The sequence below is a fragment of the Gasterosteus aculeatus genome, chromosome X, assembly GCF_964276395.1.
Source record: "Gasterosteus aculeatus chromosome X, fGasAcu3.hap1.1, whole genome shotgun sequence".
NCBI classification, from domain to species: domain Eukaryota; kingdom Metazoa; phylum Chordata; class Actinopteri; order Perciformes; family Gasterosteidae; genus Gasterosteus; species Gasterosteus aculeatus.
Genome location: NC_135698.1, coordinates 5,729,496 through 5,839,917, shown reverse-complemented (window position 1 = coordinate 5,839,917; position 110,422 = coordinate 5,729,496). Strand labels below are relative to the sequence as shown.

At 41.9% G+C, this 110,422-nt stretch overlaps 1 protein-coding gene across 2 annotated transcripts; it reads right to left on the bottom strand.

The window, feature by feature from the left end:
* Positions 1-20,781: 20,781 nt before the first annotated feature.
* On the bottom strand, positions 20,782-94,765 carry LOC120809818 (guanine nucleotide-binding protein G(o) subunit alpha). Of its 2 annotated transcripts, none has more exons than XM_040163916.2 (8): positions 93,685-94,765; positions 93,035-93,077; positions 79,416-79,557; positions 43,306-43,466; positions 36,180-36,308; positions 35,052-35,181; positions 22,107-22,260; positions 20,782-21,124 (listed from the first exon to the last, which is right to left on the bottom strand). In XM_040163916.2, exons 1-8 carry the CDS (start codon positions 93,800-93,802, stop codon positions 20,937-20,939), a joined length of 1,065 nt encoding a protein of 354 aa, XP_040019850.1. In that variant the 5' UTR covers positions 93,803-94,765; the 3' UTR covers positions 20,782-20,936. The 2 variants fall into 2 exon arrangements, with proteins under 2 accessions (XP_040019850.1, XP_040019851.1); XM_040163917.2 differs by lacking the exons at positions 20,782-21,124; positions 22,107-22,260 and adding exons at positions 26,018-27,719; positions 28,746-28,899.
* Between the last annotated feature and the right edge of the window lie 15,657 nt (positions 94,766-110,422).

The following is a 110,422-nucleotide window of genomic DNA, read 5'->3' as shown; positions in this document are numbered from 1 at the left end:
AATAGAATGTATGAAGGGTTTCTTCCACCATCATTATGAGACCTTACACCTTTTTTGTCTCGGTAGCCGTTTTAACCTTTGAGAAGAATAAGAAGTTGGTTTCATTTGTGCTTCTTGCTTTGTCATGTCAAACTGTCTGCAGTGAAAACTACCTGTGAGACAACAGATCAGCATGGACCAGAACTCTTCAGGGTAACGAGACATGTTTGCAGGGAAAGAACACTTAACTGAGTTAAGTGACACAAACACACACACAAAACCACAAGAACACAATTTAAATTGACATGAATACAGTCAAAACATATTACCGTTTACAACTTAATGATAAAATAAGTTCTGATTTTGCATGGCGGATTTAAAAAAATCCTCTTTATTCACAGTCAACACAAGAGAAACACAAAGATGTTCTCATACACAAACGTCTGTGCATGCACACAGAGAGCAAATAAGGCTCCAACAGGGGTTTTACAATGAACAAGAACCTGCAGGTCGAAAGAGTCTGTGTACATTCTCATGCACTTCTCCTGTGTTGGGACATGCTTTTTTTTTGTATGTGTTAATGAAGCTGTCCGTGTGTGCGTCTGTGTGTGTTTGTAGTGGTAGACGTGTGTCTGGGGACAAAAGGAGAGAGTAAATGAGCATATGTATGGTGACGCTTTTAAAACAGAAAAGAGGTAACTAATATCTCCTATTTCGTTGTAAGGATTTGGAGAATAAGAAGTGCTGTTCTTCTGTCCCAAACTAAAGTTGTTTTTAACCAACTCGGCGCATCTTTCAGGCTGAAAGACCAAATATTTTAATCACTGCTTCTCCCCCTAAAAAGGATTTTCAAAGGGGAAACAAAGCCTCCGGCTACAGCGTTTGGTCTGATGTCTTTTTTAAAGAAGCATTCCTTTTATGACGCCCATGTGATTGATTTCTACTAGTCTTCTCTCCCTCAGACAGCCTGAGGATCTCTCACACGCACACACAGCTCACTGCTGTCCTAAACTATCCGTTTGTCTGTGTTAGCTGCAGGCCAAACAGCACGTGAATCATTAACAACGGTAGCTTGTGATGCTGTAAGAGGTTCATTAATAAATCAGATCAGATCTGTGGTTGCCATGGTGAATAGTTCTGACATGCAGTCTGATCTCATCTCCACACAGCACAGTGAGCACAGCTCACTTTAGTTCATGTGTTACTTTTCTCACTTAGTTCAGTGCCGAGCAGCCTGGTTACCAATCAAAGGAACTACATTGTTAAATATCGTATTTTTTTTTCCTGATTACTTTGAGGTGAAAAACTATTTTTAGAGAAGCTTGAGGGAAAGTTGATTTCAGCTTTACCGATGCTCTTAGATCTCCAGTGTGGCTCTCTGCATAGCAGTCGGCCATTTTGGACTGAACTATTTGGCAATTAATCCCATGTAACTGTAGAAATCATTCTCAACAATTTTGATAAGAGTTAAAATGTTTAAGTCACTTATCAAGAAGAGAAAGCCACATATTCACACCAAAGGACGTTGGTGCTTCTGCACGGCTTTAAGTTTTGGTGTGCTGGTGAGACAAAAGTGACTAATTCCTCATCTTGGGTTGAAATTAAAATCCCCCCTAAAAATATGATATCTTAGGTTTAAAAGTGCTTCAGGGAGCAAAGAGTAAATAGGAGCCTTATTTTCTGTATATAATTAGTTTTAATTAATCTCAATTTACCAATTGTAAATACAAATTCAAATTTTGTCTGAGGATAAAGATTCCACGGTTTGTTTTTCTTTTTCCTAACTAAAAATAAAAAATCTGTCCTATATCATGTTGTTTGTCCTCATTGTATTTCAAGGATACCTGCAGATATATTTTGGCTTTGTTTTCTGGTTTAGAAAATGTTGCTGCTGCTGTGGAAGTGGCCTAATAAATATTTAAAATGCATCAATAACAAAAAGCTAATGATGCTTCAGCGACTCACAGCTGACTCGAGACAATCAGTGTGTGTGTGTGTGTGTGTGTGTGTGTAGTTAAGATGTCGTTCTCAACTCATCTCGTCGCTGCGTCTACAAAAAAGGAGATGACAACAAAGAGACCCGTTGTCATCTGTCGCTCTTTCTGTGTGCGGCCACCTCCGCTCTATCTACTCCTTGTCAATAATGTTCAAACACATTATTGTGCAGAAATGACATGTTAGCAAGTTTCTCTCACAGAGAAACTAAGACTGGAAACTTCTTTGTGACTGCACAACAATTCCAAAACTATTTTCTCCAAAACTAAAGCACTAAAGGAGCTGACACATCACGCATGAGGGATTTCTTCTCATCAATACGACATCTCAACCTGTCTCATCCTCGCTTTCACATATTCTACTTTGTTTTTCCTCTGTGCTGTTTGGCAGCACTTGGAAGATAAAAATGTCTGCCTTGCTGCGCTGTTCAATGTGACCGTTCACCTCTCCGCTGTGAGGTTTGTTGAGGGTCAGTAAAGGTTCAGCGGGGTCGGTGGCGCTGTCGCAGATAGCCAAGAGTCACTAACTCTGCTTTGGATTAAATGACCATTAGCAACAGACAGGATTACCAAGCGGCTCCACAAAGAGAACTGCATGCGGGCTCATCGTGACCCGACTCTGCCAGTCAGGTTACATCAGCGACTGAGAATCGACCGCCTTCCTCATCCAGACATCCCTGCATCTCTAGCATGATACACACAAACGCAAACACACACACACACACACAAACACACACACACACACACACACACACACAGCAGCAGGCCTGCACTGAGCACGGTAGACGCTGGGTTGTGTGTGTTTATTCTTGGTCAGACTGTGGGATCCCGTGGCTGAAAGACAAATTTGGAATAGCACATGCTCCAGCATTTTAGTATATCGGTTACAGTGTTACGGTCCGGCCCGTCTCTCTGTCTCTCTGTCTGTCTGTCTGTCTGACTGTCTGTCTGACTGACTGTCTGCTCACTGGAGAAGAGACAAGTGGAGGGGGGAAGGGGGGTTACACAGCTCTCCCACAGTTCACGAGAGCAAATAAATGAACACACACACACATAATCAAGCTATAAGTCAGTATAATCAGTACGTTTGTTTCATTTACACTGAGGGGTCTTTTACCAACAACCTTCACTATGTGTAGAACTCTTAAAAACTGTCCTTTGCGCCATCCTGTGGAAGTATCAGAACACAACACTTTAGCATGGAGCAAAGCATGCGGTTATACATCCCCCTCTCTATTTTAACAAATATAAAATACAAATAAAAATCACAGCAGGATGAATGATGACACGTAGGTTGGACGAATAGAAAGGCGCTTTACAGGTAGAATTTATCATCCATTGAACTGTTTTGTTATTGTCATACTCATTGATATATAATTTCCTGCTTAGCAGAAGAATGTTGTTTTCATTCTGATCTGGCAAAAAACTTTGCAATCTGAGTTTGTCAAAGATTTAAGGGCATTCGGTATATTTATAGGAAATACAAAAAAGGCCATACACATTTAAGCTACACTCGAATCTGAATTTGACATTTGCTCTATATTATAGAACATCATTTATAATTTGTGAGAAAACACAATTCAAAATTTAGAAAATTTAGCATAAATTCTGGTGAGATCACTGCATATAGCCTATGGCACACCGCCCCCACCCGCCAACTTGTCCTTCACAACCTACTGGGTGAGAACAGAGCTGAGGAAGATCAAGGTGAGAAAGGCCACGGGTCCAGACGGCATCAGCTCCTCAGGTTCTGCGCAGACCAGCGTTGTGGGATAGTGGAGCACGTCTTCAATCTGAGCTTGAAGCTGGAAAGGGTACCACGGCTGTGGAAAACGTCCTGAGTGGTACCAGTCCCAAAGCCAGTGCAATTTTTTATGGAGTGGTCTGCTGGAGCAGCAGCATATCGGTGGCTCAACAAGCTCATCAAGAAGGCCAGCAGGGTGCTCTGGGGTCCACTGGACACGGTGGAAGTGGTGGGAGACAGGAGGATGAGGACTAAGCTGATGAGCAACACCTCCCACGCCATGGCGGACGCCCTGGAAGCTCAGTACAGCTCCTTCAGCCAGCGGTGTGAAGGAGAGGAACTGCAGGTCCTTCCTTCCTGCTGCTGTCCGGCTGCACCACCAACTGTGCACCCAGTGAACCACAGAACATTACACTAAAACACAAAAATATATGTGCAATAAAAACGACAATGTGCAATATCCACTGAGGTATATTATGTCTACATATACTACATATACTATATTTGTTTAGGTCCTAGTATATTCAGTTACCGTGGTCTTTACACTCCTTTCATTTTTATTTTTGTCTATCATTATACATTTCTTTACCTACTTATTACTGCTGCTCTTGTTGTTTTTACCATGCATCTTGTGTGCACTGTCCACTTGCCGCGATCCTGTGAATTTCCCCATTGTGGGACTAATATAGGAATATCTAATCTTATTTTAGCTAAACTTGACTGTTTCCTGTCCAAGCGGGTCCTTTCGATAATATGACAATACAAACTAAGCAGAACAAAAACATTTGGATTAAATTAAGAATATTAAATAGAGCCCACATTATGGGAAAGGCAATGGTGAAAACACTGTAAGCCAACAGGCAAAATTAACGTTTTATTGTAATGTATTCTCTCCGTCCTCTTGGATCAGTAGAGGGCGGCACGGCGGCTTTGTTCCCGTCAAGAGGTACCCTTCCTCTGTCACTGAGGGGATGCTGCCAGTTCCCATAACAACCACAGGCCAAAGACCCTGATAATACTGTCAGCATTGTTTCACACTTTACCGTCACCATCAATGATAGTGTGAGATACAAAGTGTGTGTGTGAGACATACTAAACCCGCTCGGTTTTGTAAACAACTGAGAGTTTTGAACTGGGCTGGTGTCCTAGCAACAGACAGGTGTTGCTGAACTATAAATATCCTTTTGGTTTGCATCTGTGTGTGTGTGTGTGTCTGATTTAGCTGTTTTGGTCACGCTGGCTGGTGGCTGGGCGTGGTGGTGCATTGACCCCCTCTCACCACTAGGTGGGTCACCCGTTCCACTTCAATGGGGGGGGGGGGGGGGCAAGTAGACCGCAAAGAGGGTAACAACAACAACAACAACAACAACAACAACAACAACAAATAATTACTTTTTGAGCCATCATTCTGCATTCCCTGTGATTCATACAAGCACGGCATACATGCAGACACACGTGTTAATTCCCCTAAATGGTACCAACAGTAACCTCGTCAGTTGGAGCCAGATCGCTGTCGAACTTCCTCTTTGAACCTCCTTTCAGTTCTTTTTGTGGGTGCTGGCTGCGTCCCAACCGGATGGGTGGGCCCAATAGCAACAATGACTCAATCAGAACTTAAAGGGCCGACGGCAGATGTTCACGTTGACTAAATGTGAGTTTCCACGATATGAAATGTGTCTCACATGTTATCCTTGATCAGAGGTAGTTTTGTCACAATACCGACATTTGGACTTGAGCGTGTATTCAAAATAATAACAAGTGGACAATAACTATTTTTTATTAGTTTTGACTGAGTTCTTTATATTTTTTCATTCTTCAGTTATATATTGTTTTTGGTTCACGCAATATTATATTATTCGGTTGCAGGTTTTATATTCATATGACTTCTGGACCCTGATTATAAGCAGTCGGATGAAGATGAGACCTTCAGTGTTCTCGTGTTGTCTCTGAACCACCAGCAAACACATTACCTACAAAAAATGGAAGGTTACTACAGCCCGTCTCCAAATTTGCACAACATGGTACTTAATGCTTCTAATCATTTGGGCTGCTGACACAGGATGGGAAATATTTCCAGACACCATGTTTTTACGACCCCCGGTCTTGTCTGTGTTCTGTGTGTGTGTGTACATGTCTCTGCTCTGTGTGTGTGTGTGTACATGTCTCTGCTCTGTGTGTTAACCCTCCTCAGGTGGAGCTAATTGTCTTCATTACTCATCCGCCCTCCCGTGATCTCCTACAGCTGGTTCCTGTTTTTCCATCCTCCAATCGCATCGTCCCATCAGCTGTATTTATGTGTTCCTGGTTGTTCAGTCCAGATCTCTCAGGCAGGGTGTAAGGTTGTGTTGGGGGTGCGCTTGAGAAATTGGTTGTACATGGTGGATTGTTTTGGATTATTGAAAGTGTTAATCATTTGTATTTCTTTTGTCCTTTCCAGGGAAAACGGAAAGCACTTGGGAGTGTTAGTGTAGCAGGATGACTGCTTTTCCAGTGGCTCCGCCCACTCGCAGTATTGTCCCCCTTTAATTTATTATATAAGGAGGGACCTGTAGATCTGCTCGCTCTCTGACAGCTGATACGCACCTCCCCCTTCCGGGTTTACCTGGCTGCAGGTTCGGCAGACGCTCGGCACTCTCTGCAGGGTTGTGCAAATTGTTCCACCGTGCAGGTACGTTGCAGTCTATTGCGCGTCGGCGATCTAGTCGGCACCGTAATAAACTTGCGTTTATGTGCAGGCGCTGGCAGGTCGGACTGCGTGTTTGCTCGTTCTGTCCCGGAGCTATGCCACGCTGAGGTCCCGACTGTCCTGACCCGTTTTGGACTGCTGCTGCTTTGTGTGGGGATAAAACCCACACTTTTTACGGACATTGCCTGCTGCTGCGTTCGGGTGTGGAAATCCCGTTGTCCGCATTTTTATGCCTATTGTATTATGTTTTCATGTTTAGCTGCCTGAAATAGGAGGTGGATGGCAAGGGAGATTTTTCTTTATTATTTTTGTAGCTATTTTTGATTATTTGATGGTTTAGTTCTTTGAGTTCAAACTGTAACCTGTTTTGATATTTTCCTTTCTTTTTGATTTGTATTGGATCTCTATTGTTGTTGAATTTATTTTCAGTCTCCCATTAACTGTCCATCTTTGTGATTCCAGGTGCTGAGGGCCTCACTGGTGATCCTGTTTGGTGATGGTGTCCCTTCGTGTGTAGTGTCTTATTCACTCCCCTCCTTTGTTTTGCTTTGCCCTTGTGTGTTTGGAGTGTTAATTTTGGATTGTGGTGCTCCCATTTTAAGTTTATACTCCCACCCCTCACTCACCTTGAGCACAAATGCCCCAGCCCTGGAATACATGATAATTTATACAAATAGGATAACTTTTTTTAGATTTGAATTGTGCCCAATAAACTGTTGTATATGCTTTTGGAAACACGTCTCTCGCCTGCTCAGTGTAACGAACTTGTGTCGTCCTTTTGTTTAGATTTAGTAATTTACCTTATTCATAGATTTCTTTCTTTTCCCTGGGTGATTTCTCCCAGGGTGGCGTTGCTGGTTTCCTTTAGTTTCTTTCTTTTTTCCTTAGTTAAAAACATAGATTATTGGGGTAGTTCCTACCCCACCTCACGCTTGCCACAAACTTGGCGTTGCTGGCAGGACTTATACTGAAAAAAAAAAAAAGGCAGAGACGTGTGTTCCTTTGTTTTTTGTTGTTTGTTTTTTTGTTTTTTTGTTTTTCTGAATAAGACAAAGCAGCAGCAGTCCCCTGGCAACCATGGAGGAAGAAATGCAAGAGTTGCGAGCTCTGGTTGCGCAGTTAAAGGCTGACAATGAGAGGTTGCGTCAAGCTTCGTTGGTGCCGCCCTCTAGTGCTACACCTTCAACCTCCTCAGTACTGCCGACTGCCCTTACTTCTGCCAGTGCCCCTGCAGCCGAGAGGTTAGTGTTCGTGCCCCGAGACAGAAAGTGCCCTATGTTTAGAGGAAGGTCAGGGATAGCTCTGAGCGAGTGGCTTGAAGAGCTACAGTCGTGTATGCGGGCTCGTCATTTAGCCCCAGCTGATCAGGCCTACTTTCTGTATGACCATTTAGAGGGAGAAGCACGGGAGGAAATTAAATACCGCCCCAGCACAGAGCGCGGGGATCCAGCTAGACTAATCACTATATTACAAGAACTCTATGGCTGTTCTGAGTCGTATGTGGCCTTGCAGGAAGCATTCTTCTCTCGTAAGCAACATGAAGGGGAAACGCTACTCGAATTTTCGCTCGCTCTCATGAGCCTTATGGAAAGGGTGAAGCAGCGTGCACCGCCTGGAATGCTTAATACAGATAGTCTGTTGCGGGATCAGTTTGTTGAGCAGGTCTTAGACAGCACCCTGAGGCGAGAGCTTAAACAGTTTGTTCGTCATCAACCTGCAGCTACCTTGCTCGACGTCAGAGGGGAAGCCATTAGGTGGGAGCGTGAAGGTCTGCCCAGCACCTTCAGAGGCCGCAGTAACTCCGTCCCTTCCATCAGTGGCATTCAGTATGGAGTTCAGGGTGCTCATTCTGTTGTATGTGTCCCTCCGTCCTCAGAAATGGTAGAGTTGAAGGAAATGTTGGGGCTGCAACAAGAGCAGCTCAACCATTTAACCCAGACCCTCGCTCATATGCAGCGCCCTCATGCTGGTAGTCATACAGCGCATCGTGGGCCCAGAGTGTGTCATCGCTGTCAGAGACCAGGCCATTTTGCGAGAGACTGTGACGGTGTGCGCAATTCCCGCCCCCAGTTTTCTTCACCAGATTCCAGGCCGTCTGCTAGGCAGGCAGAACCCAGCACGGCTCCGGAAAACTAGCACCCACCAAACTGCAGAGCCACAGTTTAGGTGGGGCCCCTCATGGCTCACGCCCTGTGTCTGGTGGGCTAGCTCAAGGCCCCAGACTGGTGTCGTCCTGTCCCTATTTAGAGGTTCTCATGGGAGGAGTCAACGTGCCATGTTTGATTGACACCGGCTCTATGGTTTCTACTGTTACAGAAAGCTTCTTTCAAAAACATTTTGAACCTTGGGGTCAGGAGCGGCTCAAAGCCTGTAGCTGGTTACAGCTAAGGGCAGCTAATGGTTTGAGCATCCCATACCTGGGTTATTTGGAACTCGATGTTGAGTTGTGCGGTAAACTAGTTTCACTGTGTGGTATCTTGGTGGTAAAAGACCCCCCTGGTAATGCTTCTCTTCAGGCCCCTGGTGTGTTGGGAATGAACGTGATCCAGAAATGTTATCAAGAGCTCTTTGTGCAGCACGGTTTGTCCCTGTTTAATCTGCCCTCTGTCACGCAGGCCCCACAACCTGTCACGCAGGCATTACAGGAGTACCATCAGGTGACCACGCAGACCTCCCAGGAGCTGTCTGGGAAGGCAAAGGTCAGAGGTAGGCGTGCCTGTCGTATTGCAGGTGGTGTGATGCAGATAGTCGCAGCTACTTGCTCAGGGCAGGGTACCGATAGCACAGTGTTGTTTGAGCCCCTTGACTCCGGTTTACCTGCAGGTTTGTTGGCTTCTCCATCTGTGGTGAGGGTAGTTAGAGGTACAGCATACATACCCATTGTAAACGTTGGCTCTATAGAAGTACTGCTGTACCCACGCACTGTTCTTGGCACTTTACAAAAAGTGAGTGTTGTCAGCCTCCCTGCAGGAATCGCAGAGGTCCCATCCACTGTAGCCATTGTAGCTTCTCACACCGCCTTACCTACCGTGCCAGACCAGATTGAGGGTTTAGATCTGTCTTCTCTTTCCCCTGAAGAGCAAGGTCAGGTGAGGTCTCTCCTTAGAAAGTACAGTCCTATTTTCTCTACTCATGACGGTGATTTAGGCTGCACTAACCTCATCTCTCATGACATTCCTCTGTTAGACGAGACCCCAGTCACGCAACGCTACAGGCGTGTATCCCCTTCTGATTATGAGGCTGTCAAAGACCACATTAATCAGCTTCTTTCTGCTCAGGTAATTAGAGAGAGTTGTAGCCCCTATGCCTCCCCCATTGTGCTTGTAAAGAAGAAGGATGGGAGCCTGCGTATGTGTGTCGATTACCGGCAACTAAATGCCAAGACCAGGAAAGATGCGTTCCCGCTGCCACGCATTGAAGAATCATTGGATGCCTTGACGGGTGCACGCTGGTTCTCTACCATGGACCTGGCCAGTGGGTACAACCAGGTTGAGGTCACGGAGAAGGACCGACCGAAGACGGCGTTTTGTACACCATTCGGCCTGTTTGAGTGGAACCGTATGCCATTCGGACTCTGTAATGCACCTGGCACTTTTCAAAGATTAATGCAGAGGATCTTTGGCGATGAACAAGGTCTGTCTCTGCTTTTATACCTAGATGACATTGTTGTTTTCTCTTCTACTGTAGAGCAGCATCTTCAGCGACTTGACGTGGTACTAGCCCGTCTGAAACAGGAGAGACTCAAGGCCAAGCTCTCCAAATGCACCTTTTTTCAGCCAGAGGTGCGGTATCTCGGCCACATTATATCGGCCAACGGTGTCGCCACGGACCCATCCAAAATAGAGGCCGTGGCAAAGTGGCAGCCTCCCCAGACGGTCTCTGAGCTTCGGTCTTTCCTGGGTTTCGCAAGCTACTATCGCCGCTTCGTGGAGGGCTTTGCAACGCTGGCAGCCCCCCTCCACCGACTGATTGCTGAGCTTGGAGGCACAAAGTCTAGACGGGTCCAGCGGTCCCCACAGCTGAGCCCTGAGCACTGGAAAGAGGAGCTTAAAGACTGTTTTGAGACACTTAAGACCAAGCTCACTAATGCCCCTGTGCTTGCTTACGCAGACTTTTCACTGCCCTTCATCCTCGAGGTTGACGCCAGTTATGGTGGGTTGGGTGCAGTGTTATCACAAGAGCAAAACGGCAAGGTGAGGCCCATAGCTTATGCCAGCCGCGGACTGAAGCCCACCGAGCGTAATATGGCAAACTATAGTTCCATGAAGCTGGAGTTTTTAGCCCTAAAGTGGGCTATGACCGAAAAGTTCCGAGAGTATCTGTTGGGCCACCGCTGCATAGTCTACACGGACAATAATCCACTCAGTCATTTGGCGACTGCTAAGCTTGGCGCCACGGAACAGCGCTGGGCAGCTCAGTTGGCCTCTTTCGACTTCGAGATCAAGTACCGTTCCGGCAGAAGCAACCGAAATGCGGATGCTTTGTCCCGTCAGCATCCGCCTGGCCCATTAGATATGACGGCCATGCTCCCTGGCACACCACTCCCGGAACCACTCCAGCAGGTCCTAAAAGTGAATAAAACGGTCGTGACACAAGCAACTGTGACTGTTTTACCTGAGAGAACCCCTGACGACATCCACAACCTGCAGCAGGCTGATTCGGTCATTCGGGAAGTCCAGAGGTACTGGGAGGAAGGACGGCGTCCCAGTTACGCAGAGCGACAAGAGCTCTCACCTCCCGCATTGATCCTGCTGCGTCAATGGGGCCGGCTGGTTAAGCGGGGCGACATCCTGTATCGGCAGACCTTGCGCCCTGATGGAGCTGAGCCCATCCTCCAGCTGCTCCTGCCTGCAGTTTTAGTTCCTGAAGTGTTGACACAGGTTCACCAAGAACATGGCCATCAGGGTGTGGAACGGACCCTCGCTCTTCTACGATCCAGGTGTTATTGGCCGGGTATGTCAACAAAGGTCGCACAGTGGTGCCAAGCTTGTGAGCGGTGTCAAGTTGCCAAGGACCGTCAGCCTGCTGCCAGGAATCCCATGGGACACCTTTTTGCAGCAAGACCAAATGAGATCCTCGCCATTGATTACACCCTGCTGGAGCCCGCTCAAAATGGCATGGAAAATGTCTTGGTGATGACAGACATCTTCAGTAAATATACGCTCGCCATCCCCACCCGTGATCAACATGCTTCTACTGTAGCCCATGTTTTGGTGGTGGAGTGGTTTTCGAAGTTTGGGGTTCCTGCAAGGATACATTCGGATCAGGGACGCAACTTCGAGAGTGCACTTATCCAGCAACTTTGCAGTCTTTATGGCATCCAAAAATCTCGCACCACTCCATATCACCCAGCTGGCAATGGTCAGTGTGAAAGATTTAATCGAACTCTCCATAACCTCCTCCGCACACTGCCTCCATCCCGAAAAAGAGACTGGACCTCTTGCCTCCCACAAGTCCTTTATTCTTACAACACCACTCCCCATCAAACCACTGGCGAATCACCATTCTTTTTAATGTTTGGTCAGGAGCCCAGACTCCCCATCGATTTCCTGTTGGCCAGCGTCCAGGACCCTGTCAGTGGAGGTGTTCATGAATGGATCCAAGACGGCGATACAAAGAGTGGGGGTAGATTGTAGCAGGATGACTGCTTTTCCAGTGGCTCCGCCCACTCGCAGTATTGTCCCCCTTTAATTTATTATATAAGGAGGGACCTGTAGATCTGCTCGCTCTCTGACAGCTGATACGCACCTCCCCCTTCCGGGTTTACCTGGCTGCAGGTTCGGCAGACGCTCGGCACTCTCTGCAGGGTTGTGCAAATTGTTCCACCGTGCAGGTACGTTGCAGTCTATTGCGCGTCGGCGATCTAGTCGGCACCGTAATAAACTTGCGTTTATGTGCAGGCGCTGGCAGGTCGGACTGCGTGTTTGCTCGTTCTGTCCCGGAGCTATGCCACGCTGAGGTCCCGACTGTCCTGACCCGTTTTGGACTGCTGCTGCTTTGTGTGGGGATAAAACCCACACTTTTTACGGACATTGCCTGCTGCTGCGTTCGGGTGTGGAAATCCCGTTGTCCGCATTTTTATGCCTATTGTATTATGTTTTCATGTTTAGCTGCCTGAAATAGGAGGTGGATGGCAAGGGAGATTTTTCTTTATTATTTTTGTAGCTATTTTTGATTATTTGATGGTTTAGTTCTTTGAGTTCAAACTGTAACCTGTTTTGATATTTTCCTTTCTTTTTGATTTGTATTGGATCTCTATTGTTGTTGAATTTATTTTCAGTCTCCCATTAACTGTCCATCTTTGTGATTCCAGGTGCTGAGGGCCTCACTGGTGATCCTGTTTGGTGATGGTGTCCCTTCGTGTGTAGTGTCTTATTCACTCCCCTCCTTTGTTTTGCTTTGCCCTTGTGTGTTTGGAGTGTTAATTTTGGATTGTGGTGCTCCCATTTTAAGTTTATACTCCCACCCCTCACTCACCTTGAGCACAAATGCCCCAGCCCTGGAATACATGATAATTTATACAAATAGGATAACTTTTTTTAGATTTGAATTGTGCCCAATAAACTGTTGTATATGCTTTTGGAAACACGTCTCTCGCCTGCTCAGTGTAACGAACTTGTGTCGTCCTTTTGTTTAGATTTAGTAATTTACCTTATTCATAGATTTCTTTCTTTTCCCTGGGTGATTTCTCCCAGGGTGGCGTTGCTGGTTTCCTTTAGTTTCTTTCTTTTTTCCTTAGTTAAAAACATAGATTATTGGGGTAGTTCCTACCCCACCTCACGCTTGCCACATTAGGAAAGACGCCCTGGGCATACATCACCCGTAGGGATATCTCCTGTTATACACACCAGGTTCAATCTGAGCGATCCACCCCCTGTATTTTTGGTTAGGGCGCCTTGCTCGAGCGCCAGTTTAAGTGTTTTGTGTAGCACGTTAGGACAGGTAAGGGGTGTTTTATTTGCTAATTTCTTTGTTTTAATAATGAAATAAAAAATAAAATAAAAATAATATTCTTGTTATTGTTATTAAAAATAAAAATAATAATTTATTAAATAAATCCTCATTATTATTATAATAAACTTGCACGTGCTAGCCTGTTTAAATCAGTGTTTGTGTGATTACTTGCGCCCACACCCGGTCTCTGGGGTTCTTGGCAGCGTGATGTACGTTCCCCTCCCGTCACGGGGTGCTGTACGTGCGCGTGACTGGATGAATGTCTGGTTGTATTTCGGGGACACAGTCCCTTTAGACAATACACACGTAATACAAATACACTAATCAGGACATAAGGGTGGTACTTGACATTGCTGAAGGACTGAATGGTCAGAACACGTGATCATTTTTTCACATCGTACACAATGGTTGACGAACTGCTCAAACGCTCAAAGCTGCTTCAACTGTTGAAGGATGTCCAAACCGAGACACACACCAACTCCTCCAGAGGTTCAAACTGCAGGCGAGCAACGTGCGTCCCAACAGTGACTAAAGACCAGCGACACCCGTGTGAAATGCGTAAAGAAATATGTCTGCAAGGAACATGCACAAAAGGCTGGAATGTCTCTTCTGGTGGCTGGAAGGAAAAATAATATGCTGTTCAAAAAAATGTGAAAATGAATAATCGGTTCATGCCTCCACTTAGCAGAATGTATTGCTCATTAATTGCATATACTATTAAGAATTATGTTATGAATATTACTCAAATAACCACACCTTTCAAAAGATCATAAAATAAGGGAAATTGTCATGGCGTGTAGTTTCCTGCGTCTTGTGTCCCTGGGTTAGCTTCACTTCCTGCCCTGTCAACCCCTGTGATTGTCTGTCGTGTCCTGATTGTTTCCACTGTGTCCAATCACGTGCACCTTCCCAGTGTATTTAAATAACCTGTGTCTTTTTCCATCATCTGAAGCAGTGTTTGTGAGTTTAATGTCGTCACCCTGTTTGTTAGTTCCGGATCCCTGTCGGCTTTTGATTGAAGTACTTTTGTTTGGAAATCTGCGATATTCCACACAGAATATCTTTAATGGAACATTATTCATTTTAGATAATATACAATTTAAATAGTTTTCACCTGAAACACATTAAAAAATCACAATCAATTAACTAAATTAGTCTGTGTTCAGCCGGCCTCCTCTTCTGTTATGATGGTGCTCCACCTGCCCGGCTCTCTCTCGTGTAGCTGCATTATTCTTGAACCCGGTGAACCGGCCTCCTCCGTCCAGCTCCTGTCACAGCAGCGATGATCAAAGTCTCTCCTCTCTCATGTTAGAATGAATGCCATCAGACTGCCCTCTCTGCCCACCATCCCTGCAGCTCACATTTACTATTCTATCTGCCACAACAGGGATTCTTTATGATGTACGATCTACATATGAGTGAGCGTGTGTGATGTTTTATGTCAATAGGACCAGCAGTGCGGTTGAAATATGCTTGAACAAAAAGCCAGTGTGGGTTATCCTTTACGGAATGTGTCTGCAGTATCACCCTGCTTAGTGTGCTGATGTAACGCAGCCCTGTGTGAAACGTGTTAAAATCTGTGTCCGCACAACACGCATTATCGACGCTGATGAGATCAGCATGCCATGCAGAGCTGGACAGAGGGCTGTACTATGCGTATAATACCGATAGAGGATGAGTGATGGGAAGTCAGGACCTATAAAGCCAGCAGACAGACTGCAATGCCACCTTTTGTTCCAGTGTTGCTGGGTTGAAGTTGGTATTTTAGAGTGTGTGTTATTGTGTGTTAATCACGTGTGTGTGTTTTTGAGTCAAATATTTAAATTGAGAAGACTCTTCTTAGCTTCCAGTTTAAACAAAATGAGAAGGATCTTTCAATTAGAAAGATCATTCTCATGATCCTTCTCATCTATCTGGAAGTCAAAGGCAAAACTGAGCACATATAGATGTAGTTAAACTGCTGATTTGTTATCAAAACTACATTCATAATAGCAGCGCTGTGGCGTTGTTCAGCAGTGCTTTTAGCTGAATAATAAATCATGCTAACATGCTAAATTAGCGTTACAAATGGGGTAGAGCTGAAGGGATTGCCGCTCTTTGTCAGTTATTTTGCATGGATACATAATGAGAACTGCAAACTGGAAAGAGTAAATGATGAGCTCACTTACTTAAATGTAAATTGTTTTTTGAGTGCACATTTTTTCCAGGACCTGGTTTTGCTTCTTTGCTCACTGCACAGTGTCTCCCTCTCAGCATTACTGGTTGGTCCCTTGGAATGACTCACTAAAGAATAGCTTTGTTCCCGGACCTGAGAAAGTTTTCAAATAAGTCCTTTGAAGAGTTTTTCAATCTTACTCCATTGGTAAAAAAATTTTTGGCTGCAGCTGACTTTTTGCTGGTGAGGCACCGTCTGATCTTAAGGAGCTTATACTGTGTTGCCCTACTAGAGAGCTGCGTTCCATAGATGCTGGGTTACTTATTGTTCCTAGAGTCTTAAAAAGTAGTATGGGAGCCACAGCCTTCAGTTATCAAACTCCTTTGCAAGTACTCTCTTGGACCAATTTACAACAAGGTTGCATAGTTGAACCAGCTCTCTAAATACATTATTAGGTGCCATGGGAATCAGGACTGGGCTTTTTCATCTACTTAATATATCGAACATCAGGAACTTCCTGTTTCAAAGTGATGCAGAAAAATGATTTCATGCGTTTACTTCTAGACTGGATTAGCTGTAATTCTTTATTATCAGGCTGCTCTTATAAATCTCTTAAGCCTCTCCAGTTGATTCAGAATGTTGCAGCACGTCTATTAACAAGAACTAAGAAAAGGGATCATATTACTCCTGTATTAACTTCTCTGCGCTGGCTCCCTGTTAAATCAAGAATAGAATTTAAGGTACTTCTCACCTACAAGGCACTTGCTGGTGAGGCACGTCTCATCTTAAGGAGCTTGTAATACTGTACTGCCCTACTAGAGAGCTGCGCTCCATAGATGCTGGGTTACTTGTTGTTCCTAGAGTCTTAAAAAGTATGATGGAAGCCACAGCCTTCAGTTATCAAACTCCTTTTTTTGTGGCACCAGCTTCCACTCTCAGTCTGTGGGGCAGACAGTTAATTTAAGATAAAGCTCAAGACCTTCCTCTTTGGTAACGCTTATTGATAGGGCTGGCTCAGTCTGGACCAGCCCTATCTATAAGCTGCTATAGGTCTAGACTGCCGGTGGACTTCTTAGGACATACCGAGCGTCCCTCTCACATCTCTTTCTATAATAGTTCACATCACATTAATGCACATCACTAATTCTGCTTCTTCCCCAGAGTTTTTGTACTTTTTGCCTCGCATGTTTCCGTATATTGGGGTAATATCTGGACCCTGGTCCTGCCTCCTGCCCGGCCCTGCAGACACCCACCAACCTAAACAAACCTTACCTGCATTGCTTCTTTCCTGAAGCCTTTGTGCTTTCCCTCCCAACTGGTTTCTGTTGATGGTGGTTACATCTGATGGTGGTTGTCCCAGCAGTGGTCTCTCTGTACACCTGGCTTACTACTCGCACTCAGGGCCTGACATTAGTACCCACCCACATGCGGGTAGAATATGGCTGTGAAGAGTAAAGCAGTCACTCTCATTGGCCGCTTTGGCAGGTGGAATTCTATATATCTCTATTTTTTTTATTCTAGTGCAACGGACTGTGTCATGTTCATTGTTTTGCCTTTGGGATAGTATGTCCCTTCACTGTTGCCGTAGAGGCAAAATGGGTTTCCTACCCTGGGTTGAGGGGTGAAATGTTTACAGCTGGCTACAGGACGCCCAGCTGTAAACAGAGAGATCTCAAAATACGCTTAAAAGAACAAACTAATTGTGTGTTACAGTGTGCACCAAGTAAAACCATTAAGCTGGTTTGTTTTGAGCTATGGTACTGTACTTGTTTTATTTTCCCAGTTATCAAAAGTGTTTTCCATCTCGGTTGGAAGGCTATTTATAGATGTTTCAATGTTTTGGGAGCCAGAGACCTGTAGGTGTTAATAACCCTGCAATTTGTGACACGGACATTTGCCTTTTTAGAGAACTTGTGTTTGAATTGCAGGTTTTAACTTCAACATTCCATTTCCACAAATGTCTGAATGAATGAGTTTCCTCAAAGCCGGAAGGTAAAAAAAGAGGCAAGAAGTTGTTTTTTTGTAGTCATGAAAACAGTGGCTTTTTAATGTAAACACTACATTCGATTGGTTTTTCCAGTACGGACATCCCACATGAAATAACAACCATTCACTAAAGAGGAGTAGAGAGAAAGAGTGTGAGAGAGAGAGAGAGAGAGAGAGAGAGAGAGAGAGAGAGAGAGAGAGAGAGAGAGAGAGAGAAAACGGCACAGAAAAAAGCATTCACTGGGTAAAGAACAGAACAAAGAGTTTAAACTATTCAAACAAAAAGAATGAAGGTAACAGGATCAGAATGCCAAAGAAACAGGTATATGTCATTATACACAGTAGTTTTCTCTTTTAAAAACTATAAATCAAGAAGGCAAGAAAGAGTTCAGTATAGATAGATGATAGATTTATGAGAGGTAACATAGATCAGGTATGAACACATAACAAATTTCCAAATCTACTCATTGGGTGTGTTTGTGTAAGTGCGAGCAAATGTGTGTGTGTGTGTGTGTGTGTGTGATGTGAGAACTGTGCTTTTCATTGTAGACCTGGAAGGTGTCTGTCAAACTGAAAAGAGACAGAAGTAGAAGGAGCATGATTTTATACAGCGTCGATGTGCGGCGTCCCTAACTAGCGGGCGCAGCGAGAAACGTGCTCTCCCCCAAAAAAGTGGTTCATTGTTTCTGAAATAATAAAAATAGTTATAATATAATATTTAATTGTTCTGAGTCAGGCTAAAGTGAGGACACGGTTCCGATGCAGGGAAACAGGCAAAAAGGGTAAAAGGAGGGAGGCGGGGGCACAGTTCAGAGCATTGCACCAACGCAGGGGCAGGATGGATCCAAATCAGCTCGCTGTCAGAATTACAACCCTCTGCAAAACATCTTCACTTTAAAAAAGGGGAATATTTAGAAAAAAATGTATTGTAGCTACAAAGCACAAGACAGATTCTCTTTAGAATATTACAGGACCATAATGATTGTAGTTGTTGTGATGTTGTCAAACCCATGTTTATTGGTTTCATTAACTATTTAGGTGTGGATTCATATTTTTGTCGTTTACGTCTACTTGTTACCGCAAGAATCCCCAAATCTACACTTTTTTTCTCCAAACCACCCACATGACCTTTTGATCCTTTAAAAATGCCACTGATTTTTTATTTTGTTTGACCCTGCCCCACCCGGTCCAGTAACCGATCACTCCTCTCCTTCTTTTGCAGCTTTCAATCTCCTACGGTCTTTTTTGTGTTTTTTTTTCTCTATCTTTTTCTATTTTTTAAAATGATTTCTTTGAAGTTATTATCTCAACAGCATCTACGTGAAGCTTCTTTTAAAACATTGTATGAATTAACTAGTCTCTTTGTACAAAGGCTTGAGTATCTCATGCTATCTGTGACAGGGTTTTAGTGAGAAGAGGAGATGGAAGGGAGGTGGAGATGTTGGGAGATGAGATGCCTTTTGACCCCGAAATCATAACAGCAGGGCGCCATGCAGAGAAAAGGCAAAAATCAAAGAGGTGGTGGGAGCTGACAGAAGTAGAGGCTTGGTGGCACAGTGTAAATGAAGAGAGAATCAGCCAGCGTGTCATGTGTAGGACAGGTGATTAATCAATAAATAAATTAACAAAACGAATCAACCGTTATCAAACCACGACTGAGTTTCCTAGCATAAAGAATGTTAGTAGGTTTAGAGGTTTTAACAGTGTGGAAGGTTTGAGCGCTGTGCACCTGGTTCTGAAAGCGAGCGATCTACAGTAGAGTACCACGGTCGCATGGCACTGATGGGATGTTTAGCACATTTCTTATTGGCTCTTAGGTTGGGCGACGCCCGGATGTCGGCGAGGGGCTAAGGCCAAGTTGGGGGAAACAGGAAGGCTCACTTCCTGTTCATGAAAAACAGATTGTGGGGAGTAACATAATACTACTTGAAAACAAAAAGGGAAACTGACAACAAACATATTAAAATGTCTTGGCCAATGTAAACAAAAGACTTAAGTTAAAATAAGTGTTGTCAGTTTCAGCAGGTCTCAAGAGTTTAAGGTTTTTTGCCGACCTGTCCGGTGTATTTTAGTGCTATCAAAATTTTCATATATTTCCGCAAATAATGTTATTACATAATTACTACTACAGCAAAAAACAAGTAAAGTAAAACACAATGTGTCGAGGTGAGGCAAAATGTGAATAAAAATCAGTGTAGAGACTGATACCCATGTAATAAATATACGCACGATCAACAAAATGGAAACATAATTCATATTTATACCAATAATAAAAAAAGTCTGGCAAAAAAAAGTAGAGGCTTTGTTTTTGTTACCAACAAAAGACACAACTGAGAAAGAAAAAGAGCAAGACGGGGAAAGCAGGCATTCATTGACTTTGTTCAAGAAGTTTTCAAGGCTTCAGGTTTGTGTTTTCTACTGAAACAAATTTGTTTGCTTGGCAGCAGGCCGAAGACCGTTAGGACGAGAAGTCAGAGCGTGAGAAGAGACAAAAACTAAAAACATTATATATATATATATATATGTATATATGTATATATATATATATATACATATATATACATATACATATATATACATATATATATATATAAATATATATAAATATATATACATATACATATATATATATACATATATATATATACATATACATATATATATACATATATATATACATATATATATACATATATATATACACACATATATATATACATATATATATACATACATATATATACACATATATATATATACACATATATATATATATATATACATATACATATATATATACATATATATATACACATATACATATATATACATATATATACATATATATACATATATATACATATATATACATATACATATATATACATATATATACATATACATATATATACATATACATATATATACATATACATATACATATATATATACATATACATACATATACATACATATACATATACATATATATACATATACATATATATACATATACATATATATACATATACATATATATACATATACATATATATACATATACATATATATACATATACATATATATATACATATACATACATATACATATATACATACATATACATATACATATATATATATATACATATATATATATACATATATATACATATATATATATATACATATATATATATATACATATATATATACATATATATATATATACATATATATATTTTTTATTATCCTCATTATTAATAATATGTACCTAGTTGCATTTTTCCTTTTTTCTTTAAATAATCAGAATCATTATCGTCATCACCATTTCCACAGCAGTGTCAAAGGAACAGGAGCGAGGTGGGAGGAGGACAGGTGGGGCGAGGGAGGACAGGGGACAAAAGGGGGAAGACATTGCGGGGTGTGTGGGCGGGCTCAATACAAGCCACACCCTCGCAGGTTGTTGGCGATGATGATGTCGGTGACGGCATCGAACACCACCTGGATGTTTCCTGTATCCGTGGCGCAGGTCAAGTGACAGTAGATTTCCTTGTTTGGGGAGCGATTCTTGCTCTCGAACTGTGCTTGGATGTAAGCTGCTGCGTCGTCGTAAGTATTGGGTCCTGGAGAGAGGAGAGCGAGATGGAGAAAATCGTATGGTTAAGAGTTATCATACAACAGAATGATGCTCCCTTGATTTTACAATGCAGATGAATGAGATCCCAATGAAATCAAAACTTATTACTGTAGCTACAAATATATTTGGTATTTATTTTAGCTGCTATTTGGACTGATCAGGTCTGAAACTTTTTACTTCTAAATAAAAAAAGATGAGGCTTAGGATGGAGCTCCTGCCGGCGAGGTAAGGCGGGAGGGGACTATCGTGAGGGTAAACAGGTCAGACAGACTTACTCTGATCATCACGGCAGTGAGCAAATGAAATATACAGGTGGGCCAGAAATGAATGAGTGTGACGGAGCTGCATGTTGTGTGTGTGAAGAGGGCAGGAGACAGCTCTCACTTGCCATCTTCTCTCTCCTCCCTCCTTGGCTGACAGAGCGTGACGGTCTCCTGCCCTCAGACTTCCAATTATTTCCTTTTCACTGCCACATCTGACGCTCACCTTTACTCCTCTGACAGCGTCTATTTCAGCGGTCTCTCATTCCTTCTCTTTTATGCTTTTAGAAACAATCAAGTAAATCTTCCTCTATATTGTTTTGTTCCCTTCAAATAAAGGCTACTGGCTCGATGAAACCTTTTGCAGAATGCTTCAACACTTAATAGCAGTTCATGTCCAGATTGTTTCACAGCTGTTACAACGGCAAACATTCTCATTTGCTGTATGAAGCAGCGGTTAATCGATGGGGTTTTAGAAAGCTTCTGTATTTAGCTTTTGGGAATCAGATTAATCGAAGATCAGAGGTGTGGTGCTACTTTGATACACATTGCTTATATGTTTTGTCCTAAGTAATTGGATTCAATGTACCTCCTTTACAGAGTTTTATTCACCTGTCAAGTTTGGTTGCTGCTGTTTTGAAAGCTGCCATTTCTCACTTATGCACTCAGGGAAACTGTCACTGTCATTTATTTTATGTTTTGTTCTACCTGTGTATTCTGGGAAGCAGATGCTGAGCGCGGACTTCTTGATCTTCTCTGCAAACAGATCCTTCTTGTTTAGGAAGAGGATGATGGAGGTGTCAATGAAGAACTTGTTGTTGCAGATCGAGTCGAAGAGCATCAGAGACTCGTGCATGCGATTCTGCGGACGAGGAAAGAAGATGAGAGGGAGAAAAGATGGAGAAAATAAAAGGATGAGATAAAAGATTAAGGGAACAGGTAAAATGAAGAGAACGAGAGAGGAATGACAAGAAAGTGGTGACAGGGAGGAGAAGAAGAATAATGAATGATGATTAAAAAAAAAGAGGAAAAAAAGGAAAAAAATCAGTCACTGGTCACAATTCAACATTAACAAAAATGGGCCAAAAACCTCGCAGACTATTACACAAAGAAAGAACATTAATTATACACCTCTCTCTCTCCAACTAGAGATTTATCAATATAAAAAGAGAAGAGAGGAAGACACACAATTCTGCATAATTATTTATTGTGCATCTTTAATAAAATTAAGAGCATGAGTATTATGCAGTCAGACAAAGATGATCGCAAATGAGGAGAAATGTATTCACCTCACACTTATGACAAGAAACAGTGGCTTGTCATACTGACAAGAAACAGTGGCCGCTAATGTTTGGTGGATTTGCTAAGAAAATTACTTTTCAAAATAAATAATCATAATTTAGGAATACAGATTAAAAAAAAACAACACACACAACGCAAAAACCTCTTCAACGCAAATTGGGTCAGAAACATCACACAAGTTACTCATGAGCTGCTTTATTGTCGTTTCTCTTATGTATGAATACAACTTTGAATAAATTATCACAACACTGAGGAGGATACAGCAGCTTTGGTTTTACTTAGCACTCAGTAAGATACACAATACGCAGACCATCATTAAACAGGGCGGTAGATTTGGCTGCAGGGTCTGATGAATGAACATATTCATTTACGACCAAAACTCATTTGCACAAGAAAACAATTTCTACAATTTTAAGCATGAATAAATCAGAAGCTTGGTTACATCTGACATGGGAACAGATTTCACCCTAAATCGGGTTTGTCGGCCACTGTGGGGTTTCAGAGATTATTTATGTTGCCACGGCATTTGTTTTGTGCAAACACCTGCTGCCCAGATAGGATCAGACCGTTGGTACCTGAATGAACCACTGATTGGGTCTGAGGTGAATAATACAAACAGCAAAAAAAACAAAAAACTAATTAGCCTACATTACACACAAATCTCTCCTTCCCTGCAGCCTATTGGAGTCCATTATTTATCGCTGGGATTTAAGCTCCCTTTCTTGCTGTAGAGCTAATATATAGCCCAAAAATATATCATACCATACTACACAAGCATTTTACATGGCAAAGTTGTGTAGCAATTCTGAAAAATTCAAGCCAATGACATGAAAACAATAAGGGGACTAATTTAGAAGGGGAAACAGACGCAGAAACGTTTGTACGTCAAAGTTCTGTTTTGGGTGTCGGAATATAAAACAGGGGTCTCAAACTCATGTCAGGTGCGGGCCAGATGCAGCCCACTTCGACCGAACGCAGCCCGGACCATCACGGTCGATGGGGGGTTGGTGGCGCTGATGGTCCAAACGGCAAATGGTACGGTCGACGGTCGGGGGCGCGGACTGTTCTACCTGCGAACGCCGCACCGGACACCCCAGTGGGCCGGAGTTTGAGACCCCTGATATAAAATTAAGCAACTAACCATTAAAGTATATTGAAAGTGTAATACGTAGCCAATTTAGAGATGCAAAAACAGAGAAATGGCCCTTTAACCAGGCAACACGCTGCTCTGTGTGTAGCCTGAAAGCTTGAAAAGTACACTATGCTGCCATCGTCCTTTCTACTGCATGTGAATTGGAGCTTGAAACTACGGTAATGGCGGTTGAGGATTTTACCTACCCCATTGTTACACAACTGATGCCTACTGCTCGTTTGTTTTTGGCTTTGAGGCAAGAAATAACTTGATAAATGTATCGAGGCAAGAAAAATAAAAAAATAAAAAATAAAAGCGGGGATGCTGCGTGAGGATTATGCTTTTTCAGTTTTCATTGGCAGGATAGAGAAGGCTCAGCTTGTACTTGTGAACTATTAAAGAAATGAATTCACTTGTTTTGACAACGTTAAAGGACAATAGCATTTGATGTTATCTTTATCTCCAGAGGGGATGCAGTAGGATCAATTAATGTTCCCACCGTGTAATAAATGTTAGAAGTCAGAAGAAGACTAACCAAAAGCTTTCAGCAGCAGAACTAAGAATTGGCAAACAAACCCCAAAACACCAGCAGCTCTTTGGTTGGATAGGGTGATTTTATTTGGCACGAGCAAGTAAAGTGACATTTTGAAGTCTCGTGGGTGCGTTTATGTCTTCAGTTTGTGTGTGTTGAGGGCCTGTGTGTGTGTAAAGGGTAGACCGGTGCCTTCTGGGTAATTAATCCACAGATACTGACTCCACCCCAAACCCCCCTGTGGGTTGACGTTTCCAACACAATACAAACACATGCATGCAGGCATACAGGCGCACACACACACACACACACACACACACACGCACACACACGCACACACACGCACACCGACCTTTCCTGTACTGTCAACAGACACACATGTAGGTAGCTATATACAATCGGTGAACACCCAAATATACACAAGATACACACACACAAAGCAGGCTGACCAACAGCCTTAGGCAGCTCTCTAATTAAGGAAAGTTGGCAGTGGGAGATGCAGTGGGAGCCGATCACATCATCCACCTGTTTATAAAAAGGAAAACAGTCACAGGATGAAGCAGGCAGGCCGGCGCTGTTTTGAGTGTGGAGGGAAAAGTGGAATGAAGCAAATGCTCTGCTCATTAAATAAAGAAGCTGCCCCCGTTTGCCAGAGAGCACTTGAATCAGGGAAGCTGCAAACACAATCGGCTCAGTCAATTCAAGTCACATAGAAAGTGAGACAACTCAGTAAACCCTCGTTTAGAAAGAGAAAAGGGGGGAGCTGCGGAAATTTTCCTGTCATTATATGCATCTCTTTGGATTTTACGGTGTGTTTTTTGAACTGCTCCCACAATTGCAAACAGCACTTTTCATTTCAGGTAAGCCGTGCGCTTCGTCAGAGCTCAAAGGCCCGGCTGCTGTGGGACGGCTACCCAGCACCAATGCAACTCTCTGGGAATGGAACAAAAGAAACAAGGTCAAATATTTATTCTCACAGGAATGTATTTTTCAAAGCTCAGGCAGAGAGGTGGACGGTAAAGAGATTACATTGAGCAGCTTCACACAGGGATGTTGTCTCTGGGCCCTGTGAAATCAATGCCTCCGTTGAGACGTTATCTGTGAACTGTCTGAAAACACTGCCACTAGTAGCTGATTTATTGTGACGCATGAATGCTGAAACACAAAATATAAAATAAATAAAAGACTTAACTATCGACTTTCAAGCTACATTTTTAAATGTTACAACCTGCAATATATTTGCAGCTCGCCTCTTCTAACTTTGATCAAAAACGAAAATGACATTAAATAAGATAGAAACAATTTAAAAACCCTTCTTCTGAAGGAACAAAACCACATTTGCTCTCAAATGAAATGCATCCACTGGGATAACAACCATGAGGCTCAACACACAATTCAGTTGAGCTGCATAAACTGCCGCTGGGTAGCGTTCGATAAGATGGAAAGCAAATATTGCTCAAACCATGAACCCTATAAACAGCCTACGCATGTGAACGGAGGATCTGTTCAAGTTATTGTTCGTAGTCAGGGTAATATCGGACGGACATTTTTGAGCAAGCTTTGGCCAGCATGCGTGCAGGCAGGCAGGTAGACAGTCTGTGTGGTGCGTGAAAGAACAGGAACACGTTGGATAAAATGCAATCTGGAAACCCATTGGCTAATGTAAATGCTGATTTAGCTTTTTATTAGCTAAAACACAACTGTAAATGGATAAGTCTGACATTCGGGGCCTTTAATTTAGACATAAGTTTTTGAGTAACATCCATTCAAAATGCAGTAAAAAAAAAAAGAAATGTGACAGAAGGAGGTTTGATGTGTTAACACTGTGTTTCTATGGTGCCAGGGGAGGGACGGTCCTATCTGATGAATATTTATATTTAGCTAGGCGTCACGCCATTTGATTCAAAATGGTTACTATTAAACTAATGAATACATTGTTTTAACAAAAATAAATGTAACTTTAATAAAAATACTGTTTTTTTTTAGAAATTCAACAAATTAAAACTACAACCATAATGATTAGTAATAATAATAATAATAATAAATTCAAATTATATTTCATCATGCGCTTCTGGTCTCTCAGAAGGCTCAGTAACTGTTTTTACAAATAATATATATTTCATAATAATGAGTAAAGTTTAATTTTGTCTAATAATTTAACATGCTTGGTTTTTTCTTACTGCATTCATGATCACGATATGTTTACTAATGTCTTACTGCATAACTACAAATTAATTTGGAGCTGAATAGTGCAACAATGCAGTTGGACCGTATGCGACTAGAGGACTATCAGAAAACAAAATCAAAACAGATACAACATAATTAAGGCGCTCACATTAACTATTATATATATATATATATATATATATATATATATATATATATATATATATATATATATATATATATATATATATATATATTTGTTGAAATGCATTTTGCTGATGACTAAGCGTCATTCAGAATCTCTTAGAAGACACTACAACACTTTGACATGACATGGGCAGAATAAATTCTGAAGTGCATCTTGACCTTGACTAGTTTTAAATATATATTTATATTCACTTTGACAATGGCCCTTTGTGTAAGGTACATGACTAAGACGAAGACTTAGTCATGACTTAGACAGAAGACTAGCAAATCTGATTTAATTTTTAATTATTACAATAATTTGGGGTAGAGGAGGGATTTCTATTAAACACGTTTGCTGGAAGCCCTATTAGATGGCCACTGTTTATTTAGATTAATTAGTAATCCATCCAGTTCTTTGAGTAAAGCACTACTGTATTTACAAACAAGTCTCAGGATCATTATATCTCTGCAGTCAACTGGACCAATGTGCAGGATGTCTACAACACACTGGCCTAAGATTTAGAGTTAACTAAATACACATAGCTGCGGGAAATTGTGGTAGGTTTTTTAAGGAGGACGTCAAATAGGCAAGTACGGCAGAGGAAGTCCCAACCAGGTACTCATCCAATCAATCCATTAATTAATTAATTTACGGTAAAACAATATGGTGACCACACAAACACAGCCTGTGCCCCATCTTTGACTGATTATCATATGATGACATCACTAATATCGGCCACATAATACATGCTACAAACTGGAACAGTAAACAAGTCAAACATCAGTCATCCAATGGCCAAAATGTTACGTCTTTGTCAGTACAGGCCACACCCCCGCAGGTTATTCGCTATGATGACATCGGTGACGGCATCGAAGACAAACTGGATGTTGTTGGTGTCTGTAGCGCAGGTCACATGGGCGTAGACTTCTTTGCTGGGTGACTTGTTCTTGCTCTCGTACTGACATTTAATGTACTCTTTTCCCTCCAAGTACGTGTCTGGACCTGAGGACAGAGGCACACAGACATGGGTGACATGTAGTTAGGTGAATGCTTGAAAAGCTGTTGTCACGTGACCCTTTATAATCAGCGGCCAAACCCCACAGTACATTCCCCGTATCTGCAATGTTTTCTGACCTAGTGACAGAAATGAGGAGCATGATTCAAACAGTATTCTGATTAAAGTCCAACTAACTGTGAGTTAGTTCTTCTTGTAATGCGAAGCATTTGCCCCACACTGGATCCAATCAAGAGCATTAATTTGTTTTAACACTGTTGATCTCAGTGGAGTATTCTTTTTTTTGTATCTTCTTGGCTCTGAGCCGTGAGCAGCACTGTGGTTTTTCTGTGTGCTTCAGCAGCAACTTCATCAGAAAAGGCTCAAAGTCTGGCCATGAAAAAGGATGCGGAGGAGAAGAAGAGAAGACCGGTTTGGAATTCTAATTCTCTCCTTCTCACAGTCTTGTTTTGCTCCTACTCCATCTTGCTTTCCCACAGTGTTGCTTTGTGTATTTTTTCTAATTTTCTCACACTCTTACTCTCCCCAACATGGTTTCCTCTGCTGTCTTATTTCCGCTTTCCTCTTGTGTCTAAATAAGCACAGCCCCTCGCTCATTCCTCTCAACACTCATTACTTCTTTGTCTGTCATCTTTTACGTTACAATCTGAGCTTGATATCTTTCTTTTCTGTTGCCTTTAAACTTCTGTTAATCATCTTTATTATTACTGTTGATTAAAGGGGAAGCAATAGCGAATAAATTATCTATAATGTGTGACAGCTCACTGAGATCAGAGCAACAAGTTCATTTAAGGAAATATGTTAGAAAGGTTAATGCCATTAAATAATTCAAAGCCAGTGACTCTGAAAGTCTTAAAGTTAGGACTCTGTCTTCTCTTCACTCTTTTCCTATAAATGTAGGGCGGGGAAAGCTCGTTCTCAGCAGCTACAGTGCCTTCTAGTGTTCATACAATAATCCAGAATATAGAATGAAATATCTACAAAACATCACTGTCAAGTGCATCAATATGTACCGGTGTACTCGGGGAAGCAGATGGACAGTGGAGACTTGGTGATCTTTTTTTCAAAGATGTCCTTCTTGTTCAGGAAGAGAATGATAGAAGTTTCCTTAAACCACTTGTTGTTACAGATGGAATCAAACAGCTTCAAAGACTCGTGCATACGGTTCTGTGAAAGAAACGTTAGAGGGTTAAAAAGGCATTCGTACACAACGTTCTGCATGGTCATAGTAGACACAAACCTCAAAACAACCTGACATGCACACATCATTTCTGCTAATGTGCTCAGAAAACGCACGCACACAAATACAAAAATTAAGAACACGAATTGTACATCCACACCGTTAAAATACAAAGAGGAACTGGGTAAATTAAAATGACAAAGCAGAACAGAGGTACTGGGGGGGGGTTCCTCTAGTGCAAAGACACATGCACATGCACTTCCTCCTGCACGTTGAGTGGGTATACTTGTGTGCGTAAATCCACCTCAGTAACAACAATTATTAGTAAGCTGGATGTCGCAACATAGTTAAACAAAGCCATGCACTTCCAGCGTTAAAGCTGTGAATAAATGACAGCTTAGAGGTGCCCTGTGCAGATGTTGACCACCAGGTACATTACAGAGCGATACTTTAAAAAGAACGGTCTTGAGTGTGACAATTATTCGGTTGCATGTGCTTGCTTCAACCAGAGCAGAGGTTTATGTAATCGGCAGGAAGCAGCAACTGTTTTGTGAAGGTAATGAATTATAAAAGGTTGCAGTGTTCCAACGAAGGAGCCGAAGACGACAAGGCCCTCTGGTGTAAACCGTGCATGTTGAAATTAGCTTGGTAAATCTTTTCTGAGGTAGAAAACGTAACGCGTTTCTTCGGCTGGATACACACAATGTCTGTCCGTTTAAAGCAGTAATGCTACATTAAAAGCAGGATTTGAGTCATAGATGAAAACACAACCTACTAGGAGGCTTCATACCTTTCTGTGGGTGGGGCATCTGTAGAAGATCTGACTGCTGATTGGTAAGAGAGGACAGTCGATGGCGAGAGTGACAGGAGGAGTGGAAGGAGCCAGAGATGCTGCAGGACGGAGTTTAGAGCAGGAACGGAAAATGCAAGGGACCCCCTCATCCACCCTCCCTCCCTCCGCTCGCGTCCCATACGACGCCCACTTTAGCCCACACACACACACACATAGTATACGTACACACCCCTAGTGCTGAAAAGAAAGTGTTTAGAGGCAGAAGGACAGAACACTATCCAGACAGTGTTCACCCAGAGCAGCTGTTATGCAGACTGCGTGTGTGATCTCTGCGCGTTTTCAGAGAAACAAAACAAATAGAGGGGGAGAAAAACACAATGCAAGCAGTTCTTCAATAGAAGGAAGGAAATAAAAAGCAGAAGTAGTGTGTTTTGTACAGCGTGTGTTTGTGTCTTTACAAGGGCTTTGATGTTTAGACATGTACAGTCGAAACCTTAAGCATCTGTCCGCCCAGGTTGTCTTTTTACAAATTGTCCTTGAAGAGTTACAACGAGCTAGAAAAAACAAATGGCCTCCGTGAGAAATCTCGTTCTTGAGCAGGAACCGGATGGAGGGACAAGCATGAAATGATGGAGCTTTTTTTCATATCTAATTCAAGTATGTTGTCTTTCCTTTGCAGAGCGTAACCCATTGGCTTCATGTTCAGATTTTGTGACGCCTTCCCGCAAAACCTCGTCCACACACTGAAATAGATCGCATGTGCGCATGAGTTGCACAGACTGTGTGGTTGCAATCAGATATATTATTGCTCTCCATCACGCTTCTTTCCCCTCTGCTCTTGGATTTCGGTGTGATGACCCAGTCAAAGTTCCCCAACCAATAGAATAACAGGTGCAGTGTTGCCAATTTAAATGATCCCTGCCTCGTTGTGAGTGCTTTCGCTGGATCGATGAACCGGGTTCATCCACTTGCCCGTAGTTCCCATCGGAGCTCAAACTAACCACGCTTGTTCTATAAAGTGCTCCATTTCCAGAGCCAGGAAACGTCAGCTAGATGCACATTTAACCGTAACTCTGTATTAGCTCGGAGTGAGAGTGCAGGGTTTTAAAGGGAAGCATTACAGAATCTGAATCTGAAATCGATGAGTCAAGCTGTCAAAGCTCGTGTTGAATAAAGAGCTCCATAGAAAACTAAATGCCTGTGGCCACGGCTGTCAGAGACATAAAACAGTTATGGGACCCCTTTAAATATCATACAGGTACTGCAAAGGCTATTGGTTATTCTTGAAGTCAAAAAACATTCAATTCAGTTTCCTAAAAAGTCTTTTATAATATAAACCCTTTTTTAATGCCTCCCAAAGGCAGTGATGAGAGATATCGGGTCATTAATTAAATTAAGAAACATCACTGCACTGCAGTCAGATCTTTGGAGGTCCTATCAGGGATACAATTGGTAGTTACTGGTTATTGGTAGTTTACTTTTGATGTTGCCTATAGAACACATTTTCTAGCAGCCATACCCAAAGTAGCACCATGAGTTTACGTTTCGTGGCGCAGGGGTTAGAGAAGGTGTGCTGGGAAGCACAAGGTTGGTAGTTCGAGTCCAGGCTGCCCCATGTTCCATGTCGAAGTGTCCCTGAGCAAGACACCTAACCCCTAATTGCTCCCCGGGCAAAAATGTGAAAAAGCCATGGGTTTAAAGTGTAATGTAAGTCGCTTTGGATAAAAGCGTCTGCTAAATGACCTGTAATGTAATGTAATATAAAATGTTGAGACGGTATAATGTCAATGCAGGTGGTGGTTCTTCTCTAGGGGTGGTTCTTCTCTACTTGTTGGTGTTTCAGTTAGCACTTTAGAAAAGTGTACTGGCCAGGAATTTCACCTCCCCAGAACTATTCTACTCAAGTGTCAATTTCATAATCTAATTGTATTCATTCATCCATTGTATTCTGCTATTTTGGACCCAGGTCATATTAATTTCATTAAATTATCGGCAATTAAACTGCTGGGAAGTAGTGAGAAATGTGATGAAATAATGAATGTACATGTTGCACATGTTGAATTGTTGCTACTTGATTCCCATCATAAACTGCACATGCTGGTCATCCAACTTCAGCAAATATCCAGAAACCTCCGTCTGTAAGTTTCAACAGTACGGTTTTATGTAAAGCCTATAATGTAGGTCTCACGATGATAACAGTGAAAATAAAAAACATGCACAATATGCATTATCTTACTAAGAGGCTTGTTTACCACGAGTACTAAATATCTGCCTAGACAATTAGACACAATTAGTATTATGGAAAAACAACAAAAAACAAAAACATTGAACTCACAGTATGTGAGCTATTTTAATGAACTAGCCAGAGATACAGGCCCAACTTTATCACTTCCATTACTGAGAATGGGGTGTTATCTCTGTTAATGAGTGTTATGTCTCATCGTAGAATATCCTTTCCGCACCGCTTTTTATGCTCTGAATCTGTAGGATTTTATCACAGATTACTATTCTGTCCGTTACCTGGTCATGTTAACTCCCACAGTGACTTCAGTAGGTAATTTGGATTGGTCATCGTCTAGATTTCTTGGTACACCCACTTTGCCACAAATTGGCTTATGTTAACTAGTACAACTTGTATTTTAGCTGCTTTGGTGAAAAGATAACAGTGGCCGCAATACCATGGTTAAACATATTAGAAATTAATTAAATTAAGAAACATCACTGCACTGCAGTCAGATCTTTGGAGGTCCTATCAGGGATACAATTGGTAGTTACTGGTTATTGGTAGTTTACTTTTGATGTTGCCTATAGAACACATTTTCTAGCAGCCATACCCAAAGTAGCACCATGAGTTTACGTTTCGTGGCGCAGGGGTTAGAGAAGGTGTGCTGGGAAGCACAAGGTTGGTAGTTCGAGTCCAGGCTGCCCCATGTTCCATGTCGAAGTGTCCCTGAGCAAGACACCTAACCCCTAATTGCTCCCCGGGCAAAAATGTGAAAAAGCCATGGGTTTAAAGTGTAATGTAAGTCGCTTTGGATAAAAGCGTCTGCTAAATGACCTGTAATGTAATGTAATATAAAATGTTGAGACGGTATAATGTCAATGCAGGTGGTGGTTCTTCTCTACTTGTTGGTGTTTCAGTTAGCACTTTAGAAAAGTGTACTGGCCAGGAATTTCACCTCCCCAGAACTATTCTACTCAAGTGTCAATTTCATAATCTAATTGTATTCATTCATCCATTGTATTCTGCTATTTTGGACCCAGGTCATATTAATTTCATTAAATTATCGGCAATTAAACTGCTGGGAAGTAGTGAGAAATGTGATGAAATAATGAATGTACATGTTGCACATGTTGAATTGTTGCTACTTGATTCCCATCATAAACTGCACATGCTGGTCATCCAACTTCAGCAAATATCCAGAAACCTCCGTCTGTAAGTTTCAACAGTACGGTTTTATGTAAAGCCTATAATGTAGGTCTCACGATGATAACAGTGAAAATAAAAAACATGCACAATATGCATTATCTTACTAAGAGGCTTGTTTACCACGAGTACTAAATATCTGCCTAGACAATTAGACACAATTAGTATTATGGAAAAACAACAAAAAACAAAAACATTGAACTCACAGTATGTGAGCTATTTTAATGAACTAGCCAGAGATACAGGCCCAACTTTATCACTTCCATTACTGAGAATGGGGTGTTATCTCTGTTAATGAGTGTTATGTCTCATCGTAGAATATCCTTTCCGCACCGCTTTTTATGCTCTGAATCTGTAGGATTTTATCACAGATTACTATTCTGTCCGTTACCTGGTCATGTTAACTCCCACAGTGACTTCAGTAGGTAATTTGGATTGGTCATCGTCTAGATTTCTTGGTACACCCACTTTGCCACAAATTGGCTTATGTTAACTAGTACAACTTGTATTTTAGCTGCTTTGGTGAAAAGATAACAGTGGCCGCAATACCATGGTTAAACATATTAGAAATTAATTAAATTAAGAAACATCACTGCACTGCAGTCAGATCTTTGGAGGTCCTATCAGGGATACAATTGGTAGTTACTGGTTATTGGTAGTTTACTTTTGATGTTGCCTATAGAACACATTTTCTAGCAGCCATACCCAAAGTAGCACCATGAGTTTACGGCGCCGTCACTCAAGAGGACACGCTATTTAAAGGTATTCGTATACGACACACCGGCTAGAAGCAGTTTTTTGAGTGTGTTTCATGATGCATATTGCTTCTCTTAATTTGACATTCCTCTGAAGCTCCCAGCTCAGCGGGAGGCTGCAACGCTGCATAAATAGAGCAGCTACTCAGTTTCCCAGCCTGGATTCCTCGGAGGATACGCTTCAGGCTTTATAAATAGCAGTGAGCGCCAGGCATTCAAATCAGCTTATTTATTGTATGTAAGATCCTCTACATCGTCTGTACAGACACATGTTTTTGTTGAGGAAACACTGAGCTACTCTGTGACTGTGTACCACCTTGTCCAGAGCCATTACCCGGTATTATGTGTTACCAATCTGTACTCATTAAATACACATTTGTAACTACAAATAATAAAGTCCTGCAACGTTAAGGTTTACGGTTAGGAACAGTGAGAATCTAATTCATTATATTTATTTCACTAAAGCAAAGGCATTAGAAGCATTCTATGAACTTGGTTCATTTCTACACTGATTGTATATCTCATAATTCAAGATGATTTGCCTTGAGAGTAACTTTGTGAGAGACCAACTACGACCGTCCCATTATTTAAAACAGGTTATTTGGTTTGGCCAGAATGCAATGCAGACTGTGGCCCGTCGATTTATTTCCATGTTTGGTTGTTATATCAGACGATGGTGCATCAAACAGATTCAGAGGAAACACAACTTAATGTACATTGAAGAATGTGCTATGGTGGACCATGAAAGTACAAAGACTTAGTTCATTGAATAAATAACACTTGCTAAGTAGAGCAAAAAGAGAAAAGACGTTGTTTCATAGATTCATTGAAATGGAAATCTAAACATTTAGGTAAGTTTATGGTTCAATTAATTTAGCAGCTAATCAAACAGCACAGACATATTCCTCCTTGTTTCAAGTTCTTACACAGGGTGTGTAATTAATGTCAGCTGAAACACAGTTTCTACATCAAGAACAACAGTAATATCTTGAAACTAGCTGCTATAAGCCTGTGTCCATGCTGTTCTCCAGAATAACATTAAGCATTCCATCTGACATGACAGCCTTGAAATATGTCTTCCAATATTCATGAATTGGTCACTATGCCACTCAGTGACAGGGATAGAGGGACAAAGCGAGAGAGAACATACACATGTATCCTTACCGTGGTCTCGTCCTCATGCAGCACCTGGTCGTATCCGCTGAGCGCCACACAGAAAATAATAGCGGTGACATCCTCAAAACAGTGGATCCACTTCTTCCTCTCCGACCTCTGACCTCCTACATCAAACAGCCTGATGGACAGAGTGAGACGGATGTGAATCAAAACACATGTGCAATCTCTCACACACACACACACACACACACGTGGATGGAGTCTTCTCACGCACACCTTACCTACTCTATTGTGCAATAAAACTGTAGAACGATCAACGTGGAGCGTGGTGCAATTGCAACTGTTTAATAATTTTTAATACTCCATTCAATGTATTCTGTTCATTTCAGGGCATACTCTTATTGCATTTTTTTATACAATTATATTTCATAACGCATCTCAGATGTGTTTATTGACTTATTTAAACTGAGGCTATATATTGTATTGTTCGATGCACATATTTTAAGTCTCCCACACACTGCCTGACTGCCAGAAATAGCAATTAAGCTGACAATATTTAGGCTTGTTAATAAAAACACACCCAGCACACTGCCTGCTCCAGTACCAGAGTAACAGTAGAAAGCATCATTCTGCAGAATGAAAATGTTTGTGCGTTGTGTAATGTATCTGTACACACAAAAAATAGTTTGTGTGAAAATGAGTGGCTCAGAAAGGGAAACGGACAATAGCTGAAGTGTAATGGTGCATCCATCCTCTTCTGGATGGATGCACCATCAAATGGTTCCACAATTTATCAACCTTTCCGCTCTGTGCCTATCAATCCTTCCATACACGCCTGTGTGTCTGTAAGTGTGTGCGTGCACGTGTACAAATGAACGCAGGAGGGGCAGAAATATTGTAATGAAATTAGAGGTCAGAAAAGGCCTGCGGCTTCTGTTCTCACCGCTTTCTTTACCGTCATTCCCACTGCTATCTGCTATATGCTATCTGATCTCTAGATCTTGTTCAAATGACAGACAATGATAGATATAGACACTTGTTTAAAGTATTACATTGCATTAATTAAAGACTGGAGTTCCCAAATGGATAAGCAGAGCAAGATCAACATGAGAAGAGGTGGAGCTTGTGAACCCTAACCCAGTAAAATAATAGTCAATGTTATGTGTTGGTACTGACCTGAAGTGGAGGTTTTTGAAGGTAAAGTGTGTCTCGACGATGCCAGTGGTCTTCACTCTGGTCCTCAGGATGTCCTGCTCCGTGGGCTGGTAGTCCGTGGCACCAATCCGATCTAGGCTGTCTAGGTAGCTGCACAGACACAGAGACAGACACGGTTTGAAAACCAGCATCAATCGTCTTGTAGTTTAGCTTTAGACGTGGTGCAGATTTCTCCACATAAACCACTGTAGTGATGAAGGTGAAGCTTCAGAGAGAAAGTTTTTTCTTTAAAGAGTGGAGAACTTTTTTTGTTGCCCTTTTCATACACAAAAACTACTGCAGGCAACAGCATCCTGTACTGCACATCCACCAAAATCATCCACAAATGAAAACACATCCAGAATTCAGCTCCTCTCACTCCTGCACCAGAGATCCCGCCGGTCCCTCTAGAGCGCCACAGACTCCTGATGCGGCAACGAATATAAGTTTGATGTTTTCCATCGCTAGTTACTTTCAAAACATCCCCCAATACTGAGGTACTTAAATTTGCTTGTGATATTTGAATGCAATGTATGTATGTTTTGGTCATTACTGTTTTAATGTCAGTCTCTGGCCTGTTCCCACATTGTTGTTGCTATTGTTTATTTTCACAATCCATTCTCTATATAAGTGAAGGGAATTAATGAATGGTAATTATCTGCTTATTTAAAGAATGTTAGCATGCGGCTAACTAGCTTAAAGACAAGTGTTAAGATAGTTGAAAGGTCATGGAGCACATTATTAACTAAGGGGTGCAAGATGTTATCACAGTGTGGACTTTGGTCCCGGATGCTACGAGAGTCTCGGCTAACGTTTGCGTCAAGCGCCAAGTTGAATTTGGGGAAGGTTTACATCTTCTAAACCCAGCCATTGTTACCGAAGACAGCGTTGGGTTTGCCAAATGAATCTGTAAGAACTCAGTCTAAGACCCTTTTCTCTTCTACTCTTGAAATTGAAAACCTACTTTTTTTAAAACGATCTAAGGCCCACAACAAACTTATAACAACAACCACAGTAGAAACTGGTATTATTGGGATGACTTTTCAGAGCAGTTGGACGAGCAACAGAGAGACTGACGGCCAATCAGTATCCATTCAACTTGAAAGAACGTCCTTAACATTTTGATCATTGCGGTTCATCACATTGTTAAGAGTTCTTGGTTTGAACGTACAGCAGCTAAAGTAACGTAGTGGTGTGGAGTTCTCATATGTCTTCCTTGTAATTCTTTTTCTTTGAGTTGAGTAGCTTGGTGCATCTCATCTTTGAGAATCACTTAGGTCTCAGTAGCTCAAAGGGTAGATTGCTAATCACACTGACACGAGTACGAGTGTGATCACTGAAACAAGGACGCATTTGTTGTGTTTCTTTCCACTGTGTGATGATGTATGTCATGGCTCAGGTGGCTGAAACACTGAACATTACATAACATGCAGCATTTGACAACCACCCACTGGATGATATATTAATAATGACATCCAATGTGCAACTCTCCTGACTGCAGCAGTGGGGCAACTTTCTGTTTCACCCTCAATTTGGGGTCAGAGGAAGATACAGATCAATACTGTCAGCAAGTAGAGGAAGAATCTTTGGACACATTGTACAGTAGTTTATTGTGATTAAATGGAACTATATTTTACTTAATCACTTGACTTATTAAGTTCTAATTTCAACAGTACACATTAAATGAATAAAGGCCCTCATCCCTAATTGGCAGATAAAATACAGGAGCTACATGACCATGTTGAGCAGCCAGAAGGGGAAGCGGGTGGGCGAGATGAGTACTCGTTACGTAACGGCATATGACTGGAAGTGGACCTTTATTTTTTAATGTAGATCAATATATCAAATAATCCTTAATCGTACAGCTCAGATTAATCTCACTGAACATGCAGGGAAGCTCCTGGGCTGAGGGGGGATCGCTCTCACAACTGTAACATTCCGGCTCACCACCGAGCGAAGACGGAAGAAAAGAGGATGAAGACGGAGCTGCGGCTTCACTACTTATTCACTTTTACAGCATGTCCAATCTGTTAATCTGATTGGCTGGTGTCTGCTATGTTCTACTAAAGCCATGTTCATTGCCTATGCGGACATACAGCTGTGTCATGTCCTCCTTGAAAGACATCATCCTTATGCTTTCCCTTCTGATAGACTTTCAAAACCAGGTGCAGAGCAATAACCATCTGACATTTTTTTTGCTGTTCTCAACCAACTCAAGATCGGCTGACGGAAAGTCAGACCGAACGGGAGGAGATATAAGCAGAAAATCTTCCCACATCATGCATCCATTTAGAGTAATGGATGTAAAGCGTTTACTTATAGATTGGCGGGTGTTGTTTCAGAGCTTTTATAAATGGATGCCGAGTTACTTCTAAGAGCATGAGGGGAAAAAATAAAGTATGAGCTAATGGTCTAAACTCTCTCTCACGCACACGCACACACAGTGATAAGAGCTATTGATCAATGAGAAAGAGATATGGGTTTAGATCATAGGGTGTGGAGGGGCGGTAAATAGGGAGAGCTGAAAGGGGGGAGACGTGAGGCAGAAATTGTTTGGAATGGGAAATATATAGAAATACAAACTAGAAGCCACACTTTGATTTGCTTGAGCAATCACCAATTACAGTATATCCTCCTGCAGCAGTGGTGCTGCAGTATGGAATGAATCAACTACTATTTATCCAAAAGAACAAAGTGGGTTTGTATGTACTGCATGTAGAGAGTAATAGTTTCTGGATGCACAGGGCAAGTGATAAGTGATAAGAAGAGATGGAGATGATAAGACGAAAGTTTACACCTGAAAGACCTTTAGCAGCAAAGGAGACTCAGCCCTCTAAAGATAGAAGCTGTCAGTCCACACATGTCCCCAATTCTACCCAGCGGTCTCATTTCAGAGAAAATGTTTTTGAGAGGAACTTAAATAATTGCAGATTAATGTATTCCTGAGTAGCCTATTCTTAGTCAGCATTGAGCGTTCTATGTAGAGCTACACTGCAGTAGTCCCCACCCTCATTCTGATATGGTGGACTCAGTCAATTTACATCACATCCCAGTTAATTCTTCTTTGATTTCCCTGGTGATGTAGAGTATTATAGATGATCCCTGAGAAAGTATGAGGCACAAAAGAGAAACCACCGAAGAGAACGTTGTCTGTTAAACTAAAGTCGAGTGCACGTTGATCGACCAATTATCAGCCACGATTTTCAGCATTTGTTTGATATTTAACATATTTATTTTCATGAGTCAGCCATAACTCTGTTTGTCACTGCAAGACACTTCAGTTCACTTTGAATTGCCTTGTTTAAATGTGCTATACCTTATGCCTTTCCTTATTGTACCTAACACACAGATGAAAACAGTAACCCTGTGCTCTATTGCCAAAACATGTTTTTGTATTAACCCTGTATTAAACCTCAGTCCATCTACTCGCTGCCTCAGTCTCCCCTTCTCTCCCCCCCCTTTAATGTGCTGAAGTAAAGCTCAACCAACGCTTTATGCATTGCACATTATCCAGCACGTTTAACAGACACACCCAAACCCCTCTGTCAAGTAGTACTATTGATCCCTTACTGCATTGACTGCAAGTGCAATGACCGAAATCAGCATGTGGTTAAATGTCGGTGACGTTCCCTAACATAAAGGGTGGTAAAAAACCATATTGGCAAGTATACACAAAATGTAACTTTAAACAGATACACATATATACACAGAGGGTATAATATGTACACTTTGAAACATACCTTAAAAACCCGTTTATGTGGCATTTCTTTTTCTTTTTTAAAGTCAGCCGATGGGGAGGGAGGGAGGGGGGGGGGGGGGGGGGATATCCTCCTTCATAGCTGTTGCTAAGTAACTGGTTTTAGAGGTTGGAAATCTGTGTTCCGACACAGATTTACCACCAGCACTCACAATACCAACATTATGACTTCGATACTATACCTTTATCTATGATAGTAATAAATAAAACATCTGTAAGGTTCCATTTTTTCACCTGGCACCTGTTTGACTGTCTGTGGGATAAACAATGCTTCATTTACTTGCATATAGTTTGAGTTTGATATTCTCACATTCATATTTCTTAATTCATGGAATCATTATTTTTCCTTAGGTGAAGATCCACCCTCAGGCTCCACCAGCATGTAGCCTACTGCATCAAGTGTGTATTATTTGGTACAATTTTGTGTGCATTCTGACCTCATGATCATAAAGGCCCACATGAGTGAAATTGTAGGTTATTTTGCATGCATTTCTGCTGGACTATTCAGTAACTTATTTGCTGTCTTGTTTTTGTCAAAGTTGTTGTCAAGCTAGCCAACAAAGCTACAGGGCTGCCAACTCTGACCGCCACACATCCAATTCCTCACGCCAAGTAATCGGACTCCAGGTCTGAGCCGCGTTGGTTAACCCCCGTCGGCCGTAGCGTTATCAGACGGGACTAGCGGTACTGCCTTGCATACGCGGACGCTGTGCTGCAAAGACAGGCAATTGCTTAACTGAGTTAGCAGCTAAGATATTGCCTGCATTGTCTCGCACACATGCAGCCGCCCCGCTATTCAGTCTACAATGTAATGTCACCAATCTAACATCAACGGGTTTCTGGTCAAGTGAGCACGGACGGTAACAGTAGCGTTACAGCGGTGAACGTAGCATTACAGTCCTACTCCTGTTTAACTTCCTGTTTGCAAACATAAATAATATATTGTCTTAGTCACAGTAGTTCAAGCAATATTACTTTAGAACACCATAAAGTGTGACCTGCCAGCGAACAGCAACTTGACACATGACTTTTAGATGTTTCAACTCTAAACAAGCTCCTTGTCATTTATTTATTATTTAATTAATGTCCTGTTTAATGATTTTAGACTGGTGTCAACTAAGAATTGTTGTAACCTGGTTGGCTATTAACCTCACCAAACTTCACTTAAAATAAACTGAAGTTCCCCATAAAGGTCATTGCATTTGTGACGATGTGGAGGACGTAATCGAGGACCAGTTGGTACATGGATGGTGCATAACCACTTTGTCACAAAGGCAGGGTATTCAAATCATATAGAGTCAAATCATATAGAGTGTATGTGCATTGTGGTTAATAGGTCGGGACACGCGGAGCATCTGCAGAGAGAGGTGGCCTAAGGCCGTATTTGTTCCTCTCAGAATATACAAACACAACTAACTTCAGGCTTAACCTCCTTCACTTTAATATTCTTGAGGAGCTGTAGCATTTATTGACTGAAGAACAAAGTGCACGCACTGCACTGCTGCGTTCAATGTAATACGCCAAGCTTTAAATACACTGGCTAAAACCTTGACAAAACATAGCAGGCAGTTGCCTGTTGGGCGCCTACACTGCAGCTGGTGATGAATGACTGATTTATGGTTTGTGCATAAGTTATCGTTGCAGTTGGGAACTTCAACCACAGCTTTACTGCATGCAAGACGCTAATGTTGACGGTTAACAGTAGAAGATTCTTTGGTTGAAGACGGAAGGAGGCAGAATGTGGTCTGATCATGTGATGTCTGTCCTAACAGTTCATTGGCTGGTCGGCCTGTTCCGCTCCACAGGGCACAACATAATAGGAAGTGTGCATCAATCTTTAATGTGACATTTAAGGCAAGCACACAAACGGACACACACACACCCACGCACACATGCTTGCACTCGCACACAGCGGATGTTGTTCAAGTTAATTGACTACATGTGAATGTTGACAGGAATACGTCTGCACCCACAAAATGCCTGCCATGGTGAGAAATTACCAAGTGCTGCAACTTTCTCTCTTTCTGTCTGTCCTCTTTTGCTTGCTCATCCTATTGACCGAGTCGATCCTTTTCTCGCCTCTTAAGTCTCATTTGTCTAGCGTCCTGTATCAATCTATCACTTTAATGTTAATTCTATGACAAGGCCTCCGTTTCAATTTTTCAATTGGACCTTCGTCTTTTTGTTGTCTCCGAGTCTGGATAACTGGGCGATTCTCCTCCAAATGGTGAATTTGATTTCAAGGTGTGTTGAAAAAAGTATCCTTTTTCCCACCAACCTTGTGGTTCCCAGCACACCCTCCCAGCACACCCTCTACGCCACGACGACTACTTATAAATTGTATTGTTTTGGTGCAGCTAACAATGCTGTTTAACATGAATCCATGTAGCTATATTCACTACTATCTGTGCTTGGGGCCTTTAAGGGTATAGTATATGTGCTTCTCACAGTGGCATATATATATGGTAAATGGTAAATGGCCTGTACTTGTATAGCGCTTTTCTAGTCTTCTGACCACTCAAAGCGCTTTTAACACTACATGACATCATTCACCCATTCACACCCATTCATACACTGATGACAGGAGAACCATACACAGTGACACCTGCCATCAGTAACTACCATTCACACACTGTAGTCGCAGCTACAGGAGCAATGTTGGGTTAAGTGTCTTGCCCAAGGACACAACGACATGCGGGTTCGCCGGGCCTGGGATCGAACCCACAACCCTCTGATTGGAGGACGACCGTGCTCCCCACTCACCCACAGTCGGCCATATATATATGGTGAGATGACTGTGACTCCATCTTTCACGCTACGTGAATTTATCTTAATGTCATGTATGTATGGTGCACAACAATATTCAAGCACTACTTGCACAAAAGTGGGACTTGAAGGAAATGGCTCCTCGTCTCTCTCCCTCTTTTCCCACACACACACACACACACACACACACACACACACACACACACACACACACACACCATAAATCAGGTGCTGGACTTGTTATGGTGATTGACTGTGTCGTAATAGCTAGTGTGTAATAGCATTTAGAAGGTGGTGAATAAATGAGATCGGTTTGAAAGAATCTCTTTTTTTATGGTGGGTGGATGGATACACATACGTTTGCCTCTGTGCTGACTCAGTGATATGGTACTTCTTAGGATGCTGAGCGATAACAACAGAGATCAATATAATGAATCTTATAACACATACCGGCACACGTGATTCACTGCTCACTGATTGAGAACACGTTAAAGCGTTCTTTTGTTAAAACAGGAACTATATGAACTATAGGAATCAATATTCAAATCAAAATTATATTGAATCCTAAACATAATGTGTACGTACTACTGCGCTGAATCGTTGAGCTGGTACTCGCGGGCTCGGCTGAAACACTCCTGGATGCCTGAGTCGGACCACAGGCGAATCATGGCGGAGAGCAGCTCGGCAGAGTAAGGCTCTGTGTCCTCCATGCGACTGACCACGTCGCACACCATCTTAGCATCCGCCTGTAGGGACACAAGAGGGTTGAAGCAGGAGGTGAGTATTCACTGAGGCCTGAGGAGGAGCAGCGTCCTCTCTAAACTCTGATTGGTGCTGTAATCACATCAACCACACAAAATTACATCAGCACAATTATTGTAAACGAACAAGCAGCGCAGACTGACAATCATTGTACAATGCATTATAAACACTGTGCCATTTGGTAAACAGAGAATATTTGTTCACTACAGTTCACACTGGAACACACATCAATTGTACTTCATGTGATGAACCCTGAGTCAGTTAAGATGCAGAAACACACCAGAAAGCTGCTGCAGTTCATGGTGATGCCAGAGTTTAAATTGTGAGCAAACGTCCAAGAAGATGCTAAAAATCAGCCAGCTGGATAGTGGTACAATGGACAATGGTCTTTTTTCACCGTAGCTGACAAACGCTGAGGTGGAGACTTATCACGCAGCAGTGATCTGGCTCTGGTTCCTCCAAGGGTAAAGACTGTTGGTTTGCCTGTATGCTTGGGTGGATTGATATCCACCCAAGCATACAGGCAGTTATATCACCTCCTCGTAGCTGACATAACTGAAAAGGAGATACTGTTCTAAACTAAAAGTAGTTGAGTTATATGCACATTAAAGCAAATATGGTGTTTACGGAACTACATTGATCATTTGATATCAGCACAGTATAAGACAAATGGTTCATATTGTAACATTTGGTGTTATAGATGAGGATGATGTTGGTGAAATTCAATATTTTTCCTTTTCATGCAAAGATTACGTTTTTGCATACATGAGTACACTTTCCCTTTATTCTTTGCAGTCATTCATTTCTTTTTCACTTTCTTTCCAATTACCTGACTGAGGCCCTGACTTGTGGTTTTATATGAGGATACAACTATGGCAGGCTACATTTATTTAACGTATATCATCACATTGAATAATAGCAACATGCATAGACACAACTTTGAGCAGCTAAAATTTATGGGAAATAAATGCTGTCAGTCCAAAACTTTCTTGAAGATGGGAAACTGCAAAATAAATGCTGAAGTGCTGCCAATGCTAAATTAATGCTACAGTTGATGGCAATTCTGAAGATTTTATTTTGATGCCATAATGTGGTGAAACATTTTTATGACAAAGCTTATCTTATCCAACTAATACCACACAGCATACCGCACTGGTGTAGAGTTTCAACAAACACATTTGTTTAATATGGTCTCGGAAATATTTGGGTAAGCAATTGAATACAAAGGTGGAGAAAGTAGTTGGTAACCTTCCGTTAAATAAAGAAAAACTCAATGTTTACTGAAACAACTTGAAACTGATTAAAAATAATAAAAAATTAATATGTACGGAAAATGAACACCACCTGGTACAATCATTATTATCCCAGGCCATTCATTTCATTTCAGTTATTTTGGTGACCATTGTAGGTTTTTCTTTCTTTATTGCAAGGGTACCAACAATTTTGTCCATGTGTGTCTACACAGTGCAATACTATAAATATTCTCTGCAACACTATACCTGGTTAACTTCATCACTTAAAACATAGCATGCATGTTTTTACTGATGAAACCGTACAGGAAGGGGAGGAGTGTTGTTATTCCCTTACTGTAATTCTATACAACCATTCTAATTAGATTGTACAGCACTCAGACAGAAATGAATAAAGGCCCGGACACTTTGAGTTTCCACATACCCCTAAAAATTCCCAGCACGCCGAGCAATCAGATAATAACAGACTACGTGAGATTGGAGACCTAACAGAAGACTCCCTCTGACACACTCAACACATGGGGGTCACTTGGTGCAGCCAGCGTAGCCTAAATACCTTTCATTTACTTAGGCATTTCAACAAGTTGCTTGGCTAACCCCACTTAGAAAGTTCAACAAGGTAATGATGTCAGCAAAGACCCAGTGGACACAGAGGGATTTAGCAATGAAGGTTGCTGATAAAAATATGATTGAGATTGAATTAATATTGTAAGGGCAAAGCTATAAAAATAAAGGCGTGGTTCATTTGCCCAAATCCAACAGAGGCCAACTTTGATATGACCCTTACGGAAAGGCATCTCCATTTATTTTTTTCCTTTTCTTATTATGCCTCTAGTTCCCTCTCTAATTGTCCACATTTTTAGATCATTCTGTTTTTCTCTTTTCGTTTTCTTTTTCTGATTGGAATGTCATTAGTTTTGCAGAAGGTCTGTTAGAAACATTTTACTCGACACCGGGGTGAAAGCAAGACATTTATTAAATGCTTGCAAGCATGGAGCAGAGTTGACACACACATACAAGACATGCGCCAAGATTACTCAAAGGGGAGGATCAGCTCCCTCTGGTCACCTCCACATCAAAGAGACAGAGATAGCATTGTCATTCATGATTTAAGGAGAAACGTTGTTTACCGCTAGGCCATAAAACTTCACAACATGAGTTCCTTGGGAAAATACCCGGTTCACAAATCATCCTTAACATCGGTTTATTTCAGGAATACCAAATCAGTTCAAGATGTGACAGACCTTCTGTCCATCTACAATGAACCTTATTTTAATTTTCCCTACATTGACATGTGAAAACTTTGACCTGACTGTGGGGCTGGAGGAAGTCAGAGGATCACCGAACTGCACAGGATTCACCCTCTAGATACCTGTGGGTAAAATAGTAGTGGAGATACTTTTGTATCTCAAAGATTGCCATCTCTAGAGCCATGCCATTTGCATGTTTTAAAAGCAAGTGACCCAAGTGTAGCAACCACACTGTAGTAATATTACATTCAAAAAGGCGTCCTGCCTGTTTATGGTCATCACATACACAACATCAGTCTTGCCCATCAAGTTTCTTATCACATAGAAAACGACGGACACGAGGAAAGGAAAGACTTTACCCTTAAATACACTGGCTAAACCGTAAATATTGGAGGCTAAATTATAGTCGCCTCGGAGGGTTCAGAGATTCATAGGATTTCAGTCACTAATTTCCTTTATTGTGGGCCGTTTGCTCCTTCCTCTCCATATAATCATACCAACTCATGCCTGACCTCGTCTATTCCCTCTTTCAGCCTTTATCCTTTCTTCTATCATGATTATCTCTGTCATAGTCTCTTTGTATCTGACCTCTATCTACCCATTGCACTACATTGTCCTTTTCCCATCTATCAGTTCTTCATCTCTTCTTCCATCTGCACCTGTGACCATGTTCACTCTGTTTCATTTGTCCTCCCCTTGCATCCACTTTCGGGTTTTTTCCTCCTCTCCTTTCCACCAATATTTAATCTATTTTAGTCTAAACCATCATCCCTCCCCTCTCGTTCTCTCCTGTCGCACAGTCAAATATACTTCTCTCCTTTCCTACGTTTTTTACTTTCCCCTGCCCTCTAAATCACCCTCCCTGAGGTCAAATCATAGCATAAATAAGCATCGCCATACACAACATAGATTACATTTCTCCTAAATGCATGGAAAAGACTGGTGGCTACAGCACAGAGGAGGTCTGAGCCCTCCTGTCCCGTCAGTGACCTTGACTGACTGACTGACTGACTGACTGACTGACTGACTGACTGACTCTCACACACACACACACACACACACACACACACACACACACACACACACACACACACACACACACACACACACACACACAGAGGATGCAACTAACCTTTTAACCGTTTGTCTTAAAATGAACTCTTAGTTTGATTAAAATAATAAATTGATCTGCTGATAATGAAATCTGTTCAGTGAGCAATGGCATTGATCTGTGCACGGCCATGAATAGGAGGTATATTTATGCAAATCAACGTGTATGAATTTCCCAATTGTTAGCTAGATATCTGCTGAGACAGCTGTGCTTGGATACGATTTGCACTTTGTTAGATATCCAAGTCTATAAAAAAAGTGTGCGACAACAACCTCACGCCTTAAGCGTAGTGCTGCACGGTTAACTGGTTCAAACGGTGTAAGATTTCCGTATGGTATGAATTTGTCTCGTACCGCTCATACCGGTGTTACGTCACAACAACTGACGTTGCTCTTCGGAAGGCGGCAGAATGTATTTTTACACGTCATCGCAAATACAGCGGTCGGAGCGACTTGTCTCATGTGTGTTGAGAATGAGTCATGGTTACAACTTTATACAGACAATGAAAAACCCACAACAAACACTAACAGGGTAAAATCCCATCACACAAAAGCTTGTAACCCATAAACAATTTGTAACACTAATAATTGTAGTCATAAAAAATCCCCCGCTGAACTGCATGATGGGTACAGCTCACAACAAGAAGTAACTCTGTTGCTACATGAAGACAGATAAGGAAAGATATTCCTTTATTAGTCCCACAAGAGGGAAATTGTGGGACTAATAAAGGAAAAGAGCGATACAGGAGGAACAACGAGACCAGAGATGCCGCTGGCATCTGCTCGGGGTCAATTAATTAATGTGTTTACTTGAAAAAGCAAAACCGCACATACCGCGATACAGTCAGAATCTTTCTTAATACCGTGATATGGATTTTTGGCCCTACCGTGCTGCCCTACTTAAGCGTACCAATTTCCTTCCAGATGTTTGAATTGGATTTCCCCGCTTGATAACTAATTACGCTCCATGAAAAGCACTTAAGTGGTCTGTATGACTTCCTCTTTAACCCTCTTGGTTCGCTTGCCATTTTCACGTCACCCATTCCGCAGTTTATATTTTCGTAATTAATTCTTTGTAATACCATTTTCTAAATATATTTAATAAATTGAATTTTAGTTTGAATCAGCATTCAGTGAAATAGTCTAAAATAAATACGTTTCTCTCAAATAGTTACTCTTACAGCCGCAGTTTTACTTCATGTTGCTGATGATAGCCTTGTATACGTGTGTGTGCGTCTAATGATACACATGGCCTGCTTTAAATCTCTGCCTGGACAGTGACTAGGCAATTATCAGTGCCACCATCATCATCATCACCACCACTGTCATCATGCTCCTCATCACTCCCACATCCTCTGCATCTGTTCTTTTCTCTCCCTCCTTACCTCTGCGCCACCTTTCAATCCACATTGAGAGCTTACTGTAGGTGCTCTCATATTGTTTTTTTCTGTTATTGTTCAAACTGACAGCACATCCTCTACATGCAACACAGCCGGTCCCAAAGGCTGTATCAAGTGATCAGTAACACATGGAGACTGTTACTCACAGGAGCTTAAAAGTAAAAAAGATGAATTTCAAGTTTCATGTCCGGTCCTCTCTTATTTCATTTCTTTTTCTGATAGTTTAGGTAATTTTTACTAGCTGTAACATGTACAGAACGTCCTCCCCCCTATTTCCTTCTCTCTCCACCGACCGCATCGACATCCTGTTTAAAAACCTGTTCAGAATCACAAACATTTTACTGCCCTTTCTTTCAAAACTCTAGAGCGAGCTATCTTTAACCAACTTTACTCCTATCCTCAGGCTCTTCTCTCTTTTCTCTCATCCTTCCTCAACAACCGCGCTTACGGGGTAACAGGATCGGTATTTGTACCTGGTCCTCGCACTACTGGCGTCCCCCAAGGCTCTGACCTCACACACCATAGCTATGCTGACGACACCCAACTAATCTAGACACAGGCAACAGCACAAATCTCTGCCTGTTCGACTGACATCTCTCAGTGGATGCACACCACCTCAAGATTAACCTTCCCACGACTGCACTGTCAGTTCTGTTTTAGAATAAAGGGTCAGACATGAATGCTTTATTAAATGTTTTTTTATCCGATTAATCAAAAAAAAGAATTTGCCGATTAATCGATTATCAAAACAATCGCTAGTTGCAGCCCTACTTGACACAAAGTACAGATACGGCTGACAGTTTTCTGGGTATTTGCAAATGAAATGTTGACCTGATGGTGGCGCTACAAACAAAACGAGGGGATAAGATATGTTTTTGCAATTCCTCTGGAAGGGAAAGTTGAAGCCCTGCATTTCGTCAACAACCACAGGGTGGATTTAACGGCACGTTTTCCATCTGGACTAAAGTAAAGATTGACCTACAGAACTTTTCCTGGACCCAGGCTGTCTGCTAGCACGGCAAAATCAACGGCACGCTCTGGTATGCCAACTATATAATTAAGTCACATCAAATGAGACTCTGGTCACTAGTGGTGGGAATCTCTTGGCACCTCACGATTCGATTCCAATTCAAAGGTCAACGATTCGATTCTAAACAGATTATCGATTCTAAACAGATTATCGATTCTGAACTGATAAAACGATTATCGATGCATCTCGATTTTCTAAATTTTCTCAAATCTGAGTTTGCTACTCAGAGGTTGCTAATCACTTCCTACTTTATTATAAGAGGAAAAAAAATCTGTCACAAATATGATTTTCTATCAACAATGCAAGAACCAATGCAGCTTGCATTTCAACACAATATGGAAGTAGCCTATGTAAAAAAAAAATTAAACAGATTAATTTTTCTTTTAAATGAAGAAAAAGCTGCTCTTAGTCTCAGACCGGTCCATATTTGTAAAATACCGGAAAAAAGTCCAAATCTTTGAATATCTTGCCAACTTTCAATACGGATCGACTTTTTGGAAAATCGAAATAATCCGGTAAGATATGCGCAGGCTCCTTCATAGTTCGGTAAAGTTGGCAAGATATTCAGATTCAGACTGACGGACCGGTCTGCAAGATGGACGCAAGATGGGCGTCTGTGGGTGAGTGGGGAGCACGGTCGTCCTCCAATCAGAGGGTTGTCGGTTCGATCCCAGGCCCGGCTAACCTGCATGTCGTTGTGTCCTTGGGCAAGACACTTAACCCAACATTGCTCCTGTAGCTGCGACTACAGTGTGTGAATGGTAGTTACTGATGGCAGGTGTCACTGTGTATGGTTCTCCTGTCATCAGTGTATGAATGGGTGTGAATGGGTGAATGATGTCATGTAGTGTTAAAGCGCTTTGAGTGGTCAGAAGACTAGAAAAGCGCTATACAAGTACAGGCCATTTACCATTTACCATTGCTCTTAATGTGCCGGTAATGATGGTAAATGGTGGTTATAGCTGGTTGTCATCTACGGTCCACTACGATTACCGAAGGGGGGCGTTTGTTTTTTGACAACGTTTTATCTCATAATAACCTCACGAGTGAGAAAGTTCACGCTCCACGAGCGAGCAAATATCTCTCGGGCTTTTTTTTTCTTTTTTTAATTCCGATTATTAACTTTTCTGAATCGAGACCGAATCGCTCTAGAGAGAATCGAGAGAAATCGAAAAAATCGATTTTTACCCCCACCCCTACTGGTCACATATCTTTAGTGTTTCTACACTGACATTTCCTGATTTCCTGTTACTTACCAGCCCGGGCAATCTGCAAAACACAGATTCATCTGCTCCGCCTGACAGAGAGAAGGTTTTTATAGAGATAGGACGTATTTAGTTCAGTGACTCTGCAACATAAATACATTCGATCAACCTTGATCAACCAACTTCTTTATTTTCAAAGTCTAAATCTTCTACTTGTCTCTTGGATCCGATTTCAGCCAAGCTGCTTAAGGAAGTTTTTCCTTTAGTTAGCACATCCTTATTAGATATTATGAATCTGTCTTTGTTGACAGGACATGTACCACAGTCCTTCAAGGTAGCTGTAATTAAACCTCTTCTTAAGAAACCTACTCTTGCTCCAGAGGTGTTGGCTAACTACAGACCTATCGCTAATCTTCCCTTCCTCTCTAAGATCCTTGAGAAATCCGTCGCAAATCAATTATGTGACTTTCTACAAAACAATGCTTTGTTCGAGGATTTCCAGTCAGGATTTCGAGCGCATCACAGTACAGAAACAGCACTGAAAATTAAAAGTGAAAATTACGAATGATCTTCTACTTGCATCGGACCAAGGACTCATCTCTTTTCTTGTCTTGCTGGACCTCAGTGCCGCATTTGATACCATAGACCATTGTATCCTGTTGCAGAGACTAGAACATTTAATTGGTATCAAAGGAACTGCACTGGTTTAAATCCTACTTATCGGATCGATCCCAGTTTGTGCTTGTAAATGGTGAATCCTCAAAGACCACCAATGTTGGTCACGGAGTCCCACAAGGTTCTGTACTTGGACCGATTTTATTTACCCTCTATATGCTTCCTTTGGGCGATCTTATCAGGAAACACCGCATAAACTTCCATTGTTATGCAGACGATACTCAACTGTATCTGTCGATCAAGCCAGAAGAGACGGACCAGCTAGTTAGACTTCAAGAATGTCTTGGAGACATCAAAACTTGGGTGACCGGCAACTTCCTGATGCTAAACTCAGAAAAAACGGAAGTTATCCTGATAGGCCCAGAGCGCCTTCGAAGCCAGCTGTCACGTGGTACAGTTTTTATGGATGGAATTGCCCTAGTACCCAGCAGCACCGTCAGGAATCTGGGAGTTCTCTTCGACCAGGATATGACCTTCAACTCGCATATAAAGAAGACTTCAAGGACTGCCTATTTTCATCTACGTAACATATCAAAAATCAGGAACTTCCTGTCTCAAAGTGATGCAGAAAAATTAGTTTATGCGTTTGTCACTTCCAGACTGGACTACTGTAATTCTTTGTTATCAGGCTGCTCCTGCTCTTGTAAATCTCTTAAGCCTCTCCAGTTGACAAGAACTAAGAAAAGGGATCATATCACTCCTGTATTGACTTCTCTGCACTGGCTCCCTGTTAAATCAAGAATAGATTTTAAGGTACTTCTTCTCACCTACAAGGCACTTGCTGGTGAGGCACCGTTGTATCTTAAAGAGCTTGTAACACCTTATTGCCCTACAAGGCAGCTGCGCTCCATAGATGCTGGGTTACTTGTTGTTCCTATGGTTTTAAAAAGTAGGCTGGGGGCCAGAGCCTTCAGTTATCAAGCTCCTCTTTTGTGGAACCAGGTTCCACTTTCAGTCCGGGGGCAGATTCGGTCAGCTCTTTTAAAGTAAAACTTTCCTCTTTGATTCTGCCTATAGTTAGGGCTGGCTCAGGTTAGCCCGGACCAGCCCTTAGTTAAGCTGCTATAGGCTTAGAATGCCGGGGGAATTCTTAGGACACACCGAGCTCCCCTCTCACGCTCTCGTTCTACCATAATTCACGTTTTATTAATGCACATGACTAATTCAGCTTCTTTCCGGGAGTTTTTTTTGTGCTTTCTCCCCTATCAGGTCTCCGTAGATCGTGGTTCCTTCGGGACCCTGGTCCTGACACCTACCGTGGCCATGCTGACGCCTGCTGCTGCCATCATCATCATCATTATTATTTTAGATATTAATCATATTACTGTACTCGTAAACCAACATTACCCTCTCCTAAAGTCTCTGTGCTCTCCCTCCCCACAGGCTTCTGTGGATGGTGGTTCTATCCGATGGTGGTTGCCCCTGCAGTGGTCCTGCTGTGCGCCTGGCTTACTACTCACAATTACTTGAATCATTTCTGTCATAGGAATTGCATGTATTATATATTGTTCATTCTGTACACATGGCATTCATTGTAGTCGGTCCATCCCGGGAGTGGGATCCCTCCTCTAACGTTCTCCCTAAGTTTTCTTCCCTTTTTTCCCTCTTGGAAGGGTTTTTTCATTTTTTGGGGAGTTTTTCCTGTGCCGATGGTGGGTTTCGTGACAGAGGATGTTGTATTTGTACAGACTGTAAAGCCCTCTGAGGCAAATTTGCAATTTGCGAATATGGGCTTTACAAAATAAAATGAATTGAATTCCTTAGTCTACTGCTTGACTACAAAATAACTATTTCCAGCAACAATTTCTATCCAATATTGAACCTCCTTCTCTCCCTCTCTAATTAAGGAAGAGGAAACAGACAATGCTGAAACGGGATTTTAGAGTACAACATGTCTTATGAATAGGATTATTAAAATAACAGAAGAATAAATGTGGTCAGCAGTCGGCCATGTTTGTGTGTGTGTGTGGGTGTGTGATGAAAAAACGTGACAACAAGCTCAGTCTTGCAGTCCTCTGTCGAACAGTGGTAGGCCACTGACTTGAGGTACCCAAACACCTCTGACCGTGTCTGATTGAACACCTGATTTGAGGGAAGAATGGCACAGTGGAGCAGTGTTTTCTCCAGGTTTCCAACTTTAGGGTGCAGGGCGTAGTCGGGCTAACGGACAATGGGGATGAGAGGAAACTAATTCAATTGTAAGAAAATTCCAGACTTTTTCAGGGCCCCCCCCCAGCATAATGGTGGCGAAAACACGGATTTCAATATTTGCTCACCCCTGTGGTCACGCTGAGGGGATCGGTAGGGATCACACTGTAATTTCAGTTCTGTTCTTTCTAAAAATCAGACGAGAAGATTTTACTCATTGTAAATTCCTCTAAAGTAACGCGGCCGTCCTCAGGGGGAATTCTGTCCTCTAACTTATCTGTGACGTTTTTATCAAAAGCAGTTGTCCAACCACAAGTCAAGAGGATTATTGCATTGACTTTCATATCTCGCCGCTTACGGCCACCATAAAGTCTGCAGTTGCGGCTTACGGACTTTGAAACATACCACTGTCCTGAACAGACTCCATGGCAATAGCAGAGGTACGCACTTGATATCTCAGTTAATCATTTTAATATTCAGATGAAACACTGAGGGGGACACGAGGAGCGCATGTCTCACTTCCTCTGCTGATTCTGTATTCCTCCTGCAAATTATGTATTCAGCTTCTCCTACAAGTGTCGGCGAGCGTGGTATCACCTGTGGTCAATGGGAAAAAGTAGCTGGTCCAGCTAAGACTGAACTGCCCCCCCGTTGACCGAATTGTTCGCCCGACTACTACCCCCCCCGGAAGTTGTAAACCTACAGAAAATACTGTACTGTTTAACATACTGTCGTGTCAAGTAAACATGAAAGTGGTTGGATGTGATTCCGTTGCTGTGGGGCATTATGGTCATACTGTCTTCATCAAAGAGTTGGTGCAGTGACAACATCCACCAGACACAACTTCACTCAAAGCTGCCCTTTGGCCTTTGGAGCCAAGATGACACCCAGAACACGCACTGCAACATTAAAGCGAAGCGCTCGCCATCCGTGATCCTCTGCGTGGCTGGAATCATACAGGGAGGGATTTACTTCGATGTACATGTGTTTCGGCCTGGCGATTTAGCTCTGTTCCAGCTTTCTGGTGCTCTGTCCACTCCAGGGCAGCCGTACAATGCCTGATAGGGAAGGTGTCCGTGTACACTTGGGAGTGGGTATGAATGGGGTGCAGGGAGAAGAAACTGAGCCTGTTTTCGGTTTTGTGTGTGAGTGTGTGTGCGCTCACAGTGTGTTCCATTTCAGAGTCCTGGGCAGTGGGCCACAGACACACTTAAAAGCCACAGTCCAAGCCAAGGATACCGTCTAAAAAGACATATCGGAAGGCACAGGGTCAGTACGTGTGTGTCTGTGTGCGGGTGAATGCGTGTGTGTGTGTGCGCTGAAACTTGTGCGATAAAAATGGACGAGACAAGCAAAGTGAAAATTAGTGGTGCAGCGGATCATAAAACTGACGGATCGGGTCACGGATCAGTACAAAAGATAAAATAGGAGCAAATATAACTTTGAGATCACCTTTTTTCCCCCTGATGGTACTACTTGGCAATCACTGGTGATCCATATTGTTGCTTGATAATAGAATATGGTCCAGGAGGTTGCAGACAATTACTCCGCTCTCTTCACTGGCTACCCGCATCCACTTCAAAACATAGAATGGATTGGGTCCAGCTCACATCCAGGACATGGTCAAACCCTACATCCCGACCCGCACTCTCCGCTCTGCATCTGCAAAACTGCAGTCTCACTGAGAGCAAAACACTCAACTAGATCACGACTCTTTGCTGTCCTGCTCCGAAATGGTGGAACGAGCTCTCTGATGACATCAGGACCGCTAAATGACATGTCATGTAATGTAAAGGCTTTTTTTGCAAGCCTCCCAAAAATCCTTCCAACCACCCTGAAATCTGTAATTCACAAGTCCTAAATAGGTTCTGGGCAACAAAACTACTCAGGTTCAGCAAAATATTGTGGTTTTAAATAGGTTGCATGTCTACACGTGTAAGTTGAATTAGTTTCGCACACAAGTGGGTTTCACTACACAAACATGGTTTCCTGTGTGATAGTCCTGAGTTTGTTTGACCCATCGCTATGTGGACATTCTTTATGCTTTACACCTGACTTCCCCCATTAATGTGTCAAACTTCGTTGTACAGCCGTTAGAAGAAGCCCAGCGCGTTCAAAAGTGGCACCTGAGTGATACGTGTAATGTAATAGTTTGACACAAAGGAGTGCTGTCCGACGAGCTGAGAGTGAGAGCCGTCTGCATTAGACGTGAAATCCGCAGGTTAGCACTGAGAGCTAAAAAGTCATACCGAGGCAGAGACACAGACATGCATACAGCTGTTGTTAGCTAACTTGGTACATCACAAACCTAGACCAATGAATTGATTGGGCCAAAACGGTGACCAAATAAATACTAAGCCGTTTGATCAATTTTAATTGACCAAATATTGCACACACGGGATAGGATATTCAAATAAAAAACTGAATAGCACAAAATTCCAGATCCACAAAGTTCATGTAAGTAAGATAGACCTGCAATCGAGCCGCTGACGTTCATGCACACGCTGTACACCAGCCACAAACCACAAACAAGAAAACATACGCATGAATAAAACACAAGCATGAGAAACCGACAAAGTGATCACAGATAAGAAACAAGCGCGTGTGTTTGTTGACGTCACAGTGAGCATCAGCCATCAGATAGCTTGGAGAGAAATCATAAGTGGCTCCATCAACAATCTGTTCTCACTCGCCTGGGGTCTTATAGTCCTGACTTAATCATTCCGACAAACCTCACATGACGTAACTGCAATCCAGTGGCTTTAAGAAAAAATAGTAACACACACACAATTTACACTTATGGTTTTGTGTCTTGTCTTTCTCCACCTTTACATTACAGGTCATTTTTTCCACCTCTCATCATTTCTCTTTCTCTTCATCTCGATCCCTTCGCTTTATCTCTTCACCTCGTGACCATCTCTTTTCTCTTCTCCTCCATCGTCTGCTGGCAAGACCCCACCCTCTCACTCAGCCTGTTTCGCTCTCTCACTCCTCTGCATTATGCGACTCTCAGCTGCAGTTGCCATAGTGACCATCCTCATTTCCCAGGAATGCAGTCCCCCCCTTTCTCTCTCCCTCTCCACATCTACTGTGCTGCACCCTCCTCCTCCATCAGCATCGTCCTCCTCTTCCCTTCATCGATCCCTCGATCCCGTTTCTTGAATAAGATGTGAGATGGACTGTCGACGCATCTCACTCGCTTAGTATGCACACCGCCTTCTTAACCCTCTCCCCCCGCCCGGCCTTCCACTTCCTCCCTCTCTTTAGCAGTTGCTTAATAATGTGTGATAAGTGATGAAATATTAAATTGTTCAGCCCTCCTGGATGCAGCCCCAAAGGAGCCTCAACACGCACGCACGTGTGTAAGCCATGCTTTGCTCCAGTGGAGCATCATCATACGGCACCCTTTAACCACATACGCATGCACAAATATACGAACAGAGGAAGAAGGTGACGGATATGGGGCATGTACAGTACTTGCTGTTATGAGGGTGGATTGTTAAAACACTTAGTCAATAGCAGCCAGAGAGCACTGTTAAAAAAAAACAATCACGCTGTACCCACCTCAACACTCAGAGATAGAGATGGAGGAGGAGCAGACCCGGGTTTCCATGCAATCAGAAGCATACACAAGAGTGTGGAAAAACATTATTTATGCAAAACCTTTGTTGCAAGGCAGTATATTTATGCGGGTACGGTCAGTCTCCACCTTCTGTGGAGAACTGAATTGCAGCGATGCCAAAATAGGATCAAATTGCAGCATCAAATGGTGGATGAGCCATCAGCTTCATTAGCACTTGTTCACAACATTGGTTTGGAAATCTGTTGCTATTAAATGAACAGTGAAAAAAAAAACGAGGCGGGATGTTTGTACACAAAGACAAAGAAATCAGACCAAACCTTCACAGCCCTGATGAGGATGTTTTGAGAGACCAGTTTGAGCATGTCTAGTAAATTTTAAATTGCTTCATTTCCTCCTGCGTAATGCATAGATGAGTGGGAAAAAAAACATTGGTAGCTATATAGTTATATTATGTATTCAATTTGTTGTATATGGAGATATTCCGGTCTGCTGTGTCACATAATCACCATGTACACTATCCAACTGTGAATGAGAACATGAGCGCTCCTGTAAAACCCACTGTATTTACTGCAACACAGTAACAAATGGGTCACAAATGGTACGGTAAAGGCACGACCAATGAATGGCATGTAAACCCTTCATAAAAAACTCCCACACACACACACGGTGATCTCCATCTGGGTTTGTCAATAGCCCTTCTTAAAAAAAAAAGCCCATGTCTCTTTCTCTCACTACCCTGCAGTCCTGGCTCTTCTCATCGCAGGTCTGTTTGCCTGACCCAGAAAACCAGGGTGGAATATGTGTAACCTTCAGCCTCTATTGAGCAATGTTATTATCTTCCATTGCTGCAGAGTAAAAACAGTGCTTTCTTGTTTTCTAATGTTAAAAAAAGGAGGCCACATAACACATGATATTATTAATGGATTGTTTTTGCATGGTCCCAGTCCTTTGACTGGAGTGAAGTTTGGCGTTGTGTTCTCATTGGCTCTGTGACTTAATGATCACAGAGTGAAAGGTTGTGTTGTTCCTACATAGTTTCTCCACACAGCAGTAGGTAGGGGATCAATATACATCTATATCTGTGTTGGATTAAAGTGACCCCCTAGCCCCCCATTCGTGCTCTGAGCACTCTCTGTTCTCACGCTGTCTCTTGGTTAGTATCAGTCTCCGTCCAATCAGCCGATCAGTCACTCACAGCCTCTTTCCTCACACTTCATCTATACTTAGATCCAACTGTGAGCTGTCACCCCTACACTGTCCAAACATACCATGTATGCGCACGCACGCACGCACACACAGTAAATTAAATCCATATGAATAATGAACATAAAAGTACTCAGATAAGCAGAGAAACGAGAAATAATCAAACTTACTGGAATACTTCCTCATAAGTCTTTCTGCCAAACATGAGTGATACATGAAGCAAAGATAAACGAGAATATCTACAATATTTAGGATAACTAGTAGTTTCTGTTTGGGTGTTGGCTCTCTGGCAGCTCAGCAGGCTAATTACACACATGATAGATGTGTGTATTGCTGTGTGTTTATATTTGAGCCCTACTCTCATCAGAGGCAGTTGGTTCCTTCACGCTTCTGGCTCTTAATAGAAGTAAAAAGAGATGGATGGGGGGGTAGCGGCTGATCTACGTGGAGTTATCTTGACGTTGTATTCCTGACGATCAGTCAGACTTGACTGCACGTTGGAGGAATATACAAATATTCTCAAAGAGGTTTTCATTGCTATTGTGGTGAATGTAACAATTTAGCAGTTCGTTTGTACTTTTGCTGCATGGCTTACTAATATTAATACATTTTCATTCAACATTATACAGCAGAATGAATAAGCCACTATTTTGATAATCAGCTAATTGTTATAGTCACTCTGCTGGCAAACAATCTCTGCATGCAGCTTCTTAAACTCTATGCTGGTGAGCGGAACGTGTTCTGGGGTAGTGGTTGGATGAAACGTGGAGTATGAAGACGGCATGACATTAGACAAAATGATCAAAACAATCACGATAATCGTTAAATGCAGAAAAGTTTTGGAGCAAAATTCTGTGCTTTGCCAAAATACATAACTCCGTTGATCAGCACCTGGTTTTAGTCTGGAAAGGCCTAATTTGTTATTTCTTTAGCATGTTAGCTGCTGCTCCTTGTTGAATCCTAACGCAGAGTACATGTAAACATTAAAAGTAAATGCATCAAATGTGAATCATGCAGTGACTGTAGCATTATGCAGTGGAATACAGAGCCGGTGTTTGCTGAGCAAGAGCGAGACAAGAAGAGGTGGAGGGGACGGAGAGATGCAGAAGAGGAGAGGTAAGAGTATGAAAATGAGAAGGCAGACAATTTGTTGGGGCCCCTTTTCCAACCAATAGCATGTGAACAGACAAGGCCAAAACACAGCGTCCAATCACATGCAAGATAGGTGGTCAGGTGACCTCATGGCTGCGTGTTTCGAAGAGGCGGCCGGCTAGCCTGGTTGCTACGGTAACTGGTTGGTATCCTAGAGACTGGCAAAAGGGGCCTATAGAAAACTGAATGGTAAGACACGTAGTGAAAAGAGACAGCGACGGAAAAGACAAAACCTCACCCAGTATCGGGTTTAGGATGTAGATGAGGACACACACACACACACACACAGTTTGATATGACCTGTAACGTGGGTGTGCGTGTGTGCACATTTGGGGCAGTTGTGGCCATTAGAGATAAGAGCTGTTGAATTAGATTATCTTATTTTTACAGCTACAAACACACACCTGTCCACACACAACAGACAGCAAAGACAGTCATTGAGATATAATTAATAACAATCGCTCAAACACAGCCAGGCTACATGAGTTCCACCTATAATATGTCTGTGTAGGTCTACGAATTCGCTGAATAAAAGTGTGCCAACTTGACCGTGTGCATTAAAGCAACCTGAGAACACATTCTACAAAATTTTGCGTGTGCCGATCTTGCCTTAGAAAACCTTTAACAGCATATTTTCTGTGCGTGTGCCTTGTTGAATAGCAGAACTTCAATCTTAGTCCCTCAGCTCGAAGCCTGTCATTTTGAGAAGTGAATTTTCAGGCCATATCTCCAAAGAATATTTGTACATGTATCACCGTTGTTCGCTTTGGACAGCGTCAGACGTGTGACGTTGTATCATTAGTGTGATGATCAAACAAGGGAGTACATGCAAAGAGATGGTGCGAAGGGAATGAGGTCACACGAGAAGTGTGGCAATCTCTGTGCGACGGACAGACACCAACATTCGCTCTCTATGCGCTGGTGGGAGCGTGCTCACCTGCGTGTGTGCTATCGGGGGGGTGGGAGGGGGTGCGCGCCCCCATATAATGGCAGGGGAAACACCAGATATGCATGTATGTCATTGCTTTGACCTTGACTGCACTGCTAGCCCGGCGAGGGTCAGTGTTGGGGATCGCAGTGTGTGCGTTTGAGCGTGAGCCTGCGGATATGACGTCCTGTGCGGGTTCATAAGTCTTGTGAATGCGAACACACATCTGGATCCAACCCTCATTCTACAAAGATACAACTATGCACCGTTTGTGTGCACATGTGTGTGTCAGCACCCATTGGGCAGAACTTTTCAGCGGTACAAGACTAGAAAGCAGCAGTGATGCACTAGTGGGCTGACTTAACTCAAAAACACAATTCTCTCTATCTCATTACTCTGGTCTATTCAAGCCTCCCCCATTCTCTCTGTGAGAGCCAAAGAAAAAGTGAAGAGAAGCAGCTTTGGACGGAAAACAACTCAACCTCATGCAGAGGGCAGCATAGAGGCATATTACGCATGACAGAACTCAAAGGACTCGCCAAAGCAGTGAAAGAACACATCAAGCCAAACAGACAAACTCTTGCGCTCCCTCTCTCTCGCTCTCTGTATCCTGCCGCACTTCCTCTGTGTGTCACCCAATTCAACAAAACAGCCTACAGTTTGCTCTTTATCTTCATTATCGAGGCCTTCAGTGCCATGGTGTCACTACCCACTATGTTTGCGTGCGTGTGCTGTGAGAAAACATAGGGAGCATGCTACCCCTTCAGATTAACATGCTAATCCAAAAATTACTCCGTTATCTACACAACAATGTAACACATTTCTTCTGCCACCTGCAGCCATTATTTTTACCGGAGCAGAAAGACAGAACAGCAATATTTTTCGGTTCAAGAAACCACAGCACTCCTAACAAAGCCCAGTAGAACAATAAAAAGTACAAAAAAAAAAGTAGGAAGAGTTTAAAATCCAGACACGTTGGGGCCCATTTTGTGTCATTGGCCAACACACTGACACACACAGACCCGGAGGCCTTTCCTTCGCTAGCTGATCAATAGAAGTAGCACTTAAGATTGCAGCACAAAAGAAGCTAGAGCGCGAGGCTGAGGAAGGGGCTTTTGAGGAAGACTTAGGAACATTCCAAGAGCTGCAAAGTCGGGTGGGCACCTTAAAGCCCTTCTAGTCATGATTAAATGATTTGGACTGAATTTTAGGCTCAAACAGTGCTCCAACACTGTGGATCAGCTTTAAGAATACGTTCCCTAAGTCGCCTCTGTCAGATTGAAAGTGTAGTGGCTGCAAGAATTTGCCGAGTGCAGTTTAAATTATGCATGGACACACGGATAGTATACGGACTGAGATTCTGACGGATACTGCAACTTCTATAAATGTATATTTCAGGCCCATGTTATAAAAAAAAAATGGATGCACTAACTATAATCCTGAAATGATCTTCGGGTTTGTGTTCAACAGTCACAGAAACATTGTGACATTGTTGGCAGATGGGTCGCGGTAATAATGGCTGCTGTGATTAGACACTGACAACTCGTCATAATAAGAACATGACAGGGACCTGACAGTACAGAATCTGTGCAGAGTTTCTAAGGTGGTAAGCATACGTTCATAGCAGGGTGCCTGATACTAAAGTGAGGGGGGTTTAGATTATTCATCTAGATATATAATACTATTTTACGGCTTTAAACAGCAGAATTCCTTTTCAAGTATCAACAATGATAAAGAAGGCGTTTCTTCTTTTGTCAAATCATCGTTCGCATCATCGATAACCGTTGCTGAGATCCATCGTTTAGGCCTGGTCTAAGCAGACCGTCAGCAGATAGGAGTCTAAACCCCGTTTACTGCATATTTAATTAACCAACATACTTTATACATTTTAGTGACATTGGACATTTCCCTTTAAATGCTTTATTGCATTCTCGCTAATAAGCTTGAAGGAGGAAGAGGGCAAAATTAGCTCAGGAATCAAAAAATGTTGGAGACACAGATGTAGATGGGAAGGCATTGAGTGAGGGACAAGTGGACAGGACGCAGGGATAGATGGAGTCTTTATTTTCCAGCTCACATGTGCTCAGGGAAATGGGTCTTGTACATATAACCCCCACACTCCCCACCCACATAAACACAGAGGGGACACCCTATTTAAGGCTAAATTATTTATGGACAGACAGATGGAGCTTTTTATCAAGTAAATAATTAAAGAAAAATGAATTAGCGGGGGGGGGGGGGTATTTAAACCTAATTTATGTTAAACAGAAGGCTTTTTGTTGTCTTGTCCCTTGACCTTCATTGACTTTTTTTCCCCCCACATAAAAAATGGTCTTATTCCTTTTCCCTTCAGCATCTTTCTCTCCCCATTTGTCTCAGGTGCCTGTGTTACCATGGCAACAGCTGACATCAGAATTATTCACCGAGAGCGCTCACTTCTCTTGCAGCTACATACAAAATGCGCGCGCATGCACTCACTCAGTGACATGACACTGCAACACTTGTTCAGTATGAATTTAGACTTTGATTCAAATAATAGACAACGAAGAAAGAATAAAGATGCCAAGACAATACAAATAAAATGTGCATGTTTTAATAGCAGTTGCTCCCAATACCAACATTTAAATGCATTCATGTAAACAGGAATGAATGTATAGTTCACCTGTATCATTCCCTGGATGGTTATCAAAGTAATCTGAAAATATAATGAATCAAACAGACGCTACTGAAGAGGTGCAGTCTGCGGTCAGTAAAGTAACCTTTTGCTTGCGTCGCTTTCATGCTGTGCATCACTCCCAGGAGGAATCCAGCAGATGGACAATGCCACCACATTGCTTTTACATCATCTTGCATCAGAGTGCAACTAACAAGGGAATGTTAAATACACAGGATTGTGTGTGTGTCTGTCATAACCACTGAGCAGAACTGGGGAAACTGGGGAAACGTTTCTCCGAAAGGACGCTGATGTGCCGCGTGACACTAAATGTAACTTAACAAAAAGACAGTTCTATTGACCAAAGACAGGAAGAGAGAAGGGCAAAGAGAGAGAGACTCATGCTGATGGTATCTGCTAACCTTCAATTAGCAGCAGAAGTCAGCAGGGCATTGATTAGCCTCTAAATGCCAGAGTGACATGCAAACCCCCGCATCAAAAGACACACACCCTCACGTGCACAGGTGCAACATTAATGTCCCAGGGATAAGATTCATGGACACCAAAGATGCAACGACATCTGCAGCAATCTTGCGTCGCGATCACACACTGCTGGGTTTACACGGCTGAAAAGATGACAGAAGCAATCATTTATTTTCACCATGTCTTTTCCTTTGTGTCATAGAGTTGTTTAATCCACTCCTTTTCTCAACTGCAATTGAAGTTTAGATTAAGTGCAGGGCTTTGTGTGCTTAGTATGCAACAATACAAGTATTGATTGTGTCTACATAACACTACAGGTCATTTACGCTTTTATCCAAAGCGACTAACATAGCCTTTTTTTTTTTAACACATGTTTTTTTTTTGTTAAATTTAGCCTGGGGAGCAGTTTAGGGGTTGGCCGTCTTGCTCAGGGACCCTTCGATATGGGACATGGAGCAGCCAGGGTTCCGAACCGCCAACCCTGCGAATCCCAGCACACCCTCTCTGAACCAAGCATGCTGACTGTGGCTGTGTGTGTGTGGCTGTGTGTGGCTGTGTGTGTGTGTGTGTGTGTGTGTGTGTGTGTGTGTGTCAGCGTGATATAAACTGTGTGCTAATGTGACCAGCAGGATGTGTAGGCCTGTAGCAATATATCAACATTTCATGTCGCAAAGGGGTGTGTGCATGTCCTTGTGTGTGTGTCTATGTGTGGATGATAGGGGGATGACTACTATGCAGACGTTGCTGAATCCTGAATTATTTACAACAACAAAAAAAATGCTTTTTTTTTCCCCTATGGAGAGATTTTTGCTTAGCAATTGCTTTCAAATCTGCTTTTTGAGAAATGTCAGACTTGAACCTAACTGCACCACGGCTGCTCTGCTTCCACTTATCATCTTATTTCAATCCTTGGAACATTATCCATCTGAGCTCTCGGACGTTTGCGCTGTCTTTGAGACCATTGAATGTTGAATGTTGAATCTGTGCATGGGCATCTTTAGTTTACCTTTAAATTGGTTGTACTCCTAAATGTCAGCATGATTAGTGATTGAAGACTATCATGCACAAAGCTGACCGATGGGGAACTTCTGTGTGTGTTCTTAAACTTCTAATGTTGCATGCACATGCGCCCCGATTCATATTGTACAGAAATAGCATAGGTGTTGCCCCTTAATTGTGGCTTTTAATTTAATCACAAACAGTGAAATGGAAGCAGAGCTGCAGTTTAGTGTGCGTTTTGATGGTACGTTTACTGGATTATGTGCAGTAACGAGAAAACTACTCGACCCTCCCGGGTGATCAAAGTTTTTGTTCAGTTCTTTTCTCAACATGCTTTCCTTCCTATTGCAGCCCCTTTCTCTCTTCCCCCAGACTGCTTATGTCTCTTGCTCTCCCTTTGTATGGCTTTTACTGAGTGAAAGCAGAAAAATGAATCTTTTGACGAAAATAATTAACAGCATGCTGACGGTTGCTGTGTGTGTGTCAGCATGAGAACTGTGTGCTAATGTGACCAGCAGGATGTGTAGGCCTGTAGCAATACGTCAAGATTTTATGTTGCAAAGGGGTGTGTGCATGCATCCTTGTATGTGTGGATGATGTGTGTGATTTTTGCAGACATAGATCAGGGTAGAGCCGGAAAACAGAAAATGTTGCTCCCTGACACACACACACACACACACACACACACACACACTAAGCCATGGGCCAATCAGAGGGATTAGGAAAAGAACAAAATAACAAAGTCATAACCGATTTCATCCACAGATTGTATTTTCGCAAAGCTGAACCACTAAAGTCAGCGATAGCTGTTGTGAATACTGGATATTCCTTGTTGATACAAGTGGAGTCTGTGTGTTTCATTTTACATTTTGGACAAGCTTTGATCCAGAAATGAAAGTGCACCACTCGTAAACAGTACAGAGGCCAGTCTCCATGCTGACCTCACAATATGAAAATACACAGTCAAATTCAAACGCAGCTACTTTTTGCCCCCCTTAATTCCTCATACACATACACCGAAAATGGCACAGAGGAACATGCACACACAGCTGCAGCAATTGCTGCTTTCTAAATAAAGAGGCAGTCATCAAATAAAGATTAAAGTGTCCTTCATAATTCACATCTACAAGGCAGAGCGGAGTCACACACACACACAAACACACTTTCATTACACTTGCTCTGGGTACGCAGTGTGTGAATATATGTCACATGTGTGTAGAGGGGAGTGTGTACGTCAGGAAAACTAGGACACAATAGAACAAGGAGACTGAGTGCTGGAAGTAGCTGGACCGTCTGTTTAGGCCAAATTGTTACAGTCTGTGTCTGTGTCTCTGAGGTCAATTCTTTGTCAAGAAAGGTTCTTCTACATTTTGCTGTAGTGATCTCGGTAATATTGGTTCTCAAGGTATACTAAACTAGATGATCATAAAACATGGTTATTTAATATAGTGGTTCTCAACTGCTCCGGGACCCACAATCACCCCTTAATGACAAGCCGCAACCCAAATTGAGGAACAGTCTCAACTACTCAAATTTATTTAATAAAAATATGGTCAGTTTGAACCTGAGATAGTAGACAGAATACGTATGCCAACACAAAAACAAGTTTAATGAAAAAACAAAACCGTCAGCTGGTAGCGATGCTAGAGAGGAACTATTCCCTTTACACTAAATTAGCTAAAAAAAAACAAGGGGTATCCTAAGGACACGAGGTATTACAACATACATAACAATTTGGAATCTTCAGCCATGTCAAACAAACTCAACAGCTTTCATGCATAAACAAAAAAGTCGAAAAAAAAGACTCAAAAGATCCAACTTTAACAGGTCTATGAGAAACTGTCTTGAGGAGCAGCTTTTGCACAAATTCAAAATAAATTAAATAAAAAGTGCAATTCAAAAGGATTCAGATATACAAAATGAACGTTTCTTGTGATTACCTCATCATGAGGTAAATCCTGAAAAACATTGTGCTTTACAGAAAATTAAGCAGCACTCACTTCAACCTGAGGTGAAAACTGACAGACTTGAGTCTGGAGGAATTTCTAATGGGAGAACTGGGGATCTTTTTTGCTCTTGGCAAGAGTCTCAAAGTCTGGAGTTATAGTTGACAAGGCCAGTCTGAGTTCATGCTCAATGTCCAGTCTATTCCGGTGTTTAGTCTTCAGCTAAACCAGAGCTAGAGAGATAGGTAGTGCTGAAGGCGAGGGAAGGATACTCGCTGATCACGCTGCTGCACCAGAACTTGGAGAGGCTTACCTCCATAAATTTCTTTTTCAGCATACGGTCACATGACAGCTCCATCAGCTGACTCTCCGTTGCTTGGCAATGTGACACTTTCTATGTCGATTCCAAACAGGTCACGTATCCAGTAGTCATCCCTCGTCATCCCTCGGGAAAGTATTCATTAATTAATGAATACTAAACCACTCCAGAAGTTTATTCAGATGCATCGTGATGGTGTTCTCCATTACATTCTTGTCTGCCGTGCCAGAGCCGGCAAACGAGGCGGCAAAAAAAACCACGCTACGCTGCATTAAAAAAGTCCCTTCAAAATAAAATCACAGGATGATTTTTTTTTTTCTTCTTAAATTTAAAAAAAAAAATGTTTTTTGCAAAAAATATCTGTTAAAAATAAAGAACGAAAACATAGCATGTACATAAGTATTCACAGCCTTTGCTCAATACTTACTTCAATATACTGTTGAAGCATCTTTGGCATCAATTACAGCCTCAAGTCTTCTTGGGGATGATTCCACAAGCGTGGCACACCTATTTCTGGGCAGTTTCTCCCATTCTTCTTGGCAGAACCTGGATGGTGGAGCGTTGATGCTCAGCCATTTTCAGATCTCTCCAGAGATGTTCAATCGGGTTCAAGTCAGGGCTCTGGCTGGGCCACTCAAGGACATTCACAGAGTTGTGCCGAAGCCACTCCTTTGTTATCTTGGCTGTGTGCTTCGGGGCGTTGTCCTGTTAGAAGATGAACCATCACCCCTGGCTGAGGTCGAGTGCTTTGGAGCATGTTTCCATCGAGGATGTCGCTGTACATTGCTGCATTCATCTTTCCCTCAATCCTGACTAGTCTCCCAGTTCCTCCCGCTGAAAAACATCCTCACACAGCATGATGCTGCCACCACCATGCTTCACTGTAGGGATGGTATTGGCCAGGTGATGAGCAGTGCCTGGTTTCCTCCAGACATGATGCTTGGCGTTCAGGCCAAAAGAGTTCAATCTTTGTTTCATCAGACCAGAGAGTTTTGTTTCTCATGGTCAGAGTCCTTTAGGTGCTTTTTTGCAAACTCCAGGTGGGCTGTCATGTGCTTTTTACTAAGGAGTGGCTTCCGTCTGGCCACTCTACCAAACAGGCCTGATTTGTGGAGTGCTGAAGAGATGGTTGTCCTTCTGGAAGGTTCTCCTCGCTTCATAGAACAACGCTGGAGCTCTGTCAGAGTGACCATCGGGTTTCTGGTCACCTCCTTGACTAAGGCCCTTCTCCCCCGATCGCTCAATCTGGCTGGGCGGCCAACTCTAAGAAGAGTCCTGGTGGATCCAAACTTCTTCCATTTCCGGATGATGGAGGCCACTGTGCTCATTGCGACTTTCAACGCTGCAGAAATCTTTCTGTACCCTTCGCCAGATCTGTGCCTCGATACCATTCTGTCTCGGAGCTCTACAGATAATTCCTTGGACTTCATGGCTTGGTTTATGCTCTGATATGGACTGTCAACTGTGATACCTTATATAGACAGGTGTGTGCCTTTCTCAATCATGTCCAATCAACTGAATTTAGCACAGGTGGACTCCAATCAAGTTGTAGAAACATCTCAAGGATGATCAGTGGAAACAGGATGCACCTGAGCTAAAGTTTGAGTGTCATGGCAAAGGCTGTGAATACTTATGTACATGTTATGTTTTATGCACTGTAAATTGTACAATACGTTGGTTCATGACCCAAATACCAACTATTCCCATCAGCCTTCACTGCAAGTCATCTTTGATGCTGTTGCTAACAAGCTAAACTAAGATGCTGACCAAGCAAGTATTAAGAATCTTGTCCAACAATTATTTGCAAGATGCTTCATTAGGAGATTTGTCAGTTTCTATTTACCTCGATATCTAGGTTATTTTTTCCGGCTAGTATCGAATGATAAATGACTAATCAGCTCCTCCTTAAATGTAAATCATACATCCTGTTTTATCCCGTTCTATTTTTTACCGCTTATTAGTTTTAATTACCAAGCTAGCAGATTGAGGTTTCCCTTGACCCAGTTAAATATATTGTCCAAATGAATGAATACTGGTTTACTTAAGGACAGCTTATTCCGACACGTTTGTCCTATTAAGCTTAACCAACATGTCAAAAAAATGTTTTAATAATTCAAATAATTAAAACAATGCCTGTTTATTCTCTAATATTATATTGGTAACTCCTTGACTCCGGCAGATTTATTTTATTGTAATCCATTATATCCTCTTATTTTGTTTGATAAAACATTGTTATTCAATATTATAGGTAGCGAATGCTTGGGCCACTCTCGCTAAACCTTCTTACAAGCTCTAATAAAACGTACTGTGGAAAATATAAACCAACCAGTTAACAATGGGAGGCAGGATATTTACACTTCTGAGGTTTTGTATGACAGTGATGATATATACACCTTTTAGGAAGGTGTCTATTTTTAGCCCGGCCTAATTAGCGGCTCCAGGAGTTGGCTGCCAGATTGAACATAGAACAGAAAGGAATCCACACACAACAATGTCAAAGACAGTCAGTATGCAGTAGAAAAGCAAAATTGCGTGAAATAAAATCACTTCTAGTTTGGCGGTCTGTAGGTTTGTTCCAACTTATACCAAGTTAAAGAGCTCAAATACACTTCTTTCACTGTTACAGTAATACATTTTCAACCTCAATATTCACCCTTATAAGTTTTTTTTTAGGGAAAAACAGACTATAGACTCTTCTCGTTGCCTGTAGTGGCGAACGTTGTACTCTGCATCACAAAGGCCCTCGAAAACTGTCAGCAAACATTAAAGACGTTACAGTGGTTACTTACTGGAGTCCGATGACAGCATATTAATTGATGCACTGCTTATCAGTGGAGATGTTATGTTGCAATGCATAACTAAATTAAAAAAAATAGGATTTATGTAACCAGCAAAGAAAACATCTCGACACTAAACAAATCTGACTTATTATCGGTGTTATAGGACCTAAAAAAAATCGACTGTATGTAGGACTCCACCTTATTCTCCAGCATTGTCATTGGTAGGTAATACGACCAAAGCTAGTCGAATGTTAAATATACATTGATATTATAACCCTCTTTCACATCACACCTATTGCTTCTGAATGTGTGTCTCAGTTTGCCAACAGCATATAATGTAAACAGCGCAGTGCTGTCACTTACTCTCATCCGTGGTCTGAACTCAGTTATTTATGGCATTTGGTCATTCTGCAGGGGCCTGGAAATGAGAGGACATCCGTTCACCTGATCCACACAAATATGGCATAGTGGTGTGCCTGTGTGCTAAACCCCTGAGGACCGTCTCCAGTGCTCGATTCCTCTTCCTGGGCTGCTTATTTCCGTTATTTTTCCATGCATAATGTTTGACTAGACTGTTTCCCTCGTCTCCCCCGTTTGGGAGTGTGCTGTCCATGGTCAGCCTCTGAGAACGGAGTCCCTGGGGAAGCTTGCACGAACCCCGTGAGAGAACTGGACTAATGGGCAATTACACATAAATGCCAGTTGCCTTCGTGAGGGACTGATCCCAAACCTGTGTGGCCCAACTGCTCAAGTGTCACAATGACTCAAAACCAAGAGGACGGAAGCAGTCGGTTTTTGCAAACCTCTGATAGACTTGGAATAGCTAGCTAGCAGCATGAAGCAAATGAAGCCCTCAAGATACGCTGTCCGCAGAGGGTGGGGGGAGGGGGGGACTGGCTCATTAGCATTTAACGCATATATGTCAAACTCAAGGCCCGTGGGCCATATCCGGCCCGGCATGCAATTATATCTGGCCCGCGAGATCATTTTATATTATTGTTACTAATGGCCCGACGATATGAAGCGCTGATAACAAAATAAACTACAGATCCCATAATGCAGCGCTTCAGCTGCTTTGCCGAGCGCTTTCCGTGGCGTTTCTGGCTGACATAACCGCACGTCTCAATGCCTTAAACCTCCAGCTCCAGGGACGTGACCGCATGATCACTGACATGTATGACACAGTGAAGGCATTTCAAGTGAAGCTGATTTTATGGGAGACACAAATGCACCAGTGCAACTTGCCCCACTTTCCCTGTTGCCAAGTAATGCGGCACAAAGGTGTTCCAAAATACGCACTTTGCTGATAAACTGAGCACACTGCGCACAGAGTTCGCACGGCGCTTTGGTGATTTTGAGGAACAAAAAAATAATTTTGAGTTGTTTCGCAACCCATTTGCCATCGACGTGGAAACTGCACCTGTGCAGATTCAGATGGAGCTGATTGAGCTGCAGTGTAATGGGACACTAAAGACAAAGTACTACACTGTTTATTCACTCCATTCCCGCAGCAATGTCCCAGCTCAGTCTACATGCGGCTTGAACCTTGGTAGCACATATCTGTGTGAGAAGCTGTTCTCCGTGATGAAGACAAACAAAACAGCACACAGGAGTCGTCTCACTGATGAGCACCTTCAGTCCATCCTGAGAGTCTCCACAACACGGGACCTCACGCCAAACATAAACCAACTTGATGCCAAAAAAAGATGCCAAGCATCCAGCTCTGATGAAATGGCATAAGAGCAAAGAAAATTGAATGTTTTGCATCGTTATTTGTTATTTCTGAAAAGCAAATTTTATTTATATTTCCAGGTTTTGTTTTGTTTTGCAGTATGTTCATATTTCTAACGTGTATAATTTTGACAGGAGACATTTTTATGGAGAGTAAAATCATGTGATATTTAAAATCTAAGTTTTTTTTATATAAAATGACAAAAGCAAAGAAACTCAAATGTTTTGATTTGTTATTAATGTTTACTTAAAGCACAAGCGGTCACAATTTTTATTTATTTTTTCAGGCGTTTTTTTGCAGCATGTTCATATTTCTAACTTGTATAATTTTGACTGGATATATTTTTATGGAGAGCAAGATATTTTAAGTTATTTGAAGTTTAAGTTTATTTATTGCAGAATAACATTCCTGTGTTTGTATTTATATTTATGTTAAAAGAAACATTTATTTTTAGTGTGTTCAATAAATGTTTAATCTGTTCGGCCCGCGACCTGAAGTGTGTTTTGAATTTTGGCCCCCTGTGCGATTGAGTTTGACACCCCTGATTTAAAGGAACAGGCACTCAAAACAGGTCACCCTGTGGAGGGCTGTTAGGGTGCCGTTTTAAATGATCCTTGTGGTATTTTGACCAAAGTATGTTAGACTTTTCATTAAGACAAGGAACCATATCAACTTTTGGTAAAATGGGCATACGGTCATTTAAAATAACCCATTGTGGATAAAAGTGTTTGGCCTACACACATTTTTTTCGCAGAAAAGCAACAAGTTTGCACGTATGGAACTGTTCTACTCCGTTATGTTGTTCAAGGAATCCTAGAGAGGAGCCGCAGCCTCATGCACAAAGAGATGCATTTATAAACTTATAAACGCCCCATTATCTCTCTAACATGTGCTTTAAAAGTTGGGTAACATGACTCCTTCAGTCATTTTCTTCCTTACTCTATCCCCTCAAATCACATTTCATGTTTAAAAAAAAAAAAACACTGAATTGGTATGTGTGTATTTTCAATTTGCTGGTGAAGTCCTGCTCAGCAATGCAGCACTGATGATTGGCAGCCTTGGTAACTGGGAGCGATAGGAGCAAGGCATCATGGTCCCGTTTGTAGCGCTGCGGTGTTGTGTTAAGACCGGTCCATGTGCCTGTCAAACGATGCTGGCAGCACCGGTCAGGCAATCACAGTGAGAAGGTAAGCGAGAGGAAGGCTGTGTGGTCAGTGTGTCTTTAGAGGTACAGGGTGATGTGTGGCAGTCTGGCAGAGGACTAGCGTGTGTATGTTGCCTCCCCTAAAGGCCTTTCTACACGGAGCCTTTCTGATGTTATGCACTGTGACATGTTTTTGCAGGCTTTACTCTAGAAACCCCTGTTGGTTCCCAGACAGAGAAACGGGGAAGAGGGCAATGGAATAAGAGCTTGTAGAGTCAAAAACGTACAGAAATGTTATGAGACACAGTCAACTTATTTTACTAATATGACAAACAGAATATCTTTGAACACGCGGTAGCAGCATCGTGAGCGCTTAGTTTAGTATGCCATCATATTCCCACTTGTCAGTGGAGAATATAACACATTTAATAGCACAAATTAAATATTTTACCAATGTCAAACTCATTGTGGAGCTGCAGAAGTTACTGCAGCAGTTTATAAAAATATTCATTGTCAAAATAGGAGTCTTGATGAAGCCCAAATGAATGACCAAAATTAAAAAAAAATATGAATAATAATAATAATAATAATGTTTCCATTTTTTGGCAATACAAGAGAATTCCAAATATGTTGGTGACACACGCACTCTCGAGGAAATGTCCGATGCTTGTTTCCTCCTCACTAAGTATCACCATCGGGCATTCATCCATTTTCTAAACCGCTTAGCCTGTGCAAGGGCGCAGCGAGCTGGAGCCCGTCCCAGTAGACATTGGAAAACATTCATGCTCACATTTACACCTACAGGCATTCAGAGCAGCAACCAAACCTGCACGTCTCTGGACTGGGGAGGGAGCAGGACGAGCATGCCAACTGTACACAGGAAGGGCCCAGCTGGGTGAAATGACCTACTGAACCAAGCCGTGACCCTTCAGTGAAGCCAACAATGCAATACAGTCTGACTGTACTGGACAGCTTGCAGTATCTAAGTGCAGCAGAGTCATTTGTGGAAGAGCTCCTCTTCTATGAATTCTGAAAAAACGTTTGACCACCACACACATCTGCAGTTTATACACAACGGAAGATGCAAAGCAATATCTAAAAAACGGTTTTATTTACCTGTAATACATATGGAAACAAAAACAATCTCAGTTCATCACGGAGCTGTGACAATGTGACTTTCATACTCTTCTCCCTCGGCCTGGTTTACTACATTTCTCTCGCTCTGCATACACAACCACATACAGCTGGCCTAAAGTCCACAAACTGTGACTGGTTGTGGGTTAATTAGCCAGCTGCAGTAACCCACAGACTGACCACCTCACATCACTGAAGGGTGGGATTAGTGTCCTGACAAATTGATCGAAGCGTGTTTTACGCAGATCTTATTGATCATTTGGATTCGACTGGAAGAAGTGAATGGAGCGGCGAGCGTAACACCGTAAAGCAACCGAGAGAAAGATCCCTGACGACTGAGGAGAAGAACAAGAAGGAAACAAGGTGAGGCGATGATACAAGGAAACAAGGTGATGAGGAGAGATGACACACACACACACACACACACACACACACACACACACACACACACACACACACACACACACACACACGAGTAGTGGAGGCAGAGTCCCGACAATGACCTTTTTAACCTGGTTGGAAGGAATCTATAATTCAAAGCATCATATTTTGAATAACCTTGTAACCCCCGTGTGTGTTTGTTCCTTTAAAAAGTAAAATAAAGGGTGCAAAGATTAAGAAATGTAAGTCAGTATGACGCAAAAAGGAATCTTTTATCACATTATTAACCATTTGTCAAGCAGTATGTTTATTACAAAAATGGGTGAAAAACCACTTTTCTGGTCAATAGACTACAAAGCAGCAAATTAGGAGCAATAACCAGTTTGGGATTATTTTTTAGCAATGTGTGTTTTTTGTTGCTTTAAAACAACATTAGTAGGCTGCTTGCCTTCTGGGAAATCTAAAAAATAAAATCCAATGCTGCAAATAATTTGTCATCACTTACAATACCGAATAATCTCATCTGCAAACGCATGTTAGAATGAAATCCTGAATTCTGCACACATTTGAATGTATGCAAAAATGTATCTTTCCCAATCTCAGAATCTCTAAATCTATGATTTTGTAGATGCCATTATCAGCATCAATAAGAGCATTTTCAATAATTGACCCATTAATCATTCATGGGATTTGTTGACGGTAAAGACAAAATATTTAGAATATCTCAAGTAGTGTTCTTTGGGTGTAAACACTGTTGCTAAATGTTTATTATTTGCACAGTCAGTGTATTGGCCAAAAGCACTTTAACATTTTAAACACACGAAAAAAGTTCTTGAACGGTTGCACGGTGTGCTCGTTAAAAAGTGTGGATACAACACTTTGAAAAAAAAAAAAATACATGGGAGACCTCGTACTTACCTTCACTTTAGACTCCATTAAAGTGTGGCCATTGTGTGCACGTTGTGTTATTCTTTAATGAGCAGAGGGAACATTATCATCAGAGGGGCGTTGTTCACATACCCACATATTACAGCTAACACACATTTGGACAAACCCATGAGGATAACTAGCTTGTTTCCACAACAACAAGCAGCAACCTGTCTGCCAGTTTCCTCCCTCTCTCTCGTTCAGTCTATACCTTCATCTCATCCCTCTGTTCATTCCATCTCCCTCTCGTCTTCCTCCCTCCATCGCCTTCAAGGGTCCATCGAGACACAAAGTGTTTTTCTGATGTCAGATGCGTACGTGCCTGCTGCAGTCTAACAGCTGCGTCCTTAATTTCCTTCGCTTCATCAGTACTGAAGGTGTGTATTGGATGCTACAGAAACTAATAGCGACACGAGACATGACGGATCGGACCAACAATAAGGTTGGCATGTAAAACAAGGCTTTCAGTAAGAGTGTGTGTATGCTTACCCCTGGCAGCATGAGCCTTTGACTGTCTGGTATTCTATAAGCCGGTCTAGCAACCCTGAACAAATAATAATGCATGCACACACATAATGTGCGGAAGAATTGTGCGGAAGCATTGAACCAGTGGATAGAAAATGGCGCCTAAGGCCTAAGCAGCAGTAACGTACATACTGGCGCACGCTCACAAGGAAAAATTAATTCCATGCTATTGCTGTAGGCTGAAGTTGAGGTAAAAAAAAAGAAAATTTAGAAAGCTGTGCTTTGACAATTTACTAATTTGGAATGATAATGTCAATATCAGCAGTAGTGTCGCTGTTTGTCACTATGCAACATATCTGTATTGAATCAATATTGTTTTAACAGACTGTGGCATATAGTACAATTCTAAAATGACAATGACAACTCCACAGCTTACAATACCGCCCGTACTTCTCACGGCAAGAATTTCAGTGGGACATGGAAAAGTGTCTTAATGGCAAAATAGGGTCCTTCAGACACCTATTATAGCAGAAACTACCACAATAACATCACAACCGTGCAAGATCCTGTGACAAAATGTTCCAGGTGTGTAATGTAGATCAAAATGAAAGAAATGGGTGTGGTCCAAAAACGGTAAATCCCAAATTTCTCTATTTCATTTTCATTAGGATCATGGAGGTTTGACAGCTATTCAAAATATCAGTGGCAGCAGCTTCGTCTTTGGACGCGAGTGAAAACTACTTGCAGATTCATACAGCAGTGACAACAAATCTATTTAAAGCCCACTCGGCTATCATTGTGCGAGTGCATGTGTGTGTGCGTTTGTCACAGCGCCCTTGGACATGCGCTTGTGGAATGTGTTGAGAGCAAGGCAAAACACCGGGTTGCCACAGCAACTTGCCAAGGCTGGGGACACAGATGTCGGGGGTGTTATCAGAAGACAGGGTGAGGAAAAGCAATGAAAAATAGTTTGTAGACCAGGTGAAATTGTATTTTTGTGACCAATACATTGTACTTTAAGAATGAAAGATTGGGGGGGGACAAAACAGGAGGAGTCAAAGGGAGTCCAAATAGCACAAAAGGTGTGAAATGAGTGGGAATTAAAAAATGTAAACACATTTGACATTCACCATCAGCATCACACACAGCTGATCGCAAAGGCTCTAAACATGTATTGTACACATATGTATATTTCTTAGGACACTGTCCCATTTTGGAGCTCTACTCGACATTTATAGATGTAAGATGAATATCTCCTCTGGTTACTTTGAGGGGCAGCCTAGTCTGGTCTCTGTTTCTTGTCCACTGTCAAATTCTCTCATTCTCTATTAAATAATCTCTGCTCCTTCCTCTTTCCACTCTCACACTTGTTAGCTTTTGAAACTACAATATGTCACATACTCTCCTTTTATCATCCTCTGACATCTCTTGAAACATGTTGACACTATTCCAGCGAATAGTAACTTTCATATTTTCGGTCGGTACACAGACAGTAATTTCAGCGAGACACACAAAACAGCTCATCGACAAAGAAGACAAAGTTCAAAATTTGTCGGATCTTTCATGTGAATTTCTCCAATACATGCAGCTCAGAGAAAGTGGCCAGCGTGTCTGTTGACAGCATGGCACGAAGCATTAACAGTAACGTCATTGGCTTGATTATGGGGATTTTAACCTCTGTACAAGCACCATCATTATGACCACAGCACATTATTATTATTATTATTATTATTATACAGTATTGAAAATAATAATGCCAAGAAAATCGCATCAAAATAAATATTTCAATAAAAATACAATCATTATATTCTAATCATTTTAATCTTAAGGTATTAAACTAATAACGATAGATGACAACAAGAAGATAAAAAGAAGATTTAGATTTGACTGATTACACTGGCTAAAGGATTGTTGGCCAAAGTATTTTCTGCAAAGGTTGTAAAGGTCAGTGTGGAGGAGGAAGTTGTCCTTGTACTTTTGCCCTAAATGAAACAATAAGACCTTCCCATCACCTCTTACCAGACCGTATCAAAATATAACACACGCACAAACACACATAGATATCATACGCTAATCAATAGGTGTATTGTCATTTCAGCAGGGTATTAAGCGCATCAAAAACTTCATTATGATTAAAAATATGCGGTTCATTTGGATAAGGTTAAGGCCAATGACACATGTTTATGTGCGTATATGTGTGTGTGGGAGGGGCGGAGGGACACTTTTAAGCATATTTCACTCTCCATATTTAAGAAAACTTGCCAACAAAGACAAACAAGGAGTTTGAACTAAACGGTCATCTTACGAAGTCAAAAACGTATTGAATAAAGCAATATTAGTCAGACATTATTATTCACACCACCATTTAGCAGTTAATCCTCATTATCATCTGCAACACATCATTGTCTACCGCGTCCCTGCTAGCTATCACTGCAAATTCAGCAGTCTTGAAAGCATGCAGGTAAATGAGCTTTTAAAGGCACTGTTTCACATTGTGGTGGAAAGCTCTGGTATCCAACAGTTGTCTCACCAGCATTGGATTTAGGAGCCGATATATTGGCTTGTGTCTGGTGTACTGCATACATTCAATTGCACAGGTCAGGTACGGATTTTGAGTACACCATTGCAGACTTGGGTCGTTTTCCGCAAGCTATTTCAAAACTTGATACCTCTAATGGCTGGAATCCTGAGATTTTTGACCAAAACCAAGACAGGTTGGAATAAAGCAGCCCCTGTAATTTCACGATCCTTGTATCTCCAAAATAACCCCCTTCCACCACACTGTATTGAGTACTGATGCTCCTCCGTGAATAAGATTCAATGTTTCACCATAGCTGTCCGTCCAAAATGAGTGAATATATGATGCTAATTACTTCCTTTTCCTAACCTAATCCTTTTTCTAATTATAAAAATTATAATTGCATTTCTTCTAATATCCTGCACAATAAAGCATGTCCCAACAATGAATATGTACTGCTTTGGATTGTTGTTTTAAACGGAGAAACAAAGGCACACTTCAGAAGGATGATACCCAAACAAAAAACAAACACGATAGGTTTTTACCTCTGCTCGTCCACCTCCAGCTGAGAGCTTGATATGTGCTATGCTGCAGAGACATGATCAGCTGCATTGCTCAATAGACAACTTCAACCTTAAACCAGACCAAAAAGTACAAATTGCAGCTCACATCTGCCATAGTCTTTGGATCACGTCCTGCCTGTGGGCCTTTGGCAAAGTCCGTGGGAGTGTGTGGCATCCGCGTTTCTCTACTGCGGCAACGGAAGGACTTTAATTATCTATCAAGTCACTGAGGTACCTAATTGACCCCACTTCTGCTCTCCAAAACAACATGTTGTAACACTGGCTTTATGAAGCTGGGACAGCAACTACACATTTTACTAACGGTGCATTGCAGTCATAATGGACATTTACCATGCACTAAATCACTGCGCACACGGCCCCGCTAATGTGCAATGTAACAACAGTATTGTCCTTAATAGATGCACTACAATTACAAGGACCAAGGAAGGTGCAGGCGATATGTGCCCATCCCCAACAGAGAAGGTTGGAGCAAGGAGCTGAAGCTGGCAGAGAGCGGTGTGCTGCAGAGTGGCACTGGATCGACTCTGACACAAGAGCTGGACTCCTGGTACTTTGGTTGAAAGACAGTAGCTCTATGTAAGGCACACTGTGCCCTCTCCATGAACTACATCAGTTCTCATGGGATTATTCCAGTGGCTACTTGCAGTATTCAGGACAGGAAGCTCAGCATATAGAGAATTAGCTCAATGGTTCATGTTGGTTGATATCGTCATTTAGTAGAATTCACAGCTTTTGACTTGAGAATATAAACCATCTTGGGACATTTTGTATCGGTGAGGGTCTGGCTTTTGCGCTGCATATCACTGGCTGTACGCCATGATACACAGATTTGGTGAAAGTATGAGAAAAATTAAGTTAAAGCGTTGTTGCGTTATATGTGTACGGAGTTTGAAGAAAGTGTGTGTGAGAGACTGAGGGGGGGACGAGTGCTGACCTTCCGTTCTTTGTCTCCATATTCCAGGCCCAGTGTATCCATGGCACGGACGATGGCAGCCAGAGATTGGATGGTGTTGCTGTAAACGACAGGCTTGTACTGCTTTACGTCATCGCCAGAGAAACCGTCCTCATGGATGATCCTAAACACACACAAATACACACGCGTTAATCAATCAATGAGTCAGTCTGGTTTGGTAGGAACAACAGTCCCCTTCAGACTTCTTGACAGACAGTAAACAAGGATACAAAATGCATGGATTCAGAAAACATATGTGCGCATGTATAGCTAGCAGGACATCGTGTGCTGATCATTTTGTTCCTTCCTGTAAGTGACGGTTCGACACACCAACAGATTCGTAAATAAGGAAGCAGCACCACGCAGAAGTGACGGTTTGGCACAAATACAAGAAGCAGCTCTATTATATATACAGATATAAAGTTAAAGCGCTATTCATGCAAGATCACTTGTAAATTGGAGGCGTTCTTGGGATGATACTGTAAATAAAAGGGGGGATGCTTCTGAAAGGGGCAAGCGGTTAGAGAGAAACGGGGTGATGGGGGGGATACAACAAAAACACAAAAGATAGAGGGAGTGGATCAGGAAGAAGGGGGTGTGGGGGGGAATGGTCCATCACCAGTAGGCAAAGCTGACATTTAGGCTCACAGTGCAAGCAGAAGCCCGTGCTGCTGTTTTAAATGTCATGCACACAAGGACACACCGACAGACAGACTCAAAGGCGGTTAGACAGTTGCCCTGGCAGACAAACTGGCAGCAGAAACCTACAGACGGACGAATGTCAAACATAGGAGTTGGCAGAGCGATGGCAGTAAGCAAACAGCAGACCGGGCACGAGAAACCTGTTGACTGATCCGGACAGACTGATCCAGGTTGGGACAAAATTTTTGAGGGAATACAGACTGACAACATCTCCACAGGAAAACGGGTCAACAAGACCTCTGCTCAGAAAGGACCGGGGATCAAACCTGGCAACTTCCTGAAACATCTCAATGAACTCAGTGCATTTGTCTCGTCCTGTTGAGGATCTGGCATTCTGACCCGGGTCGCAATTCCGGCAATCTTCAAAGTTGGAAACTTTCCAAGGGAATTAACGTGAAATACGGGAATAAACTAGAAATTTGTGTATTTTAACTGTATTTATCTTGTCATATATGACAAAACAACATTTTGTTTGTCATCTACAAATTTGAACTTAATCCATTTTGTGAGTAGAACTAAATTCTTTCCTTTAACAACAAAAACATCCACTTCCGAATCTAAAATGAATGAAGCTTCTCAAGCATGGATTTAGTGTTTGTCCCTGAATCCTTTCAGGTCTACATCCATGTCGGATGTGGTTTTCAATAGCTACCAACACCCTATGCAAAGAAACACAGCCTGTGCTGCATTACATATATCTTTAAGAGAAGGTTTTGAAAACAAATTTTATTGCTCAGCAATTCATTTGCAGTAATTACTTTTATTTATGAGAGCTCGCCCAACTCGTGCTTTTTGATTGACCCCAAAAGCCGTGAATAATCAAGGTGATGGTATATTTTTCTGAGGACATACATACATCCTACGCTCACTGCTGTAAAAAGTTAGCCTACTATTTACAAATAAACGTGGTATTAAAATGAACATAACATATTGATTACTTGGTAAACTCAAGTCAAGTACTGATAAAGAAAGAAATAACAGAACGTGTTATGTTTACGTTACTGGCAGAGGATGTTCCCAAGTAGCTGCGTCCAGCTGAGCTGGCCTCGCCTTCAACTACACTCGGTTTACAGTTATAGGTTTTTGCACAAAATAAAAAGGTCAAACTTTCCCAAATTCCTGAGCTTAAATTCCGCCCCTTTGTCACCCTACTCCTGACACACCGCAAAGCCCAGCCGATGGGAACACCCGCCGCTAATCTCTATGAGCAGGGGGGGGAGGGGTTACCTGTGTGCATGCAGCATCTTGTAACAAGGACATTCAGTCTATACACACGGCCCTTTTAATCACACAAGTCTTCACTCCGAGTGCTGCAACTAAAAGTCCTTCAAAAACGAATTCAATAAGAGCTGAAACACACACAAACACTAGTTTGAAGAACGTGTACAAAACTAAAATCAAAATGTAATCAGGGCATCTCTGAAAGTTGTATTTGCTAACTTGTTTACTGCTGATCCATGAATTAAAACAGTCGTAAACTACTTGTGATCACCTGCCCCCTCTTTTGTAAATATGTACATAAATCAGTAAATTTGCACACCAATCTCGTGTTTTATATTTGTACACAAGTCTCCCCTCACTCAGCGTTGCATTTGATTGTCTTTGGTTGAGCTAAAAATTATAACTATAAAAAGGAAAACGTTTTTCTTTTCCTATGTTTCCCATTTCGACTCCGTACATAGTTAATGAGGAGAATGCTTAGGATGCTCCTCACATACAAAACAAAAATATTCATTTTTCAATCGTAAAATTATTTCTTTATTATTTTGGCACAAACCACATGTGTGCACGGCACATGTCGTTATGCCAGTGGCGTCTTATCCAAATCGGCACCTGATGACTGTTGTCAGATTCCTACCACAAATAGCCAACAATATACAGGTGCATAATTGATGTGACAAAACGGATGGACAAGAAAAGGGCCGCTGCCATTGGCCAAAGTCATTTTATATTCTGATATGCAGATGCCAGTCTACAAAGTGAGTAGCATCCAATGCGGACAAATAGCTGCATCCCTAATTCATATCTGTATCACGTGCACATCAGGTGATGTCTAAGGATGAATACACGCTGCATCGCTCGATAAACCTTTTCGTCCTTCTTCTGTGGCTTTCATTGCATCGGAGGTGAAACGAGAAAAAAGAAAACTTCTAATTGGATGATTGCAGAAACTGTGCTGAGCTGCAGGAATGTGATGTGGATCTACAGTTACACGAAACCCCGATCAATAAGAAAACAAATAAATAATAGAAATTAGACTCCTGAAAACTGCCCTCTGTTGTACCTGTGTCTCTATCTTTTGAACATGAGACATATGAATCATCAACATTCCCACTAGTGTCAGTTTAGAACAAAGGGGCAGCACTTCAGGTGTTTTTCCAAAGGTGGAATTAAATGAAGTCTCATGGGAGGGTAATATATTAGGAGGACATATTGTAAGGACCATATTTAAGCAGTTCAAAAGGAAGACAGTGCGGTCAACGTTTGAGAAACACTGCGGAATAGTCTTCCTCGAAAGTAAACACTAACACACAGGTATTAAACTCAGGGGAGAGTAAAAGAAAGCACGAACACTGGAAAAGAGAACTTAAGTGAAAACGAAGTGTTGTTAGATACAATTCAAGGACTGTGTGTGTGTGTGTGTGTGTGTGTGTGTGTGTGTGTGTTGGATTGGCTGGCCTGCTGACGTGAGCTTTCATGCATGAGGACCTTTTCTCATTACACACTCTCCAAGCCCTTCTGTCAGCAGGGAGAGCACTGTGTGTGTCGCTGTGTATGTGTGGGTAATGTCCCGTAGCTTTGGCACAATCTGCACATTGACCTGAAACGTAGTTTAGTTTCAAACAGAGACAGGCAGATGGACAGTAGGACAGACATACTGGCTATTTAACCACGATGTCATTCCATGATGTGGAGGGGGGGCACAGAAGCAGGTGTTGCAATGACAATTAACCAATAATCACAGAATTGTTACAAGTCATCTTTTGTTTGAGACCATGTGAAACAATATTTGCGGCGTGGCCTTTGTTATGGCAAATGTGTTAGAAATGTTACAATTTAATGTACGTTTTTTGTGTTTTTTACGACGTATTGTACATCTTTTACATTGTTCATTCTGTACACATGACAAGGGAAATAAATAACGCAGCCGTACAGAAGGTTAGTATCTCTAAAAAACATGAACAAAAACTGCTCCATTAAAAAGGTAATATCAATAATATTAAAAGAGGCTGTGTGACATAAACACACACGCACACACACACACACCGTCGTATCTACTTCCTGTAAGTAACTCCCATATTTTTATCCTCACACCTACTCAACACACAAACAAAACCACACAGCACAACTAAGTATTTATTTCTGTTCTGCATTGCTGCTAGCTAACACGGTTTGTCCTGATACAATACACACACACACACACACACACAAACACAAGATTGTTCTTTTATCACCATGCTGTACATCCATCCACTTACTTTGAGCTCCTAGCCGCGACAAAGTGCACACTGACCAACTCCTGTCAACACTACACAAGTTATTTGTGTGCTTGTGTCAGATTATTTTACTGGACCCTCAAGAGTAAAGAGTAAAGGAGTACGGGGGAATGGAATTAGTCAAGCCGGTGGGAATAAAGCCCCTTCCCCGACTGACACACGCACAAAGTGAAATGGAGGTATCAGCCGCTCAGTCCTTTGGCTCCACTCACTTCCTGCCCACACATCCTATGACACACTGAGACACACACATCCGTGCTTCGGGCTCTCAAGTCTTTTGTTTTTTTGCAAATCACCCTTAGTCAGTCTGTTGGTCCAAAGTATTCGATGTCATCGGTTGAATAGATTGCCCTGAACTTGTCGTTGTACAAATATGGATGGTTTCCAGAGGTTAAATCCTGATGACCTTTGACATTACCTTTAGTGCCACCCTGTTTTGTTTTTGTTTTTTTGAACCAGAACCACTGGGCCAAAATCTGCCAAAGCAAAAGGGCAAAAACTAAAGCCATTCCCATCAGTCCACATTATTTTGCTAAATAGATAAAATGTTTAATTAGAACACGAGCACGTTTGCACGCTAACAAACTGAACACTGCTAAATTAAAGCAGATTTTAGCATAGTCACTGAGAGTTTGTTAGCATTTAGCTCAAAGTAACGCAGAGTACAGCCTATAGTCACTAGTAGGAATTTTGAATGTCGTTTTACCATTTATATCGACTCTTGTGCACCGTATGGTGGAGTGGCACTTGCAGAGGTTCATGGTTCTCTCCACAACACATTGAGAAAATGGTACAGAATGGATTAGAAAAACGAATATATGAAGGAGGAGCTGATTTACCGCCGCATTTGTGGCTATTTGTATATATGTGATTGCAAGTAAAAAGGACAGAAAAAAGCTCATATCTTTGAGCAAATGTCCCTTTTATAAATCATCTTCTAACATAATATGGGGAGGTGTTGTAACAGGTACTTGTTCCATTTTTGAGTCAAACAATGAATCCTTTGCTGGAGAGGAGTCCTGGCTCCAGCTTTGGTCATGTGATGATGAAGACTTCTTGTGCCAAGGGACACGCTCTAATTCACACCACTTCAGGGGGGATGTTAGGAGCTGCACACACATGCTTTTAAACCCAGGCGGACTGGAGAAAAGAATAATTACAGTTCCATATTACATGTGGGAAGACTGTCTGCCATTAGGGCTGTTTCACTGTCGCAAGCTATTTCTATCCGCTTCCCTCCTCTGCAAAGTTCTCTTTGATCCAACATCCCTGTAACTCCCTCCATCTGTATATTGCTTACCTAATATCATACTTGCTCCACTCACTGTCTTCTTCTTTTTCTCCCCTTCTCGCTCCTCCTTCCTAATGACGTGTTTTTTCTTTTCAACTCCTCTCCCTTTGCTTTTCCATGAGCAATTAATAATTCATTAAAAAGACCGCAATGAACCCTCCCGCCCGCCCGCCCCCCCCACTGACTGATTTCTACAGGGAAACACATGGGCACTCGTACACACCACCTGCCCCACAGGTGCTCATCTGGCAAAGGTTAGTTTGCCAGGTGCAGAGCCATAACTATTGTCTAACAATGCTTGGTAAACTACTGCACAAAGAATCACACCAAAAACCTTCCATTGAAACGTTGCAATCCAGTTACTGGTTTATGGAACACATACAAGCTTTACAAAGTACAGTGAAAATATTTTCATTTAAACGAGAGGGTACCATTAGTCACCCCTTTACCAAAAGTCCCATTGGAAGCCAATATTTGGTCGTGTCATCAGTTTGAGTATGCTTATCAGTTGGCCTTGATGAAAGAGCTGCTGATCATATATTGAACTACTTTGTTACTGTAAATTTGGCTCCTCGGCTCCTGTTATTGTGCTTTATCAGTCAAGTGGGTACATTTTAGGTTAGATCTTGCCATCTTTAATTGATTAGTCAGAAAAGCGGGGGTGGGGGTGACTCTGGGTGAGTGGGGAGCCCGGTCGTCCTCCAACCAGAAGATTGGCGGTTTGATCCCAGACCCTGCATGTCCATGTGTCATTGGGCGAGACACTTTGCCCAAACATTGCTCCTATAGCTAGTTACTACTGTGTGAATGCTAGTTACTAATAGGCAGGCAACAAACACATCTCTTTAGTCTGTCGCAAGTCAAAAAACAAAACTTCAAAAAGGATAGGGATTCATATAGTCCGAGATTTCCGTTAGCAGTACAGAAAAGTAGGCATCCATAAAGTGATGTAAACTACATAGTGACTCTTATTTTGCATTTCCAGTTGATGATACAATTATGGGAAGTGGTAGGGGCAGTTGATAACATCAACAGTGAAGCCTGTATAAGTCAACATGTGCTCTGTTACAGGGAATTTGAGTCGTTTGTAGATGCATGGATCCTCTAGACCAGGGGTCTCAAACTCGCGGCCCGCGGGCCAATTGCGGCCCTCGGGACGATATTTTGTGGCCCCATCCTTAATATGAAAGTGTAATGTTAGTGGGGCCCGCAAGTTTTATACTGTAACCCCACTGTCAGCTGCTGTGTGGGACATGTTATGATGTTCTGGTTTCCTACTGTGTGCTTGTCCAGTGAACGTGGCATGCATGTGACTGACATGGGGGGCGGGTCGTGTGTGTCGGCCGAGGTGCAGAGAGCAGGAGGGTTAAATTCAGTTTCCTGCCCTCTTTCGCGCAGGTAATCATGTGACTAACCGTTAGCATCGCTCGTTTAATAATGTTTCCTTTACGACTCACACTAACAACACATGAAGCATCCGACGTCACCGACGAGCGTCTCCGTCCATTACTACGCAGCTTCGATTCACGTAACTTCACGTTTGGCTATAAAGGAATTCCACGGTCACATGACCTTAGGTCTCCCCCGCTGAGTTAAAGGAGGACTAGTGTTGTAGTCTCATTCGGACCGATCCCCCAGGGTGGGGTTCAATGACTGCTTTTGAAAGTGAGTGTTAAGTTGTGTTATTGTCGACCATGCCGTTCGGACGCTAGTCTGGCCCGCGTTCGGTTGAAGTGGGCTGCATCTGGCCCGCAGCTGATTTGAGTTTGAGACCCCTGCTCTAGACTGTTGAAGGCATGAGCAGGACCGGCAGAAAGACAGAAGTGGGACCACAGGTTTAATCAGGTCGCCCCATATACAAGCTTCAATGTAATTATTCAGTTCTTATCCTTTCCCTTGTGTCAATATTAATTACTTTATTTTAACGAACGCAAGTAGTCCAGACATCTAGGGGAGGACAAACTAACGGAAACTTCCTGAATTCCAACAACCTGCCAGATGAAAGGCTTTGGTCTGGCTGAGATGCAGAAAAACTCATATATTTTATTTATCGTGTCTTTTTAATGGAGACGAACGTTTGTCATTCAAAGCTTAAACTACCATAACACCCCTTAAAAATGTTTACAGGCACTACCAAACATCCAATGAGGTTGACTTTGTGGTTCCAGTGAAATGTCTTGACTACTGTTGAATTGGTGGTTGAAAACAAATGACATTCCTGTCAGTCTCAGCTTTTTGTTTACTACTTAAGTAGCCAACTCTATCATGCTGAGACACTAAACTGTGACAGTGAACATAGCAAACATAGTAAACATGTACCTGCTAAACACCAGCATGCTAGCATTGCTATCGTGAAGGTTTCTTCCATTCTAACATTAGTTAGTCTGCTGTACTCAGCAGTGATGACATTAATCATCTTTAATGATATACATTTTAAAGATTTAATTAATCTTCCGGGCGGCACGGTGGTGTGGTGGTTTGCACCGTTGCCTCACAGCAAGAAGGTCCTGGGTTCGACTCCACCCAGTGGCCTTTCTGTGTAGAGTCTGCATGTTCTCCCCGTGTCTGTGTGGGTTCTCTTTGGGTACTCCGGCTTCCTCCCACAGTCCAAAAGACATGCTTTGGGGATCAGGTTGATTGGTGACTCTTAATTGCCCGTAGGTGTGTGAATGAGAGTGTCAATGGTTGTTTGTTTCTGTGTAGTCCTGCAATTGGCTGGTCAATGGATTGACCAGTCCAGAGTGCACCCAGTCCATCGCCTGACGTTGGCTGGGATGGACTCCAGCCCCTCCCCCGACCCTGTGTGCAGGATAAGCAATTTGCAGATGGATAAATAATCTTCCTGTATTCACACAACACTAAATGCAACCAAAGGATTCATTTGAATAAGAAGGTTCAGGATTTACAAAAAGTGGCAAAAATCAATAAACACCTGTATGACGTAATATAACTCCAAAATCTAATAAATTATGATAAATTATAATAATTATTATAACAATCTAATAAAATAAAATGTTACAACTAATAAAATGTGAATCTGCTCCTGTCTGACAAGGCGCCACTAAAATGAAAGGCATTTATTCTTGCACATTTCTGTTCGCACTTGGGTGTGATATAATTAACACACATAAAAAAAAACTACAAACTCAGGCACAGTCGCCATCAGCTGACTTTATATCAGCTGAGTGGGGTCATTGTAACAAGACTCCTTTGTCTCACATTGGAGCAAACTGAAATGAAATCTGCCAAACAGGCCTAACACACAAACACAAAACACTCACACAACCATATCTACATAATTAACAAAAACAGCCTAGATGGGGAAAAAAATAAAAAATAAACTCAATTGCACATATGTGTACAAGCAAGAATGCACGCACACACATTGCTCCCACAAAAGACCTTTGTTTTTTGCGAGAAGCCCCGATTAGTGCGCAGACCACACATACAACTTCATTAAGATGGGCGGATTCAACAGTGCACACCAAGAAAGTAAGCAGACATGGCTTAGAACACCTGCCATACACCCCCATCTCCATCACGACAGGTGGACGCACCCCCACCCCCCCCAAAAACAGCCAAACTAGCCCTAACAGCCAATCAGCCCATTCTGAGATGCATTAAATTAAATGATCGGAATTTGTGTTTCTGCTTCATCTTCCAGACAATTTTACCTTCAAACAGTATGTTACTACGGATGCAGTCCGTTTGTTTGTTACAGCTTGTTACAGAAACAAAAACTGGACTTGACACACTGATTCAGAACTCCTGCAGGTGAGATTCAAACAATATTCATAGCCTCCAGCAACATAATGGTATATTCACATCATCACTGAATTACCACACACACACAGCCAATAGAATCATTGCGGCAATGAGCACACACACGGATACATTTAACCAATGAAGGACGACTATCTGGGTGACACCTTTTCAGATGACCAGTTAGACCGTCGCTTCACTCAACGCCTGCCCCCCCCCCCCCCTCCTCCCTTCTTTATTTGCTCATGATTTGAGAGAAGGGTAATAATTATCGAGGATAACAGAGTCCAGAGGCGGAGTACCCTTTGCACCCTGACAACCGTGCCCTGGTCTCCCTTTGTCACTTCTTCTAGCTCACCCAATAAGTGAGAATATTTTCTTTCACTTCACCAATCGCTCTCTCCTCTGGCACAAAATGGCTTCGCTTCCCTGCCGCTTATCAACCCAACTCCCTTCACCCTTAATCTCTCGCATCGTGATTTTTTTTTTTTTTTTTTTTCACACTCCATTGTGACTTTGCCCTTTGAAAAACAGAACAATCATTTTCCTGCCCGGTTGCGTGTCCCAGTGATTCTCCTCCTCTTTTTTTTTTTCTCACTTCGTCACCTTCAATAAAAATTCCTATCTTCTCCAGTTCAGTCCTTTCAATGTCCACTTACAGACCACTCCTCTCTATCTGTGTGCAGAACATTGCCTTCGTTTAAACTCCCTTCTGACTTCCTTCATCTACAACACCCCCCTCTCTCCCTCTCTGTGCACAAAACACCACCACCTTTTCCCTCCTTCCCCCTTGTATCTTCCTCTTCTGAGGCTTTAACCTAATTATCTCCTGTTCTAGAGAAACCGCTCCCTCGGTCTCAGCAGCCTGTGGGAAGCGGTGCAGCCGTGAGGGACGGACAGCGTTTGTTCTCCCTTCGGCCGGTCGCCTCCGATCACGTCAGCGCGCACACGCACACACAGCAAGCCAGAGATGAGGAAAAGGAGTAAGACAGTGTGTGAGAAGCGGCGTACGTTGTACATGAAGCGACCGACTGAATGAATGAATGTAATTCAGATGCATGCTTTATTTGAAATAATCTGGAGAAGTGCTTTAGCCTTGTTACGTGGGCCACAACGGAAAAACAAAGCAAAATGCGAGAAGACTCTTCTCAAAGTAGCCTCTCAGCGGGAGTTTACGCCACACGAGTTGATGTCATTTTAAGGGGTACTCCAGCAAAATATTAAACAAAATAAAACAGAAGGCTAAGGTATTGATAGAACTTCCGAACACCTGCCTCTTACATTAACCATAATGCAACTTGGTAACATATTGTATTAGTGTTGTCTTATACAAACAATGCCCCAGTTGGTAACAGACACACTTGTTATAAATGTCTACTTAAAGTTGGAATAACCCTGATGACATCACCCGGGTCATTTCGTCCAACTTTGGAGCACTCTATGCTAGGCGTGTTTTTGCAGACACAGTATAAATCATGATGAGTAAGCTGAACTCAGCGTTTTTACCAAAAAGAATAACCAATTGAGTGTCGTTTTGAAAAAAAGGAAACCGCTATGTGGATAACCAACTTACAGAACAAGACCCTGAACCAGAAGACGACTAATACGGCATTAGAAAAGAAGGAAGGCCGCACGAAGGCCTCTAACCTCTTCCCCCAGGGTTCTGCTCAATGATATGAAAGTATTACAACATTAAATTATTTTTCTCACACACCGTGAACACTGCTTGAGAGGTCAGTTGGCCAACGAGAGAACCTTTGCACACGTTTAAGTACACAGACACCTTAGACAGATGGTCTCTCTCACTCTCTCACACACACACACCTTCTATGTACGATAGAGAGGTACGTTGTTCCCTTTGGTTACTGGCCTAAGTCTTAAACTCACTGAAAGCGATCATACACAAGAACACAGACAACCAAATAGTTTGGCTTTAAACTCACTCTTCTTTGCCTTGTCATTGCTTTCTCTTCCTTGTGTGAACGTTGTTTTACATTTAGACTGTTCTGTTGCTTCACACCTTTACGACCCATTTGTCCAAACACAGCTATATTCCACTCTCGGTTCTCTTTCTCCATCACACGCACTCAAATTTGTTATAGCACAACTATAACCCACTCTCAGTTCACTTTATCTCTCACACAAACAGATTACAAACGTACCTGTGCTCACCTCAGATATATTATTAGTGCTTCGTCATGACTCACTGTCACTCAGTGATTGCATCACCTGAGGAAGCAGTGATGTGTGTTTCAAAGCAGTTCACTGTAATCTGACAAAATCATTTCAAAGCACATTGAACAGTACTTTCTCTTACCAAACTCATAAAATGGACGGAGTTTAAACACTTTCACAGGCACAACACTGCAGCTCGATATACAACAAACCTAAAACACACACGCGCGCGCGCACACACACACACACACACACACACGGTCACTTGAACACACCCCAGATGTTCAAAGGAGAAAAGAAAAGAAAACTGCAGTAAGTGCTTCCTGCTCCTCTGATGCGGTTCCGGAAATAGCAGAGCACCTCTAAACAGGAACGCCAGGGCTTCCCTCGCAGGGCGCCGTCCACCACTTGAAAAGTAGCGTCTCTCTCTCCATAATATCAGAATTCTCTTTATGGGGGAATCAAACTCGACTCTTGGAGGAGTCAGCACAACAGCCTGAACTGTGCGCACGCAGCAGTGCCGTGCTCACGGCTAAAATGTCACGGTTTTTAGTTAAAGACATCTTCAACAGACATAATTCCCTGGTGTTTGGGCCTGGCAGAGGAAGGTTAGTTACTGCCACACCGTTTGGACTGAAGTGAGCGCATCAGTTTATATCTGGAGGAAAAGACTGCAGCTGACAAGCATGCTTCAAAAACAAAAAACTTTTCTCACACACACACACACACACACACACACACACAGGCATGTTAGCGTGGTATGAATCATATGAAAAGACACAGGCTTTACAGTAAGATGGATTTGATAGTAGTCACATTATACAATGTGTATCTGTTGTAACAATGAATGTAAAGAAGCAACAACATTAATATTCGTTTACGTCACTCAAAGCTACACAACTGTGCGACATCCAACGGTGAAATTCAATCAATGAACTCAGCCGTGAAGGTATTGGCCCACTTTTATTCAATGAATTCACTGGGAGCATTTGTCGGCCATTGCTACCGCGATGACCATTAACGGCTGAGAAACGGGCTCATCACGTGTCACGCGTCAGTTATCAGCTAAGACGCGCTCGCCCGTCTGTAACCTACGCGAGCGTTACTGTGCCATCGGAGAAAAGCGGAGAGCTTTAATGGAGCCGCTAGACGTAACGCTAAGTAACAACGGTGCACGGTGGACCCCCGCAGGGGTGAAAAGGGAGCACTGTGGTAGTGTTTTGGGAGCGCTACGTGGGACCGGCGCCTGGTTAGTAAGTGGGCCTCGACAGAACCTGCCACCGCCAAAGGGACGCGTGCTGCTCACGTGAAGGCAGCAGCCAATGGCAACTGATGGTGCCATAAATGAGTAGCTCTGTTTAGCTCATATTTGAGTTAAACAATATTAAAGTTGCAATCAGAAGGTGAGGGGGGGGGGGTCAATTGATTTTTCAATTAAGATAACGTAAGAAAAATGCTATTCACTATTTCCTCAAGACCAAGCTGACGTAGACAGGAAATGATGTGAGAAAGGACTGATTCAGTTGCCCATTGAGAAGCTAGAGCCTCTCATGATAGACACCATTACTCAAAACACAGCAGTGTAGGATTTGGTGCCATCAAACAGTGAGGTTATGGACAAGAAAACTGGACAAATATTGGCTGTATGAAAAAACCTCCAATACATATATTAAGTGAATTTACAAGCAATAATAATCATACTACTACAAAAGCAAGCCTGTTAGTGAGAAAATAAATCAAAAGTGACAACTTAAATTTGCCACACCTCAAATCCAAACCATTCAATTGAAGCTGAAAGCAACCATCGCTGTAAAAGACACTTCTAATGCTATTGGACCGGAATGAGGACGAGTTTATGGACACAGAGACGCTACAGAGTGGATCTACATGAACCATACAGCCATATAATATATGCATACAAAAGGTAGATCACAGCACCTTCTGTATTTTTCTTTCCATGCGATCCACCACCGAAACAAAACATCAGGTGTTCTTGGCCAGATGTTTAACCGGTTACTACAAAAACATGCATTTCCAGGAAAAAAAAAATATGACCCAAAGTGTAGGGTGGTCATCTAGATATCCAGTTTCCTGTGTGTGTGAGTGAGTGAATGAGAAAGAGAGAGACACCCGTCCACTCTATGGCTATTAGACTGTGCTTATTAGACACTTACTTCATCTGTTTGACGATGGTGCTTTTCCCTGACTCTCCGGCCCCTGAGGGACAAGAGACAAAAAGACAATGTAAACAGGGTGTGTGTTTGTGTGTGCGTTTGTTTGTGTGAGACAGAGCAAGATGGAGACAGAGTGGAAGGAAGAAGGGGTGGGAGAGTGAGAAAGAAAGGATTTCAAGAGGCTGATTCTCGCTAAGTGAACACAGACAGCAGCAGTTGGGTGGAGATGGGAAAAAAAATTTAAAAAATCATTTTCAAAGTGGCTGCACCCATTCTCCTTCAGCATCCTGTTTTATCCCCATCCCGTCTTCCAATTTCAGTCAGTCAACTAAACGACAAATGAAATAGTTTGCAGGCTGCTTCCCCTCCAAATAATGGCTCGTGCAATGACGTAACGTTGTTCTCCACCTTTTACCCACCTGGCACATCTTTGATGGATCAAACCGTATTACAGCAGGTGGCCTTAATTATGTAATGCGTAGGCTTGCAAGGCTGGAATTAAGCAAATCGACGCCCATTTGTGTGTTTTTGCTCATATCGTAGTTTTAAATTATCGGATGATATATATATATATATATATATATATATATATATATATATATATTATTTAATGATCTTTGAGCAAGCCACACCTTCGCGTGGACTCTTACCGAGCAGCAGCAGCTTGACGTCTTTGGCCGCGGTGACTCCGTCCTCTTTGAGGTTCTTCTCGATGGCTTTGCTCCGGTCCAGAGCCGCCCTCTCCTCTGCGCTCAGAGTACATCCCATGGTTAGAGAACACAGCTTGATAGCTTAACCGGTACCGGGACCCGCGGGGAAAAAAAACTACAACAAAATGGGGATTCAACAAGACTCGCGCGCGGGACCAAAGCTGGTTGCAAATCTCTTCCTTTTTTTGTTTTTTGTTTGTGTTCCTCCCGTCTCTCCTGCCGCGGTTGTGTTCCGTGTGTCTCTCAAACCAGGAGCACGGCGCCGTTAACGCGTTCAAACGAAGGATCCGCTCGGTTTTTCGGTCCGCAGCGCAAAAGCAACTCGGCGCAGCCACCGCGGTCGTTCCGTTTTCTCGAGCGGGGCCTCGGTGCTGCTCCGTCCGTCTCTCTGCTGTCGCTGCAGTCGGTAAATCACGGTGCCGGTGCTCTTCCTCTCCGCTCGTCGTCGGTAGGGTGTGTGTGTGTGTGTGTGTGTGTGTGTGTGTGTTTGCGCGTTACTTGGCGGCAGTGAGCAGCGCTCTCATCGTTTTCATTCCGGAACGCTCTTCCTCCGTTTGGCTCCTCCGAGGCAGGCGGCGGGGACTCGGTCTGTGGCGGACTCTCGACTGCCTCCCGGTGACTCCGGTAGGGGCTCGGTGGTCCGTTAGGTCGTTGGTTGAGTTGCAGGTTGCTGACGTCAGAGCAGTGAGAAACAGAAGTGGGTGGCCGCGCTCCAGGTGGTGCCGCCTGCCGGCGCGTTGCGGTAGTTCACACAAACACGGGCGTGTACGGTTCATGATTTAAAGACATGAAACCCCGTTAACCTAAAAACTGAGCGTGCAAACAACAGATGTGACGCGATGGATGCAGGTGTGCGAGTAACTGCAAAAGGACGGGTGCTAAAAATACATTTGACAGACTCCGCAGCAATACATTCTGTAATTCTACAGAGAATCACACTATGGTTACATGACCTCAAGAAGTACATGTAACTCATTTGCATGCCCTCCTGGAATGTTATTGGCCTATGATTTGTATGTTATTTGATCATTGTAACCATAATCGATAAATTAACATCATAATGCGTATGCTGAAAAATGTTTAGCTCATTTGTCACGCACATTATTCATGTTAGCAGCAAGGCAAGATTTCAATTTGTTTTTCATTACCATAGTATTTGTTGCAGACACTCAATGTATTAAGTCTCTGAGTTCCGTCATTCCATGAGGACAAGGCTTTTGGTTGTGTGAAGTACACTCGCAAAAGCTTCTCTTCTCACAGCTTTAGCTGTATTTTGTGTTAAGGGGGAAATGACAAATGAGAGTATGCTATCCAGTAGCTATGCTATGCTATGGATAAACTGTTTCCTTGCTGCTAAGCATCAACATGTGAACATTAGTGTAGCATAACGTAGTCGACGGTAACCTTATGGAAGAGGAATTCATATGTTACAACTATGTACGTGAAGTCGCTGTTATGGTTTGTTTTCAAAAGACTTGTTTTTTCCCAGCTTGCAGACAGATGTTTGTCATCTCTGAAAATGAGTTTAAAAATTAAAAAAATTAAAAAATTCGACAGGCACTCAACGCGCAATCCTATTCATACGTTGCTTTGCTTATATACAAAACAACAATATTTCTAGTATATTTATTTTACTCCAAACAGTACTATAAATATCTATTTTCATCAAATTCTTTTTAATTAAAAATTAACTTTGTAGGTCCATGCAGCAGTGATACTCTGTGCTTAAATATTGTAGGTTTCCAGTGGGTTCAGAGGCCGTTTGGTTGAGTGTGAGGGCTCACATTTGCCCCCACCTACGAAACCCAAGACAGGCCATCTCCAACAAACACACTCACACAAGCTGAGCATACGCAGCCCTTCCTGCAGGACCTGCAAGAACTGGCAGTGAGCCAAAGTGAACAGTGACAGGAAGTCAAGCATTTGCTAACTAGTGTGGTAGCCACATCCTGGCGTGTTTTAACGGAAGTCTGTTTCGAAACCCAAACGGGTCAATGGGAGCATTCACTCTGTGCAGATCCTGTGCCATTGTGTCCATCCAAGCATATTAGAGAAAAGGCACTTCACCTCTACTGGAAGTTAATTACGACGTGTGAATGGCAGAGAGGTATGGGTGTTATTGTCTCATTCATCACCTTGACTGCAATTAATTCCTGACCCTCAGTGATGATGGTACAGGTGGGTTTATTTAACTGAATTAACTATTCACAACAATACTCCTTTCTCTTTTTCAGTCAACAGGTTTTTCAGTCAAATCTCATTCAAAAACCACCATTTTGGAGATTATTTTTGTTCATTAGCACCAGAGTGAATAGTGGGGGCGCTGGTGGTGCATGGAGTAGAGGGATCTGCCAGAAACCGCAAGGTTGGCGCTTTGAACCCCGGCTGCTCCGTGTCCCATTTCGAAGTGTCCCTGGTTGTCCCTGCCGTGCACCTGGCTTGCTACTCACAATTATTTTAATCATTTCTGTCATAGGAATTGAATGTATGATACATCTTTTACATTGTTCATTCTGTACACATGGGGAGTTTTTCCTGTGCCGATGGAGGATTGCGATTTTAGACTATACAAGATAAAATTTATTGAATTGAATTCTTAAGAATGTATACACAGGGGACCTTGAATAGTCAGAGCAAAACTTCATAGAAACCTGTCCAATGGGCCATATCAAATATTTCTTCTGAACCTCAAAGTGTCCACCTCCGCCGGTGATGATCAACTGACCAACTGACTTCATCCAACAATCCATGGAGCTAAAAGAGCGATGACAAACAGAAGCAGTGACATCAACAACTTCACCCGTCTACCTGTGTACCAGCTGTCTCATCAGGGTAAATAGTAGGGGTGTAACGATTCATCCACTGAATCGATTAATTGATTTATATTCCTGCGATCCAACTGAATTGATCTGTGTTCAGCAAATCGGCATTCCGGACGACATATATCGATTACATATCGATTGAAATGGTGCATAATCGATTTGTATCGATACTTGGAAACTGCACATTGGATTTAAGCACAAAAACGGTATGGATGTGTGTTTGTTTGTTGGTTTTTTAGCACTTTAGACACGTTAAACGTTACTCGATTCAGTCTGCCTGTCTGTGACGTCATCAGTACGCAGCGGCAGCCGCGCGAAACTCTGAACAACAACAAAACACAGCGTGGAGGAGACGACTGCGAGCGAGACATTTACAAACCAACTTATCGATCCAGCGTGTAGAAACATTTTGGCTTTTACAAACACGGAGGTGTTCTAAATAAGTCGGTCGCTGTTTATGGAATATGTAGAAGCCAAATAAAAAACCTATTAATTAGTTGGAATGCTTTAAGCATTCCAAGTATTGTTCTTCTAATCTTTATTCCGACTTATTGTTGGAATGCATTAGATGCATTCCAAGTATTGTTCTTCGAATCTTTATTTCCGACTTATTCTTCTATTTCTTCCGTGGCACCTTTCAACTCCTTCACACTTTCAGCTATTAAAATCCTTCAAATATTAAAATGTTCAGCTTCTTTCCGGCTTCCGGGCTATGACTTTTCAGCTTTCTACCTCTTAAGCTTGAATTTATATAAATCAATAATCATTAATATTTTAACATGGTTTTCAAATAGAGATTGTTTTCAAATCCTCCTTCAACTTCTTCAACTTCTTCAACTTTCAAATATTTCAGCTCCGCCAATCTTTCAGCTACAGACACCATTTCAACTTTCAAATGTTGACACAGGTCTCAACTATTTTATGAAAAAAACTGCTTCTTGATATCTATTGTACTTTTTTCATAATCACTGATTATGTTTCACTAGTTCTTCGCTCCGTTTCTGACTTTTACATGAGTGTGTATTGCGTCTGCTAGAGGCGGGGCCTCGCAGGCTAGAGTGTGGGGCATCGCAGGAATCTGGTTAAAAAAATATGGAACTTCTGTCCTTGCAGCCAAAGTATACACTCTAGAGGCTTCATTTCTTCAGATTAATGAGGGTATGGTTGTGCTGATTGGATTAATGTGTTCATGGAATCCCAGAGTTTTTTAGTTTTGGCGCAAGGAGTGTTTGAGTGACACAACCTCTGCCAAAAGCCCCATAGGCTCCAATACAAATCTGCCGACATATTTCTCACAAAAATCCACAAGGTACACGTTTTGTAAACGGCCATAGGAGCCGTATTTATTACCGGACAGACATAAAAAGCACATCCACGCGTTCGGTAGAGTCTTGGGTCTCATACAAACGCCGTATTTTTTAGATAGCTGTTATAGTTTTGCGCTGGTTCTCATTTGTGTGAGGTGTAGATTCTGTGTAACTTGCTGTTCTGTGTCTGCCCTCTTGCAGCCGCACAGGTGCGGCGTTGTCGTGGTTACGAGCACTCACATGCTGCAGGATCTGTCTGTGGCTCACAGCTGCTCCTTGTGACCTGATTAGTGGAGTCACATGACGCAGCTATGCTTTCTGTCAACAGACCAATATGATAAAGACACTCGCCCCCCTCCCCCCTCCACCCTGACCTCTACTTACTGTTAATCACTCAGTCAGTCAGTATGTCTGTCTATTTCTCCTCCTCTCTCTCTCCCTCTATCTCTTCCTCACCACCCCTCCCTTCCTCACCCTCTCACCCTCCCTCCCTCTATCTACACCCCCCCACCCCACCCAATCCAATAATTTCAAAATAAAAGCCCCATGGAGGGAATTTTTACTGTAATGTTTGTGATGAGGCCTATTAATTAAAAACTTCTTAGTTTGAATAACAAACATTCTGTCTCCCAACCCCCCCTCACCCAATTCCATCATTACAAACTAAAAGCCTCAATGATTATCTGTACCTTAACCATGAAGTGGTTTCGTTGAAATACGCATTGCTCTTTCAAATACTACTATAACCACTACGAATATTACTAGTACTTCTAGTAGAACTACAACTGATACTTCTACTACCATACTACTAGTATTTCTACTGCTATTAATACAACTACTACTAATGTTATTAAAAATACTACTATGGCTAATAGTATTAGTATTCCAGCTGTTTCTACTGCTATTGATACTAAACCGACTTCTACTGCTAGTACTAATACCCAAATTACAACTAACATTACTACAAACAATTTTAAACCTCTTTTTATTCATCTCAGCTTTTGTTATTTCTGTACTTTTTAAAATTCATTTAAGCTCCTGCAACTTCTGTTTTGCAATATTTCACATTTATTTCAGCTGTTTTCATTTCTGCTTTTTCAGCAAATCTATTGAAATTCCTTTCAGCTTCTCCCATTTCTGTATTTTCAACTATTTCAAATTAATTTCAGCTTTTCTAATATCTTTTATTTCAGCAAATGTATTCAAATTCCCTTCAACTTTCTGTATTTTCAGCTATTTTCAAATATTCAGCAAATGTACTCAAATTCCCTTCAACTTTCTGTATTTTCAGCTATTTTTAAATATTCAGCAAATGTATTCAAATTCCCTTCAACTTTCTGTATTTTCAGCTATTTTTAAATATTCAGTGCAGCTTTCAGCTTTTTGCATTCCAACGCATTTTCAGCAGGAAATGCCTTTTCTAGTTCCTCTATTTCTTCCGCCGCACCTTTCAACTCCTTCATACTTTCAGCTATTAAAACCATTCAAATATTAAAATGTTCAGCTTCTTTCTGGCTTGGGGGCTATGACTTTTCAGCTTTCTACCTCTTAAGCTTGAATTTATATAAATCAATAATCATTAATATTTTAACATGGTTTTCAAATGGAGTTTGTATTCAAATCCTCTTCAACTTCTTCAACTTTCAGATTTTTCAGCTTCGCCAATCTTTCAGCTACAGACACCATTTCAACTCTCAAATGTTCACACAAGTCTCAACTATTTTATGAAAAAAACTGCTTCTTGATATCTATTGTACTTTTTTCATAATCACTGATTATGTTTCACTAGTTTTTCGCTCCGTTTCTGACTTTTACATGAGTGTGTATTGCGTCTGCTAGAGTGGAGAGCTCGAGGCTAGAGTGTGGGGCAGCGCAGAAATCTGGTTAAAAAAGTATGGAACTTCTGTCCTTGCAGCCAAAGTATACACTCTAGAGGCTTCATTTCTTCAGATTAATGAGGGTATGGTTGTGCTGATTGGATTAATGTGTTCATGGAATCCCAGAGTTTTTTAGTTTTGGCGCAAGGAGTGTTTGAGTGACACAACCTCTGGCAAAAGCCCCATAGGCTCCAATACAAATCTGCCGACATATTTCTCACAAAAATCCACAAGGTACACGTTCTGTCAACGGCCATAGGAGCCGTATTTATTACCGGACAGACATAAAAAGCACATCCACGCGTTCGGTAGAGTCTTGGGTCTCATACAAACGCCGTATTTTTTAGATAGCTGTTATAGTTTTGCGCTGGTTCTCATTTGTGTGAGGTGTGGATTCTGTGTAACTTGCTGCCATGTCTCTGTCTTTTGCAGCAGATCGTTAATGATCACAGGTGCGGCGTTGTCGTGGTTACGAGCACTCACACGCTGCAGGATCTGTCTGTGACTCACAGCTGCTCCTATGACGTGATTAGTGGAGTCACATGACGCAGCTATGCTTTCTGTCAACAGACCAATATGATAAAGACACTAGCCCCCCTCCCCCCTCCACCCTGACCTCTACTTACTGTTAATCACTCTCAGTCAGTCAGTCAGTCTAATTCTCCTCCCCTCTCCCTCTCTTCCTCACCACCATTCCCTTCCTCACCCTCACCCTCCCTCCCTCTATCTACACCCCCCCACCCCACCCAATCCAATAGGTGCGCCGTTGTCGTGGTTACTCGTAAACACGCTGCAGTATCTCTGTGTGTGACTCACAGCTGCTCCAATGACGTGATTAGTGGAGTCACATGACGCAGCTATGCTTTCTGTCAACAGACCAATATGATAAAGACACTCGCCCCCCCTCCCCCCTCCACCCTGACCTCTTCTCACTGTTAATCACTCAGTCAGTCAGTATGTCTGTCTATTTCTCCTCCTCTCTCTCTCCCTCTATCTCTTCCTCACCACCCCTCCCTTCCTCACCCTCTCACCCTCCCTCCCTCTATCTACACCCCCCCAACCCACCCAATCCAATAATTTCAAAATAAAAGCCACATGGAGGGAATATTTACTGTAATGTTTGTGATGAGGCCTATTAATTAAAAACTTTTAAGTGTGAATAACAAACATTCTGTCTCCCACTATGAATATTACTCGTACTTCTAGTACTACAACTGATACTTCTACTACCATACTACTAGTATTTCTACTGCTATTAATACTACAACTACTACTAATGTTATTACAAATACTACTATGGCTAATAGTATTACAGCTGTTTCTACTGCTATTGATACTAAACCTACTATTACTGCTTATACTGCTAGTACTACTAATACCACAATTATAACTAATACTACTACTAATATTACTACAAACAATTTTAAACAAATTTAAGCTCCTGCAACTTCTGTTTTTAGAAAATCTATTGAAATTCAGCTTCCCCACTTTCTGTATTTTCAGCAGTTCTTTAAAATAATTTAAGCTATTCTTATGCCTCTATCAACAGCAATGTTTTAATATTCATTTCTGTATTTTTTTGCAATATTTCAAATTTATTTCAGCTGTTTTCATTTCTGCTTTTTCAGCAAATCTATTGAAATTCCTTTCAGCTTCTCCCATTTCTGTATTTTCAGCAATTTCAAATTCATTTCAGCTTTTCAGCAAATGTATTCAAATTCCCTTCAACTTTCTGTATTTTCAGCTATTTTTAAATATTCAGTGCAGCTTTCAGCTTTTTGCATTCCAACGCATTTTCAGCAGGAAATGCCTTTTCTAGTTGTTGTTTGCTTGTTTATAATATCCATAATTGTTGGAATGCATTAGATGCATTCCAAGTATTGTTCTTCGAATCTTTATTTCTTCATCTTCAACTTCTTCTATTTCTTCCGCGCCACCTTTCAACTCCTTCACACTTTCAGCTATTAAAACCGTTCAAATATTAAAATGTTCAGCTCCTTTCTGGCTTGAGGGCTATGACTTTTCAGCTTTCTACCTCTTATGCTTGAATTTATATAAATCAATAATCATTAATATTTTAACATGGTTTTCAAATGGAGTTTGCTTTCAAATCCTCCTAAACTTCTTCAACTTTCAGATTTTTCAGCTTCACCAATCTTTCAGCTACAGACACCATTTCAACTCTCAAATGTTCACACAAGTCTCAACTATTTTATGAAAAAAACTGCTTCTTGATATCTATTGTACTTTTTTCATAATCACTGATTATGTTTCACTAGTTTTTCGCTCCGTTTCTGACTTTTACATGAGTGTGTATTGCGTCTGCTAGAGTGGAGAGCTCGAGGCTAGAGTGTGGGGCAGCGCAGAAATCTGGTTAAAAAAGTATGGAACTTCTGTCCTTGCAGCCAAAGTATACACTCTAGAGGCTTAATTTCTTCAGATTAATGAGGGTATGGTTGTGCTGATTGGATTAATGTGTTCATGGAATCCCAGAGTTTTTTAGTTTTGGCGCAAGGAGTGTTTGAGTGACACAACCTCTGGCAAAAGCCCCATAGGCTCCAATACAAATCTGCCGACATATTTCTCACAAAAATCCACAAGGTACACGTTTTGTAAACGGCCATATGAGCCGTATTTATTACCGGACAGACATAAAAAGCACATCCACGCGTTCGGTAGAGTCTTGGGTCTCATACAAACGCCGTATTTTTTAGATAGCTGTTATAGTTTTGCGCTGGTTCTCATTTGTGTGAGGTGTGGATTCTGTGTAAATTGCTGCCATGTCTCTGCATTTTGCAGCCGTTAATGAGCACAGGTGCGCCGTTGTCGTGGTTACGAGCACTCACACGCTGCAGGATCTGTCTGTGACTCACAGCTGCTCGCTCCTATGACCTGATTAGTGGAGTCACATGACGCAGCTATGCTTTCTGTCAACAGACCAATATGATAAAGACACTAGCCCCCCCTCCCCCCTCCCCCCTCCACCCTGACCTCTACTTACTGTTAATCACTCTCAGTCAGTCAGTCAGTCTAATTCTCCTCCCCTCTCCCTCTCTTCCTCACCACCATTCCCTTCCTCACCCTCTCACCCTCCCTCCCTCTATCTACACCCCCCCACCCCACCCAATCCAATAGGTGCGCCGTTGCCGTGGTTACTCGTAAACACGCTGCAGTATCTCTGTGTGTGACTCACAGCTGCTCCAATGACGTGATTAGTGGAGTCACATGACGCAGCTATGCTTTCTGTCAACAGACCAATATGATAAAGACACTCGCCCCCCCTCCCCCCTCCACCCTGACCTCTTCTCACTGTTAATCACTCAGTCAGTCAGTATGTCTGTCTATTTCTCCTCCTCTCTCTCTCCCTCTATCTCTTCCTCACCACCCCTCCCTTCCTCACCCTCTCACCCTCCCTCCCTCTATCTACACCCCCCCAACCCACCCAATCCAATAATTTCAAAATAAAAGCCACATGGAGGGAATTTTTACTGTAATGTTTGTGATGAGGCCTATTAATTAAAAACTTCTTAGTTTGAATAACAAACATTCTGTCTCCCACTACGAATATTACTCGTACTTCTAGTACTACAACTGATACTTCTACTACCATACTACTAGTATTTCTACTGCTATTAATACTACAACTACTACTAATGTTATTACAAATACGACTATGGCTAATAGTATTACAGCTGTTTCTACTGCTATTGATACTAAACCTACTATTACTGCTAGTACTACTAATACCACAATTATAACTAATACTACTACTAATATTACTACAAACAATTTTAAACAAATTTAAGCTCCTGCAACTTCTGTTTTTAGAAAATCTATTGAAATTCAGCTTCCCCACTTCCTGTATTTTCAGCAGTTCTTTAAAATAATTTCAGCTATTCTTATGCCTCTATCAACAGCAATTTTTCAATATTCATTTCTGTATTTTTTTGCAATATTTCAAATTTATTTCAGCTGTTTTCATTTCTGCTTTTTCAGCAAATCTATTGAAATTCCTTTCAGCTTCTCCCATTTCTGTATTTTCAGCAATTTCAAATTCATTTCAGCTTTTCTAATATCTATAATTTCAGCAAATGTATTCAAATTCCCTTCAACTTTCTGTATTTTCAGCTATTTTAAAAAGTTCATTTCAGCTTTCAGCTTTTTGCATTCCAACGCATTTTCAGCAGGAAATGCATTTTCTAGTTAATTGTTGGAATGCATTAACGATGCATTCCAAGTATTGTTCTTCGAATCTTTATTCTTCAGCTTCTTCTTCTATTTCTTCCGCGGCACCTTTCAACTCCTTCACACTTTCAGCTATTTAAACCGTTCAAATATTAAAATGTTCAGCTCCTTTCTGGCTTGAGGGCTATGACTTTTCAGCTTTCTACCTCTTATGCTTGAATTTATATAAATCAATAATCATTAATATTTTAACATGGTTTTCAAATGGAGTTTGCTTTCAAATCCTCCTAAACTTCTTCAACTTTCAGATTTTTCAGCTTCGCGAATCTTTCAGCTACAGACACCATTTCAACTCTCAAATGTTCACACAAGTCTCAACTATTTTATGAAAAAAACTGCTTCTTGATATCTATTGTACTTTTTTCATAATCACTGATTATGTTTCACTAGTTCTTCGCTCCGTTTCTGACTTTTACATGAGTGTGTATTGCGTCTGCTAGAGGGGGACCTCGCGGGCTAGAGGGTGAAGCAGCGCAGAAATCTGGTTAAAAAAGTATGGAACTTCTGTCCTTGCAGCCAAAGTATACACTCTAGAGGCTTCATTTCTTCAGATTAATGAGGGTATGGTTGTGCTGATTGGATTAATGTGTTCATGGAATCCCAGAGTTTTTTAGTTTTGGCGCAAGGAGTGTTTGAGTGACACAACCTCTGCCAAAAGCCCCATAGGCTCCAATACAAATCTGCCGACATATTTCTCACAAAAATCCACAAGGTACACGTTTTGTAAACGGCCATAGGAGCCGTATTTATTACCGGACAGACATAAAAACACATCCACGCGTTCGGTAGAGTCTTGGGTCTCATACAAACGCCGTATTTTTTAGATAGCTGTTATAGTTTTTCGCTGGTTCCCATTTGTCTGAGGTGTGGATTCTGTGTAACTTGCTGCCATGTCTCCCCTTTTGCAGCCGCACAGGTGCGGCGTTGTCGTGGTTACGAGCACTCACACGCCGCAGGATCTGTGTGTGACTCACAGCTGCTCCTTGTGACCTGATTAGTGGAGTCACATGACGCAGCTATGCTTTCTGTCAACAGACCAATATGATAAAGACACTCGCCCCCCCTCCCCCCTCCACCCTGACCTCTTCTCACTGTTAATCACTCAGTCAGTCAGTATGTCTGTCTATTTCTCCTCCTCTCTCTCTCCCTCTATCTCTTCCTCACCACCCCTCCCTTCCTCACCCTCTCACCCTCCCTCCCTCTATCTACACCCCCCCACCCCACCCAATCCAATAATTTCAAAATAAAAGCCCCATGGAGGGAATTTTTACTGTAATGTTTGTGATGAGGCCTATTAATTAAAAACTTCTTAGTTTGAATAACAAACATTCTGTCTCCCAACCCCCCCTCACCCAATTCCATCATTACAAACTAAAAGCCTCAATGATTATCTGTACCTTAACCATGAAGCGGTTTTGTTGAAATACGCATTGCTCTTTCAAATACTACTATAACCACTACGAATATTACCAGTACTTCTAGTAGAACTACAACTGATACTTCTAATACCATACTACTAGTATTTCTACTGCTATTAATACAACTACTACTAATGTTATTAAAAATACTACTATGGCTAATAGTATCAGTATTCCAGCTGTTTCTACTGCTATTGATACTAAACCGACTTCTACTGCTAGTACTAATACCCAAATTACAACTAACATTACTACAAACAATTTTAAACCTCTTTTTATTCATCTCAGCTTTTGTTATTTCTGTACTTTTTAAAATTCATTTAAGCTCCTGCAACTTCTGTTTTGCAATATTTCACATTTATTTCAGCTGTTTTCATTTCTGCTTTTTCAGCAAATCTATTGAAATTCCTTTCAGCTTCTCCCATTTCTGTATTTTCAACTATTTCAAATTAATTTCAGCTTTTCTAATATCTTTTATTTCAGCAAATGTATTCAAATTCCCTTCAACTTTCTGTATTTTCAGCTATTTTTAAATATTCAGCAAATGTACTCAAATTCCCTTCAACTTTCTGTATTTTCAGCTATTTTTAAATATTCAGTTCAGCTTTCAGCTTTTTGCATTCCAACGCATTTTCAGCAGGAAATGCTTTTTCTAGTTTAAACCTGATTTCCTTACAAGAAACAGGGATCTCAGAAACTTTGCCTGCACTTTCCAGTAAAGTTACTGAATCGATTTCAAGTCACTGAATCAAATCGAATCGAATCGTTCTAAATTAACCCAGATCGTCCATGAATCGAATCGGCAACCATGAATGAATGAATGAATTTTATTTATTCACACAATACCACTTGAAACATAATACAGCTGGGGAGGTACAAGATTAATTGGGTAAGGTGAATGGGTCCCCCAAAGAAGCTAAAGAAAAGCTTATGGGTGGGGGCCCATGATTCAATTTATAGTGGTAGCACAAAACTGTAAAGTACACAATTACCACAAATTTTAATGACTAGTTGCTCACGAGAGACACACCAGTACAAAACATTACATCACACATCCCAGTATTCCATGAAAAAACAGTTTTATATTAGATGTAGTTTGATAAGAAATATTTTTTTAATTGTCTTTTAAAGTTGGAGATATAGGGCAACACCTTGAGGCCATCGTCAATCCCGTTCCAAATTTGCGGCCCCCTACAGACCACACTCATACTAGCATGCACATGTCGGCGGCATTTTCCTGATATACATGGTTTGATTCTCGTATGGTAAGTGTGCTGGGGGCTGGTGATAGGAACAAGACTACTCAATCTGGAGTTCAGTCCGTTGACAATTTGGAACATAAGGCAAGCATTATGGTATGCGTTTAGCTCAGTTCAGGAATCAGGAATCAGGAAACATTTATTAGCCAAAATATGTCAAACATACAAGGAATTTGTCTTGGCGGTTAGTGCGCGACAGTAGACAGACAAGACAACAGTGCACAGGTAATAAAATAAAGTGGAAGTTAGTCTTAGTAGCTCAAAACGGTGGAATAAAGGTTTAGTGGGGGAATTTATCTCTGAGGATAGAGCCCGTATGACGTTCTTTTGCAAGGATATAAGTTTTTTGAGATGGCTGGTTAAAGTGTTACACCATATCACATTGCAATAGTTAAGGTGTGGTTCGAAGAGAGTTTTATATAAAGTGAGAAGTGCAGACCGAGGTAGAAAATGTCTGATCTTATAAAACAAGCTTACAGACAATTTATTTACAAGATACTCGATATGACATTTAAAGCTAAGAGAGTCGTCAATGAGGACCCCCAGGAATTTAGTGGAATACACTCTTTTTATCTCCTGCCCATTTATCCTAATCAGGCAGTGATCAACGTTTTTATATTTCTTACATGATTTAAATAAAATGTAATTAGTTTGGCTCACATTTAATGACAGTTTATTACATTTGAACCAGTAGTCCACTTTAGTTAATTCATAGTTTACTATATCTTGTAGAATATATGGGTTCCTGTGTGACGTAATCAAGTTAGTGTCGTCTGCAAAAATAATTTTATGAAATATATTAGAGGAGTTTATGAAATTATTTATATATAAAATGAATAAGAGTGCCCCTTGAATTGATCCCTGGGGGACCCCACAGGTCATGGGCTGATAAGTGGAGTTGTGATCATTGACATGGACATACTGTTCCCTCTCATATAAATAACTTCTCAACCATTCTAGTGTTTGACCTCTGATACCATAGTGGTAGCGTTTATACAGTAAAATATCAAAGTCAATGGTATCAAAGGCTTTTGATAGGTCCAGGAAAATACCAACACCACATTTCCCTTCTTCAATGCAGCCATGTATTTGTTCTATTAGATCGAGTATTGCCATAGAGGTTGTACTCTTTTTCCTGAAACCATATTGAGAGGGAACAAGAATATCTAGTTTTTGAAGATAGCCACTGAGTCTGGTGTGTACCACTTTCTCCATTACTTTGGAGAAAGTGGGTAGAATTGATATGGGCCGATAATTGTTCATATCATTTCTGTCACCCGATTTAAAAATTGGAATTATTTTAGCAATTTTTGTCATTTTTGGTACAGTACCTGTAAGTAAAGAGAGGTTGATGCAGTGAGCCAGTGGCTCTACAATGACATTTGCAATCGCGATTCGAATCGAATCGTTGTTAAAATGAATCGTTACACCCCTAGTAAATAGTCTAAAAATAACCCTACTGGAAGCATTAGTTGAGCTGACAACCCATGGAATTGTGAGTGCAACTTTAAATACTTTCAACAGTAAATATTTGTAAAGTCAATGAAGGAAAACCATTTTGCAGCTATTTCAGAAGCCTCCCATTTCTGCACCATATACAGGATGTGGAGTGTTTTTTGTGTACCATGCACAATATTCACTGATATTAGACAGACAAAGAGCTGAAAGAGCTCAACACATTAGATGAGAAACTGCGTAGGCAGCAGCCAGTATTTCAATTGCATTCTAACCTGTTTAACTCTTGTTTGCAAAGGGAAAATAAAAATAGCACAGTGAGTTGTGCTGCACATTGCAGCCATCCTGAATCACCTGCATCATTTGGGAAGAAGGAAAAGTGACTGTACAAATGAATGAATAAAATAAGTGTGTCGCTGAAAACTAGACCTGCAAGAAAAAGTGCAGGGTGTTAATAACTTATAATCAGGGCTGTAGTGGAGGGTAAACGCACGTAAACGCTGTTTACGCACCTCTAGAATTTTGGAAATAGCGTTTACGCACCTATAAATAGCGTTTACGCACCTCAAAGTTCCCTGCGCCTTGTATTCTTCCGTTGGAATAATCCGAAATAAACTTGGTGTAATTTTAAAACAGCGAAGACTATGTTTCCTATTGTTGAACATATAAACGCCGTAGTCTGAATCATGTTCATCTGCGCTGTATTACGGTCTGTGACCATCCAATCAGTGCCTTGCTGCTGCAGCAGCGACACCAATCAGGATCCAGGAGGTGTGTAAACACACGTTGTGGATCAGCCCAGTGGTCCCCAACCTTTTTCCGACGGGGGGGGGGGGTAGTAGTAGTCGTTGCGGGCGGAACGACCAACGGGGGGGGGGGGGGGGGGGGGGGGGTAGTAGTCGCGCGCTCTGTGTTCGCTGGTCGTGCACGGTAAAAGGACAAGAAAACCGCCTGGTGACGCGTAGATTAGAAAACAAGTCAGTTCTCAATGTGAAAAAAAACATGCTGTATAGGCTATTTATGATGACATACACACTCATGTTCCAAGTACACGAGTGTTCCTTTAACTCATGTTGTCAGTGTAATTGACAGGCTGCTTAACTGGTTAACTCTTAAATTCAACATATTTTTATTTTTTATATTTATATTATTTTATATTTATATTTTATATTTATATTATTTATATTTTTTCAGGCAGTGATAGGACAGGCAATGATGCAGAGAGCACAGGGAGAGGAGAAACACCAGGTCCAATAGAGAGAGGAGAAGCACAGAGGAGCCATGAACCCCAGAACGCGTGTTCTGGGATTCATGGCTCCTCTGTGCAAGGCAGGACCTGACGTGGAGGACAAGGAGGCCCTCTGGGCAGTACTGTAAAAAGGAGACTCCATATGTAGATAGTTCTTAATCTGCAATTGTGTTGTTGTGTTGTGTTGACATACTTTTCTTTACTATTTTCTTAAATTTAATAAACTACTAACACATTTATTCATTGTCATTGATTGTATATGACTTTTACTGATAACATAATGCAATATAGCCAGGACAGCCTTATAAGAGTCGAGACGCTTTGTGTTGCGTTGCTTCGCATCGCGTCGAGGTCTGTATGATCACAAAATTCAGAGTTTACCCACCTCTAATTTTACCACTACAGCACTGCTTATAATAACTCATTAGCTAGTGACTAGCTTACATCAGTGACCCAAAAAGACACAGGAGCCACACAGAGATGAGAATATAAGAATTACACTGTCTCTGTACTTTTTTGTGTATTGTTAACCTTCCCCTCAGTCTTTTAGTGGGATATTGTGTATGCTATGTATCCATCAAGGTCATATTCAAGAAATTCTTTTCTAAAGGAGTCAGCAACGTCAACTTAATAAACTCGTAAGCGACCGTCCTCACGCTGCCGATTCCTTTTTGTCTCTGTCTGAAATATGGGACCTGTCATTACCAACAAGGTGAGCATTGGCAAGACTCTGACCCCATTAGCATTTTCATGCGGGCCGTGCTGGAGAGAAAAGCTTGACAGGAGTAGCAGCTGTAACTAAGGTAACGGGTGTTTGAGCCCCTAAATGAGTGTTTGCTTGGCAAACACTCATTTAGGGGTGTGTGCCTTTACTGTTAGCGGGAATACGCCATTACTGCCCTTCCCATCAATGAAAGGGGAAATGGGTTATATGTGCAAAAAGCAAAGTGTGGGAAACAGTGCTAACTGGATGTGTCAGGATGTAATTTGCACTCCTCAGTCTGCGGCTTTCAAATAAACGCGGTTGATGATGTAAAGAGGTGGAT

Coding starts and splice junctions, on each gene's coding strand:
- LOC120809818 (XM_040163916.2), bottom strand. CDS start 93,802: ATGGGATGTACTCTGAGCGCAGAGGAGAGGGCGGCTCTGGACCGGAGC. Junction 43,467..79,415: donor ATGGAGACAAAGAACGGAAG/GTCAGCACTCGT, acceptor GTGTCCCTACAG/GCGGATGCTAAGATGGTGTG. Junction 35,182..36,179: donor TTCAAAAACCTCCACTTCAG/GTCAGTACCAAC, acceptor TCTGTCCATCAG/GCTGTTTGATGTAGGAGGTC.